This window comes from Sminthopsis crassicaudata, chromosome 3 (genome assembly GCF_048593235.1).
Source record: "Sminthopsis crassicaudata isolate SCR6 chromosome 3, ASM4859323v1, whole genome shotgun sequence".
In the NCBI taxonomy this organism is placed as follows: Eukaryota; Metazoa; Chordata; class Mammalia; order Dasyuromorphia; family Dasyuridae; genus Sminthopsis; species Sminthopsis crassicaudata.
In genome coordinates, this window is record NC_133619.1 from 370,589,544 (window position 1) to 370,733,722 (window position 144,179).

Below are 144,179 nucleotides of genomic sequence, written 5' to 3' on the forward strand. Positions count from 1 at the left end.
ATGAAATTTACTGGCAAATGGAATTAAGTTGGAAAAGACTCATAGCTAAACTTGGGAAAACTGGAAGTGGGCTTTGTTGCCTTTAGCAGAGAGTCTAGATACTCCATATTCTTTTATGGTTACCAGAGAATACAGGAGAAAGAAGTGAAATGTAAATATTAGTTCACAGATCAAATGTAAAATCTCTTTGGCATCAGAAGCTCTTTATAACATAGCTCCTTATATCTACCCACATACTCTTTAGTTCAATACCACACTCTATCTCTCCTTTCCTCATGGGTGGAATACTTTCTCTTCTCATCCATGCTTCCTGGCTTACTTAATTCCTTCAAATCCCATCTAAAATTCTACTTTTCATAAGAAGTCTTTCCCAATCCTTAATATAATACCTTCCCTCTGTTGATTAATTCCTATGTATCTCATATGTGCTTGAACATAATTTTTTTATGTATTAAATTATAAGCTCTTTGAAGTCAAGAAATGTCTTTTGCTTTTCTTTCTTAGTCCAGAATTTAGCACTATTCTTTGTTGATTGACTTTGTGATATCTTACCATAGCACAGGTAAATTCAATTCATACATGTGTAATGTTTAGTCAAAAAGCCTACTTTTGAAAAATTATGGAGCTATCCTAATAGCAACCTTCTTTAAAGTAGGCTATGTACATGACAAAGATGCTTGAGTAGAAAAATTATCAAAAGCGGGAGGGAATGGTGGAAGATTTTGTATACAAAAAAGCTATAAGCAAAAGATTTAGTAACAAATATAATGATGTGAAGTTTTAAGAGACATTATTGAAGATTTTTAATGGAGACATAAGCCACATTTGGACAGCGAGAATAAACTAAGGGTAAATAACTTATATTAAAATAGGCTGAATTAAGTGTGTAGACACCTACAAATTTACTTTTAAATTATAGGGTTAAATATGAATTTGTGGAATCATTACTCCCATTCTTTTTCATGCAAGATGATATATATATATATATATTACGCCAAAACATAAACTTTTCACAAGAACTAATAATGACATCACATCATTTTTATGGGTACTAAAATCTGTTTAAAAGGCTATAGTAAGGAAAGTGTAGTCAGACAAAGGCCACAAAATCACAATAATTACGTCTGTTTCATGCAGTTAGTTATTTTTATCTTTTAGGTATTCTTCAAGAATTTTCCACAAAGTTTAAAGAAATGTGGCCTCCAAGTCCCCCAAATTCCTTTAATTGTAAATTCTAATTCTAAACAAATTTTTGAGCATAAGAATCCATATAAAGATGGAATGAAACATTTTCCAGCCAAAGGCAGCTTAGAAGATCAGCAGAGAAGTTCTGTAGCATGAGAGTAGGAGTCTAGCACACAATCTCAATATAGTACACATGAGAGTACCCTTAGCCCCAAACTAGTACTAGCAATGCAGGGATAATCCAGGGGCCCTCTGTATCATTGGTGTTACTGATGGCTTCTAAACCTCTCAGCCCAGAGTTAGCAAAGAGAACATGAAAGGTCAGGAAGAAGTATTTGTCAATGTTCAGAGAGGCCTTGGGAAACCAGCAAATCAGGAGTGGGATAGAAAACTGATAGAAGCAGCTTCCCGAGGTCTCCTCTCTCCTCATAGCACTGAGGAAGAACTCTATTGCTTTACTACACTAGATCTTTTTTTTTTTTTTTTCCCCTGAGGCTGGGGTTAAGTGACTTGCCCAGGGTCACACAGCTAGGATGTATTAAGTGTCTGAGACCATATTTGAACTCGGGTCCTCCTGAATTCAGGACTGGTGCTCTATCCACTGTGCCACCTAGCTGCTCCTACACTAGATCTTTAAAGTCATTGTGGAGTGGGGACACCTCGTAGCTCTAGAGCAAAAAAAAGAGCACTTATGGTTGGGTCCCTGGAAGGATTGCTGAAAGCACTTTCCACCCTGGAAGCAGAGCTCTATTTAACATAGAGCTAAAAGCTGAGTAATAGGCTAGGGAAAATGAGCAGACAACAAAAACGTTTCTGACAATAGAAAGTTACTATGGGGACAGGGAAGATTAAAACACATACTCAGAAGAAGATAACAAAGTCAAAACTCCTACATCTGAAGCCTCAAAAAAAAAAAAAAAAAAAAAAAAAAGAATTTCTCTCCAGCCACAGAAGAGCTTAAAAGGGATTTTGAAAATAAAATAAGAGATATAGAGGAAAAAATTGGAAGTCAATCGCAAGTAGTACAAAAGGAAATATAAGAAAAGGAGAAAAATGGCTTAAAAAGTAAAATTGGCCAAATGGGAAAGGAGGTACAAAGGCTCAGTGTAAAGGCTCACTTGAAAAATCAGAATTGAGAAAATGGAAATTGATGATTTTACAAGAAATTAGGAAACTATAAAACAAAACCAAAAGAATGAATAATAGTAAACAATGTGAAATATCTCATCAGAAAAACAACTTACATGAAAAATAGATCCAGGAGAGATAATTTTAAAAGTATTGATCTACTTGAAAACTATGATTTTTTTTAAAAGAGCCAATATATCATTTTTTAAGAAATTAACAAGAAAAATTATTCTGCTATTCTAGAGCAAGAGGATAAAATGAAAATTAAAAGAACCTACCAATCACCCCTTGAAAAAGATCCCAAGATGAAAATTCCCAGTAATATTGTAGCCAAATTCTGAAACTCACAAATCAAGGAAAAAATATTGTAATCATCCATGAAGAAACAATTCAAGTATAGTGAAAACATGCTCAGAAAAACATAAAATTTATCAGCTTTAACATTAAAGGATTAAGGGTTTTGAAATATGATATTCTGGAGAGAAATGGAGCAAGGATTACAATCATGAATCACTTATCCAGAAAAAAAAAACAAAAAACTCAGTATAATGCTTCAGTGAAAAAGGTGGATATTCAGAGTACTTCCAAGTATTCATGATAAAAAGACCAGAGATAAATAGAAAATCTACTTTTCAAATATAGGACTGAGGAGAAGCATAAGAAGGTAATCAGGAAAGGAATATCATAAGGGACTTAATAAGATTTATCTCTTTACAATATGGCAAGATGATGCTTGTAACTCATAAGAACTTCCTCATTATTGTGGCAATTAGAAAGAACACACACGCGCGCACACACACACACATACACACACACACACACACACACATATATATATATATATATATATATATATATATACACACACACAGAGAGGACATAGATGTGAATCGAATATAAAGGAATGATATCTAAAAAAATAAAAAATTAAGGAGTGATAACGGAATGTATTGGGAGAATGGGAAAGGGAAAGTTGGAATTGTGTAAATTATCTGCCAAAAAAAAGGCAAGTTACAGCACTTTGTAGGGAAGAAACAAGAGGAGAGAGAATAAGTGAACTTTACTCTCATCAGAATTAACTCAAAAAGAAAATAATATATACACTCAATATGAATATAAAAATCTATGAAGGAAATTAGGAGGGGAAGGGGATATGGAAAGGGAAGAGACTGATAGAAGAGAGGATATATTAGGGGAGAGAGTAAGTCTCTTTTGAGTAGGGATAGGAAGAAAGGAGAGACAGCAAATAGGATAAACACAGGAAATTCAGTTAGCAATAGTAATTGGGAAACGAATTTTGAAGCAAGTTTCTCTGATAAGATCTTGTTTCTCAAATATATAAGAAACAGTCAATTTTTTTTTTAAATGAGCCATCCTCCAATTGATAAATGATCAAAAAATATGCACTATGTCCAAAGGACTATAAAATCATGTATATACTTCAACCTTACAATTCCACCACCAGGCATGAGTCCCAGAAGAGATTTTTTTTTAAAAAGAAAAGTACCTATATGTACAAAAATATGTATAGCAGTTTCCTTTTCAGCACAAAAATTTGGAATGGAGAGGATGCCTATCAACTCGATAATTGTTGAATATATTGTGGCATAAGGTTTTGATTATGAACATTAAACTAATAATCACGAAGATGCAAAAAAGTCTAAATGTGTTTTTCTAAAAACTGATTATTTAATTAAAATGATGGTTTGAATTTTTGTCATGAAAATTAGCAATTCATTGATGTGATTCAACTGTTTTTTTCATTAATGCCTTGCTATTACCAAAAGTAAATTTTGGACAATGCTATCTAAACTCAGTCACTCTAGTTGTTTCATTGATGCTTCTTGTTAATTTTTTTTTCGAATAGAAACTTGTTAAGTTTCTTGGCAGACGTCCATGTAGGCTGCAAGTGTAGTCAGAATGAAAATAAGTATGCAAATTGTCTGGTGGCAGCTGGAAGGTTAACTTTCATCTGATAGTTAACATTGGGTCTATGTCATTTGGAACAGGTGTGAAATAATTGACAGGCAATGGCAGACTACTAAAAAATACATTCTACCATCTTTTAGGTAATTTGGGGAATTCAGTATATTTGAAGAGCTACAACTTTTCAAAACAATGATCTAGATTCTTTCAAAGAAGAAACTTGTTTGGAATAAAGTCAGACTCTGGAGACTGCTTCTTCCTGTATTTGATATTTCCTTAGAGTAAGAACAGGAGAAGCTTTACAGGAAATCAAATATTTAATCAGTCAATAGAATTGGAGCTGGGTCTTTTCAAGAACTTCTCTCTCTCTCTCTCTCTCTCTCTCTCTCTCTCTCTCTCTCTCTCTCTCTCTGTCTCTCTCTCTGTCTCTCTCTCGCTCTCTCTCTTTCTCTCTCTCTTTCTCATACACATACACAGAGAAATGAAAGACAGAGACAGAGACACAGAGAGAAAGAAATAGACAGAAACAGAGGAAAGAGAGAGAATGAAAAAAACTACCCTAGGCTATTTCAGGTGTTACTTGCTGTTTCAAAAAGGAAGACAAGAATAAGTTAAATTTATCTTCCTGAGAAGAAGGAATACCTTCCACTCAAAATGGAAGAAAGAGAAGATACATGAAGAGGGCATTTGAGGAAAACTGTAAAGTTTAGGAGGAAACTAGAAGATAGATATATATATATATATATATATATATATATATATATATATATATATATATATATATATGTATGTATGTAATATATATTATATAATAACATATTAGGTATGTGTTACATGATGAGGAAATATCAAAAAAAATTAAAAATCTCCATTTTCTGGTCAATTTTTACAAATGATGCTTCATCTCCTATGTCTACAATTCTGCACTAGCTATTCCTATCTCTAGAATGAATTATGTTTTCATCTCAAACTCACACAATCTCTTTTTTTCCTTCAAGGCTCATCACAAGTACCATCTTCTATTTTGAAATCTTTTCTTATCTCCTGTATAATTAGTGCCCACCCTCCTAAGATGATTTAATATTCATTGCATGTGTGTTTATGTGTATAAAACACACATATCTATCTATAATATATATACATGTCTATTCTATATATATATATATACATAGAAAGAGACAGAAAGGCAGAGATTGTTGTACAGAGATTGTTGTTAAGTTGTTTCAATCATAACCAATTCTTTATACTCTCATTGGGTTTTCTTGGCAAGGATACCAGAGTTCACTGTTTTCTTCTGCTGGTCATTTTAGATACGAGGAAACTGAGACAAATAAAATTAAATGAGTTGCCCAAGGTCACAGCTATCAAGTGTCTCAGTCCAGGAACATACTACACAGATGACTTTATGACTTTACTACACTTTATGACTTCAGGCCTGTCAATGAGCCACTCAGTTACTTAGAAAGATAGACAGGTAAATAGGTAGTAGATAGATAGATAGACATGCAGACAGTAGACAAATTATTCACATATTTATTTATGTTACTTTCTCTATCCTGATGGAATATAAGCTCCTTTAGAGCAGCTACATTTTGAATTTTTATCTTCCTATTCTCTGTGTCTCATATGGAATCTAGTATGAAATAGTTTTTTGTTTTGTTTTTACAATATATGTATATATGTCCAAACAGTTACTTTGCTTTACAAAAAGAATTGGACTTTGAAACAGTGTACAATTAGCCTGTGAAGGAAATCAAAAATGTAGGCAGACAAAAATAGAGGGATAGGGAATTCTATGTAGTAGTTCATAGTCATCTCCCAGAGTTCTTTTGCTGGGTGTAGCTGGTTCATTTCATTACTGCTCTATTGGAACTGATTTGGTTCATCTCATTGTTGAAGAGGGCCACATCCATCAGAATTGATCATCATATAGTATTGTTGTTGAAGTATATAATAATCTTCTGGTCCTGCTCATTTCACTCAGCATCAGTTCATTTAAGTCTCTCCAGGCCTTTCTGAAATCATCCTGTTGGTCATTTCTTACAGAACAATAATATTCCATAATATTCAGATATCACAATTTATTCAGTCATTCTCCAATTGATGGGCATCCACTCAGTTTCCTGTTTCTGGACACTACAAAGAGGGCTGCCACAGACTTTCTTGTACATATAAGTCCCTTTCCCTTCTTTAAAATCTCTTTGGAGATTTTAAATAGTAACGCAGCTGGATCAAAGAGTATGCACAGTTTGATTATTCTTTGAGTATAGTTCCAAATTGCTCTCCAGAATGACTGGATGTATTCACAATTCCACCAACAATGTATCAGTGTCCCAATTTTTCCACATCCCCTCCAATATTCTGCATTATCTTTCCCTGTCATTCTAGCCAATCTGACAGGTGTGTAGTAGTCTCAGAGTTGTCTTAATTATGCAATAGGTTTTAAAAATTATTTGATAAATTCAAGGATCAGAGTGGATCATATCTCAAATCTTAGGGTAGGGAATCCCAAGAAGATATATCAAGTCATGCAGTGGAGAATTAAAGGAAATTAACTTCCAATTAAAAAAACAAAACAAAACAAAACAAAACAAAACAAAACAAAACAAAACAAAACAAAAGTAAAACTATAATGGTTAATCTCATAAGATTCAGGGCTTTGTCCAAGTTTATCTATGAGTCATTCCACACTGACATTGAAAAATAAATTGCCTTGGAACTGATTAGAACAAAAAGTAAGTTTAACAGAATATCATAATTAAATAACATTTTCTTTCTTTTTCTTTCCTCTTGATTAGTTTTATTGAGTTAGCTATTGTATAGTCAGTCTCACATGTTTTGCCTGAGTATCTCTGCCATAAATGCATACTATACCTTGTTTTGACATTTTCCTATCTTATTTTATGGGGCAACAGCTTTGCACTGCTCACATATGGCCTTCTTTATCTAAGCATATTTGGAGATTGCATTAACTCTCAAATGCAATTCAATGTCCCCTAATACCAAAGTAACCCTTTTGTTCCCCAAAATTGTCTAAGGCATTAACATCAAGCTCATGTAGTAAACAGTAATGGCATCGGGAAAGGGCACAAGACAAAACTCTGAGGTTTAGTGAGTGGGAAACCTAGAAGAACGAAGTTTAGAGAATAATCATACTGGTCAGGTAGATCATAACAAAAGGCCAAGTAAAGACAATAAAAGAAGATGGGGCTAAATGTCTAGGAAATGGAAAGACTGTAAGACATTTTTGAGCCTATTGTAACAATTTAGAGACAAAAATATCCTTAGAAAAGTGCACTGCAGATGAGTTTGGCCTAGTGGTACCTAATAAATGACATAACTAAAATCCATTATGTTAAAGAATAAGTGATTTACTCCCATTTCTCTCTTAAAACGCCTTTACAATTATATCTTTCTCAAGGTGGTCATTAAAATATTTTAGAACAATACACCTTTAGATTCTCCAATAATAAGCATGAGTAGCTATAACCACAAAATACAAGTTAAATCATTTGAATGGATGAAATTCACATTATCAAACTGAGGCAAATACGCATGAAAATAAGGATGTGCACTCTGTAGAATGTATGTATGTAATTAGTGATACTAAAGGTCTATTTAAGGAAAAAAATTCTAGCCTTTAATCATTTTAAAAGGCCAGACAAAGGAATGCTTGTTCCTGTAAATCCCACAAGGCAAAGGAGAAAACACTACTCATCATAATGTCCAGTAGTTAACATAATGATTTTACTATCATGGCAGTTCACTTTATCATTTAATCCTATATTATCAGGGGCTGACATTGTAATTTCCTTTTGCCCTAATTGATATTCTTCAAACACAAGGTATGGCAAAGTTTTATATCTTGATGTAGGATTTGCCACTCTGTTCTTGTTTGTGCAAATACAAATACAAACATGCAGAAATCTTATTAAAATGTCAATATTTCTGAACTGACTTTGGAGGAAATGCTATTATTTAGATGTAAACTGATTGTCACAACACTAACATCTCTTATTCCCAAAAATGTTCATTTCAGGCCAGCCTGTTGAAGTCTACAGCTGTCAAATCTCCCATCTCTTTCTCTCTCTGATCCCTGGAGCAGATGCACTCTGTTTGCTCTCATAATAAAAGATGTATCTGTCCTTTTGCTGATTACTGTATCAACCAAAACATAACAAGATAATTCTGACTATCAAAAGACTTGCACACCAACAGTATCTTAAGCTTCTTTTCAGAAAAAAGCAATTTCTATGAGTTTCAAAATATGAATGTTTTGGTTAAAGCATACAAAATTAAACTGTGAGAGAAAAGTCCTTATTATACAATTGACAAGGGAAAAGATAACTTCAAAATTATTTACATGTAACTCCAAAACTTTTCCCAGATTCCAGGTCATTTCTGAGTATACACTGAAAAGCTAAACAAAAAATAATAATAATAATAATAATAATAATGTAAATGTTGCAAAATTACATCAAATCTTGCTGTGTTCTTCAGAAATCTCTAAAATTAAGCAATTTTTAAAAATTTCAGTGTTGTGATATATGTGGATATGTGTGTAAGTATAGATATAGATCTGTATAGATATGTAACATGCATACTGTATGTGCATTTTGTATATATCTATACATGTGAACACATATTATGTGTCTACACATTTGTGTATTATATGTATGTATAGATATATTCTATATTGAACTATAAATGTGGAATGGTAGCCTCTTCATAGCAAAGACAATTAATTTCTACCCTTTTTGTTAACACATAGAATGTAGTTTTCATGTAATAAACACATGATTAAGATTTATTGCATGAAAAATGAATGATACTAGCGTACAAAGCAGCCTCAGTGATTCTTTATTTTGTTTGATTCTTATAAATAATAGATTAAGAAGATGACAATTGGGGTGCTCATAGCCTGGACACATTCAAATAATTCAATAAAGAGTTACTATTAATACTAAAATATTTTCTACCTTTTTTTTTGCTAAAATATACTGCCCCTGTGTCCTAGTCTCTGTAATTTGATGCAAACCCTGGCCTACTGTGGGAACAAAGTACCTGAACTAAATAAAATGATAGCTCTTTAATAAATGGTGTTTGCAAATACCCAAGACTCAAAAATCATCTGACTCTGTCAATATACCCAACATATATCAAGACTAAATAAATGAGAATGAGCCTCACTACTTCAATGAACCCTTTAAATCTATATATTGTTCTCCCACAAACAATTATAACAACATGGAAAATGGGGAAAGGATCTTCCAAGGCACTTTTGAAATCAGCATGTCTTCACTCAGAAACTGAAAAAAAGATTAATGATAAGTCCAAGAGCTAGAAGATGCCCCAGCTCATATCATTGTAGCATAAATTTGTGCAGGATGCAGGGAAAGGTGCCATCTGAATTCTCTATTACTCAGTACTCTTATTACTCAGCTGGGTAATATATCCAGGTTACACTGAAGTGGGACCTATACACAAAGGTGGCATCATATGGTAAGGAGCAGTCACATACCCTATGCTGGGTGCTGAATAAAAAATAAATACAGAAACAAATAGAGCAGGGCTTCATCTTAACTTTCATCCCTGTTTGAAGTGTGCAGTAAGATAACCAAGACAGGAATCACAGATCAAAGGTGAGCCAACAATTCTAACATTGAATCTGAAATTTTCCAATTGACAGTGATTGAGTCTAATTGAATTTGGGGTTTAGTGAAATCCCAAAGCAAGCCATAGGACTGCTATTTATCTGATCCAAACCTGTAGAGGGCTAGAACTGAGCAGATGCAAGGTAACCTGGCACATCAGGCTAATTACCAATTGGACAATTCTCTATTCCACAGGATGACCCTATTTAACTATTCTGTGCTAGCTCAATAGGTGGGTGTGGACAAAGAAGGGGAAGTGAGATGAGTGGGTGGAGTAGGAGGAGGAGAAGGGGTCATTCTCTGGGCAATGGTGAGAGAGGGAGGAGGTGTGGAGATTGCTAGATCTAATCCCCTGACCAAGAATAAAGACTTTTGCTTATCCTGACTCTAGCTGATTCTAAGAGATCAAGGGTCTCAACATTTTGGTGTCCAACATGTGGGCCAAGCAACCTATTTCCACTGAAGTACTCTGGTGACCAGGAAATTAGGTGAGCATTTTAATAGACAAACAATGAACTTACTTTGTTAAGGGCTAAACTAGCAACTTCTTATAGTTGAAATGGGGCAGTGTTATAGGTAAAGATTCTCCCTTGTCCCCAGCCCCCCACCCCCACCCACTGTGGCACTATAGAAAGCATGCTTAAGTTAATTGAGGAGCAAAGTTTACTTATAACCTGGGTACAGATTGCTAGACTTTTGGGCACATTAAAATGCATGTCCCCTTGGTTCTTAGAGGAAGAAAAAATAAGTGTAGATAATTGGAAACTTGTTGGAGAACAACTTAAAGAATTCCACACAAAAACAGGTCCTCATTCAATTTCCACAGAGGTGTTTTATATAAACAACATAATTCAATTGGCCTTAAACTATCTTGCAAGATGTAGAAAAAGGAAAAATTTTAGAAATGGCCAGATGAGGAAATGTGAGGGAAAAAAGAAAGACAATAAGCAATCTCAAGACCTTGCCCGAGGGCAACGGGATTTAAATGAGGTTCAAGGGAATGGTGATTCTGGCTCTCTGGAGACTGCTTCAACCCCACCTAGGGAGCAGATTATTGACAGGCCCCCATCAACTGCACCTTCAGGGATGGAGGGAGGAGGAGTAGTGGGAGGGGCGGTGATATCACCAGCACCTTCCCCCCAGCAATTACCCACTCTTATAATCAGATTGCAAAAGGCAATAATCAAAGCCACTGAAGAAGGGAGGGATATAGGGGACCCAAGAGTTCAAATTTTTCCTGGGATTCAACAGTTTAACTCTTCAGGTCAAGAAAGTAGAAGATTCGCACCTTTTGATATAGACATCCTCAAAGACCTGAAAAAAGCTTGTATTCTCTATGGGGCTACATCAGCTTATGTTAAGATGTTATTACAGAATTTGGCTTATGAAGTCTTAACCTCTAGTGACTGGAAATCCATAGCAAGGGTGTGCTTAGAAACTGGACAAAACTTGTTGTGGCTTTCTGAATAGAATGAGCTCTGTAGGATTCCAGCCCAACAAAATAATTAAAGTGCAGTTAATACTTCAATCACTTGTAACCAACAAACAGGTGTAGGTTCTTATGCAGAAGTTTCAGTACAGTTAATTACTCCATAGCAGCATATGAGCAAATTGCTGTTGCTGCTATCAAAGCATGGGCTTCTCTCCCCAATAAAAACAACAAGGGCAAGACCTTCACAAAAAATATACAAGGACCAAATGAACCCTTTGATGATTTTGTGGGACATTTGCAGACAGCTGTCATATGAACTAATGGTGAAAATGCAGTAACAGACTATAATAAGGCAACTTGCTAAAGAAAATGCTAATGAGTTTTGTAGAAAGATTATACTAGGACTACACAAGGATGCTCCTTTAGAGGAGATCATAAGATGCTGTGCCACAATGGGCACAAATACCTTTTATAGTCAGGCTATGATGCAGACTTCCCAAGATCCCAACATGGGAAGACAGGGTCCCTTTTGGCAAGGGACTTCCAGAGAGACTCATCAATGCTTTCAATGTGGTATCTGAAAGCTCAATGTTGGCAAGACAGAGTGAGAAAAAAGGGTGGGAGAACAAGACCCAATACCCCATGTCCAAAATGCAACAGAGGATTCCCATTGGGCATCAGAGTGTAGACTGATTCAGGGAAACAGGATGAGGGGCCCAGCTCCAGGGCCCTAGGCAAAAAAACACTTGGGGCATGATGGCATCCAATACCACACCCAGAGAATGCCTAGAAGTCCAATACCCAGACATGACCAATTAGCCAGGAAGCCATCTGATAAGAGAAAGGGATTATACAATCAATCAGCCAGGAAGCAACTTGATGGGAGGAAGGGATTACAATTAGGGAGGATAGAGTTGTATGCAGCTGGGACAACTGAGATACCCCCTGGAGAGGTGAAATCTGTTCCCCTCCAGCCTATGGATCCCTTGACTCCAGGCTTAATCATTTCACCTCCTGAGAGTACTTACAAAACAGTGTCCATCCATACACTGATGCAGGGAAACTGGGGAATGTGTAGATAATATCCCACTCACTAACACAGGTAGAAAATGTGTGACTTATCAATCAGGGAAAGTAGTAGCAGCAGGTTTATAAATACAGATTCCTAATAAGCAAGCTGGTGATAGTTGCCCAGATTCTGACTCCAAGCAACAAAATCCAGGAATATACTGGACAGCAGCCGTGACAGCTGATCAACCTATGCTCACCATCTATTTAAATGGCATACCATTAGAAGGACTGGTAGACACAGGTACAAATCACACAGTTATTAGAGGTGCCAACTGGCTCAGTCACTGGCCAAAGAGTAAAACAGACACCTACATGTCTGGCATAGGAGGACCAAAAGCAGCTGAAGTTAGTGCTACCCCTTTGAGATGGATATTTGAAGGTGAAACAGAGTTTTTACTCCCTTTATAGTTGAAAAAAATCCCCATCAATCTGTGGGGAAGAGACATTTTACAACAATTAGGGTTAAAAATGGGTACTTCGGTTTTTTAGACAGGGCTGCTGTTGAAGGCATGTCAACACTTTCACCTATTTGTATCCAATAGAAAACTGATACTGTTGTAGGACTTGAAAACCCTCAGGAATCATTGTATTCTCTGAGACATAAGTCTGTTGCAGGACTTCAAAATCTATAGGAATCATTGGATTCCCTAACATATAAAAAGACTGTTACAAGGCTTCAAAAACTTGTGGGGATCATTGGATTCCCTGACATGTGAAGCAATGGACAATAGATTGGTTTTGGACTATCTCTTGGCTGCTGAAGAAGGCATATGTGTGACTGTGGTTTACATACCCTCCTTCTAGGACTTCTGGAAATCTTTTACAAGACCATGTTGATTTATATTGTTTATTATATCACTACTCACATGTACAATTCATGCTTGTTACACCACATCGAGCCTGCACTGACTGTGATGAGAGTCATCACTAATAGCTTGTGCGTTATTGCTATGTGCTTGTGTAATAACTCCCATGCTGATGGGTTTGTGCATACTTGTCTCTAATAAGATCCTTCAGCCCAGAAACCTGCTAGCAATCCCCACTTCCCTTTGGTGCTTTTCATCTCCCTTCCTGAGAAGTCAAGGTGGGGGAGGTCACCTCCTTTTCGGTATTTTTACCTCCATTCCTGAGAAGTCAGGGAGGGTGTGATCATCTCCTTTTGGGGGTTCTCACTTCCCTGAGAGGTCAGGGATGGTGTGACCACCTGTCTTCTAAAACAAAAGAAAGCAGGAGATGTAGAGGGCTAGAACTGAGCAGATGCAAGGTAATCTGGCACTTGAGGCTAATTACCAATTGTACAATTGTCTATTACCACGTGTTTGGAGGATGACCCTGCTTAATTATTCTGTGCTGGCTTGATAGGTGGGTGTGGACAAAGAAGGGGAAATGAGATGAATGGGTGGAGTAGGAGGAGGAGAAGGAGTCATTCTCTTGGCTGTGGAGAGAGAGGAAGGAGGTGTAGAGATTGCTAGATCTAATCCCCTGACCATGACTACAAAAGACCAAGAATTGCTTATCCTGACTCCTGCTGATTCTAAGAGATCCAGGGTTTCAACACAAACCTAAGTAAGGAATTTGCAGAGCTTAGACTGATATGGTAAATGTCACATTTGTTCTAGATCTGACCATCCTTGGAATGCTGAAATTTTGCAGGTTCCTAGACTGAACTATTGTTGTAATCCAAAAGACCCCTAAAGAAGCAACAAGAAAATCTTGGAAATTTACTTTAGAAAGGGTCAGAGAATGATCCTAAATTAAATCCCAAAGTTAGGAAGTAGATTGGAAGAATGAGCAAAGTAAAAAAAGAACCCTATCATAAACAGTAATTATGGTCACAGAAGACCTGAAGACACAAACCCACCAGAAAAATCATCTGCAAGCAAGACTTCAAAGAAAAGCATAGCCTAAGCACAAATTCAACACAAATCCTAGAAAAGATAAAGCAAGAATTTAAAACAGAATTCATTTATTTTAATAAGTGAAATAGAAAAATATAGAAGAAAGAATCAGGAATTGAATTAATAGCTTGGCTCAAGAATCTAAAAACTTTTCTCAAGTAAATTTCCTAAAAAATTGGAGTGCTTAAAACAAAAACTAATAATGTCATGAGAAAACAAGAAATATTCAATTAAAATCAAGACCGAAGCCCCTCCAAAAAAAAAAAAAAATCACTTTAACAAAAACAATGAAAAGGGAGAGAATTTAAGGTCATAGAACTTCTTGAATGTCAAGAGTAAAAAGAATTTACATATTATATTTCAAGAAAACTTGGAAGAAAATTGCTTGACTCTTTTAAAAGTGGAGGACAAAGTATACATAGAACGAATCCACTGGTCACCTTATGAGAGAAAACTCAAGTGAAATGCATTAGAATATTATTGGCAAAATGCAAAGCTTCCAGCTTAAAGGAAAAAAATATATATGGCTAGTATGACAACTGATCGTGGTCCTAGAGCACTAATGATGAAATATTTTACCCACATAATGATAAAGCAGAGAAAGACTAACAATCCAAAATGAGACATTAGTTTTTGGATGTGGCCAATGTTGAAATTTTGTTTAGTTCAACTATGTATACTTCTGGAAGCAATTTTGTTTATCTTTCTTTTTCAATTGGGAGAGGGGTGAGAGGAAGAGAAATTGGATTTTCTGCTGATTGAAAAAAAAAAATTAACAGAAGAGGAAGTCAACTGCTTAAATAGTCCCATTTCAGAAAAAGAAATAGAACAAGCTATTAATCAACTCCCCAAGAAAAAATCCCCAGGACCAGATGGATTTACATGTGAATTCTACCAAACATTTAAAGAACAATTAGCCCCAATTTATATAAACTATTTGAAAAAATAGGGGATGAAGGAGTTCTACCAAATTCCTTTTATGACATAGACATGGTACTGATACCTAAACCAGGTAGGTTGACAATTGAGAAAAGAAAACTATAGACCAATCTCCTTAATGAATATTGATGCTAAAATCTTAAATAAGATATTAGCAGAAAGACTTCAGAAAATCATCCCCAGGATAATACACTATGATCAAGTAGGATTTATACCAGGAATACAGGGCTGGTTTAATATTAGGAAAACTATTAGTATAATTGATCATATTAATAATCAAATTAACAAAAAACATATGATCATCTCAATAGATACAGAAAAAGCATTTGATAAAATACAACATCCATTCCTACTAAAAACACATGAGAGTATAGGAATAAATGGACTATTCCTTAAAATTTAAGACCTCAGTAAGCATAATATATACTGGAACCTTTCCCAGTAAGATCAGGAGTGAAACAAGGTTGACCACTATCACCATTACTATTCAATATTGTATTAGAAATGTTAGCCTCGGCAATAAGAGTCGAGAAAGAGATTAAAGGAATAAGAGTAGGAAATGAGGAAATCAGACTATCACTCGTTGCAGATGATATGATGGTATACTTAGAGAATTCCAGAGATTCTAATAAAAAGTTATTAGAAATAATTCACAACTTTAGCAAAGTTGCTAGATATAAAATAAATCCACATAAATCCTCAGCATTTTTATACATCACCAACAAAATGCAACAGCAAGAGATACAAAGAGAAATTCCATTCAAAACAACTGCTGAGAATATAAAATATTTGGGAATCCATCTACTAAAGAAAAGTCAGGAATTATATGAGCGAATTACAAAACACTTGCCACAAAAATAAAGTCAGATTTAAGTAATTAGAAAGACATTAAGTGCTCTTGGATAGGCCAAGAGAATATAATCAAGATGACAGTACTCCCTAAACCAATCTATTTATTTAGTGCTATACCAATCAGACTTCCAAGAAACTATTTTAATGACCTAGAAAAAAACAACAAAATTTATATGGAAGAACAAAAGATCGAGAATTTCAAGGGAATTAATGAAAAAAAAGTCAGATGAAGGTGGTCTAGCTGTACCTGCTCTAAAGCTATATTATAAAGCAGCAATCACCAAAACCATTTCGTATTGGCTAAGAAATAGACTAGATGATCAGTGGAATAGGTTAGGTCAGCATGACAAGATAGTGAATAAAAATAGCAATCTAGTGTTTGACAAACCCAAAGATCCCAACTTTTGGGATAAGAATTCATTATTTGACAAAAACTGCTGGGAAAACTGGAAATTAGTATGGCAGAAACTAGGCATGAACCCACACTTAACACCACATACTAAGATAAGATCAAAATGGCCATGATTTACGCATAGAGAATGAGATCATAAATAAATTAGAGGGACATAGGATAGTTTACCTCTCTAACTTGTGGAGGAGGAAGGAATTTATGACCAAAGGAGAACTAGAGATCATTATTGATCAGAAAATAGAAGATTTTGATTACATCAAATTAAAAAGCTTTTGTACAAACAAAACTAATGCAAACAAGATTAGAAAAGAAGTAACAAATGGGAAAATATTTTTACAGTTAAAAGTTCTCATAAAGGCCTCATTTCCAAAATATATAGAGAACTGACTCTATAAGAAATCAAACCATTCTCCAATTGATAAATGGTCAAAGGATATGAACAATTTTCAGACGATGAAATTGAAACTATATCTACTCATATGAAAGAGTGTTCCAAATTACTATTGATCAGAGAAATGCAAATTAAGACAACTCTGAGATATCACTACACACCTGTCAGATTGGCTAAGATGACAGGAAAAGATTATGATGAATGTTGGAGGGGATATGGGAAAACTGGGACACTGATGCATTGTTGGTGGAGTTGTGAAAGAATCCAACCATTCTGGAGAGCAATTTGGAACTCTGCCCAAAAAGTTATCAAACTGTACATACCCTTTGATCCTGCATGGGCTTATATCCCAAAGAAATACTATAGAAGGGAAAGGGACCTATATGTGCCAAAATGTTTGTGGCAGCTCTTTTCGTAGTGGCTAGAAACTGGAAAATTAATGGATGTCCATCAACTGGAGAATGGTTGGACAAATTATGGTATATGAATGTTATGTAATATTATTGTTCTGTAAGAAATGACTAGCAGGATGAATACAGAGAGGCTTGGAGAGACTTACATGAACTGATGCTGATTGAAATGAGCAGAACCAGGAGATCACTATACACTTCAACAATGATATTGTATGAAGATATATTCTAATTGAAGTGAATATCTTCAACATAAAGAAGATACAATTCATTCAATTAATCAATGATGGACAGAAACAGCTACACCCAGAGAAGGAACACTGGGAAATGAGTGTAAAATGTTTGTACTATTGTCTTTTTACACTGGTTACTTGTACCTTCAGAATCCAATTCTTACCAGGCAACAAGAAATTTGGTTTTACACACATATATTGTATCTAGGATTTACTGTAACACATTTATTATTCATGGGATTGACTGTCATCTAAGGAAGGGAGTAGAGGGAGGGAGGGAAAATTTGGAAAAGTGAATACATGGGATAATGTTGTAAAAAAAATTACCTATGCATGTGTACTGTCAAAAAATTATAATTATAAAATTAATTTTTAAAAAACAAAAGAAAAAAATAATTAAAAATAAACCACATAGGCTTTGGATGTTCTACTCTAGCTTCTGCAGGTCATTGAAAATTGACAGTTTCTGGTATAAACTATGCATATTCAAAAAGACTCTGATATTGGGACACCTGGAATATACATAATTAAAGAGTTTTTCATTTCTCTGTTTTGTTTTGTAGCATTCTCTCTCTCTGTAAAAAAAACAATGCATTAAAGAATATAATTGGAAGTTAGTTATCTTCAACTATTTGAGGGGCTTTCTTATGAAAGAGTAAATAGACTTCTTGTACTCAATCACACAAAGAACAACCAGTAACATGAGATAAAAGTTTGAAAAGCAAATTTTGGTCCGATCCAAGTGCCTCACTATCTTAACTATACATGCTACACATTTTGCCAGAGATTAAGACTCCAGAAACAAAAGTCTGAAATTTTGGCACAGATTTCTCAGTATTTTAGTCTCCTCAGCACCAGAAAGTTTGAAAAGACTTAAGGCAGCAAGATAAAGACTGACCCCAGCAAATATAAACTGTGATACAGACACATTAAGAAACAAGAAGGAGGAGGAAAGCTGGATTTATGGTAACCAATTAAGAAGTCACAAGCAACTTCAGACATTTCTGGCCAAGGTAACGAAGATGCTGTAAACATTAACTATATTTGATATGAACCTTGTACTGCCCTGGCTTCAAAATGAGTTCCATATTAGGATGAGAATAGAGATCAATTTCTTTCTCTTAGTGATTTTGTTTGGTGAGTTATTTTCCAACTTTGAACTTGATGCTTTCCTTGGGACATATAAAGCCCTTTACAAAACTTGAAAAGTTTGTTTTAAAAGTGTGCACTTGTATTTGGATGGCCATTTAAGGAGGGCAAACGGCAACCATGTGAAAAAAGAAGCAGCTACAGACTACTGTGTTGTCAGTGCCTGTTGGCTAGGGTTCATATTCAGAGAAATCAATTATTGATTTATTTTAACTTCCCAGAACAAAGAGAATATTTTCCCCAGCTTCAATATGAGTCAGTAACATTGTGCTAGGCTGTTGATAAGTTAAGAATATAGCATTAAAGTTTTTTGGTGTCTAGATTTAAAAGGTCCCAGAAGAGAACAGGATGAAGAAATAGCTGAGGAGAAAGTCACTCATGCCCTAGTGAGGGGTAGTAGAGGGGTGAATCCAAGGATATCTGCCCTCACAAAGGTAGGGGGAAAGTTACTGACAGTTGATAGATAATTTTCTCTCAATAGATTATTCAATCAAAATATAAATAATCATTTTCTCAGTTATATAGAGGATTCTTACTTCAGGAACTGATTAGATTTACTTACATTTAGCTATAAAATATATCCTGCATGTTAAGTTGTTTAAATATCAGGAATAAGAGCTTGTAGACAGTTAAGTGAAATAGTAGAATGTAGAATTTATATTAATGAAAAACTGAGTTGATGATAATACTGGTTGATAATAATAATAGAAGCAAATTAAAACTTTTGAATTACCTAAAATGCTACATAATACTATTATTATTGTTGTTATTATCATTACTATTATTATGTTATTATTTCTCTACTAACCACATATGAGTAAAACCTAACCATTTGGTTTGGTCAATGTCAGATAAAACTATTTTTCAAGTAAGAATTATCCGAAGTAGAGCTGAAGGTAATCGCAAAATGACCTTATGGTCATTTTTGTTTATGAATATGTGCTACTAAATACCCAATTCATTCTTTCGGGGGGTGTGTGTGTGTGTGCGTGTGTGTGTGTGTGTGTGTGTGTGTGTGTGTGTGTGATATTTGTGAGAGTTAGTGGGGGAACTAAGAACTGCTTTGAAACAAGAAAAGTTGGGAGAGGCAAATGGAAAGAGAATTAGGAAACATTGTTCTCTAAGGTCCTTTATATATGTTGGATTCTATGACCCATTACTACCTGAATACCTTAAATAACTTCATATGTAAACTGAATGCTAGATATTAATAGCTGATCATAGGTAAATATACTATCTTCAATGTCAATGAATGTTTCAAACTTCTACCGTTGCACGACATTGCACTAAGCAATGGGATTTTAAAGAGAAGAACGATTTGGTTTATGTTTTTATTTTCACTCCCATCATAAAAGATGCATGCACATACATAAATAGAATATATGAATATGCAATATAACTTTGGGAGACAGTTCTAATATCCACATAGACAAGAGTACCACAATGGGATCATGAAATAGGACAGGGCTAAAAATTACACAAGAAGATCTTTTTTTATTTGGAAGCAATGCCTTCAAGGATAATGTACTCCTAGATTTAGATATGAAAACAACCTAAGAAATAATTAAGTATTAGAGCTCTCAAAATAGCACACAGGATAATTCATGAACTCAATGCTCAAAAATATTAAATGACTTGCACATTCAAAAGTGTATAAGTATCAGAACAATGATGTGGATTAAGTCCCTTAACTCCAGAGATGGTATTTATTTCACTATACTACATTACCTCTCATTTCGCAAGCCATCCAAGGTAATCATAAGAATAGCTTCTGCTGGAGAGTTCCTAAATTCATAGGACCATATCATGTTTCACATATTCTAGTAATTAGAGAATTCCCTTTTTATTAAGTTGAAATTATCTTTCCAGGAATTTCCAACCCAATTTTGTGAAAGCCCATTTTTAAGACCTGGAAATCTAGGAACAGTATTTTCTGAGTACTTTCCTGTGGAAGTTCATCTCCCCTAAGCAAATCTGTTCTTTTTCCTTCCCATTTACATTATGAAGCATAGTAAGGCCTGACATCACAGATCAAAGACTTACTTGTATACTCCAGGATATATTAAAACAAATTGTGCTTGAGAGCAATGGACTGTTCACCTAACCCTTTGGTAAGAAGATATCTTTCATCTTTACAAAATTGCTTTGACTTCAACAAAGGCCTTAATATTTAAGGAAGCCTAGATTCCTACTTTTGCTCTGAGACTATGGAGAAGCCAATAAACGAATGCCTCTTCTTCTTTCTCATGAAGACTCCCAAAAGACATTTAAAAAAAAAAGGGGGGGAAAGGATCTATATGAAAAATATGTTTATAGCAACTATCTTCTCAGGGCAAAAGATTGGAAACTGAAGGGGTGCCTTTTAATTGGAAAATAGCTGGATAAATTGTGGTAGGTGATTATAATGGAATATTATTACTTTATGGGAATAATGAACAGAATGCTCTCTGAAAAACCCAGAAAGTCTTCCATGAACTCAATCAAAGTGAAATGTACTGTGTACAAAATAATGGCAATATAGTAGAATGATCAGCTGTGAATGATTTTACTATTCTCACCAATAGAATAATCCACAACTCTAAAGAATCTATGATGAAAAAATCTACTCATACCCAGAAAAAGAACTGATGTGTCAATACAGATTGAAGTATATTTTTTCCTTGAGGGTTTTTTTTTCTGATGGAGGGTGAATGGAGACTCATGTTGTCTCTCACAATATTAATTTTATAGAAATATTTTGCATAGCTTCACATGTGCATTTTTATTGGGGATTGGGAGAATATGGAACTCAAAGTTTTAAAAACAAATGTAAAAAATTGTTTTACATGGAACTGGGGGAAATAAAAGTATTAAATAAATATCTATTAAATAGAACTTGAAAAGTAACTATTAAAAAGACATCTATAAACTCAGGGCTATCCACATATCTAAGGAGCACATATTTAGAAAAATCTAAGGGAGTCATAGAAACCACTCCTTTCCCCTTTCCTGAATCTTTTTAGCATGATAAAAAATATTTAATTATAACTGCTGTAAAGTGCTGTGATTCTTAGGATCCCCTTGTATTCTTAAAAATTTATGGCAAACCCAAAGACCTTTTATTTATGTAGTTTATATATATACATATATATATATATATATGTATATATATATATATATATATATACATATATATACACATATATACATATATATATAACTATGCTGTGTTCAAAATTTTTTAATCTTTTTTAGTTTTAAAATATATGCATAGACAGTTTTCAATATTTACCCTTGCAAAATATTGTCTTCCAATTTTTCCCTCCCTTCCCCCTATCCTCTCTCTTAAACAGCCAATAATCCACTATATATTAAATATGTGCAATTCCTCTATATATATTTCCACAATTATCATGCTGCACAAAAAAATCAGGGGAAAATGAGAAAGAAAATAAAAAACAAGCAAATAACAACAACAAAAAAGAAAATACTATGTTGTGGTCCACACTCAGTCCTCACAATCCTCTCTCTGTGGACAGATGGCTCTTTCTATCCCAAGTTCATTTGAATTGTTCCAAGTTACCTTGCTGTTGAAAAAAGCCATATCCATCAGAACTGATCATCATATCATCTTTTTGTTGCTGTGTACAATGTTCTCTTCAGTTCATGTAAGTCTCTCCAGGTCTTTATGGAATCATCCTGATGATCACTTCTTATAGAACTATAATATTCCATAGAATTCTTATGCCATAACTTATTCAGCCATTCTCCAACTGATAGGAATTCATTCAGTTTTCAGTTTTTTGCCACTACAAAAAGGGATACTACAAATAATTTTTGTACATCTGAATCCTTTTTTTCCTTTTTTATGATCTCTTTGTGATACAGTTCCAGTAGAGTGTGTTCAAAATTAAAACACACTATTATTATTTAAATATTTTTGAACCTGAACATAACCTAAAATGGTCTCAGGAATCTGCAGGTACTATGACATGATCCCATTCAAGATTCACAATTATCGTTATTCTCATTTTACCCAGGAGTAAACTGAGGCTAAGAGAGTTGAAGTGACTTGTCTATGATCCTACAGAAAATAATTATCAGAGGTGGGATACAAATCCAAATCTTCCTGCCTTCAAATCTATCTCTTTTGTCACTTTACTAAATTGATCTAGAATATAGAGTTAAGCGAGACCCCAGAGATCACTTTTATAGGTGAGGAAACTGAGGCCCAGAGTTGTTAAAGTAATTTCACAGGGACATGCTAATAAAAGCAAATATAGGATTGAAACCAAGTTCCTTGATGCTGAATCTATTATTTCCACAATACATTATTTCCAATAATACATGATTGATATCTGTAAATACGTTATTAAAATATTTATTCCTAACTAAAGGACATTATGAAATGCAAAATGAACAGCTTTAATGACATTAAATTAAAACTGTTTTGCACAAACAAAACCAACAGAAACAAGATTAAAAGAGAAGAACAAAGCTAAAATGTTGTTGTTGAACCCCAAGCTGTACTTCCTTTGTGTTTTTGGGAGGCAAGACAGGTGCCAGTTAGTCTAGCCCAGGCTGAGATAATGCAGATAAGCAAACCCTCCTATCTTCATAATCTAGCAGTTCCCAAAGAAAAAGAATGAGACTTTTGCTATCACCTTGCTCCTCCCCATTGGGGGGGTGTGTTATTTTGTCTTTGTTCCCACTATTACTGCACTTTTCCCTCTCCCATATCATGTTCCTTTCTGGTATCCCCTTTTCCCTTTGTCCTGCTATTATAAAAATGTAAATTTCTGCAAAGGCTAGGTGCCCTTTGGGTTCAAAATGACTCTTCATTTCTAAAGCAATAAGCCTCTTTTCCCATAACATCTATAATGTTGTGATTGCCTGTTGGCATTTTGGTAACAAAGGTAAGATGTGATAAGATAAAGGGACTTAGACTAACTAGAAGGTTCAGATGCAGGGCTCAGTATCAGCATGGTTATTTTTCCCCAGTTGTATCAGATTTCTGCTTTTGAGGATACTCATATCTCACATTTCCCTCTCTTTGGGTTGAGTTCCTCATTGCAAGGTAAAGCAGGTTATCTGAAGTCAAGGAGATAAAAGCAAGATCTTTTTTAGTTAAGTATATCCCAGTTGATCTAGATTAGAGAATCTGATTTGAATAAGTGATCTGAATGTTTAGGTAAAGGTTATCCTAGCTAGGACAGGATTGGGTTTTGTTGTCCTTAGATGAAAGACTCAGCCAAAATGGCTTTGGGAGGAGCCATAATATAGGTTAACTGATTTTCAGAGTGCCCAAAGGGGCTGGGTTTTGGCCTCATTTCCAAAGTGCTGAGTGAGGTGATCCAGTTGAAGAGGGCACATCAAAAGTAAGTGCATAATTCTCCTGGATGTTTAAATATTTGGTATAAATAAAGAAGATAAGGTGTATAGATTTATGTGTATGGATTGGAAATACAAAAGTTTAAGGTTTTTTGTTGTTGTTGTTGTTGATGTTATTTTTGTGTGTTCCCCATGGGCATTAACATGTACAAAGATAGCTTTGTTCCCTCTAAAGGGACTGCTGTAGAGCAAATTTGATAAATATATGACCCTGAAATAAGCAGGTATTTATTTATATGATTGGCAAAGAGGTTCATTTTAATTTAGTTTGTAGATCTAAATCCTAGGCTAGTTGTTGGTCTGTTTGTGCTTCTTATGTGTGTTCTTATATCTCTCTGTGTCTTGTTAGATAATTTTTGGTTTTAGAAATATTTTGTTCTGTTTTTTAATACTCCTGAAACTGTTAAAGTTCTTTCTCTCTCTCTCTCTCTCTCTCTCTCTCTCTCTCTCTCTCTCTCTCTCTCTCTCTCTCTCTCTCTCTCTCTCTCTCTCTCCTCTCTCTCCTCTCCTTTCCTCTCCTTCCCACCCCCACTCCCATTCCATCCACCTCAATGACTGGTTTATTATTTCAGAGACAGAGGTCATTTCCTTGATTATAGAGACAGGTTTGGGACCTCTGTCAGTGAAAGTTTCAAGGCTTGCACTTAAAGAATTGGAAAGGCAGTTAACCTTTTCTTGGCTCATGAAAAAGGGTAAAAGTCTTTTGTGAACTGGGACTAAGTATTCAGTAGTCTTACAAGTTAAAGTTAGAAACTGAAAAACATAAATGGAACTTTTTAAAATTGGTATGTGTACACTGAAATTGGAAGTCTTGATATAAATTATATGAGACTACTATTCATTTGATCTTAGATTTCTATATTTGATTCTTAAAACCTGCTCCTTATCGATAGAACTTATTTCTGAAAGTCTTTTGAAAATGTTTTGTTGCTATTTTTGTGAATAATATACCAAATCTCGAGTATTATTTAAATGGACCAAGTGATATGAATTGTTAAAGATTTTTGTAAGGGGCCCTTCCATTTCTTAGCAAATAGCAGAAATATTAATACCTCAACAATTTAAATGTTATAAATGTATTAACAGCCAACATTTTCACCTTAAGAATTAAAAATTTTAATAGGTCATTAGTTTTGTTTAATATCACTGTATACTAAAACATAAGGATAATTTAAGGAGGGAACAAAGTAATGGCTGGTAAAAGGAAAGAATCTGATTTTTTTTTTTTTTTATGAGTTTAAGTATGTTTATGGAAAGGCTTGAAAAAATTGTGGCTTTGCTTAGGAGAGAAGATTAAATGAAATGTATTTTTTAGGGAGAACTTTAGTAATAAAAGTTGCTCCTTGATTTGCAAGTACATGGGAAGAAATCATAGAGAGCTATGAATAAATTGGTAACTGTGGATTCCTTCTGAGATTGTGGAACCCAGATTTGAACAAAGTTAATAAATGATCTTAATTGCGATATCTGAAGTAGATTAATATCAGTTGCTACTTTTTCATTCTTTGCCAGTAGATTGACTGGCAATACTAAACCTCATAATATGAAATGTTTGGAATAAATAGGATTTGTGAAAATATAATACTATAGTATTAAAATAATAACCCAAGATTCTGTGTAATATCATTTAGAACATAGATGCAAGTTACATTTTAACCTAAATGTGTCTTTCATCATTTGATGTTTAATGTGTTAGAATTTATAATACTATTTGGCAGTCTGACAAATTGGGAAAATTTATGAATCTGAAATTTGTTAACTGAATGACCTAAGCATGTTTACCTCACATCTATTTACCTCACTATACTTCACATGTTTCAAAGTGCCTAAAACAATGCCTGACATAGGGCAAACACTATAAATATTAACTGTTCTTATTCATTAATTAGATGTAATTGCTTCACATTTGATAATTTTATATGGGGTCTTAGATGTGATCAGTATATAATGCCAATGTTATGAAATATTTGATTCTCTGTGTAAGGTAATTTGGAAATGCATTCATCTGGATTTGAGACACCAGATCCCATAACGGGTTTGTTTCAAGTTTCAACTTCATAATATTGTTTATGGTTTGTTATGTTTCTAAATTTTTTATATTGCACAAATTGGTAAAGTTTTGTATCAGTTAATGTCAAGAAACATTTTATAACTTGTATGTTATTATTAGAGTATGAACTGAAAGAAACTAAAAGTTCACAGAAAAATTGTTTAAAAATCTGTTATTTTATTTTATCAGTCCTGGTGGCTCTGTTTTATAGTGCTTTGTAACTGCCATTTAGGTAATTAATTATTTCCATCTTTGCCTGGAGTTAAAAGAAGTTACAACTACAACTATTTAACTAACACTATGAGAGTGTTACCTCTCAGTACCTAGACTTGAATATTCTAGGTAAGAATATTACCTAGGTTGTTTGAAGTTATTGTCACAATCTGAAACCTAAAATTATTAATTGATACTATGAATGGAAAGGAGTTGAGGGGAAAGCCTTATCTATATTGTTTCTGCTTATTAAGAACAGTATACTTTGGAATATGAGGGTGTGGAGCAGGATTAATCTATTCCACCTAAATAGAGGTAGGTGGTCAAAAAGCACAGCCCACGGTAGTTCTAAGGGTAGATAGGGTCTCTGGAGCCCCTGTTGATTCTTCTCACTTTGTAAACTTGCCAGGTTCCTGGAAAACATCTGTACATGTATAGTCAAAGTCCAGGAAATGAGTTAGTTTTGTGTATAGAGTTCCTAAACGATGAGTTGGATCTGCTGAATAATTTCAAGTTTATGTATGATATACAAGTTATTGTAATGATTGGTCTTTAAATTAGGACAAATTTAAATTGGAAAACTGTAAAGGGCTAGAACTGAGCAGATACACTTAACCGAGAAAACCTAGCACTTAAGGCTAATTACCACTTGGACAATTCTCTATTAACATGCTTGGAGGATGACCCTACTCAACTCTGTGTTGGCTCAATCTGTTGGTGTGGACAAAGAAAGGGAAAAGAGAGATCAGAGGGTAGAGAGGCAGGATTCATTCTTTGGCAGTGGAGAGAAAGAAAGGAAGTGTGGAGATTCCTATATCTAATCCCCTGATGGCTACCCCAAAAGACCAAGAATAAAGACTTTGGTTTATCCTGACTTCGGCTGATTCTAAGTTATCCAGGTTACTAATGCAGTCACTACAGAAAACAAAAACAAAATAAGTAAAAATAGCTAAGTGAAATGTCTCTCTCTCTCTCTCTCTCTCTCTCTCTCTCTCTCTCTCTCTCTCTCTCTCTCTCTCTCTCTCTTTCTTTTTTTTTTTTTTTTGCTGAGGCAATTGAGGTTAAGTGACTTGCCTAGGGTCCCACAGCTATGAAGTATTAAATGTCTCAGACTAGATTTAAGCTCATCCTGACTTCAAGGCTGGTGCTCTATCTACCACACCATCATGCTACCTCTTTAGATGTATGAGTCTTAGTAAAAATTTAGTGCTCATTGTAACTTCATAAGAGGAAAAACAATTATCTCCAATCTTAATCAGGTGAATTTTGCCATTTAGTGTAAAAGCTCTTGGGACTGTAATTGAATTTGTCATTAAATTCCAGTAAAATTATCTGATGTCAATAATCCATCATTCAAGAAAAATGTCACAAACTCCTAAGAGGGAATAGGATTCTGAAATCTTGCAGTTAGAGATCTATATCTGAGAGAAAACCAACAGGATAATCTTGGCCTAGTCTAAGGTGAGATTTTTCTAGCTCAATTTACACATTATGTTCCTTTTGATCAGGAATAATATCCTAGCAGGTTTTTTCTGAGTCTGGCTGTGAGGTGAAATTGTTAGTACATGGTTGATTATTAACTGTGATTCTTACCTGAAGTCAAAAAGAACTAAGGATACTTTATAATGTTGTAGAACATAATAGATAAATGTAATACTATTAGTCCCTGCTTTGTGTTTTTTTCTTTTCCCTTTATGGCAAATTTTTGTATTCTGAGCAAGTGCTAAATAGAAGATATGGGTGCAAAGCAAGTATGTGAGATATTCCATTTCACACACACACACACACACACACACACACACACACACACACAAAACTAGCTAAATCTAGCTAAATTAGTACTTAGATTTCTCATCTACTTGTTAATGTTTATATAATTATATATATACATATATCACTGAAATATCACACTTTTTCTAAATATATGGGAATAATTAAGCAAAGATGAAACAAAAATTTATGAAACAAACATGCAAACATGGCATTAAATTATTATCCCATGGAAAACTGGAAATTAGTATGGCAGAAACTAGGCATGGACCCACACTTAACACCACATACTAAGATAAGATCAAAATGGATCCGTAATTTAGGCATAAAGAACGAGATCATAAATAAATTAGAGGAAAATAGGATTCTTTATCTCTCAGACTTGTGGAGGAGGAAGGAATTTGTGACCAAAAGAGAACTAGAGATCATTATTGATCACAAAATAGAAAATTTTGATTACATCAAATTAAAAAGCTTTTGTACAAACAAAACTAAGGCAAACAAGATTAGAAGGGAAGTAACAAATTGGGAAAACATTTTTACAATTAAAGGTTCTGATAAAGGCCTCATCTCGAAAATATACAGAGAATTGATTCTAATTTATAAGGAATCAAGCCATTCTCCAATTGCTAAATGGTCAAGGGATATGAACAGACAATTTTCAGATGATGAAATTAAAACTATTTCCACTCATATGAAAGAGTGTTCCAAATCACTACTGATCAGAGAAATGCAAATTAAGACAACTCTGAGATACCACTACACATCTGTCAGATTGGCTAAGAAGACAGAACAAATAATGATGAATGTTGGAGGGGATGTGGGAAAACTGGGACACTGATGCATTGTTGGTGGAGTTGTGAAAGAATCCAACCATTCTGGAGAGAAATATGGAATTATGCCCAAAAAGTTATCAAACTGTGCATACCCTTTGATCCTGCATGGGCTTATATCCCAAAGAAATACTAAAGAAGGGAAAGGGCCAAAATGTTTGTGGCATCTTTTTGTAGTGGCTAGAAACTGGAAAATGAACAGATGCCTATCAATTGGAGTAAATTATTGTTGGGTAAATTATGGTATATGAATGTTATGGAATATTATTGTTCTGTAAGAAATGACCAGCAGGAGGAATACAGAGAGGCTTGGAGAAACTTACATCAACTGATGCTGAGTGAAATGAGCAGAACTAGGAGATCATTATACGCTTCAACAACAACACTGTATGAGGATGTATTCTGATGGAAGTGGATATCTTCAATATAGAGAAGATCTAATCCAGTTCCAGTTGATCAATGATGGACACAATCAGCTACACCCAGAGAAGGAACACTGGGAAATGAGTGTAAACTGTTTGCATTTTTTGTTTTTCTTCCCAGGTTATTTTTACCTTCCGAATCCAATTCTTCCTTTGCAAGAACAAAAACAACAACAAAAATTCGGTTCTGCCCATATATATTGTATCTAGGATATACTATAACATATTTAATATGTATGGGAATGCCTGCCATCTAGGGGAGTGGGTAGAGGGAAGGAGGGGAAAATTCAGAACAGAAGAGAGTACAAGGGATAATGTTGTAAAAAATTACCTATGCATATGTACTGTCAAACAATGTTATAATTATAAAATTAATTTAAAAAATTAAAAAACATTATTATCCCATGGAATAAAGCTGAAATATATTTGAACTACTATAATAAAATGCAGGTGTATAAGAGCATAGCTATTCTTTCTAAATCCTAAGTACTTTAGTATTTGATTCAGTCATCTGCCCATTACTAGATATATATTTGTATATGAAATAAGATTCTTAAATATTTTAAAGCAATGTAAAAATAATTGGGCATTGACACAACTGTTTGTGGGACATAGCTGTTATTAATTATTGAAAGTAAATCAGAAATCTAAAGTTTGGTTTGGAGAAAATAATTTTAGTGCAATAATTTTTTTAGAGGGGTATTTTGTGTTACATCAATGGGAAAGTCAATTTTATTCCAATTTATTATGAAAGTGGAAATAACATTTACTATACATGTCCTGTGGTAAGAACATGTTTTCTTATAAACAACTTAATTGATATTTATTGCTTTGAACTTGATTATTTGAGGGTCATCCAAAATCTTTTCCTATAATTGAATTTAACTTGGTGACTTTTAGGTGATATCATTTGTATATCACAGGTCATCTTCTTGTAAAACATGTTCTATACTATATTTTTGTATGAATGTTATAATCCTTGTTTGCCTCTGTTTCTCCTAAAGGAGGATATTTGAATTGAATCAGAATTAGTTTTAATCTAAGGTATTTAAATTTGAAGTTCTGATATAATTAATATTCAATTGGTAAATATTGTGAAGTTAAAAAAATTGAGTAAAAATTTGGAGGAACCAATAAAATCAAATATATAAGTACACATACTTATAAACATATGTGTGAATATTATGTGTGCACATATTTATGTAATTTTGAAGGTAATGAATGTTCTTGTATATACCAATATATGTGTAATCCTTTAGCTTATTGTGACCAGTATTTACATCAGACACAATTTTTTTATGTTTTTTTTTTTATTTTTTATTATATCTTTTTTATTTACAAGATATGGGGTATTTACAAGCATGGGTAGTTTTTCAGCATTGACAATTGCAAAATCTTTTGTTCCAACTTTTCCCCTCTTTCCCCCCTCCCCTTCCCCCAGACGGCAGGTTGACCAATACATGTTAAATATGTTAAAGTATAAGTTAAATACAATATATATATATATACATGTCCAACAGTTATTTTGCTGTACAAAAAGAATCAAACTTTGGCATAATGTGCAATTAGCCTATGAAGGAAATCAAAAATGCAGGTGAACAAAAATAGAGGGATTGGGAATTCTATGTAGTGGTTCATACTCATTTCTCAAGAGTTCTTTCTCTGGGTGTAACTGGTTCAATTCATGACTATTGGAACTGATTTGGTTCATCACATTGTTGAAGAGGGCCACATCCATCAGAATTGATCATCATATAGCATTGTTATTGGAGCATATAATAATCTTCTGGTCCTGCTCATTTCACTTAGCATACGTTCATGTAAGTCTCTCCAGGCCTTTCTGAAATCATCCTGCCGGTCATTTCTTACAGAACATTTTTTCCATAACATTCATTTACCACAATTTATTCAGCCATTCTCCAACTGTTGGGCATCCACTCAGTTTCCAGTTTCTGGCCACTACACAGATGGCTGCCACAAACATTCTTGAACATACAGGTCCCTTTCCCTTCTTTAAAATCTCTTTGGGATATAAGCCCAGTAGTAACACTGCTGGATCAAAGGGTATGCACTGTTTGATAACGTTTTGAGCATAGTTCCAAATAGCTTTCCAGAATGGCTGAATGTATTCACAATTCCACCAACAATGTATCAGTGTCAGAGTTGTCAGATACAAATTTTAAAGACAAAGTGGCTTAGAATATTTGTAACCTAAATTCCTTAAAATTTCAGGTAAACTCTTAATTCCTACTATGGTGTTCTTCATGCTAACTCTGTTATTGATTAGATTAGATCTGCAAAGTTTGAGTTATTTACTGAGGAAATAAATCTTGAGAGTCTATGACAATTTTTATTGAGATCTTTTTTGTTGGGGATTTTAGCAGGAAAAAAATGATGAGTCTCTGCAAGTAACCTGGAGATAAAATGGAAAAATCTAATGAAGAGGTTATCCTGAGGATGTAGTATTTTCCATACTGCCCCTAAGTACATATGTGCCAGGGACCTGACATCCAAGATTCAATAGAGATTGGTTTGAATGGATGTTAGTCAGGAGTGTTGAGTTTCATGGAGATTTACTATCTGTTGTTATTGCTATCTATTATTCTACCCCTTTTGTTTTTATTTTCTGTATCGTTATACTTCATTATCTTGATAATCTACATGTTGCTTTTTTTTCCTTTGAATTAGTTCTTGATTTTGGTCATTCTTACCATGGATAATTTTGGTTATTCTTACTATAAGTTGTACTGTGATTTGTTAATGATTCTGGTCTCACTCTCTATTTGGGGCTATCTCTGGTAGTATCTGCAGTACTATTTTACCTAGTCAGTGTACTCAGGGGTCATCTTTATCCAAGAGAGGTGATGTTAAGGGTTACTTAGAGGTTCAAGTCCCTTGAAATTGCCTTTTTGAATTCCCATTATTTTCCAGAAACATTGGAACTAGAACATATGAGAGGCCCTCACTATATGAAGGACAAATCTTTCCCTGAGCTGATATAATTTGTTGTTATATCCCAAGCTGGATTTCCTATATTTCTTTGGGAGGCAAGACAGGTGCCAGAAATCTGTAACAGGTTGGGATAATACTAGTGCAGTTGAGGTGCTTTGCAGAGAAGCAGACTCTCCAATATGTATAATCTAGAAGTTACCAAGGGAAAAGAATGAGTCTTTTACCTTCACCTTGCTTCTCCCTGAGAGGAGAAGCACCCCACAACTGCTGCCTTGCCCATGGCATGCCCCTTTCTGATATCCCTTCCTCTTTTTATCCTGTTATTACAAAAATGTAAACTTCTGTAAAGCCTAGGAATCCCTTTGGGTTCCATATGCATTTACCTTTCTCTTATAATAAGCTTGATTTTCACATAAGTGACAAAGGGTGTGTTATTTGCCTCTTTAGTATGAATTGGTTTATACAATTCATTCCTGCTTAATAAGTGAGTTCAGATTAACAATAGATATCTGGGAAGACGAGGGAAGAATATAAAACAGGGGAAAAAAAAACCAAATGAATAATTTGAGTCATCCACAAATTCTTTGGTCTGATTCTACCTATTTGGGAGTTTATTTGACTTTCTCAATTTTCACTGGAAGTTTATATTACAGGCAGTTTCTTTCACTTCTTTACCCAGGTCTCTGTGGGACAATCATTTCTGAAAATTCATTCCTTGCCCTGAAGGGTTGAGAAAAACTATCCAAAGGCACCTCCTGCCTCTCTGCCTTTTTGAAAGAAGTTCATACCCCACTAGGGCCTTCCCTTTTGGGTTATTTTGAAGCTTTTTAGTCCACTTAGGTAATCAAACTCCATACAGGAACTGCAAGATGAGCAATTTCCATGCAGCTGCAAAGAAGAAAACAGGTATGACCTTTAAATTTGAAAGCATGCAAAAGATCATCTTGAAAAACAGAGGCTGATTGAAAAGTAAAACTTTCCCTCTCCTTGAAGTAGGATGTTAACTGCTTGTTTGCTTCAAGCTTTTAAATAGACATCTATTTGTGCAATAGACATCATTGCACTCATTTGAATGGATTCTTCTCAACATTCATTATTTGAATTTTTTTTTTTAAATCACCAGTTTGGGCCATATGATCTGTTGCTTCTAAATTCTAAAAACTAATTCAATAGCAAATGTACTGAGCAAATAATACCTATCAAGTTATCTGAAGATCCAAGGCCCTGGCCTCAAACTAATGGGAATACATTAGATTAAGGCCAGGGCTTTGAAGGAGAAATACAAGTTATGAAATTATGTAGGACAAAGCAAAGCATAGTTTTATCAGTTGTTGTGAAAAAAACAAAGAAACAAAAAAATTATCCTTAGGTGAGACTCTTGCAGTTTTATCTAAATGGCTAACATAACCTTCTATCTCATACTACATGGACTTCAAGAATTATAAAAATATTTGATCGCCTCTTCTTCTTTCCTGCCCTTGAACAGGAAATGTTTTTTTTTTCCATTTTTTTTTTTTTTTTTAGCAAATCTTTCCAGCTATGTGGTAAATATTGCCCCAGAAACATTAAATTTTCCTTTCACTAATTCCCACCTCTTTCTCTAAACTTCTTATGGTGAGAGGTCTTATTTTTCTATACTAAATTGTTTCAGAGTGCTGCTCGATTTTTTTGATTACTCTATGTGGACATGAGGAGTTATAGAAAATCAAATCTGCATTTTAGGAAGATGAAGCTGCTATCACTTAACATGCTTATTTAGCATGTTAATGATTTTTTTTTTTTTTCAGCTTGTCCACTCGCTTTCACCCAAACTCCATAAGTGGATTCAGCTGGTGGGAGAGATTCTCCAAAGGCTCACCAGAAATACAAGCTGAGAAATTCCTTAATAATAGGCTCTTAACTTTTGTGGCATTATGTACCTTCTGGTATCTGAGGGAGGTTTATTGACAGAAAAATACATAGAATTGCAAAGGAAACAAAAGGCTAGTACAAATAAATATATCTTTGTTATCTAAGTACATAGTCCCCTGAAATCTATCCATGGAAAGTGCCCCTAGACTCAATCATTTTTAATAACTCACATTTATATAGCATTTTGCCTTCCTTTTTTTCATTTTATCTTCACAATCCTATAAAATAGTGTGAGAAATACTAAAAGTTAAGTTTTCACAAAATGTTTCAAGTTAATGTAAAATAGCAAGCACTATTGATCAATCAGCTTTCAAAAGGAAGTAGCCTAACCACAAAATCCTACTTTAAGGAGCCAGGCTAGAATCTGGCTTAAATTTACTAGGGCAATGACCCAGCCTAGGCTTTTCTTCTTTGCATTTGCTTGATGTGCTAATGCATATTATCTGACATACCCTGAGGGCAGAGAAAGTCCTTATTTTTGTACAGGGATGTATGACTAAGGAGGAGGAACTATATCAAATGGTCATGTAAGAAATGGGTAAGGAATATTGTAATTCTGAAGAACTCTGAAGGAAGGGACTGCAGGGGACTAACAGTACAAAGCTTGTTCTCACTTCTGTATTGGCCAACTTCTCTGCTTTTTGTAGGATGCTTCTGCTTTATGCAAGAATCATAATAAAAAGATTCATCAGGGCAGCTAATTGGTGTAATGCATAGAGCACCAGCCCTTAAGTCAGGAGGATCTGAGTTCAAATATGGTCTTAGACACTTAACATTTCCTGGCTGTGTGATCCTGGGCAAGTCACTTAACCCCAATTGCCTCAGCATAAATAAAAAAGATTCTTCTTTTACTCTAAACTTGAGAATCATTTCTGGGCTCAGAACTGAATCCCATCAGGGGAGGGGGCTTGGTGAGTCCATTTATAATAGTAAGTAGTATATGTATTAGAGTTATCTAAACGGGGAAACCAAAGCAGAAAGGCCAATGAATTTTCCCAAGGTCACACTGCTAATAAGTGATGAAGCTGAAAGTCAAACCCATATTTGCTGCCTCCCTTTTTAGTACTCTGTCCATTATGGCACATTGCAGCTCAAATGCTTTGTAAATGGATAAGTATTTTCAAAAACATGAGTGTGGGTTTGGGAAAGTGCCTCTATAAAGGTTCCATCCTTAAAGAATGAATTTATGGAAGGAAATGTGGATAACCTATAGCTTTGATAATGAAAAAGAGATAAATAATGCTGAGGTATTAAACAGATGATTTCTTCTAAGGAAAAATAATAAAATATTAATTCCAGGATAAGGAATAGGGAGAATTTTACTTGTGGTTCTTTTCATATTATTGCAGAGATGCTGCAGGCAGAACAAAGCTCTGAATCACCCCAGACAGACATTGAAGGGCAATTACCTTTTCTAAAACAAAGGATATTAAACCACACACCCTCCCCCCAGAAAATTGAAAGGAAACAAAATTCTCAGATTTTTTCACAACTTGGCCCTTCAGAACTTTCCAGACTTCTTACACCTTACTTCTCCTTATATACTCCAAAGAAAATCCAAAGAAGCTGTCCTCACACAAAATATACTCCATCTTCAAAATCTCAGCGTCTTTAGTTGCCTTATATATTTGTTACTCTTTCTTTTCTCATCTATACCTCATTGCCTCAGGTAATGCCTACATGTCTCAGGTAAAGTTCTTAAGAAATTTTTTCCCAGTCCTTCTTAATTTTATCATCTTCCTTCTGAGAGTATCCCCAAATTTATCTTTGTACATAGTTGTTTACATATTGTCTCCTCCATTAGGCATTAATACCTTTAAAAGTAGGGACAGTTTTTGTACTTCTGTGCATTCCAAAAACTCAGCACCCTTCTTAGAGCATAGTAGATACTTCTTGTTGAGCAAGAAGGTTGAATTTTTATTGGAGGAATTGAAAGACAGATTAAGTACTGTTAACATTAAGCTGTACACATGTTTACTAAAAACCTTCAGTTCTTTAGTTCAGAAATAATTTCAATATATCTAATATAGGCCATGTATACATTGCTTGTTTCTACTATCTGGTCATTGATTAGTGTCCACTGATAAGTGTTATATTAGTATCATCTCTCTGTTCTTTCTAAAATTGATTATTCTTTTAATTGCTAATTTCTGTCTTCATTAATAAACCCTCAGCTTATTGAGTGGTAGGTACAGTGTGCTTTGAAACCAAGTGAAGATAAAAGACAATACTAATGGATATGCTTCAGTTCTCAGGCTAACTTTATTTAGTAAATGAAAGGTTTTCTTCAGAAGATGTTAGCATATCAACAAATAATTTATCAAACATCAGAAATTGTGTTTTTGTTTACTCTCCTATTTGAAAAAAAAGATACTGCTTATTGATTTTAATCTGATTCCTTTGATCTTATAAATCTCAACTACTTCATAGGAATGAGAATATCAATGTCACTACAATTCAATCACCTTCTTTGATGATTATTAATGGATATTAGTTGTGATTTGTCAGTGATAGGTCCTTTAGCCAGAGACAAAGATGGTTTTCTAACTTTACAACATTTCTAGCAACTGCCCCTTTCTTCTGAATGCAACTACCCTGATACCTCGTTGCTAGAATATAGCAATAACCTGCTTCTTTGTTTCTCTGTCATAAATTTCTCCACACCTGAATTTGTTCTTGACTCAGCAACCCAAATGGTATATCTATGTGTAGGTCTAACCATATCACTCCCATATGCAAAAGAATTTAGTGGTTCCCTGTCCTGTTAGAGGAATAAGTATGACATTCTCTAACATTCATGGTCCTTTGTGACTTGGTTCCTTTATACCTTTCTAGTTTTCTGCGTTCTTACTCTCGCACACTCTGGATCCAATAACATTGGCCTTCTTTATGTTGACACTCTATCTCTTGACTATGAGTTTTTTTCAAAATCTGTCTTCCAAGCTTAGAATTCTCACTTTTTTCACATCTGTTTCCTGTCCATCCTGGCATCCTTTAAGTCACAAGTAAAATCTTACCTTCTGCTAGAAGACTTGCCTGTTCCCCTCAATCCCCCCATATCCTCTCTACGTTGGTTATTTCTAATTTATCCTGTAAGCATTTTGTGTATAAATAGCTGTTTGTATATTTTCTCATTTATTAGAATGAAAATTTCTTGAGGCCTGTTTTTTTTTTCCCCTTTCTTTTTTGTTCCTAGGTCTTATTATGGTGCCCTATTCACAGTTGGGATTAATTAATGCTTGTTAACTGACAAAAGAGGTTATGATATGAATAAGAAAATAAATAATGAAGAATAGTTGGAATTTGAACTCAGATTGTGTGATATAAATCAAAAGATCTTTCCACTAAAAGGGTATGGATTTATGTAGCTAGAAGCAAATGAATAGCTCCATTAATAGAGGAATGAGTTGGAGCTAGAAAGTTGTCGAGTCATTTTAGTTGTGCCCAAATTTTCATGACTTCTTTTGGGATTTTCTTGGCAAAGATACTGGACTGGCTTAGCATTTCCTTCTATAGTTCATTTTACAAATTAGGAACTGGGATAAATAGGATTAAGTAATTTGCTCAGGGTTCTGTAGGTAGTAACTTTTTGAGGCCAGATTTGAACTTGCTGATTCCAAGCCCACTGTACCATTCACTACACCACTTAGCTTCCCAGGAATCAGGAAGACATGAGTTCAAATACATTTTTCAACACATATTATGTGACACTGGGAAAGTACCTTAAACTTTGTGTCTCAATTTCCTCAAATGTAAAATAGAGAAAATAATAGCCCTCACCTCATAGTCCTCGTATAAGTCAAATGAGAAAATACTTGTGAAGTGCTTAATACAATACCTAGAACATATCAAGCATTTAATAAATGTCTGTTCCTTTTTCTTATGATATATGGGTGCATATACATGTGCATACATATGTCTGTATGTGGATATATATACATACAGACATGCATACTCACATTTGTATGTATTTAAATATATAAATGTATATATGCATATATATAATCTCATCAGAACATTTTTTCCTTTCAAGTATTGAGTGATATCCTTGAATATATATAATATGAATAAGTGAAATAACAAACATGTATTAACTGTTATATGCCAGCTATTGTGTAAATGTATTTATAAAACTATAATTATTTAGATATATACATATATAAAACTATGTATATATATATGTATATTTATAGAAGACAGATAAGACTGATGAGCATAATCTATATCTTTATGTATGTATGTATAAGTATAAATGAAGATATGGGTCCATACACACACACACACACACACACACACACACACACACACACATATATATAAATAATGATATGTATATGCATGCATTTACACATATCTGTGAATTTAACATATAGTTATAAGTATTGAATATATATATATATGTATACATGTATACCCATAAATTATACTAGTAATTATAGTGATATATTTTAAAAGTGTAGTTGTTTTACATGTATAATAATAGTGTGCATTAATTTAGTGTTTAAGGTTTTCAAAGTACTTTAGTCTTTAACTAATTTAAGTTTAATACAAAATAAAATAATAAGAATGCCAACTGCACAGCAGGACAGGAGAGGATTCAAAATATGAAATAAGCTTCTGTTTCAAGAAAGTCTATATAATAAATATAACAAAATCTATAAATGTCTGTCTTCCTCATAGATTTTTATTGTTCTCTGTGGTGTACTTTTAACTTTATTCTCTTTTCCCCCTTTCCTCTCCTCAACTTCCCTCAAAAAAATTAAACATAGATATGTAAATATGTGTATGTATATATGTAAACACATACACATATATATGTATATATACATATATATATATATAATCATATTCATATATACATTTATACATTCATATACATCTACATAGTCATAATATGCTTGTCCTCTGTTTCTCTGAAAGTGGATAACATCATTCTTCATAAGTCTGAGTCTTTCCATACTTTCCTAAAGTCACCAACATCATTTTCTATGCCACAGCAATATTCCAACCTTATACTGTCAAATAATCTAAAACAATATTAATATAACTGACATATAGTGTAGTTCCCCTATTTTTCTTGTTTAATAAAATCTATTTTAGCTTTTACTTTGAGGTCATTGTTTACTCCTTTTCTTCTAATAAATTCTACTCCTAATCATTATGTTTGTTTGGATCTCTTATTTTTTTTACCCTGCTGACTTATGTGCTTTACCTCTACCTACTACTTTGTCTTGATATTAACTTTGCCCTTCCCCTAAAGTATCCCTCTCCTATTCTCTCCTCCCACTCTTTCCCTCCTTTTTTACCTCATTCCCATTGATCTGCATACCTTATCCCAAAAATATCTTCTATACCACCCACCTTATCTTAATCCCCCTCCCCAACTTCTTTATTTTTTTATTTTTATTTTTCCCTGAGGCTGGGGTTAAGTGGCTTGCCCAAGGTCACACAGCTAGGAAGTGTTAAGTGTCAGACCAGATTTGAACTCCGGTCCTCCTGAATTCACGGCTGGTGCTCTATCTACTGCACCACCTAGCTGCCCCTCCCAATTTCTTTATAAATTTAGACTTTTTACACTTACACACACACACACACACACACAAACAAACACACACACACACACACACATTTTATGCATATATGTATGTATTAATGTATTGTCCCCTCTTTGATCCATTTCTGATGAGAGTAGGGTTCCAGATCTATCAGCCCTCTTCCCCTAGTTCTGTCTCAGTTCTTCCTCTCATACCTCATTCAATAGCATAAGTACTCTTTGTACCTATTCATACAGGTTTTGCTATTTAGAAACATATCACATTCAGCTCTACCCCAATCTTTTTTTTTCAAACAATCCAACTACAAATTATAATCTTAGACATGTGGTTTGCATTTCCACATATAAAACATAGACATTTTTTCTTATTCAATATTTTGTAATTAGCCTTTGATGTTTACTTATATTTCTCTTGGATCTTATATATTTTTTTTTATAAAATTCAGATCTTTTTACAACAAAAATCCTGAAAAAATCTAACAATGATTGAATATTCTTTTTTTGATACAGGTTTATGCTTAACTTTGTTGAGTATGATATTTTTGGCTTTAATCCAAGTTTTTTTACTCTGATATATGGTATTCCAAGACCTATAATCTTTTAATGTATGCTGTACTGGGTCTTGTGTAATTCTAATTATGGTTCCACCATAATTAATTTTTTTCCTTATTGCTCATAATATTTTCTCATTGGCCTTGAGATTTTGGAATTTGGTTAGATATCCCTGTCAGTTTTCCTCAGGTTGTCTTTCAGAGGTGATCAGTGGATTTCTTTTTTATTTCTGTTTGTTTCTCTTGTTCTATTTCAGGACAATTTTCTTTAATTATTTCTTATACTTTTCTATTAACATTTTCTTTTTTGATCCTAGATTTTAGTTAGTATGGTTGTTCTTTTGTTTTTCCTCTTAAGCTGATTTCCAAATTAGACATTTTTTAATGAAAGTTCTCTTTTCTATTGTTTTCATTCTTCATATTATTTTTTTATTATTTCTTGATCTTTTATGACTTTGCTGGCTTCCCTTTGTTCCATTCCATTCTTAAATAAATCATTTCATTTTCTTCCTTAAGATTTTGGATCTCCTTTTCCCATTTGTTTGACTTTTTCATAATCTTATTTTTTCTTAGATTTTTCTTTTCCTTTTTTACTTCTTTTTTTAAGTTTTTCTTCAATCTCTCTCAATTGGTTTTTAAAGTATTTTTGGAATTTTTATGAGTTCTTTTTGGACAGATAATCATGTAATGCTATTCTTTGGGGTAATAGAACATTCTTTTTTGCTCTCTCTCTTTTTTTTTCCTTTTTTTTTTTTTTTTTTTTTTTTTTAATTGACAGCAGATTGCTAGTGGAATCAACTAGCTCTTTCCTTCTCATCTAGGTATCTCAGCTGCACAGCTGAAACTGGTGTGCCTTATCATCAACCTTTGCTCAGATAGAGGACTCCCTGCATTTTCTGGAAGATAAAATTGTCTGTGGTTAGGGAAGAAGGAACCTCCAAACCTCGCTAGCCACATGACTTGCCAATTGCTATTTCAGGGGAACTAGCCAGAATACCCTCCTAGTATCTTTCTTCATATTTTCTCTCAGGAGAACCAATCTTGTTTGTATTTATCACTCTATGTTCACTCTGAATTATTATTGTGTCTTGTTTGTGGGAGGAATCTGGAGAGTTTGAAATTTTCTGACCTACTCCATCTTTCCATAATCCTCTCCAAAGAACTTTATAATAACTCTCTTCTGTACAGTGATTAAAAATTATTTTTTTAAATTTGTAAGTGAAGAATACTGAAACTCAGAAATGTTAGGTAATTTTCCTTAAGGCTACACAGCTAATAATGGGCAGAGCTGAAACCCAAGATTTGGGCTTTAAGTTCAATGAGGTTTTCATTCCATAATATTTCTCTCATCTACCTGTTTCTGACTATATTGAAAAGATAAAATTATAAAGAAGAAAATGAACTCATTTGAATATTTAATATGCATTTTCCTATGTAGCACCAACTCTTCATGCAATAAATTAGATGAGACTTGCAATGACAAAAACTGTATTAAGATTCTAGTACACACACAGAGGATTGATTTAGCGGCAACTTGGAGAATTAATGATCTAAAGTTGTTGTGCATATTAAATAAGGGTTATTGCACTCCAGTGAGGGTTGGGCAAATGGTAGGGAGAAATCAGGAACAAATTCAACTCTTCCTTTTTATTTTCCCCTTTCCTTATTTGAAAATAAGTGGGTTTTGTTTTTTTTTGAGAAAGTAGTCAGAAAGTTCCCAAATCTTTTAAAAAGGAAATGTAAAAAGGCTAAAAGGCTGAATTGCACTAACACTGTACAATTAAAAAAAAAAAAAAACAAAGAAAAATGTGAAACTAATGATAAAAATTGTACTACTGTTTACATGACATCAAATGACTAGTGTTACTGTCTAAGGAAAAAAAAAAAAAAAAAAAAAAAAAAAACCTTAAATTCCACAACTGGATAGAGAACTAGGCTTGAAGTTAGAATAGACATGATTTCAAATTTTTACTTGGACCTTTCATAGCTATGTGATGTTCAGCAAATTACTTAACCTGTTTCCCTCAGTTTCCTTAAATGTAAAATTGGGATAATAGTAGCATTTATTTGTCAGGATTGCTGTGATGATCAAATGAGAAAATAATAGTAATAACTCATGTTTCTAGAATATTTCATATAACACTTAAAATTTACTGTGTATTAGACACTTAAATCCTTTATAAATATTACCTCATCCACTTTTGCTAATATTCCTTTCAGCTCTGAAAGTTTGCTGCTATCATATGTTTATTTTTTTAATCACAGGATTATATAATTTATACTTGGAAATTACCTAATAGATAGATCACTGACTTCAACCCCCTTATTTAACAAATAGAGATGCTGAGGTCTAGAAAAGTTAAGGCACTTCCCAATAGAATTTCCCAGAGGTCAGGGAATATTTTTGCCTTACATTTTATCCTAAATATATAACATAGTGCTTAGCACAAAGTAGATACCTAAATATAAGTTAACTTACTTGACTAAAGTGAGAGAGATAATGACAAAAGAACTATTCTTTGAATTCATTCTTGGCCCATGCTAAGCACTTAATAAATGCTTCTCGATTATTTGAATTATCTAAAGTCCTACAGATAATGACAAAAAACCTATGATTTGATTCCTAGTCCTTTGAGTCTTTCAGTTATAGCAAAGTTGAGAGAGAGAGAGAGAGAGAGAGAGAGAGAGAGAGAGAGAGAGAGAGAGAGAGAGAGAGAGATTAAAAACAGATATTATCTTTTCTCACAATAACCCTGTAAAGTAGATAATATTATTATACTAATCTAATCTTACAATTAAGGAAGCTGAGGCAAACAATGATTTGACCTTGATAACTCAGCTTCTAAATCTGAATTTGAACTAGTTCTTGTTGTCTCCAGACAAAGCACTATCCATTTCATAAGTTCTTCTGAAAGTAGATTGTTTCTTTCTCTTCCTTCCCTTCTTCCTCCTTTTCTTGTTATAAAAGAATAGAATAAAGTTTATTTCAGTAGCATTTCCTGGCCTGCCTGGTTTCAACTCTAGGCACCTATTTGATCCTGCCAAATTAAACTCCTATCCTCTCCATTCTCATCACCATGTTGTTAACTGTTGACTGACACCACTTCCTTAATTTCTTCTTCCTGCTGATTGGAAAGCTGGAGAGTTTAATGCCAAATTCCTTCCAATGCCTTTTCTGGAAGGCAGAAACTGCCTTCCACCTTGCATCTGCTGCTCTGTCTGGTTTCAATTTTATGGAAGGAGTTATCCCCTAATGTTCCATTCTCACCAATGCTTTTTGCGCCTTCTCTTATGGGTTGTTTTCCCTTTTAGACTATAACCTTCTTGAAGGAATGATCTTTTTTTTTTTTTAAATTAATTATATTCCAGGGCCAAACACAGTGCCTGGCACATAGTAGGTCCTTAATAAATGTTTATTGCCTTGGATTGAATTGGATCACATTCCAATATGGGGCACAATAAATTAAAAGGCAGTTTTAAGTATTGACTATATGTTAGTCATTGTACTAGGTGCCAGGATACAAAATCAAAAATAGTCCTTTTACTCAAAGTATGTAGTGCCTAATGGGAAAGAACACATATATAGATATATCAAAATAATTATGTAACCCTGTATTATAAATAATGAAAATATGTGAAAACCAAATAGATTTTATTACACAATCTATTAGTTGGTGACTCTTTTTTTGATTTGGGGGTTTTGGTTTAATTTTCTTAAAGATTTGAAGGAAAGAGTAGCTTTAAGGAGTTTTGACTGCATGCTAAAGCCTTGATCCTATATTGCCCTTAGATTAAAGTTTGAGAATATCTGAGTCTACTTTACTTCCCAGTATGATAAGTATGGTTTTCTCACTTATTGAAATAGACTGCCAAATTTCTCAACAGTATATAGCTTTCATCATAGGTTTGTATAATTGGAGGGCTCACACTTGTACTCTAGGAATAAATGACTTTGCATAGATAAGCAATATGTAAATGTTTTAATTGAATTTTTAAAAATGTACCAGCATATTGGCACTCGGATGTGTGTGCATATTTTGCCAATTAAGGCAAATGATAGCTGGCATTTATATGTCATGTTAATGTTTGTAAAGGTTTTATACTTACTATCATATTTGAATCTTGCATACTCTAAGTTTCTATACAGATGAGGAAAAAAAAATCTCAGCTAAGGGAATTGCCTATAGTCAAAAGTTGTTATTGAAGACAGGATTTGAGCTCAGGTTGTTTCTGATGCCAGGTGCAACATCTTGTTCTCAAATAGTCAGGCATTTATCAGCATCAGGAACATTTTAGCAAGGGGGAAACCTTGCCAAAATGATGTCTCTTGTAAGAATCAAAAAGTCAAATATCAAATAATTTAAGATATCTAATGAGAGGTATTATATCTTTGGCCTGATGATCTCTTAAATGTCTTTTCTTTCCTTAGAGCAGAGGGAAATTTATATTTCCTGAAATCACCCGTTGTATGAGAGAGAGTGTTTTTATGTGAAGAAACCATCCATTTAATATCCCAGAAATTTTTCTTACTTCTTGCTCATAAGATTGATATTGATACATATTTGATACCAGTGGTTTTGTTTTTTAATCTGTCTATTCTGAAATAGTTTTTTATTGTTTTGTTGATTTTTTAATTTGTTTGTTTTTGATTAATTATTGATGAATGTTATGGAAAATGCCCCTTACCCCTCTTTTTGGATTATCTGAAACTAAACCAGCTGAGATTCAAAAATGACTTTAAAAAAAGAAAAAATCTCCAAAGATAACTAAAATTAGTTTTTGTTTCTTTAATCACTTATGGGTCTAAAAAATGGGATAGTTTGATAAGCCTTAACTTTTTTTTTTTCTTGTTGACTCCTATGCCTGTTCTCAATCATAGTTCTCCATTTAAACACAGTGTAGATATTATTCTCAGTCTAGACATCTCAGTTAACTTATGTCTGAATCTCATTTTTATTCAGAATCTTTTCAGTCATCTTTATGGAATAGAATAGGTTATGCATTATATCAGCTAGCTTTCTTCAGAATCTAATGTTCTAGTTCACAGTAATCTTAGAACATATAATGTGATAATATTTTGTAATTCTGAACCTGTGGTGGGGATCAACATTCTCTAGTTAATTAGTTACTTTTTTTAAGTCCTTAACTTGGTGAAAGTAGCTGTTGTAATTTTTTTTTTAATTTTACATGCATCTAATTTTTTTCTTAACACTGAGTTAATAGGATTCTAAGACTGACATTTGTGAAATTATTGCTAGCTTTCTTTACAACCAATGAGACAAAAGTTCCGATATCTTAACGTTTAGCCATTTTCTCACAAACAAGATGATGTAATTAACATGGCTAGACTTGTGTGTATGTGTGTATATTTACTTGGATAACTTTGCAATCAAGCAATATTATAAAATAATCTATCACCCTCTACTCTATTTTTCTTCTTCCCCAGTAATTATAATAGATAAAATATATCAATGGAGTATTCATGAGCGTGTATGATTTTCAATAAACGTTCATTATTTGGAATATACAGGAGCACTAAAAAAAATGATAGCAATTACTCCTGGGAAGTTTTGAAACTTATACAATGTGTGAAGTTTCTAATTCATTTAGCCAACTAACATTAATTAAGTACCTACTACATACTAGTCACTGTGCTAAACAGTGAAGATACATATTGTGTGAATGTCATGTTTTTTTTTCAATATCTCCCATGGTAAGGATAGCAGAGATTGTGACCATGCTTGGAAGAAATGGGAGAGGTGGATAGCTTGGGCCAAGGTTAGCCATCTTTATGTGTAATTATTGGATAAACAAAGATTTAATTTATTGGTTTAATCATGGTTTTTATATTGAACTGGAAAAAAATTCTCCAAAATAAAAGCTAAAAAATAATAGCCATAAAGCAGGGTTAGTGCTTGGTAATATTTTTAACATCTTCCTGCCAGCTAATCCTTCCTCATTATTCAACTTATGGGCCTGGGCATCATTTAGAATGTGAAATGTTATCATAGAAGAGATTTCATAAGAAAGTTGAATTGCCATGCAGACATGATACAGGGCTTTCAATCTCATTACAGCATAAAAAATGAGACATTTAATGTTTGTTTGTGTCTAGAATTCTATTTAAAGTGAAGAAAGAAAAAAATGCTCTAATAGTGGAAATTAAGTACAGACAGTCCTAAACTTATGAATGATATATTTTCAAAAATGTTGCTGGACGTCCATTGTTACCAATTCTGAACAAATTTTATTTTAGAAACAATATCACATAAATGTGAAAATATGTATAGAAGAATTGCATATGTTTAACATATATTGGATTACTTGCTGTCTAGGGGAAGGGACAGGGAATATTGAAAGCTATCTGTTCATATATTTTGAAAATAAAAATGTTATTCATATTTAACATGTATGGGAATGCCTGCCATCTAGGGGAGGGGGAGGAGGGAAGGAGGGGAAATTCGGAACAGAAAGGAGTGCAAAGGATAATGTTATAAAAAATTACCCATGTCAAAAAAAAGTTATAATTATAAAATTAATTTTAAAAATTAAAATAAAAAAGGAAGAAAAAAGAAAAGAAAAAGTTATTTAAAAAAGAAACAATATCATAGTCTCAAAGTTTATTGAATACAAAATATAGCTGAATTTTATTCCTAAGAAGCGTCCCAACTCTTTCATTTCTATCTTTGAACTCCTTGTGATATCTGATCATTAAAGCAATTTTCAAATTTTAAGTCAATGTGTGGTAATACATTCTACAGTGTCCACTAGGATGAATCAACACAAAAATAAAGTAGGACAACAATACTTGTGAAAGCATTTAAAAAAAAAAATGTTTCCATTAAGCTGAATGCTGAAGGAATGAGTGTTCAGAAATGTGGAACTGAGAAGGAAGGTATGAAAGATCACTTATTTGAATGCACAAAGGTAGAATGTCAAGTTCAAGGAAAAATTATCCAGGTTAACTGGAATAAGTATTTGTGAAGGAAGATGATATTAAGTAATGCTGTGGAAGAAGCCTAAATTACAGATTACAAAGATTCTTAAAAAGTCAAATGGACAGAGGAAAAGACTTATGCAGGTTCACTGTCTTCCTTCAGTTCCTAGATAACTTACTACGTTCTATAGAAAGCCTTCCTTAATCTCTCTCATATTTAGGATCTTCCCTGGCTTCATTATTTCCATTGGATCCTATATTGATCTTGCAAGGCTCCTTACACTTTTTTCTAATCACAACCCTATTTTGTTCAAAAAAATGTTTATGTGACCCCAGTATAAAAAATAGGTATACAAATCAAATAAGTATTGATAATAAATCATAATTTAATGGCCCTCACATTCAGTAACATGGCCCCATATAGGGTTTTGAACCACAATTTAAGAACCTTTGGTATATAGCTTATTTATACAAAGTTGTTTGGATGCTACCCCCCTTTAGACTAAAGTTTCTTAAACTCTGGGTTGTGATTCTATAGAGCAACACATAACTGAACATGGGAATCACAAAATATTTGGCAACAGCAAAAAGTTTCTGAACATGGGGACCATTCAGAATCAAATACTTTAAGAATTCAAGGTGTTTCTGGCAGTGCTGACCTATGTATCACACAAGTTCAGTACAACTTCCGTTCTGAACATACAACATGCTCATACACAAACATGGCCAGAAACACTTCAGCTTATATTGGAGATGGGAGTCACATAAAAATTTCTTAAGCAAAAAGGAGTCACAAGTAGAAAAAGTTTAAATTTTTTTGAGAGGACTTCTACACTTATAGAAAAGGGAAATTGCTTTAGAATGTGTATCATAATTTGTGTCACCAGTGTGTATCACTGTGCCTGTACCTGCACAATATTTTATAAAACTTTGTTTCCTATTCCACTGAGTCAGATTCCCCCTCTATCCTATTACTTCACACATTCTATGTAGGCAATATGATTGTTACCAAAAAAATAAAGTATTCCTTTTCCCAGTGTGGGAGAATAGTTTGTTAAAAACTTGGCTCACTCATTGCTTTTATTACTGCCTTCCATCATTATGTGCGGCCCTGAAATAGTTACCTCAATGATCATACTTCTGTTTTCAAATTAACAAAGTCCTTTGGTGCCACTTAAAATTCTTTGTAAACAGCATCAATAAACTTTTTCTCCTGAAAATTTTAGAATCCTTAATCCTTTTTATATTTCTTTGATTTTCACTAAGCTCAATTTGACAAGACAAAAGATTTGCTTCATTAAAATAATCAGGTATTTGTGCTGAGCACCAACAACCTCAAATCCATTGTCCAAGGACTTTGTCAATCTGTTCTGTTATGACACAACTCAAGCATATTACACAGCTCTTTGTCCTTTTGTCCAAATGAATATATAAGTAGATTAGCAAGCCTTTGTTGAAAGAAATAAAGATTTACATAGTAAATTTTCATTCAGTAGCAATATGATCAGTGAATTAAAAAATTAAGCAAATATGAAACTTGAGTTTGATACATCTACAAAATATCAAAAACCAGGTTTATGAAGTATCTAATTATGTTAACTAGTTATTTTCATGTTTGTCTAAACTCAGTCTTTGCAATTAATTTTAAATTTTAAAATAATTTGCTTGTTGTAGCAAAGATGAAACTATTTAAAATAATTTGCTTTCTGTAGCAAAGATGAAGCAAGAAGTAAAATGAATAGTGTGAAAGCCTTTGAATTAGGAAGACATAGGTTCAAATTTCATATTTAATTGTTACTAGAAGGTAATTATGAACCTCACTTTAACATTGTTCATGATTATACTTGTAATGTGTATCAGATGTGAGATTTGAAATTGTCTTCTTGATTCTTAGACTTTAACATTATCCTAAGATGAGGAAACTGAAATAGATAGAATTACGTGACTTTTCCAGGGTCACACAGCTAATCAGTGTATGAGGCAGCATTCTATTTCAGGACTTCCTGAGTCTAAATCAAACACTCTACTTACTATGCTAGATTATAAAAATCCATTGTATAAGATACTGCTAAGAAGATATTAGGGGAAAATTGCAAATTAAGACAAAACTTTGCTGTTTGTTGTTGTTGGTATTGTTTTAAAGAAACTAAAAGTACTCTTCAGAGTATCAGTATAGCCCTTCTGCATATTAATTGAAATCTATTTGCATCCAAGGAGTGAGTGCACTGGAGAAAACCTATTGCTAACTTTGAGTATGACATCAGCTTTCATTTGATGTTACCTTGTTCGACGAGAAAAGGTTAGCTATGGTGCTGGCTGCCTGATTTTTTTTCCAAACACCATTACCATCCTTTGGGAATGTTCAGTCATCCATCAAGCTAAAAGGCGAGGACAATACTAATGCAGCATATAAGGCCATAACAGTAAATACCTTGAAGAGGAAAAATGAGCCAGGGCCATGGTCAAATCAAGACAGATGGAAATGCTTAAATAATAGACAATAAGTTTATTCATGCCTACACCAAGCCTGCTAAAGATGAAATTCTAGCAGGAAAACTCTCCCTTCATTTTCCTCATTTATTGGCATATATGTATGAAAAAAATATAACTGGAATGATTTAAAAAGTTTTGTCAAGGGAATTCATAAATTAGGACTCTACTCATTCCAAAGGGACCAGTTTATTTAGTAATTCATAAAAATTTTATGAATTATAGGGCCTCAAAATTATAAAGCAAAACTAGATAGATGTTGTTGAACCAGTATCCGTTAACTTTTGAAAGATCTTGAAGACTAGACAAATTACTATAATACTGGAAAAGACAAATATATTTTCATATAGAACAAATAAGGGAATCTGAATTTATAGGCCAGTGAACTTATCTTGGATTTCTATAAAATAAATCTATAATAAATTGATACATTGTTAGTACATATCTAGAAATGAAGCACTGGTTACGAAGATAAATCTTGAGTTTTCTAAAGAAGCAAGTAATGCCAAACAGACCTCATTTCCTTTTTTTTTTTTTTTTTTTTTTTGGAGAGGAATTCTACACTTATAGAAAAGGAAAATTTTGATGGTAATTTTTATAGATAGGACTTTATTTAAATTGGGAATGCTTGATGAGCAAATTTCCTCCTTAGGAAACTCCTATAAATTTGGCATTTGCTCTACAATTTTACCAGAGAAATGAAGTGATTTGTCCAAGATCTATTAGAAGGAGGACTTTAATCAAGGTCTTTCAAGCTGATCATTTATCTAATATATATATATATATATATATATATATATATATATATATATATGATTTATATGATTTATATTAGATATATATTACCAGGAAAGCAAGTTTTGGTAGTCTCTGATGTTATTCTTATTTTTTAAAGAAAGAGAAGTGGGATTAGATATTAATATAATTAAATGATTTCAGGCCTGATTGAATGGTAGGGCATAAAGAATATGATTCAATCTCAAATTGAAAGGAGGTTTCTGATGGAGGATATGCTTGGATAAGTCACTCAACCTCCCTGGGCTTCAATTTACCCATTTGTGTAGCAAAGGGAATGGTCTAATTTATTTTTAAGGTTTCCCCCAAATCTAAATGTGTATTCATATTTTGTTGTGTTTTTCCCCTCAAGATATATAATTTCTTGGTTTCTTCTTATTTCTATAGAAAATTACCCTCTGTATATTAAATCATAAAATTTGAATCCAAATTCATTGAATTAAGTGATGCCACAAAGCACTATATTAAATTTTAACAAAAATTATTAGAACTACATCATATTATTATATTTATTCTAATCAGGGGATGCCTTCCCCAGTTTATCTCAGTCATAGCTCTTCTTCTGGGTAGACCTTTTATTTAAAACAATCATTCTCTTTAGATACAATTACATTGTTTTCTATTGACATTCATGGAAGATTACCAACTGTATCTTCCCTGCATTGGTCCCATGATCCTTCATTACCAATATTCCCTTCTCATTCATTAATGATTCAGAGTACTAGCTAGTGTGCTCACAGAATCTAGAGAGCATGCTTGTGTAAATCATCATCTATTTTGTTGCTAGATATTTAATTGAATTTCCCTATAGGAACATATATGGCATAGCTAATTTTCCTCATAAAATGGCCCTCTTGTACTTGATTCTTATCTTATTTCCTAACTTTATACCTACTGACCTAAGTCATCCTAAGGTATCAGCATGTTAATATGTTATCTTTCTCAGAGATATCCATGAAAGAGGCCAATGCTTAATCTATGGGATAACTCTCTAAATATGGGATTTTTATAGTATAATACATGAATAGAGAAATTCCCTAAATATCTACTTCATAGGAAATAGTTACATTTTGGCTCTGGTATTTAGGATGTGAGTTTTACATATGCACATACATATATCTGATCCATATGCATATAAATAGATTGATATATTTTGTCTTTACATCATTTAGGTTTCCTTACAATCATCCCTTTCCATATCCTATACAACTATTCCTTATAATAAATAACTTTTTTAAAGGAAAAAAGAAAAGAAAAGAAAAATCACAAACTGATCAGTTCATGGAAATTATCTAATATTATGTGCAGCATTCCAAACATTGGACTTCTTCCTTGGTCCACACTACTTCTCCATAGGAGTAATTATAAGTATCATTCAAGAAGTGATTTTTATGTTGATAAATGCAACATATGGAAAATAAAATTTCAGATAAATTGTATAGTTTTTTAAAAAGTTTTCAAAAAGTGTTTTGGACTGAATTACCCCACAATTAAGAAGAGTCAAGACAGCAACTTTTAAAATCAACAAATTGCTCTATGAGACTTTTATTTTTTGAGGGAATCATTTACTTCTAAAGAAAATTTACATCAGGCATACCATGGGTATTGCTATGATATTTGCTTCCCTTCCCCTACAGTTAAAATAAAATTCTGCCCTTCTAGATAAAGCTACGGAAGTTATTTTAAATGACAATGCTGAGGCAGCTACTCCTTGGCATGCAACAACCTGTTTTGTTAATGAATATTTTTAAGCTACTTTGAAGCCCTAACTATGAAAATAGAATGGAAATGTGATTACTGCCATTCTAGTACTGCCAAATTTGCTAATGAGCCAATAGTCTTTATTTTGTCTTGAACCAATTTTGGCAGTTGTTTGCAAGCAGCACAAAGTAATGATTAACACTTAAGCTAAGCTTCTCAACATTATGTTATGGGTTGAAGTTTATGCAGATTCATTCATTGTTTCTTTTTAGTATTTGCAAAAAACCACATTTCACATATTCTTCCATTTTATTTTCTCGTTACAGGCCACTCAGGGAAGTAAAATGAACATTGAAATGTCCTAGAGGGGTGAGATTATAACTATAACGTGCAGTTGTCTACAGAAGCTGCTGATCGCTCTCTGGGAGGATATCTGCTGTGTCAACTCAAATCTCTCAGACAGATTCTTCTTCTGTAGATAGCTGTTGTCTCCAGACAGTTGCCGTTAACTCCCGTCCAGAGTAGTGACTTCCCTCTTTTATCCTCCCAGAGAATGGGCATGGGATAATGCAAGGGCTTCTGGGAAAAAATAATTCAACCAATGAACTTGCTCCTCCTAAGCATGCAAACTCTTCCCCAGGAATTCACAAGTCAAACTCCCAGTAAAGGCCGGAACTAGAGAATTGTCAAGTACCGACTTAACACTTAGTAAGAACCTAACATAGAACAATATATGAATTTACATATTAAATATTGTTCTAAAATATATTATATAATAGTAGAGTCATAACTAGTGTTATTTTTTTAATAGCCAGAAAAAATATCACAAACTACACAAGGTAGAAGTAGACATTGGTTAAACAGTATTGTAGTTTTTACTAATGCTAAAAATCTATAAAAAGAAAAACAAAACAACTAGATTTTTTATCTCATCAAGAAATAACAGTATTAAATACACAAAAATGTGAAATATATCAATAATACTGTGTAACAATTCCACATAACTCTAATATATCTTCAAATATGTATGATCCCAATACTATGAGAATTTTATTTTATTTAATATACATGTTTCAAGGGATCCTATGACTTAAAACAATATAAATGATGTTAGTTTTTAGATTCTGGCATAAAATATCTTTTGGTCAGAGAGAGGATATTGGCTTAGATAGAAAGTGGGACTGATTCAGGGTTCAACTTATTTTATTTGAATATTTTCATACCATGTGCCTCCCAAAAGCTTGAAAAAATTTATGCTTCCTTTTATCTCCTCTAATGTTCACTGAAGTACCTTGCTTACAATTTTCCAATAAATATTTTTTTATTTAATTTTCGTTTTAGAGATGAGGAAGCTAAAGAGAAAAAATACCTCTTTGGAGCCTTTTCATTGTTCAAACATCTATCTATTTCTTCCCTAAACTACAAAAGCACTGCACATTTTCAGCAAGTTAAAAGGCGAAAGAGTGGGAAAAATTTTTAATTTATTTCTGCTATTGTTGTGGTTTGTGTAGTTTGAACTGTATAATTCCTAAATTACTAGCAACTTTCTCAAAGTTCACTCTAGATTACTCCATACTCTTAAAATAGTGTCTTAAATTACTGATGATTATATATCTATTCTCCTTTTACCTCCATTGCTCTTTCATAATGCTCCTTTTTTTATGCTTTCAATCACATGATCTTTTATATACATAAAAAACAGGAAAATCAGTTTCCCACCACTGGGAAATCAGAAATAACTGAAAATCAAGATATATCTTGGAGCAATATTCATTTAAAATTAGGGAGCTTACTCCTGGCAATTTGATTTTATGGAAAGTTGTTTTATCAAGAGGAAAAGATATGAAAAAGAACTTCATAAGACAAAGAGAAATGTGGAATAGTGGATTTAAAGTTAGCCTAGAAGCCCAGACAATTTGGAATCACAATTCTATCTCAGACAGAAACTAGATTTGTGACCTCAGGAAACTCACTTCATCTTTGAGAATTAAAGCTACAGAATATGACAACCTGAGTTGAGGAAGGGAGTTGCTTCATCTCAGAATTCTCAGTATAAATGAAGTCAAATCTTTCACTTCTATAATTTGCAAGACTTTGTTGTTACTGCTGAGTTATTTCAGTTGTCTCCAACTCTCTGTGACCCTATGTGGAGTTTTCTTGGCAAATGTATCAGAATGGTTTGCCATATTCTTTTCTACATCATTTTATAGATGAAAATACTGAGGTAAACAGTGTTAAATGACTTGCCCAGGCACACATAGCTATTAAGTGAGACCTTATTTGACTTCCTGATTCCAAGCCCAGTGCTCTATCCACTGTACCATCTAGTTGCCCATATAGTAGTAAGACTTAGACAAGAATATAAACACAGTGCCATTATTATTTAATGGTTGATATCTACTTAGTAATGACTAAGGAGATTAGTCTTAAGCTAAACTTTGAAGAAAGCATTTGAAATGAAAAGAAAAAGAGGAAGGATATTAGAACCGACAGAATGAAGACCAAAAGAAATGTGACGTGATTTGAAATTGTAAGGAGATAGATATAGAGAGACAACATGTTTTAGGGAAGAGGCTATGAAGTTGAAAAATATTTGGTCATCAGATAATAGAAATAGTTTAAATTTAGGATGAAAAATTTAGACTTTGTCCTGTAAGCAAATAGAAGTTGTTGAGAAGGAAACTCTTATCACCAAGTCCATGTTTTAGGATAAAAATCTATTAGTAAAGCATAAAATGGATTAGAATTAGAGACCAATAGGAAGAAGAAAAGTTAGGAAAGTTGAAGTTGTCAAGGCCTTAGAGAACAAAGACAAGAAAAAGGCAGAGGAAGTCCAAGATTCTTTACATATTACAAATACAAATGAGACACTGGGTAAAGATAAATTCAAAGGTAGCCTTCAGATATCAGTTTCATTTAATTAATTTCCTTTTTTATGTAATAAAGGGGTTTATTTTGGAGGTATGAGTAACTATCACACAGCTAATATCAAGATTTTTTTTAAAAATAAACTTTTAATCACTTTCTGCAAAGATTAATTTTTGTAGTCCCACAAACTTAATCAATGCAATAATAACACAGAAATATGTAAGATAATGTCTTTATACAGTATAACCAAGTATTCAGCATATGGGAACCAAGAACATCCAATATCCAATAACTGATTTGGATTTTAAATAAAAGAAATGGATTCTTTCCACTTTAATAAATTAAGAATCTGTTGCATCCCATCATGGAATAGCTGTTCCTGAAGCTGTTCATCAATCTCTGTATTTTTTTACCCAGCTACCTACTCACAGTTGGCTGAATGACTTAGAACATAAAGTAATATAGAAAATCAAAGAATAAAGGTTTGGGGAGAGAAATGTAATTAACTTAACATCAAAGAAAAATGTGATGAACTTCAAGTACAAAGGGCAACTTTAAAGAATTTTTTTTTTTTAATTCCATGGTTCACCGGATTAGGAAAGAATTCTTTAGATCATATTTTAAAAAATAAATATAATTTTCAAAATAATAATAGCTCACTTTTATAGTATATCACAATTTTTCCCATTTAGTAATAGCCTCCTTGAAATTAGGATCTCTGTAATGTCTTTGTACACAGAGTAACTTATAATGTTTTAAGATTAGGATCTCAAGCTTTAGAGTTGCAAATGCCATTAGATTGTGATTTCTATCATTGGCCTTTATATAGATGAATAGATCAAAATACTTTCATTTTACATATGAGAACACTAACTTCTGAAAGGTTAAATGACTTACTTGAACAAGATCACAAAATCCTAAATGCCAAAGCCAGGATTTAAACCTCAATCTTCTGATTTCTAATCCAGAGTCCCTTTTCCTGCAATATTTTATCTCAGGATCCTGAGTTTCCACTGTGTCCTCTAAAAACTAAGATCTATTGTAATGTGTTTATTAGACTTCATCCTTTTTATATCTTCTTACACTCATGGAAAGCTTGTTTAATTCAGAAGATGATGTACCTCTTGTCATATATCCCTAGAAGGAAAATGTGATAGGAGTGTTCTGAGTTTCTCATTGCCATAGTTTTAGTTCCTGTATCTGTTGTTCCTACTCAGGAATTTCAATTCCTTTTAGATTCACTCTCTTTGTCCCAATCTATCTAGAACTTGGTTGGTATTCTGTATTTCCACTCGCCACCATTCTTCATTAAGGTACTTGTTTTATTTTCAATACTTTGCTCTTTCCAGGTCAATTTCATGTTCTTTTCATTCCTCCTTGTCATTTCTCAAAGGAAAAAAATAGTTAAAAGAACACTGGAGTAAAATGGACACTGAAAGAAGCTGGTTAGTTCATTAGTAGGTATTTATTAAGCTCGCATCTTGCATGTTATAATAACATACTTGCAATACAAAGTAGATAGTTCCTGGGATCTTAAAAAGATTCATCAGCTAACATGGGACAAGAAACATCCACACTCAAGCAATAAACATAAAAACTGTTGGGATAATAATGAAAGAGTATTATGTAGTACATAGAGGTCATCTTTAGAGGCATAAAGACTTGGGTTCAAGTCCTTCCTCTGACAAATACAAGCTATGGACCCTGAGAGAGTCCATGACCAGACAACTCTTCACTATATATAACTATGCATATGTATGTGTATATGTGTATATACATATATATGTGTATTACACACTATACTACATTTGGCACATAAAAGGCAAAAGAATCTGGACCAGGAATATAACTTGCTTAAAGATATATATAGATATAGCTAAAGATATATAGTATGTAGGAGAGTTGGTAATCAATCCTATTTCCTGACTCTACTTCAAAAGTTTCATAACTGTTTAATAATGTACAAATCACTTTACTCACAATAACCATGTATAGTAGTCAAAGCAGGAATCTTTATCATTCACATTTCCTAGGTAAGATTGAGTTTAGGATAGTTTTATGCACTTTGCAAGGGCACAAGGCTAGTGACTGACATAGCCAGAATTCTAGAACAGGATTCTTTGTTCTAGCATAGGTTTCTTTATACTATACCATTATTACTTTGATAAAAAGTGATCTTTAATTAAAGCATATTAAGAATAAAGACATTTGAATTGTTTTGGGATGTGCTGTTATGTAACATGTTATCTTTTGTATTCATGATCTGCCACTGAAAAATAATGCTAGGGAAGAGTTCTGGAATTATAACCCTGTCTATCTGGAGATGAATTATCTTCTTAGTAACCATAGTTGGATTTGGAGATATAGGACACTTCTCTTACATATAAATGAAACATAGACAAACAAATACAAGTAAATTTTAGTTGAGATGTTAGCAGCAGGGGAAATTAGGAAAGCCTTTACTCAGGAGATTTATTTTGAAAGGAAGCTAATGATTTTTGAAGCAAATTATTTTTGCAGTAATCTAGTGATTCTAAGAGACAGAGATAAGGAGTGAATATTTACTCAATAAAAGAAACAGCCTATACAAAGATATATAGGCAGGATCTAGAAAGTTGTATGAGATAAAGAGCAAAAAAGGATACTTTAGTAAGATTGTAGAGGGTGTAAAGCAGTTTAGCACATTATGATGACAGAAAAACAGGTTGGTAAAATTGTCAAAAGGACAGAGAATGGACTTTCCATTTAACCAATCAAAGTTAGAAAGAAGCACGAAAGTTTACTTCTGAGCAAAAAAAATGGCAAAGTAGTACCTCTGCTTAACTAGTAACCTAATAAGCTGAAGATAATTGTGATTTGAAATGTCATCAGTCAATAAGAACATTTAACAACTCTGAAAGGAATGGAAAATTATGACATGATAATACCCTGTGTTTTGTTCACTGTAATTAGCATTGATAAATTCCTCATTATTAATAATGTATTTTATAAATGTTAGAAGATATTAGGTATTAGATGAAATTATTAATAATTACATAAAATATACTATAGCTTTCTGAACAACCAAATCCAAGTGGTATCTGGTCAAAAGAATCTACTTTCCTTACTTCCATTCTAAATATTATATAGTCTTTATATATGCATGTGTATGTGTGTGTGTGTGTGTGTATATATATATATATATATATATATATATATATATATATATATATATATACATACATACATATGTATATAGTCTTTTCTAACTAGTCTTTTCCAATATACTGTATTTTAAAAAAATACACTAAAGATTTGTAGATAACTAAATTATATCATGACATACATAGTATGCTTTAACTAATGTTTTAATTTGGGGTACATGCTCCCTAGAGCAGTTCCCAAAAGCCTTATTTAAAAAAAATAAAATTATGCACCATTATTCTTGTTTAATTTTATAAAGCACTCATTATTAAGGGATATTTTCTATTATTAAATTTACAGAATAATCTTTCAGATAAGTATGAAAAATCTATCATCCTTGAACCAATTTTTACAAGCTTATCAAATGTTCATGGGAGGTTAGAGTTGAAAAGACTTTAGGGATCTCCTCATGTAACCTAATTTATATTAAAAGAGAGAAAATCAGGGTCCAGATAGGTCAGTACAAGGTATCTTTGTGGTTCAGTGGATAGCTTGTTGATTTAGAATCAAGAAGACTAATCTCCATGAGTTTAAATCCAACCCCAGACACTGGTTGTATGATCCTAAGCAAGTCACTTAATCCTGTTTGCCTCAGTTTCCTCATCTATAAAATAAGCTGGAGAAAGTAATGGCAAACCACTATAGTATGTTTGCCAAGAAAACCCTAAATGGGATTATAAAGAATCATACATAGCGGAAACAACTGAATAAACAAACAAACAAACAAACAAACAAAAAAAAAAAAAAAAAAAAAAAACAGGGAATGCTTAGGGACCATGCCTAGGTGAAGGAGAAGATCAATTCTTCTAAGAGCAGAGAATTAGCCTTTATTGACACAGATGTTGCTTGTAGACTGGGAATGAGATAAATTGGAGGCAGAGGGAAGAGAAGAGAGGTCAGACAATCCTCTCAGTGGAGAGGTCAGAGAATAGCAACTGCCTCCCAATCTCCTTGTATCATCGTTATCTTCTCACGTGAAGGGATCCATTCTGCTGGTCTGATTTGTGTTCCCAGCAGCTACTAGCATGTGGCTCCCCTATCACAACAGATTTCCTGGTCTTCGTGATCTACAGAAACTCATCATTCTGAAAGATAAATTCAGTTTAATAACTATTATATCTTCTCTGATCATTTTTCTCTCTAAGTATAGGGCTTCATCATGCCCCAATGTTATATATTTCTATTATATATTTCTACTTCCTCCACCTTTACTTTTTAACTTCTTTTTTTTTTTTATTGTTTTTTTCCCCTAATAGATTGTGAGCTCCTTGGGGAACAAATTTTTCTTTTGGTCTTTTTCTCTATCACTAAATAATAGATAATGTTTATTGACTTTGAATCTGATTCAGGAATACTAGCAACAAAAGTTCAGTGATGAGTAAGAATAAGATATAAGAGAAAATTTTATGTGGAATAATTTGCAATTTGTAGGAAAAGTATCTACAAGGGAGAAAAGGATAAATATTATATAGCATCTATTTTATATGGCAGTGTACTGAGTTATGTTTTTTAAATCTCGTTTCCTTCTCACAAGACTATTGTGAGATAGGTACTGATATTACCCTCATTTTGCAGTTAAGAAAACTGAGGCAAGCAGAGATTAAGTGACTTGCCTGGGATCATACCACAATTAAGTATCTGAGGCCAGATTTGATTTCAAGTCTCCCTGACTCCAACCCAACTTCTCTATCCACTGTGCCAACTAGCTAACAAACTGAGCTTTGTTGAGCTTCTAATTTGGGGAGCTTAATTCACTCTGATCATAGTATGCTATTGTAAAAGAATTCAAAACAAATCAAAATTCTGAAAAATTATTCTAATCTACCACATTACACTCGTAGTAATAATGCTGAAGCTGGAAGTTTTTAATGTTGTCTATTTTTCCTATTAGTTATATGTATGTGTATATATATAATTTTTTAATTGATCTTTTGGTAATTAAAGTCTCTTTTAATTTTATATGATTGCCATTCTCTAGCAGTAATAAAACAGGATATGACACAGAAATGTATTTATGCCAAGAATTTTAGTAATTCAATTGTAAAATAATGAATTTTCATTATTTAACTTATATTAAATTTCTTAACTATCTCCACCTGCTTATTTAGATAACTGCTCCTTGGTTTTTTGGGTTTTTTTTTCCCCTTGGAAAAGGTGAATCACAGCATTAGAGAAATGAGGAACCTTTTCTTTATCTTTGCAAAACTGGTGATTTTTTTTTTATCAAATGCAGTGCTTCCCAGTAGAGCTTTTTCATAATTTCTAGAGAAAGAATGAACCTCTTTTCAGATCCAAAATAAAAACATTGGAAGTGCTTTTTTTGCTGATACAGGATGAGGGAAAAACATTTGTGACATGATGAGGCTTACTTTACTTTTTGCTGATCTTGATTTACTAGACTTGTTTTGGTCTATACCTTGGGTATTATCTCCTCATCAGGAATCTATTACTTGTCAGAGTTAGTTCATGAAGACAAATATTTATGAAATCTTTAATCTACATCAGTAGTGTAACATTCAAATAGAAACGAGAGTCATAAGTGTTACATAAAGATCCCTGAGATTACATGGGCTTAGAAAATCACCTATTAGTATTATCTTTGTTTTATTTTATTGTTTGTATTGTATTATGTTATTTAAATTTATTTATTATTTTATTTCTAATAATATAACAAATATTTTATGTTTAGCTACTTAAATATTTTGTTAAATATTTAACAGTTACATTTTAAATTGATTTAGGTCACACTCAGAAGTCATGGAGTTGCATTTAGCTGCTTCTTACTTTTGAGCAACATCAAAGCAAAATAAAACAAAGAAAAATGCTTTTGTATTGACTTTTCCATAATGACTTTTTATTGAAGCATTTTTGTAATATATAAAATATGTAAGGTTTATTCATTTCATGAGATGTCCTGTAACAACTTAAAAGAAAAATAAAACTTATAAGTTATCTCATCTAAAAAGACATGTATTATTTCAGATGAGTATCACACCCACTTCTCTATTAAAAACACAAAAACGGGAGTTCTGAAGGTGAAACCAAGATGATGGAATGAAGTTAGGAAGTTGCTTAAATTTTCCCAGTTTCCCTCAAAAATGACATAAAACCAAGGATCTGAAGAGAATCTGATGAAATGAACCATTCTCTAACTCAAGATAGATTAGGACTTCAAGAAAAGTCAATCAGACTGGGGTGAAAGAGGTATTCATCTAAACTCAGACAGTGTCTGATAAAGTCAGTGAGAGGACCTTAATCACAGCAGATCAGCAATTGATAATCCCAGTCCTGACTCAGGAGTAGAAGAGACCAGTGGGCCAACCTCCAGAAGGCAAATTGCAAGATAGGGAAACCAGGCTGTTTCCTGGAAAGAGTAGGTAAGGCTAAGCCTATAAGTGAGCAAGACGCCAAGCATAAGGGTCCCCTTTGCTCAAAGCTAAGGTTCAGAACACAGAAAAATTTTGGAAAAGCACCCCTTTAACCCAAGAACAGAGCTCTTCCTTTAAAAAAAAAATAGAACAAAGGGAGGGAGGAAGGAAGAGAAAGAGGGGAGGAAGGAGAAGAGAGGAGGGGAATAAGGAAAGAAGGAAAAAAAGAGAGAAAGAAGGAAATGAAAGAAAGAAAGGAAGAAAATGAGCAAAAAGCAGTAAATAATCTTAACTATAGAAAGCTACAATGGTGATAGGAAAGACCAAAACAACAATTCGGGAGAAGAATCAATATTCACATGGGACAGTCTTTTTTTGTCATGACTTTTAGGGAGAAAATGAAAAGGGCAGACAAAAATGCAGTTGTAGTAAATCTGTAAGTTCAAACAAAAATTTAAAAAAAATAAATAAATTAAATTGTGATTGTAGGTTTTAGAAAATAGGGAAATGCCTATAATGCTTAATTTGGAATCAGGAGGCTTAGGCTCTAATCCCCACTCTATCCTTTAGTCCTCTGTCACAGCTTCTTAATTTGTTTTTCACTCATGTCCCCTTTTCTGTCAAGAAATTTTTACATGACAATTATATGGGCATATAAAATAGGCATATAAATCTAACTTTTACTTACAATAAATCATAATTTCATGGCTCTCATTCATTTATGAAATTCCATATGGACTCACAAACCAAAGTTTAAGAAGCTGAATTCTATATAACTTTGGCCTAGTCACTTAACATACAGATTTCATATTTCCAAAATGAAGGTATTAGACTATATGGCTTCTAAGATTTCTTCCAATTATAAAGCTATGATGCTATTGTTCTTTGCAAAAGGACTAAGTACATGGTCTCTCCTACAATACATTTAAAATAGGATTAAATTTTCAAATGATGGCATAGTCTTTCCAATGTACATGTGTTGAATAAAATGAGGCCCATCTACAAGTAAACCATATGATACTTCTCAAGTAATAAAACAGGATGAATTTCTAGTTAAATCCCACACATTCTTATGCAGTTCCTTGCTTAGTTGTAGTAATGGCTCAATAAATGTTTGGACATTTGTTTGTTTGAAAGAACAATCTTTTTTGAATGAGTCATTAAAGGATATGTGGGATTTGAAATAAATGGAGAAAAAAAGGAGATGATCACAAGAGAAGTGGAATAACTACAAGAATGATCCAAAGAAAAAAAAAAATGAACCTATAATATTAAATCCCAACTCTCCAAAAGCAACAAGCTTATAGCTTCTTCTCTGAAGCTGCAAGATGTTTAGTCCTCATATGTTGTTGTTCTTCATAAGCCACCACTGTGTGACAAACAGAAAACTGGCCTACAAGTCAACATGCATAGATTGTAATTCTCACCTTTCTTGCCCACTGATTCTGTAATGTTAAGAATTCCATTTTTTTTCTCATGCAGGAAAATGAAAAAGGCAGATTAAAATGCAGTTTTAGTAAATTCATAAGTCCCAGCATTAAAACAATGGATAAAACAGGGCATGATTGTAGATGTTAGAAAGTAAGACAATGGCTATAATATCCACTTTAATTTTAATTGTATCCAAGATCATAACCACTGGCATTTAGTTTATTCATCAAGAATTGCAAAGTCAGTTGAGGACAGGGTCTATTTCACTTTTGTCTTTGTTTCCTCAAAGCTTAGAATAGTGCTTCACACATTTTTTCACTAAAAAAAATGTTTTTGACTTATTTATGAAACTATAGGGTTGGTACTGAATACAACTTTAGCCTAACGTAGAAGACCTGAACTCCAAGTATCTACTTACCTAGATACTTGGACATTATTGCTGACTCCACTAATTATTTATTTCTGCATCTCTCCAATAAGTGAAATTATAATCTATAGAAGCTGCTATTGCTCCTATATCTCTGTAATCATGGAATCTCCAAGGATAAGGACTGTAATTATCTGATTCTTACTTTGAGCTATCATTGGCAAATTCTAAATCACATCTTTCTCCTTTTCTCTTTGATTCATATGTATTTCTCATTTCCTTATTATTTCTCCCCATACTCTTAATGAAAACCAGCTGTACTCTTCTATAATCCATATTATTTTGTTCCCTTTTGGTCAATAATAATTCCTGCAATCTATGTTCATTGTTAATCAACTACCATTCATTTTAACCTTTTCATTTTTACAAATTTCCAGGTGCTTATGGAAGTCTGCATCCCTCTGGAAGATATTGGTTTTATGTCAGGCTATTCAGTAGTGGAGTCTCCTTTTCTGGTAGCCCCTTCAATCACCCCAGAAAAATAAACAAAATTCCACACTGAAGTAACAGAAATCAGCATATCCCTTTCTCTTCTCACTTCTAAACCATCTCTTTGCCACCGTACCCAATGATCTTTCTTTATTATTAAAAGTTAACTATATTAAATCTCTTTATGATCATATGAAATTTTTTGTTTCAGCAATTTTCAAGTTTTTAGATAATTTTTTTTTCTTTCTCACTTCAGCAACTGGTTCACAAGATTTTTTCTCCGTAATCAGTTCTCTGACTTCATATTTTGACATCACTATTCCTGGTTATGTTTCCTCAAGCTCTCTGGTTTCCCAGTATATTAATTTCCTCAATTCCCACTACTTATATTTTTACTCTATAACATCTATTTATAAAGATGGTCACATCTTTGTTTTCATTGTCAGTCATAATATCAATATCTTGAATCATAATGGTGAACTTTCTTTATCTAACTTCTCTACCTCCATCTCTTCATATATTTCATTTTTACAAAAAACGTATTAAAACCAATTGTTCTTTACCTCAGCTTCCAGGACATCTACATGTCTTTATTCTGTCAATCACAACTTCTGCCTTTTCTCCCTACATTGCACAATTGAACTATATACTATCCTTTTCCCTTAAATCCTTGTCCCTCACCTATGGTTATGCTTTGACAAATAGTGATTTTAGTCTACCCCAATCATCTGTCCCCTATAATTATACACTTTGTTGCTGATTATCACTAGTGGAAACTATAGTCTTGGTCCAATCTACTACAAATGTATACTACCTAATTTGAACTGTGCCTTCACTACTGGGAAGTTTTTAGTTGTCTCTGATAATTTTATACCACATTCTTCAAAGAGAGTTTTCTAAATTTTCTCTTTTGCACCCCAAGATTTTCTTCCTCATCAGAATATCACATATTTCCATTTAATCAGAAAACTAGGGTCACTGACTGTGACTCCTCTTTTCCTCCCTAGTTCTCATTTCAGCTGCCCTCTAAATCATTCCTTATCCTTCTCTTTGTCCCATTCTATGAAGAGTAGATGATCTTTCTCTTTGTCAAGTCCAATACTTCTCTTTATATGTTTTAGTAAGTATAATGATGAGTTTACTGCCTAAATGAATATTTTTCAGCATAGTTACCAGTGCTAATAAAAGTAAAAGTTGAAATATTCTTGAGCTCTGACATTTTTTTTTTGGCAGGATAGAATTTCAATAGCATATGATGAAGGACAATTTATAAAGAAAGGCTGCTGACTCCCAGACTACTTCAGAATCTGTTCACAGAAGGTAGATATTCTTTTCATAAATTTATAAAATATTTTCCTATATTTATATTCACAGATTTCTCATATTTTCCATCACTGTCAATAGCAAAACTTTAAGCTATCAGAAATTCCACTTCAACTCCCTCCCTTTATTCACATTCCTGCAAAAGTTATTTGTTCAGGATATCTATCAACTAAATATAATCTTTCTTATCTTTGATCCTGGTATAGAAGGGTTGAAGCATAGGAATTAATAAACTGGGCAGTTTGACTCTTTTCATCATTGGTATTTAATAATCAAACGGACAAGAACCACTTTTAATTTCATTTGGATTCAATTCTTGCAGTTAGGACATAGACTATATATCATTAGATACATTAACATGATCTTCTATTTTGAGTCATGCAGATGAATGGTAATCATGTTACAAAATAGCTCCAACTATCATCTTCCTAATCCTCTGTCCCCTCACACTAATCTTTAAATGCAGAGAAATTATCTTGCTTCTGCATGGCTGGCCAATGTGAGTGAGGAGACAGGCAAAAATATGTAGCAGGCAGTGGAAAAGGGAAGTTCATAGGGATTAATAGATAAGTCCATGTTGGGTCACCTGAGTCAATTCCAGAACCTCGCTATAACATTGATTCTAACCACTCCCATGTACTATTGGTGTTTGTTCCTTTGGTTATTCTCTCTCTCCACATTTTATTTTGCCTTCTTACTGGATACTGCCTCCTACATAAAAGCATGATCCAATCTCCTCCATTTTTTGTGAGGCAATTGGGATTAAGTGATTTGCACAAGGTCACACAGCTAGGGAACTGTTTGATGTCTATGGCCAGATTTGAATTTAGATCCCCTTGACTTCAGGGCCAGAACTCTATCCAGTGCACCAATTGCCTCTAATCTCCTTAATGTTAAAAACATAAAAAAGCACCAGGCACTATTATAACTGCTAAAGATATATTTTTAAAGAATCAAAAAATACTCTCTTCCCTCAAGCAGCTTATACTTTATTAGGAGAAACATCAAACAAACAAATGAGTACAGACAAACTATATTAAGGATAAATAAGAAATAATTAAAAGGAAGGCATTATAATTAAGGAGTATTGAAAAAGAATTCCTAATTGAATGTAAACTGTTAGCACTACTGTCTTTCTACCCAGGTTACTTATACCTTTGGAATCCAATTCTTAACGTGCAACAAGAAAATTGGATTTACACACACATATTGTATCTATGTTATACTGTAACATTTAATAAGTATAGGATTGCCTATCATCTAGAGGAGGCAGTAGAGGGAGGGAGGCTTTGGGAAAATGAATACAAGGGATAATGTTATAAAAAAAAATTACTCATGCATATGTATGTCAAAAAATTTATAAATATAAAATTAAGAAAAATAAAATAAAATAAAATAAAAAAAGGATTCCTATAGAATGTGAGATTTTAGTTAGTACTTAAAAGAATACAGGGAAGCCAGGAGGAAAGTATTCTATATATGAAGGACATGCAGTGAAGTTTAGATATGGAATGTCTTGTTCATGGGACAGCAAAGTCAATGTGACTATATTAAAGTCACTTTATATTAAAAGTTATGTAGCAGAAAACTATGAGAATACTGGAAAGGTAGAAGTCATGGCTCCCAAAACATGTCTTTTGTATCTATCTTACCTTTCTTTTCAAATTATTTTAAAGGTTCTTCATCCGTTTTCATTCTCTGAAGCCTAGCTGTTCCTTACCACAAACCTCTGTCTTTCTTTGTGCTCATTTCATCTTTGCTGATAGCATTATTTTACATGAGTTCAATTATCATCTCTATGTAGATGATTCCCAAATTTGTATCCAGTCTGTCTTTCTCCTGAGTTTAAGTTACCTGAATGAGTCATTGACTTTCTGCTGAATGTACACATCTAAATATACCATTGAAATTTCAGACTAATCACATACAATAAAAATTAATCTCAATATCTTCTTCCCTAAGTAAGCCTCCTTTATACATATTTTTTTTCCTATAGGGAATCACTGACATCCTTTCATTCACCTATTCTGACAATTCCATAGTCATCCTTAAATCTTCTCTCTTTTCCTTCCTATATCCAATCATTTCCCATATGTTCTGCATTTGTATCCATCTCTCTCCATTTGTACAACAAGAACTCACCTCTTCTCACATGAACTATTGTAATAGTTTGTGAATGATCCCTTTATTTGCCAATTCTCTTCTGTTCAGCTGAACTTTCATGGAACTAAAAATTTTGTAATGCTATCTAGATTATTTCACTGTTCAAAAACATTCAATGGCTCCCTATTGCTTGTGGTATGAAATATAAATTACTTTGCCTGGCATCAAATGTCCTCCACAATCTGGCTTTCACTTATCCTTCCAGATTTATTTCATATTCTTCTTCTTTATAACACTATATTCCAGTCACAATGTACTACCAGCTGTTCTTCATATTCATTATTCCATCTCCTTTCTTCATATTTTTAAAAACTATTTATCATCTTGTATATTCCTTTCTCATCTCAGCTTCATACAATGCATAGATTGCTTTATAAACCAACTGAAGTGTCATCTACTATGTGAAACCTGTTTTGATATTTACATATTTAGTGTTATCATCTGCTAATATTTAATTATATGCATGCATATTGTATACTCACCTCAGTGACTTTAACATATTAGGAATAAATGTGTTGAATTGAATTGAGTTCTTTGGGCCCCAGAAACTTTATTGTAAAGGGAAGAGAGAAGGTCAGTCTAGACTATATTTAAGGTCCTTAGAAGGCTTAATGATCTTTTAATCTATTATTCTTTGTAGTAAATATATAATTGGATCCTCTCACTTTTTCTGGAAAATGATCTAAAAGAGGCTTTCTTAGATAAATAAAAAAGATGCTTAAAGAAAAATAAATAGTTTACAATTTCCTTTGAGATGTTATGACCATGAAACTGTGGCCATGTATATTACAAAAAAGGAAGCAAATCTTGAGCATTCAGGATTTTGAAATGAGTGGGAGAGTTCCTATGCTGTGATGTCAATAAAATTTCAAAAGGAAGTACCTCTATAGAGCAGATATAGGCCACTGGGACCTGGAAGACTTTGATGAACAGTAGCCTCTGCTATTACAGAAAATTAGAGCATGAAGATTGTGTATTTCATTCACACCTTAGAGTGTTGCCCTGGTAACATGATTATCTGGTAGCCTTCCTTGTTTTATTAAAATCTTCAACTATCTAGTTTCCCCAGGCCTGAGTGTTTTCCTCCCCTGCATACTTCCATGGAGACAAGGAAGAGATGTCTTGGCATCCCACTGAACCAGAACCAAAACCATCTACAGGTATCTTTGTTCTGTACCCAATATATGTAGCATTATAAGCTAAGTAAACTTATCATTTTATAATCCTCTTATTCAAGCTAAGTAAATCATTTGCACCATCAGATGCCTAAGATTAATGTAAATGTCTAGTTCAGGATGTAAATGAATTTTATTCTATTGCTCTCTTTTAGATAAGTCACAATCAATTACTTACCAAGTCTTCACAATTCTGCCTCCACAACAATTTTCACATCCTACCTCTTCTTTTCACTCCTAATTTCCACTCTATTTAAGGGTTTCATTACAATAGGCTTCCAATTGCTATCCTGCTTCCAATTTCTTCTCTCCAATATATCCACATATTTTTCCAAGAGATTTTCCTAAAGCGCAGATCTAAGGTTAATTCTTCTGTTCAAAAACCTTTACTGAATCCCTATTACCTCTAGGATAAAATGGGAAGACCAGAGTTTAGAATTTCAAACCTTTTACAATTTAGCTCTGGGATAGATTTTTAGACATTACATATTTCTGGCCTTCTTCATTTTGTATTATGGACAAACTGACTAGCTTGCTGCCCTTCGCATATAAAATTCATTTTTTTACCTCTGTTGGCTTTGCATGAGGTTGTCTTTCATGTCTAAAATGAACTATCTATAATTGTATAAATATGTATGCACATATTGGATTTAACATGCATTTTAACATGTTTAATATATATTGGATATATATTGGATTACTTGCCATCTAGGGGAAAGAATGAGGAAAAGAGGAAAGAAATTGGGAACACAAAGTTTTGCAAGGGTCATTGTTGAAAAGTTATTCATGCATATGTTTTGAAAAGAAAAAGCTTTAATTTAAAAATAAATAAAATTAATAATCTTTTACTTCCACCTCTGAGAATTCTTCAGCTTCTTTCAATGTTCAGTTCAAGCACGTGGACTCCATTCATAAAATTACTTGGCTTTTATTTTGTATATATGTTGTTTTTTTTTTCCTTTTTTCTGTATATATGTTCTTTCCCCTATATGTTCTTCCTTCTTTGAAGACAGTAATTGTTTTATATTATTATTTTTGTTCTTTGTATCTACCATAGTGACAGGTTTAAAGCAGGTACACAGAAAATACTTGATTATAGATTGATCTGAAAAGCAGAAATCAACTGTTTTATATCTCTGTGGTTCTGTCAACTTCTGTGGCTCCTAAGTGTGTTTTAATCATTGTGTATATAAGTGTATATAAGCAGCAAGCTTTCAGAATCCCTGTTCAGCCCAGATCAGTTCTAAATAACCCCTTTCTCCTGCCAAATACACATGCTATATATTCTAAGGGCAAAGACTACAGCAAGAATGTTTCTACTATTTTCCACTGGTAAATCCACAAGAAAATATATTTAAAAGACTTAAAATGTCTTCTTTTTTTCATGTCCTCCTTTCCCTCTTACCCAGTACTACTTTCATGAAGACTGCATCAGGAGAATTCCTTGAAGAAATCATGATGATGGGAAAAAGAGCAAATCAAGATGTTTCCCTAGGAGACTCTGAGGCAAAGCTTGTCTGCTTTTCTTCACATGTGCATGTGGTTTGGCTTTAAAAGCAAATTGGGAAAAATCTCTGATAGCATTCATTATAGTTCTATGATAGGCAAAATTTGATAAACAATGACTCTTTTGGGGTATTAATTAGAGGGGAGACTATTGTAGGAAGGTAAAAAGAAGGAATCTTTCAATGTGAGTGGGGTAATAGAGATATTTTATTTATAATACATATGTAAAGGGTAAAGACTAATTATCTTTACTTCTAATCAATTTCCCCCTTCCTCATGATAATGACTACCTATTATTGGGAAATAATATATTGATATTTCAAAATTGAGCTCCCATCTTACATTTTTAGCAGACCTCAAACTCACTCAATATTTGCACAAACTAAAACTGTCTTCAAAGTTTATATTTTCATTGAATTCCACAAAATGCTATCTTTCATTTAAAAATTACAAATAGTACCAAATTTTAACTGTTAGAAATGGAAGTTAATTCGATTTCTCCCATTATTTGGGAAATTCTGCCAGACCCTTGATTCAGTTTTGTTTTTAATACTTTGGGCAAGAGATAGGTAGATTTCTGGCACTGGTCTCATGAATTGTCTTATGAATTAGCCATGAGTCTTTGTTTTATTCCATGGGTTCTTCTGTTTTGATCGTCTTCATGTGGGTAAGAGAATGGCAATGAGTAACTTATGAAAAGTCAGAGAGAATATCCAGAAGGGACACTATCTGCCTGTTTGATCCTGATGCTCTTGGTGACCTACACCCTTGATCTATGGTTCTAATATTTGGATGATTGCAATTTAGCAAAACCTACTCAACCATAGACTGAAGTGATAAGAAATCCTATTCTTCCCATAGAGCGCCCCAGAAGTAGATTTTATAAATTGTTAGAGGGGCACAATAAAACTCTAGACAATGATTATAATATAGATAGAGAAAGGATTTTTTTTTTGTTTGATGTGGATCTGTGATTCCATTTCCTTTTAGTGAGGAAACTCTACCAATGCATGGTTGCAAGTGTTCTGCAAATACTAGACTTGGAGAATTTGAAGGGGAGTACAGAGAATTTAATCTACAGTCACACAGCCAGCACGTGTCAGAGAGGGAACATGACAGTTCTTTATAATTTAAAGAATAACTTTCAATCCACTAAGCAATACTATTTTCATACAGTTACATAGATGGTTTCAATTTATAAAAAAAAAAAAGTACAGTACTTACTAAGAGCTTAATAAGACATTTCAGATACAAACCAACATTACACAAATAGAGAAAAACATTATACAACATCAGAATAAACAGCCACTTCAGATAATTGTGGAACATGCCTCAAATAATTTAACTTTTTCTAAGTTGAAATGAGAAACCAACTTGTATAGAAAATGGCCTAAGAATACCAAATAGCTATTCTGATAGGGTTACTTATGTGCCCAAAATGTCAAGAAAGGTAACTCTTACAAATGTACTGAAATTTAGGGATTCAAGATGATGCTTGAAGTATAGAACATGCTCACAAAGCAAAGCAAATCTAATTTTGGTTTCTGAACAATAAAAATATGAATTTTGAGAAAAATGAGTTTTAAAAAGGTAATAATGTCACCTCCTCACAATTTCCTATTATAGAGAACATATTAACTAATTTATAGCTGATCTTTGAAATTTAACTGGTAGGTTCCTGTCATTGGGTAGTCAGTGTGCTAGAGTTCTCTTAGTTTTATCAAAGAAGCAGGGGACGAGGAATTATTACTGCTTAATATTACACTTCACAGGTCCATTAAACATTGTTTTAGCTTTTTAAAAAAGCAATTACATTGTTGCTATTCACCTAATATTCATGTGATGAAATACTGTAGACAGAGAAAAAATTTTCAAAAAAAAATAGACAGAGAATATGAAATAATATTATTTTATAGAAAGAGAGAGCAAGTGAATAAGAGGAGTGGATGGGAGGGAAAGAGTGAGGGGAGAGAGAGAAAAAATAGGAAAGTGAAAGGGAGAGATTGCTTTATCTGAGTTCAGAATTGCTACCTTTGCTTTTTTTTCACTTCGATTGAAGCATAATAAATTCTGTTCTAGCCTTTTACCTTTACTCTACACGTGTCTCTCTGTGTCAAATGTGTTTATTGTAAACAATATATTGTAAGATTCTGTTTTTTTAATCAACTGCTATTTGCTTCCATTTTATGGGAGACTTCATTCCATTCACATTCATAGTTATAATTACCAGCTCTTATTTCACTACATCCTATTTTTTCTCCTGTATATAATTTTGTTCTTTCTACCCTGTCCTTAATTGTTTTTTTAAGCCGCTCCACCAACTACCTTATCTCCTATTACTCCTCCCCCTTCTCTTAGTAGTGTTTTTTAATCCACTTCTCTTTTCCTGTAATATTTTTGCTGTCCCTTCTATCCTGTCCCTCCTTTTCCTTTTTGTTTTTCTTTTCCTACTTATTTATAAGTTGATATAATTTTTATATCCAACTAAATGATTAAATTATTGCCTCTTAAAGCCAAAACTGATTAGATCAAGCTTAAGACAATACTCATCCCCTCCCCTCTTTCCCTTACTTTTAATAGGTCTGTTGAACTTCTTCATGTGAACTAGTTGTTCCATAATATATCCCCTTTCCTCTTTTTCCAGTACAGAACTTTTTCTACCCCTTAATATCTTTTTTTTTTTTTTTTGATGTCACATCCGGGACCATTCACAATCACACTCTCAATCTATGTGTGATTTTCTTCAGTTAGCTTTTGTATCCTTTTTCCTATTTGGTTTATTTTACTGTTATTAAGTAGTCATTTTCTTCAGGCATTTTTTTTTCCTTCCTTTTCCAAACTTTTGACTCTCTCATGAATACCTCTTATTTCTTTTCTCAGTTTTTCTTCTACCTCTTGTATTTGTCTTTTGAAGTATTTTATGAGCATTATCAAGAAGCCTCTTTGGGCTTGAGATCTATTTATCTCACTCTTTGAGATTTCTTATGTGAACATTCTGTTCTCTTCTGAGTTGATGTTTTGATCTGCCCTATTACCATAGTAGCTTTCTATGGTCAAGTTTCTTCTCTGTTTCTTGCTAATTTTCTTTTGTTATTTCCTTTTTTTTTTTTTAATTTTTAAGATAGAACTCTTTCTGGGGTAAAGGTGGTGCTGTTCTAAGCTTCCTATGTAACTCTGATCTTTAGCTTTAAGCACAGGGGCCACTTATATTTGCAGGAAGTAGCTTTGTGTACTCTTTTCAGTCCTAATTTTCCAGAGTTTGCCTTCTGAGCAAGTACTGGGGGCTCTCACTGATTTGCCCCACTGAGCCAATATTGAGGCCTTTAATTACTGATTTGCTAATGATTAAGACCTTCTCACTAGCTTTCCCAGAGTCTATCTTAACAAACACCTTTTTTTGCCCCAGTGAAAGTGACTTTTCTTGAAGTTTTTTTCAATCTATCTTGAGCTGGAGAGTGGTTTCCTTCTGTCAAAATCTCTTTAGAAACTTGGTTTCATATAGTTTTGAGGGAAATTGGGACAGCTTGAACAGTTTCCTAACTTTACACCACCATCTTGGCTCTACCCTTGGAACTCAGCACTGTGTTAGTGTAAAACCATTTCACAACGGAATGCTGGTGTGAAGTGCCTGTTATATGGCCCTTTACAGTCTTTATTTCAAGAAACGAACTATCAATACTTAGTAACACCCAATTATTATCAATCATAAATGTCTTCTCCTTACTTAAGAATCTTAGTTCCTGAATCCTACCCATATTTTGTTTCCACAAATCAGACACAATGTAACATGCCATGCTGGGCTATAGTAAGTATATATATATATAAAACCAACTGACAGAAATTATATTTGTGGAAAACAATTATTTCATAATCGTGACAATCTTAGATCTTAACACAACCATTTACCTAATTATCCATAAAGGAAATAAAACAACAGGTACTCATATATTAAACGTTGAAAGAGTAATATAATATATCAATCTACATTTAGACCTGAGGTCACTCTCTCCCACCAATGCATTCCGTATCTCTGGAGAAAAATGGGCACACAATTACAGGAAAGAAGCTTCTAGTGGGGGAAAAAGAAACACATAAACTGGGTAATCTAACACTAAATAACAGACTTTGATATAATTTGGCTAATTAGGGACACGTACTTGGCAAACTGTCTTCCTTATAACTGCTTATGAGCACATTCTCTTTTCTTCTATATTCAAAGGTAGCACTTACCAGATCTTTCAAGTTACAATAATATTTAAAAGCACATCAAGAAAATTATATCTTTTAGTTTAAATAACAATAAGCTTTTGAATCGCAAAGTCCATCAGCTTGGTATCTAGACCAGCCTAGTCATTTTTCATATATGAATATTGCATTGACCACTCAGGACAGAATTCATGACAAATAGTTTAGGCTAATTTCTAGACAAGGCAAGCAGCTGGACCAGCTCATCTTATAAAGTGCTTCAATGTCCGTCTTTCTCCTTTCTCCTTTTTCTTTCCAAAATAGAGAATAGAGAAGAGTAGGAAGCCCTTGGGATAGGGCTTGATGAATGAATTAATAAAGGTCTAGGAGTGCTCAAGAACAAGTTTTGGATGAATCTTCAAGCTTACTGTCAGCAAACCTCTGAAATTGGCTTCCTACATTCTTAGAAGCTCTGACTCATGAGGAAGTAAGGAATATAGAACCTGCAGAGGAACTTGAGTGGCCAGATCAGATCTTGACAAAGATAGTTTCATTAGAAGATGAGTGTAGCTGAATGTTTTTAGGAGGAGGGGGAATAAACAGTGGTAGAGGGTGCCTTACCATTTCCTGGGCTTTCCTCTCCATCAATAACACTTGATTGACAATTGGTATTAGTAGTTATCAGAGTTAAAGGAGAAAGTGGACCCCCTTTTTAACAAGAGTTGTTTCCTTTACTATTACTACAGGGAGTCAGGTTGGAATCAGGACCAGTAACTTCCTAGAGTTCTTGGGCATAAGGTCTTAAGCTGTCTTCCCCAGAAGAAATAGTAGTCAAAATGGTTAAAGAATCATTACATGTAAATGAATATTATATATTGCTCTGTACTTTAGATTATATAAAATTAAGGATGAACAGTTGAATATATTTTTTAAAATAACAAAACAAAGTCATAAAGGATTTTAGAATACTAAAAGCCATGATTAGAATAACTAGGCTTGGTCTTCATGCTTAGTAGAGTGGCAAGTAAAGCTCTCAGGAGCAAGTGAACAGGTAAAATAAGGAAAATCTGAAACTGTGGAAAGTCAATGACCATCTAACATGTTTCTTTTCAGATAGAGATGCCTAATAGGTTTTTAGAGACTTCAGAAAAATGAAACAGAAAGAGTATGTCAAAAGTTAATATTCCCTTCTCTCTATCAGGCCTAAGAAAATCCAAAACCCAAATGGAATTGCTCTTGGTAACTGCAAAACATCCAACAGTTTCTTCTCTGCTTGAATTTTAATATAAAAAGATTAATGGACCTGTTGCTCAACATGTTAAATTAAATAAAATGAAGAGATTAAAAATCCCTTTCCCGTTATGGAGTGCCACATTTAAAGTCCTAGCGTGTAAAGTAGACCATTAGTTTTCAGTCAAGTTTTGTAATAGGCTTATTTATGAATTTATCTCACCTTCTCTGCAGCAAGTCATGCAGGGAATACTCAGTATTACCATTCTACTTAATTCATTGAAAACTCATTCCACTGATAAATAATGCAAGGCCTTAATTATCATCATCATTGTTTTTATTTTTTTATTGTTATTATATATCTGTCAGTTTGTTTTAAGGAGATCACAGTTTGTGAACCATTTGTAGGCATTAGGAGGAATATTTAGGATGCAATGACACTGTTAACCTCCTTTCTTAGAGCACATCCTATTTCCAGAATTGCTATAGCAAACATTATAATTTTATAAAATGCAAGAAGTTTGATGCTTCTGTTTCTGAAACAATTTTAATATTATCTGTCAGGATTCCATGAATCAGAAAGTTAATAACTTTTATTTTTATTGGAATAAATAAAAGAACTTGGCTCACTCAGACTAGGAAGGTCTATTGAACATTTTTCTCAAATTTCCACAAGATATGTATCTCAATGACCAATTATTTCCCCAGAAGGGAAACATTAGGCTTTTATGTCAAGTCTCAGATGGAGGTCAGAACTTGGAATGGGAACTCTAAATTCATTCGTTTATCAACTAATGTTTATTGAGTAGCTTTTTTGGATGAAACACTATTAGTGTTCCTAAAAGAGTGAGGAATATGATTTGAGATTCTTTGTGGAAGGTAATATAAAATTCTTCATGGATTCATAAAATTTCAAAATTAGACAGGATCTCAGTACAGCCATCTAGGTAGGACATCAACCCTCCCAAAATAATGCATGTGACAATGTGCCTGATAAATGTTCATGCAGATTTTGCTTGAAGATCTTTAATAAAGAGGTATTCACGACCTCCTAAGGCAGCCCATGAAGAAAAAAAAAATTTGAATCTTACTCCCTATGTGATCCTGAACAAGTCACTTGACCTATCTGCTCCAAGTCCACATCAATAAGCTGAAAAACTTTAGACAACATGTTGTCTAATGTCCCTTAGAATTTTAGGTTTCTTTTCTATGATTCCATGATCCCAAGTGAAAAAAGGCAAATTTAAACTTGATATTAGGAAAAATGTCCTAACCGGACATTACAATTTGAAGGAGGGGTGATCAGTGACAAATACTGGGAAGGAGGGAAAGGGGGAAAGAGAAGAGAAAAATATAAGTGGAGATAAATAAAATGGCAGGAAATACACAATAATATTTCTCTGAATGTGAATGGGATGAACTGTCTCTCCCATAAAACAGAAACAGACTGTATTGAAAACCAGAATCCTACAATTTATGGTTTCAACTTATTAAAAGCAGAGTGATACATTTAGAGTAAAAGTAAAAGGCTGAAGCAGAATCAATTATGCTTCAGCTGAGGTTAAAAAAAAAAAAAAAGTCCTAATCTCAGACCAAGCAAAAGCAAAAAAAAAAAAAAAATCTAATTAAAAGAAATAAGGAAGGAAGTTACATCCTACTTAAAAATGCCATATATAATAAAGTAATATCAATATTAAATATATATACAGCAAGTAGTATCACATCCAAATTCCTAAAGAAGTTGAGAGCTACAAGAAGAATTAGACAGCAAAACTGTACTATAGGGAATCTCAGTCTTGCTTTATCAGAACCAGATAAATTGAACCACAAAATAAATAATAAAGAAGCTAAGAAGGTAAATAGAAGTTTAGAAAAGTTAGCGATGATAGACCTTTTTGGAAAATTGAACAGAGATAAAAAGAGGTATACTTTTTTTTCTCCATGGTTTATGGAACCTATATAAAAACTGACCATGTATTAGGGTATAAAAACTTTAAATCAAATGTAGAAATGCAGAAATGGTTAGTGCATTTTTCAGATCATGCTACAATAAAAAAATGCAATAAAAGGCCAAGGGAAAATAGACCAAAAATTAATTGGAAACTAAGTAATCTCCTAAAGAATGAATGGATGAAACAATAAAGCATAGACACAATAAATAACTTTATCCAAGAGAATGTCAATAATAAGACAACATGCCAAAATTTGTGAGATGCAGCCACAATAATTATTAGGGGAAATTTTATATCTCTAGGTGCTTACTTACATAAAATAGAGAAAGAAAACATTAATGAATTGTGCCTACAACTAAAAAAGCTAGAAAAAAAATTAAAGCTCTCCAACTAAATACCAAAGTTGAAATTCTGAAAATAAAAGGAGATATTGATAAAATTGAAAGTAAGAAAACTATTGAATTAATATATAAAACTAAGAGTTGGTTTTATGAAAAAACCAACAAAATAGATAAACCTTTAGCTAATTTGATTAGAAAAAGGAAAGAAGAAAATCAAATTGTTAGTCTCAAAAGTAAAAGGGGAAAACTTTCCACCAATGAAGAGGAAATAAGAGCAATAATTAGGAGTTATTTTGCCCAACTACATGTCAACAAATTTGATAATCTAAGTGAAATGGGAGAATATAGATTGCAAAGATTAAGAGAAGAGGAAATAAATTATTTAAATAGTCTCATTTTAGAAAAAAAAATAGAATAAGCTTATTATTCAGCTTCCAAAGAAAAACTTTCTAGGGCCAATTGGCTTTATATGTAAATTCTACTAAACATCTAAAGAACACTTAATTACAATACTATGCAAACTATGTGGGGAAAAAAAAAAGAGTCCTACCAAATTCTTTTTATGACACAGATAAGGGTGCTGATACCTAAACTATATGAGGTTAAACACAGAGAAAGAAAATTATAGACCAATTTCCCCAATGAATATTGATGCAAAAATCTTAAATAAAATATTAGCAAAGAGATTACAGAAAGTCATCTCCAGGATAATACACTATGACCAAGTAGGATTTATACCAGGAATGGGGGCTGGTTCAATATTAGGAAAACTATTAGCATAATTGACTATATGAATAACCAAACTAACAAAAATCATATGATTATCTCAATAGAGGCAGAAAAAGCATTTGACAAAACCCAACACACATTCCCCTTAAAAACACTAAAGGGTAGAGGAATAAATGGAGTTTTCCTTAAAATTATCAGTAGCATCTATTTAAAATCATCAGCAAGCATCATATGTAATGGGAACAAATTAGAACCATTCCCAATAAGAACAAGAGTGAAACAAGGTTGCCCACTATCACCATTACTATTCAATAGTGTATTTAAAATGTTATCTTTGGCAATAAGAGAAGAAAAAGAGATTAAAGAAATTAGAGTAGGTAATGAGGAAACCAAATTATTGCTCTGCAGATGACATGATGGTATTCTCAAAGAATCCTAAAGAATCAACTAAAATACTACTAGAAACAATTCAGAACTTTAGCAAAGTTGCAGGATACAAAATAAATCTACAGAAATCATCCGTATTTCTATATATTACCAACAAAGTCCAGCAGCAAGAGATACAAAAAGAAATTCCATTCAAAATAACTGTTGGTACTATAAAATATTTGAGAGTCTACCTGCCAAGGCAAAGTCAGGAACTATATGAACACAATTACAGAACGTTTTCTACACACAAAAAAGTCATATCTAATCAATTGGAAAAAATATCAAGTGCCCATGGGTAAGCTAATTGAATATAATAAAAATGACAATACTAACTAATCTACTTATTCAGTGTCATACTAATCTACTTTCCAAGTAATTATTTTACAGATCTAGAAAAAAATAACAAATTTCATTTGGAAGAAGAAAAGTTAAGAATTTCAAGGGAATCAATGAAAAAAAATTACCAATAATCGTGATCTAGTTATGCCAGACCTAAAACTTTATTACAAAGCAGCAGTCATCAAAATCATTTAGTACTGGCTAAGAAATTCAGTAGAACAGGTTAGCTTCATAGGACAAAATAATGAAGGACTATAGTAATCTAGTGTTGAATAAACCCAAAGACCCCAGCTTTGGTTATAAAAACTCACTATTTGACCAAAACTACTGGGAAAATTGAAAACTAATATGGCAGAAACTAGGCATTGACCTACACCTAACACCATATACCAAGAAAAGGTTGAAATGGGTTCATGATTTGCACATAAAGAATATTATAAGCAAATTAGAAGAACATACAATAGTTTACCTCTCAAATCTGTGGATAAGGAAGGAATTTGTGGCCAAAGAAGACACCTCTCAGATTGGCTAAAATGACACAAAAAGATAATGATGAATGTTGGAGGGAATGTGGGAAAACTGGGACACCAATATGTTGTTAGTGGAACTGTGATCTGATCCAACTATTCCAGAGAGCAATTTGGAATTATGTCCAAAAGGCTATCAAAATGTGGATGCTCGGGGCAGCTAGGTGGTGCGGTGGATAGAGCACCAGCCCTAAATTCAGGAGGATCTGAGTTCAAATCTGGTCTCAGACACTTAACACGTCCTAGCTGTATGACCCTGGACAAGTCATTTAACCCTAGCCTCAAAAAAAAAAAAAAAAAAGAAAAGTGTGGATGTTCTTTGATCCAGCAGTGTTTCTACTGGGCTTATATTCCAAAGAGATTTTAAATGAGGGAAAGGGACCCACGTGTGCAAAAATGTTTGTGGCTGCCCTTTTTGTAGTGGCAAGAAACTGGAAACTGAATGGATGCCCATTAGTTGGAGAATGGCTGAATAAGTTATTATATATGCATGTTATGAAATATTATTATAAGAAATTATCAGCAGGATGATTTCATAATGGCATGGAAAAACATGTGAACTGATTCTAAGAGAAATTAGCAAAACCAGGAGATCATTGTACATGGCAACAACAAGATTATATGATGATCAATGGAAATGGCTCTTTTTAACAATGAGAAGATCCAGACCATTTCCAATGATTTTGTGATGAAGAGAACTATCTATGCCCAGAAAGAGGATTGTGGGAACTGAATATGGATCACAACATAGCATTTTCATTCTTTTTGTTGTTTTTTGCTTGCATTTTGTTTTCTTTATCATTTTTTTCCTTTTTGATTTGATTTTTCTTGTGCCGCAAGATAATTGTACAAATATGCATGTACATATTGAATTTAACATATATTTTTTACCATGTTTATAAAATAAAACAAAAATATAGGTTGGGAGCAAATATACCCTCAATCTCTAAAACAAATTACATTAGAGTATATGGATAGAGAACACCATATATAAGCATATAATAATCTAATAACATTTTTTTCCTTTGTCTTCATCATCTTTGCCTCCTCTAAGAGTTCAATCAGAACTATGACAGTTAATATGGAGGTCTTACTTTCATTAATGAACAGTAAAGGAATGACTTTTTTCATTTAAAATAAATAGCTTTTCAAATCTTTTATTTTTTTCCCTTATTATTGTCCTTCCATTTTTGTCCCTGAATGCCATTAGAATTTTTACGCAATTGAATCTCATCATGCTTTCTTTAAGTTGATGTTATATTTCACTGCTTCTCCATCTTTTTTAGGTAATATTTCTCATGATCTTCTAACCTTCTTTATTGAAAAATTAATTAATTTGAAAAATGATTTTGTTTTCTAAACTGAGGGTCCCCTTTGCTGCCATCTCTTTCCATTTGATAAATAGTAAATTTTGATTAAGGTGATTTCTATATTTTGTTGTGGTAATTTATACACATCAATTAAAAATATTTGTATCATATTGTAGCTAGTTTCTGTCTTTTTTTCTATTCTTATTCAATCTTTTATCATGAAGATTTTTAAATTGATAAAAATTTATGGCTTTTTAATTGAAAGCCACATCTTTTTTCTTATTTTTATTTTCTCTCTGCTTTGTACTAATGTTGGTTATTGGTCTAACAAGTAATTTCCTCTGACCACCTACTAATAGATTCTTTGGGAATAATTTGTACCAGAATAATTATTGGCTTCCTACCTGTTAATACATAATCAATTGTTTTTCTGATATTATTTCTGTGCTCAGTGTATCCAATACTTTTTGAAATTTTTTTTAAATTATTCTTTTTAGAAGTCTTTTCCGCTAGAGGGGCAGAGCCAAGATGGCAGAAAAGATACACCGAATTTGTAAGCTTTCTTCTTCCCTCATCACCAATTAATTAAATCAGCCTCAAAAATAACTCTAGACTTATAGAAACCACAAGGATTAGAAGCACAACATACCAGCTGAAGAGAATCTGGAGTCTCTACAGAAAAGGTCAGTTCCAAGGGGAGGAAGAAAAAAGGACTGCACAGATGGTTGGGTGCTAAGCCCACATTGTGCCGATCAGACTGTGGAGAACTCTGGAATAAGAGAAGCCCCTGAGATAGAGGAATCTGACACAGGCTGTTAAGTCTTCTCTGCATATAAAACAGCAGTTCAGAAGAGAAATCAAGCCACTTTAAAATATAAAGCTAGATCCTAGAACCACTCCAATCCGGAAGTGACCTAACAGATTTGTTTCTAAGAAAAAAAACAGACTTAAATGAAAAATTTGAGATACATCCACAAGACTGAAGAGAAACAGAAAAAAAGGTAAAAAGAACTCTTGAGAACTGTATCTCTGTTGTGGATATATAGAAAGTACGCATGGATAATTTGATTTTATTGATATAAAAAAGGGGGGAGTAGTAAAGGGAAGGGGGTAGTATCAGAAAAAGGGGAAGGAGTGATAAAAAGAGGGAAATTACATCCCAGGAAGAGGCATAGAAAATATACCACATCTGAGGGAATTTAGAGAGGGGGAGAAACACTGTGTGAATCTTACTCTCATCAGAATAGGTTCAAAGAGTAAATAATTGACATATTTGTTTTTCAGAGAAGTCTCTCTCATCTCATTAAAAGGGGGGAGGGGAAAAGGAAAAGCAAAAGGGGAATAAGGGAAGGGACTTGGAAGGAGGGGGAAGAGATACTAAAAAGGGAGGGCTTCACGTCACAATAGGGTCTGTAAATTAAATATTGGGGAAGGGGTTCAGGGGGGTCAAGGGAAAAAAGCATAATCTGGGGATAATATGATGGCAGGAAATACAAAATTAGTCAATTTAACTGTAAATGTGAATGGGATGAACTCTCCCATCAAATGGAGACAGATAGCAGACTGGATCAAAAGTCAGAACCCTACAATATGTTGTTTACAGGAAACACACTTAAAGCAGGAAGATACATACAGAGTAAGGGAAAAAGGTTGGAGCAGAATCTATTATGCTTCAGGTAAAGCCAAAAAAGCAACTAGCCCCAATGTTATACAAACTATTTGAAAAAATAGGGGATGAAGGAGTCCAGCCAAACTCCTTTTATGACACAGACACGATACTGATACCTACATCCTTATCTCAGATCAAGCAAAAGCATAAATTCATCTAATTAAAAGAGATAAGGAAGGAAGCTATATCCTGCTAAAAGATAGCATAAACAATGAAGTTATATCAATACTAACCATATATGCACCAAGTGATATAGCATCTAACTTTCTAAAGGAAAAGTTAAGAGAGTTGCAAGAAGAAATAGACAGTAAAACTATAATAGTGGGAGATCTCAACCTTGCACTCTCAGAGTTAGACAAATCAAACCACAAAACAAATAAGAAAGAAATTTAAAAAGTAAATAGAACATTAGAAAAACTAGGTATGATAGACCTTTGGAAAAAACTGAATGGTGATAGAAAGGAATATACTTTCTTCTCAACAGTTCATGGAACCTATACAAAAATAGACCATATATTAGGACATAAAGATCTCAAAATTAAATGCAGGAAGGCAGAAATAATAAATGCCTTCTTCTCAGATCACAATGCAATAAAAACTACATTCAATAAGAAGTTAGGGGTAAATAGACCAAAAAGTAATTGGAAACTGAATAATATCATCTTAAAGAATGACTAGGTGAAACAGCAAATTATAGAAACCATTAATAATTTCACCCAAGATAATGACAATGATGAGACATCATACCAAAATCTGTGGGATGCAGCTAAAGTGGTAATAAGGGGAAATATGTTTAGAGGCTTACTTGAACAAAATAGAGAAAGAGAAGATTAATGAATTGGGCCTGCAACATAAAAAGCTAGAAAAAGACCAAATTAAAAACCCCCAACCAAAAATCAAACTTGAAATACTAAAATTAAAAGGAGAAATCAATAATATTGAAAGTTTAAAAAAAACTATTAAATTCATAAATAAAACCAAGAGTTGGTTTTATGAAAAAGCCAATAAAAGAGATAAACCTTTGGTAAATCTGATCAGAAAAAGGAAAGAGGAAAATCAAATTGTTAGTCTTACAAATGAAAAGGGGGATCTTTCCACCAATGAAAAGGAAATTAGAGAAATAATGAGTTACTTTGCCCAACTTTATGCTAATTAATTTGATAACTTAAGTGAAATGGATAACTTCTTCCAAAAATATAGGCTTCCTAGATTAACAGAGGAGATAAATTGCTTAAATAGTCCCATTTCAGAAAAAGAAATAGAACAAGCTATTAATCAACTCCCCAGGAAAAAATCCTCAGGACCAGATGGATTTACATGTGAATTCTACCAAACATTTAAAGAACAACTAGCCCCAATGTTATACAAACTATTTGAAAAAATAGGGGATGAAGGAGTCCAGCCAAACTCCTTTTATGACACAGACATGGTACTGATACCTAAAACAGGTCGATCGAAAACTGAGAAAGAAAACTATAGACCAATTTCCTTAATGAATATTGATGCTAAAATCTTAAATAAGATATTAGCAAAAAGACTTCAGAAAATCATCCCCAGGATAATACACTATGATCAAGTAGGATTTATACCAGGAATGCAAGGCTGGTTTAATATTAGAAAAATTATTAGTATAATCGACCATATTAATAATCAAATTAATAAAAACCATATGATCATCTCAATAGATGCAGAAAAAGCATTTGATAAAATCCAACATCCATTCCTACTAAAAACTCTTGAGAGTATAGGAATAAATGGACTATTCCTTAGAATAGTCAGGAGCATATGTTTACGACCATCAGTAAGCATAATATGCAATGGATATAAACTGGAACTTTTCCCAGTAAGATCAGGAGTGAAACAAGGTTGCCCACTACCACCATTACTATTCAATATTGTATTAGAAATGTTAGCCTCAGCAATAAGAGTGGAGAAAGAGATTAAAGGAATAAGGGTATGTAATAAGGAAATCAAACTGTCACTTTTTACAGATGATATGATGATATACTTAGAAAACCCCAGAGATTCTAATAAAAAGTTATTAGAAATAATTCACAACTTTAGCAAAGTTGCTGAATACAAAATAAATCCACATAAATCCTCAGCATTTTTATACATCACCAACAAAATGCAACAGCAAGAGATACAAAGAGAAATTCCATTCCAAACAAATGTTGAGACAATAAAATATTTGGGAATCCATCTACCAAAGAAAAGTCAGGAATTATATGAGCAAAATTATGAAACATTTGCCACAAAAAAAAAGTCAGATTTAAATAATTGGAAAGACATCCAGTGCTCGTGGATAGGACGAGTGAATATAATAAAGATGACAATGCTCCCCAAACTAATCTATTTATTTAATGCTATACCAATCAGACTCTCAAGAAACTATTTTAGTGACCTAGAAAAAATAACAACAAAGTTCATATGGAAGAATAAAAGGTCAAGAATTTCAAGGGAATTAATGAAAAAAAAAGTCACATGAAGGTGGTCTAGATATACCTGATCTAAAACTATATTATATAGCAGCAGTCACCAAAACCATTTGGTATTGGCTAAGAAATAGACCGGTCGATCAGTGGAACAGATTAGAAAGGACAAAAAAGTGTACAACTTTAGCAATCTAGTGTTTGATAAACCCAAAGATACCAACATTAGGGATAAAAATGCATCATTTGAAAAAACTGTTGGGAAAAATGGAAATTAGTATGCCAGAAATTAGATATGGACCCACACTTAACATTATATACCAAGATAAGATCAAAATGGTTCCATGATTTAGGCATAAAGAATGAGATCATAAATAGATTAGAGGCACAGAGGATAGTCTACCTCTCAGACCTGTGGAGGAGGAAGGAATTTATGTCCAAAGAACTAGAGATCATTATTGATCACAAAATAGAAGATTTTGATTACATCAAACTAAAAAGTTTCTGTACAAACAATACTAATTCAAAAAAGATTAGAATGGAAGTAACAAATTGGGAAAATATTTTTATAGTTAAAGGTTCTGATAAAGGTCTCATTTCCAAAACATATAGAGAACTGATCCTAAATTATAAGAAACCAAACCATTCTCCAATTGATAAATGGTCAAAGGATATGAACAGACAATTCTCAGATAATGAAATTGAAACTATATCCACTCATATGAAAGAGTGTTCCAAATCACTACTGATCAGAGAAATGCAAATTAAGACAACTCTGAGATATCACTACTCATCTATCAGATAGGCTAAGATGACAGGAACAAATAATGATGAATGTTGGAGGGGATGTGGGAAAACTGGGACATTAATACATTGTTGGTGGAGTTGTGAAAGAATCCAGCCATTTTGGAGAGCATTCTGGAACTATCCCCCGAAAGTTATCAGATTGTGCATACCCTTTGATCCAGCAGTGCTACTACTGGGCTTATATCCCAAAGAAATACTAAAGAGGGGAAAGGGACCTGTATGTGCCAAAATGTTTGTAGCAGCTCTTTTCGTAGTGGCTAGAAACTGGAAGATGAATGGCTGTCCTTCAATTGGAGAATGGTTGGGTAAATTATGGTATATGAAGGCTATGGAATATTATTGCTCTGTAAGAAATGACCAGCAGGATGAATTCAGAAAGGCTTGGAGAGACTTGCATGAACTGATGCTGAGTGAAATGAGCAGAACCAGAAGATCACTATACACTTCAACAACAATACTGTATGAAGATGTATTCTGATGGAAGTGGATATCTTCAACATAAAGAAGATCTAACTCACTTCCAGCTAATCAATGATGGACAGAAACAACTATACCCAGACAAGGAATGCTTGGAATTGAATGTAAAATATTAGCACTACTGTCTATCTACCCAGGTTACTTATATCTTTGGAATCCAATACTTAACGTGCAAGAAAATTGGATTTACACACATATATTATATCTAGGTTATACTGTAACATATGTAAAATGTATGAGATTGCCTATCATCTAGGGGAGGGAGTAGAGGGAGGGAGGGGAAAATCTTGAAAAATGAATACAAGGGATAATGTTATAAAAAAAATTACTCATGCATATATACTGTCAAAAATGTATAATTATAAAATTAATAAAGAAAAAAAAGAAGTCTTTTCCAAGTTTATAATGGGCCTTTTTCCCAAAAAATTTACATTGAAATCCTGAGTAGTCACAAAAATATTTTCTTAGAATTCCTCATATGATTTTTCTATTTCTTATTTTTTTGCAGTAGATGTCTGTAAATCGATTGTAATTATTTGTGTAATGATATTTTTTCAACTATCATATTCCTATTAAACTAACCAAATATCTCATAAAATAAAGTTACCTTTGATGGCTAATTAAAACTAACTTTGCCAACTCAATTATTTTCTTGGTCAAGGAGAATGATTATTTTATTAGATGTAAATACTTTAGTTTTCAGTGAGACTATATCAAGATTAATATGATTCAGTTCTTCTAAGAATATGCCTACTCTTTAATCACTTGTCAAAGATCTCACTTTTAGAATATTAAGCTAAAGTAATGTGCATAACCAAGCTAAAATATTTTATTTCTAGCTTATTTTGCCCCCCTTAAGTTCTCTGCCATTTACTATTTTGGTGTATGAGGGAAATAGTGTTAGACATCTTGGGACACTATCAATTTCAGAACAGATAAGAAATGACCTAAAAGATTATCTAGAATACAATCTATACCTGAACTGTATTCCTTTCTATACTACCTTTGACTAAAGCTTTCCTTGAATACTTATAGTAAAAGGGAACTTCTATTGCCTAAAAACAGGGGTTCTCAAACTACTGCCAGTGGGCCAGATGCCGCCCGCTAAGGACGTTTATGCGGCCTGCCAGGTTATGGCAAATGGGCTGAGGGGCGGAGAGAGAGTGTGAATTTTTGTTTTTACTATATCTGGCCCTCCAACAGTCTGAGAGACAATTGCCCTTAGCAATCCTTTTAGCTTAGTTTTAATGGTTAGAAAATTTTTCATTAACTTAAAGTTAAATCCATCACTGTAACTTCTTTGTTTATAGTGAAGCAAAACAAGTTATTTGTAGCATCTCTTAACACTACCCTAACCTTGCAGCTCCCCTTTGAACTATTCTTAATGCCTGTCTGTTAACGGCATGGCTAGGCCACACTTACCTGTCTTCAGGCACCATCTGGATAACATAGAGACAGACCACCAGAAGGTAGGGGTGAAGCGAAAGAGAACTTTATTCTTAGATAGCACATATTTATACCCTCCTGAGGATCTGGGGGAAGAGGGAGGTCCTCTAGGAACCTAGCATCATGGGACTGGCCCCCAAAAAAGGGAGGGAGGCGTGCTAGGCTTTGAGAGCACTAAACAGGGAGACATGGTGCCTGGGGTTAGACACCACCTCTTAGAGTTGTGCCCCACTGCCACGGAGTCTGCGCCTTGGTATCTCTCATCCCTCAGGTCCTCCCACGTGGAGTTATTACCCTCTTCCACATGAAATTCTAAAATACTTAAAGGCAGCAAACAACTTACCACTGGTTATTTCCTTCTTTGAGGTAAACTGTATTAGATTAAGATCACATGACCTACATTAGCTGTTCTACACTACTGGGTTTATAATCCACTACAAATCCTATATCTTGCCCAATGGCTCAATAAGTTATGGTACATGAATGTTGTAGAATATTATTGTTCTATAAGAAATAATCAGGAAAAAAAGAAATGATTAGTAGAATGATTTCAAAAAGCCTTACATGAAAGTAAAGTGAGTAGACCTAAGAGAATATTATACATGACAACAACAAGATTATACAATGACCAATTCTGAAGCAAGTGGCTCTTTTCAATAGTGAGGTGATTCAGGCCAATTTCAATGGTCTTGTGATAGAGTGAGCCATCTACACCCAGAGAGAGGACTGTGGTACTAAATGTGAATCATAACATAGTATTTTCACTTTTTTGTTTAAAGTCAGAAACAAAGCACTCTATAGAACTCATTGTTATGAAAAAAGTTATATTAAGTTTCTCATAAAAATTTCATTTCTCAAATAAATAGAAAATGGAGTCAAATTTAGAGAATACAAGCCATTCCTCAATTAATAAATGATCAAAAGATATGAATGCAAAGTTTTCAGATGAAGCAAAGTTATTTGCTTCACATGCTTCACATGAAAAAAAATGTTCTTGGTCACTATTGATAAGAGAAGTGCAAACTTAAAAAAATGAAATACCATCCAAACAGCCATTGACTAATATTGACTGAAAATGACTGATTGATTGATTGATTGACTGAAAAGGAAAATGACACATGATAGAAGGGACAAGAAAAAATTAAGATACGCTGTTGGTGATGTTGAATACTGATTCAATTATTTTGGAAAGTAATTTTAAACTATGCCAAAGGGATATAAAACCATGCATACCCCTTAATCGAGCTATATTACTATTAGGTTTGTATGCTAAAGAAATAAAAAACAAAAAGTAAAAGGACTTATTTGTACAAATATATTTATAGTGACTCTTTCACTGATTAAAAAAAGGAACTAGAAATTGAAGGAAGACTATCAACTGGGGAATGGCTGGACAAGTTGTTATACATAGTTGTGCTGAAATGGTATAATACTACAAGAAATGACAAACAGGATGCTCTCAAAAACAAAACAAACCAACCAACAAACAAAAAACCTGGACACTATTAAAAGAAACAAAAACTGATGCAGAATGAAGTAAGCAGGACTTGGAAAACATTGTGTACAATAACAGCAATACATGATGACCTGTGCATGACTTAATTTAGCCATTCTCAACAATACAATGATCCAAGACAATTCTGAAGGACCTATTGGGGAAAAAAAGTAATCTAACTCCAAAGTTATAGAGTCTTTGCAGATTAAATGTTTTCTTTATTTCTCTTAGATTATTTTCTTTCACAGAATGACTAATATTTTAGATGTACTAACTATCTGAAATTGCTTGCCTTCTCAATGAAACAGGCTACAGGAGGGTGAGAGAAAAGGAGAAATTTTAAACTCAAAATTTGAATTAAAAAAGTTGAAATTTTATTGACATATAATCAGAGTAAAATAAAATATTATTTTTAAAAGAGTAAATACAGTGGTTTAAACATAGAAAGCTAGACAAGATCATTGTTAAGATCACTTCAGGGCATAAATCTAAAAACATATGACCCTGTGATCCTCCAGAGTAAAAACCTGTCCATATTTGAAGTACAACAAGGCTTACTGAGACAATACAATTTTCTCAGTAATTTTTTGCTGTGATTGCCTAGATCTAGTCTCCTGATTATGTGAGAGGAAAGGATGAATCTTAGCTACTGTCTTAGAATTTCTGTTGTGATAGCCTTATGCAGCTATAGCTGCAACTACTAAAATAAGCAAACTTACAAATTCATGTTAAGTTCTTACTAGGTGCTAAGTTGGTACTTAACAAATCTCTAGTTCAGAATTCACACCTTTAATTTACACCTTTAAAAGGAGCAAGTTCATTGGTTGTAGGAGTTCCCACATGCCCCTGTGAGTACCCACAAGCCCATTCTCTGGGAAGATAAAAAGAGGCAACATTGAGTCTGGAGAGTCAATCTGGATTGGGAAAGGACAAGAATGTCCAGGAGCCTCCCAAGAAACCTGCTCACAGAGAAGGATTGCAATTGAGAGACAACAGGGCATTTACAAACAAAGAACCCTTGTCCTCTCTATTCACACGTTTTATCTGTATGATGAAAATGGTTATGAGAAAGGTTTGGAATGTCCTTGATAATTCATGACAATAGTGAAAATTAGAGCTCTAATGCAATTTGTTCTTTAAAAAACAAACAACAACAACAAAAAAAACCCAAAACAGTATTTTCATGCCAATTCTCTAGCACTTAGATATGTGTGTGTGTGTGTGTGTGTGTGTGTGTGTGTGTGTTACAGGTAGAAATGCAAAGCCTCTAAGAGGTTTGAGAACTTACCTAATGTCTCACAGTATTTTATGTCTGGAAGCAGCAGGCCTGCTGAAAAATTTTAAATGAAATATAAATATGAGATGAAGTCATAAGCTCACAATGTAGCCAGGGCACTTACATTTCTACCAAACCCCTTATCTGAACCAAGATTTTTTTACAACATACCCACAATGGCAGATCTTCAACAACTCCAGAGATGGAGATGTCATTCCCATAAAGATAAGCCATTGGAAGTTAAGGCACTTTTAAAATAATAGATTTGATTGATATTTTTTACATTACCTAGATTTCCTCTCAACTCTGGACACTCATCCAATATAACAATATGGTGAGAGAGAGAGAGAGAGAGAGGAAAAAACCAACAAAAGTGATTATTTCAAGTAATATCTGATTTTCAATGTCTCCCATTTCTTTGCAAAGGAATACATGTAGAAGAGAATGTCTTCTCATACTTCCCTTTGGGGCCAAGCTTTTTCATTATAATTTGAAAATATTCATTGTAATTGTCTTGTTATTGCTATAATTTTTATTTACATTATAGTAGTCTTTGTGAATATTGTTGTTGTCATTTTGACTCTGCTTGTTTTACTTGCATTAGTTCCAATAAATCTTTCCATGTTCATTCATAATGGTTATGATTGCTTTTAGCATAGTAATATTCCATTATATTCATATGCAAAAAAAAATTTAGCAATCTTCCAGTTGCTGGCATCCACTTGGTTTCTAAATCCTTGTTACTACAACAGGAATACCATTATAAATTATTCATTTAGTGTGCATGGATCCATTCTTTTATTCATTAACCTCCTGGGAGTATAGCCCTTGTAGTTGATTCTCTCAGTCAAGGAGCATGAATACTCTAGTCATTTTATTTGCATAAGTCCAAATTACTTTCCAGGATGGTTGCTCCAGTTCCCCTCATCTTCATGAGGCATTATTAATTACTGAAAAATTTTTATTTGTATGAACCCCAAATCAGCCTTTGTGCAACTTCTAGGTATTTCTCCAGGTTCATTCAAAAACTATTTATTAAGCATCTATAATTTGATAGATTCTGAGAATTCAAAGAAAATAAAAAAATAGATCAGTCTTTATTCTCAAAGAGCTAACTTTCTGTTAAAGAAGCAAAATAAACAGAGAGAAGTAAATATAAAATATATACAAAGTAAATTCCAAGTTTTTAGAGAAGAGTCTTAACAAATGCAAGGATCAGGATGGACCTTGGGTAGGAAAAAAAAATGAAAACATTTGAGTTGATTCTTGAAGGAACCTAGGGTCCTAAAAGGTATATGTGAAAAGAAAGTAGATTTGAGACATGGAGATGGAGAGAGAAAATTAAGCATGTTTAGCTGGAACAGAGAGTAACTGAAGAAAAATAATATGCTTAAAGCCTAAAATAGTGTTCTACAATAAGAATGGAAAGAGTTTTAAATTACAGAGGAAGATTTCTGTTCTCTACACAAAAGCAAAACAAATCTAATTCTTTTACATGGCAGCCCTTTACATATATGCAAGTTTTCAAGTAACTTTTAAGTCTTTTCTAGGATAACCAGCCTTTGTTACTTCAAATGATAGACATGTACTATGATTTCAAGATTCCATTCAAATATTCATACCATTTATATTTTATTGACTGAGTTCTCCAAATTCCTGAACCAATCAGCTATATTTATATTTTCATTTTCTCTGGTTTTTCTTCAAGATTAACCATGTCTTCTTTATGTTTTTCATAGCCCAGGCATAGTACTTCTTAAGCAAGAATATCTTGAATCTAATTGCCTTATATTCGGGAAGATGTCTGGGCAAATAGAACAGAAGCATTTTTCTCTCCATTCACTTCTTCATCTCACAAATCAGTCTCAGGAATGGAAGGGAAGCCAGGTTTGCCCAAATCAGGTATTCAATTTCAGTATTGAAAAACAGATAGACAACAATGAGAGAAGAGGAGGAGAAGACAAATAATTATTGACCTGAGAAAAAACAGTAATTATTTCAAGGCCTAGCTCAATGCCTTACCATCGTGAGTCTTAGAGACTCTCCTTTTGGATGATAAGCTCTAATAAATTCTACAAATCTATAAAGGTGTTGAATCCATTGCCAGAGACAGACTGTCTTTGCTATCCAAGGACAAGCATTAGCCAAGGGCAATACATAGGCTGTATTATTAAAAGACTGATCATTAGACAACTACTAGACACACACACACACACACACACACACACACACACAGTCCTTAAACTCTGAGTAGTGGCCAAACATGGACCACCACTGGACAGAGAAAGTGTTGTGTTTTTTTTTCCCCCACAAAAATCATGTGGTTCTGATATAGTACATGCCGTATGTACCTTCCCATTGAGCAAGTAAGGATGTGTATTTTGAAGGGTTCATTACACTGTGCCTGCAATGCAGTTAGATCATCTCATAGAGGTGGATGAGACAGAAAAGGAAAATTACAGAAGAAAACAATGAAGTTAGAGAAATTAGACCAAGTGCCAGTCTGCCCTAAGCTGAATGGTTACAACAATGCTGACCCTCACCTGCCTTTGCCCTATTTCCGTTTCTTCTTTGATAGACTTATATGGCCCCTTTTTAAGAGGTTTGATGTGCAATATTTCCTATTTTTAAAGAAAAATCAATTTTATGTGAAAATATAATAAAAAGGAATAATAGAAAATAAAAGAGTATATTAAAGAAATCATGTCTTCATTGTTGATTCAATATCAAAAACACAAACTTATCAAAGTTTCTATGATTTCAAATGGAATTCATTTTCATGATTCATCTCTCATAATCCCGAGTTCATTTCTCCCAAGAGTCTATGGTCATCACTCCTCCTCAAGAAAAAGATGGGGAAAAAAATGGATAATGTACCTGTACTTAAAATTTCCTGCCACATCAGAAGATAAACCACTTTTTTCTAGAAATATTTCCACATTATATTTCACAGTATCTTCTTAGCTCAATTTTTCTGATTTTTGAATAATACAAAATGCCTGTTTTGCCATAAAATGCCAATCTAGTGCTCAAATTCCTTTTGGAATTACCCAAAATCCAGATTCAGATCATATTGATCCATATATTCAAAAACAAAACCTTAATATTCATTTGTATTTTATGCAGCAGAAATAGAAATACTCTGTCTTGGAAATAAGAATATAGTAGAGATACTTTGATAACTTCTAATCATATCTGACAAATGGAAGGTTGCTATTTGACTTAAATGTTTCTTAAAAGCTGCATTCTAGAAAACGTCTGTCAGTAGCATTTTCTGTCAGCTAAAGGGCAATATGAACACCTAGGATTACTATTAGGGTTATTATTTCTAGGTCAACATACTTAAGAAAAATGAATCCTATAAACAAAAATGATAACTAATGACCTTAAATTATTATTTCTATAATAGTGTAGACATATTTCATACATCCATATCACATATGAGCAATAATAAGTACTTCCGAGATGGTGGTGTAGGACCCAAAATTGAATCTAACTACAGATCATAATTTTTTTTCTCTTTGCCAAGTATAGTGACTTCTGTGGGCTCTGAAACTCTGAGCTTTGACTCATTAGAGAAATCTTACAAACCACCAGGATCCCCAACTCAAAGCTAAATTCTTCCCACAGCTATTTGAATATTTACTGAACTAAAGGAAAAAAAAATACAAAATAGTTTAAGCTGAACCACATACCATTAGGGAGACTATCCTCAAGATAAATAACCTTTTTACAAGAATGCTCATATGTGGGCAATAGTATGATCTTGGAGAATTGTAGTTGCACAGTGAGACAATTAGACACCATGTTCTGGCTCCATGAAGCTGGTTTTCTAAATGTTTGGAATACATATATGTAGCCTTTGTTCAAGTCCCCTTTATGAGAAGGAAATTTTAAAGTCATAAGACTACAAGAATAGCAACAATGAACAAGCATTATGTATAGAAAACTAATCTCTATCTCATACTTTTATCTAATTTCAAAGTCAATTCTCCAGGCTCTAATGTTGTCCCTATATTGCCCTCGAGATACTACTAGAAACCCCCATCCTACCTACCAGTATATTTCTTTCTACCTCATCTTCAAGTAATTTTTGGTAAGCCTTCTGCTGCCAAGCTATTCCCTTAGCTTCAAAAAGGAAAACTAAATAAAATCCATTGAATTTCAATGCAAACTATCAAACAAGACGCTTAGCACTCTTTTAATTTTTTTTTAACTTATGGAATAAAACAAGCATTTCCATAACAGTATGTTAAAAAAAAAAAGATTGCATATTAAACAGGATTTTTTGTTTCTATTCATTTAACTATTATTTTGTGCAAGTCCATTTATGCTTTTCTAATATCATCCAGCTCATCATTTCTTATAGTACAGCTATCACAAGCATATACCACATTTTTAGTCATTCCCTAACTGATGGGCATCCTGGCAATTTCCAGCTCTTTGCTACTACTACAAAAAAAAAAAAAAAAAAAAAAAAAAAAAAAAAAAAAAAAAACCTGCTACAAACATATTGAATATATATGTTATTTACATTTTCCCCTAAAAATCCATGGGAAAAGACCTATTAATAATATTGCTAGGTCAAAGGGAATACACAGTTTAATAATTTTTGGCTGTAATCCCAGATTGCTCTTCAAAATGATTGGATGAGTTCACAATTCCACAAACAATGAATTGGTGCCCCAATTTTTCCACATCCCCTCCAACACTTCTTGCTTTTTTGTTCTGTGATTATAGCCAATTTGATAGGTGTAAAATAATACTCTATCTTTGAAAGAGTGAAACCGTCATAACTTCTTTTGATTAGCTATAATGCAGTATGGTGGAAAGAACAATGAACTAAGTAAGAGTTAGGATACTTGCTTTTTAGTCCCATCTTAGCCAACAACTAACTGTAATGTGGTATAGCATTTCTGGGCTTCAGTTAACTCATTTCTGAATTGAGACTAAATTAGATGATCTTCTAGGCTTTTGTCAATAGTTTTGGCTCCACTCTGGATATGGAAATAAGAACAATGAACCATAATCTGTCCAAGCTCTTAGTGAGGAGCACTGATGAAAAGAAAGATCATGTAAGATTTTAATAACATTGATCTGGCCTTGAAAGAATGCGTATTCATGCAATGCACAAATGGGGGCAACCCCATGAACATCCAAGAAAAGGTCAATTGTTGGTAGACAAGAAAGTCACCAACTCTAGATATTTGAATTAAGGGAAAAAGTATAGACATGTTCAAAAGAAGACGTTTCTATTATCCAGCACAAATGTACCTGTGTAGTTATATAGGGTCTTGGAAATATTATCAAAATGCTGAGGGAGGATTGAGTACAGAGTAAGGAGGGATTGCAAGTAGGAGGGAAAAGATAGTTTCTTTTTTTATTATAGTTTTTATTGACAAAACACGTGTATGGGTAATTTTTCAACATTGACCTTTGCAAAAACTTCTGTTCCAACTTATCCCCTCCTTCCTTCTACGCCCTCCCCTAGATGGCAGGTAGTCCCATATATGTTAAACATATTAAAGTATATGTTAAACACAATATGTGTATACTTATTTTTACAGTTATCTTGCTGCACAAGAAAACTTGTATTTAGGAAGAAAGTAAAAATAGCCTGAGAAGAAAAACAAAAATGCAAGCAAATAATAACAGAAGTAGTAGAAATGCTATGTTGTACTCCACACTCATTTTCCAATGTTCTTTTGCTAGCTATAGCTGATTCTATTCATTACTGATCAATTGGAACTTATTTGGATTCTCTCAGTGTGAAGATAGCCCTTCCATCAGAATTGATCCTCATATAATATTGTCGTTGAAATGTATTATGATCTCCTGCTTCTGCTCATTTCACTTAGCATCAGTATATGTAAGTCTCTCCAAGCCTCTCTTTATTCATCCTGTTGGTCATTTCTTATAGAACAATAATATTCCATAACATTCATATACCACAATTTATTCACCCATTCTCCAGTTGATGAGCATCCATTCAATTTTCAGTTTCTAGCCACTATGAAAAAGGCTGCCACAAACATGTTTGCACATATGGGTCTCTTTCCCTTATTTAATATCTTTTTGGGATATAAGCCCAGTAGTAATACTGCTGGATCAAAGGGTATACACAGTTTGATAACTTTTTGAGTATAGTTCTAAATTGCTCTCCAGAATAGTTGGATCCATTTACAAATACACCAGCAATGCATGTGTCCCAGTTTTCCCATATCCTCTCCAACATTCATCATTATCTTTTCCTGTCATCTTAACCAATCTGACAGGTGTGTAGTGGTATCTCAAAGTTGTCTTAATTTGCATTTCTCTGACTTTGGAACACCTTTTCATATGAGTAGAAACAATTTCAATTTTTTCATCTGAAAATATTTCTGTTCGTATCCTTTGATCATTTATCAATTGGAGAATGGCTTGATTTCTTATAAATTAGAGTCAATTCTCTACATATTTTGGAAATTAGGCCAAAAAGATAGTTTCTTAAAGATGCTAAGAAGAGATTATGTCCTGAGATGAAAGAAAAAAATATATAAAAAATCAGCCTGCCTACAATTTATTTTTTTATTAAAGCTTTGTATTTTCAAACCATGCACAGATAATTTTCAACATTCATTATTGCAAAACCTTGTGTTCCACCCACTCCCCTAGATGGCAATAATGCAATATGTTAAAAATGTGCAATACATATTTCCACAATTATTCTGCACAAGAAAAATCAAACCAAAAAGGAAAAAAAAAAGAGAAAGTAAAGAAAATTCAAGCAAACAACGACAAAAAAGTGAAAATACTATGTTGTGATCCATACTCAGTCCCTAAAGTCCTTTTTCTGGGTGCAGATAGCTTTCTTCATCACAAAACCATTGGAAGTAACTTGAATCACCTTGCTGTTGAAAAGAACCACATCCATCAGAATCGATCATTGTATAGCCTTGCTGTTTCTGTGTATCATATTCTCCTGGTTCTACTCACTTTACTTAATATCAGTTCATGTAAATCTCTTCACTACCTAAAATTCTTAATAGGAAATATTTTAACTCAATTATCAATCAAGAAGCATTTATTAAGATCTACTAATCCAGATACTGCTAGATTATATGGATTTTATATATATATATGTGTGTGTGTGAATGTGCATATATGCATATAAATATTTATGTACATATATATTACATATCATATGCTTTAATAAACATGAATGTTTACATGAATATTGCATATTATATATATATATGTATATGTGTGTATACTACTTCCTAGCATTAAGAAGCTTACATTTTATAAGTTGAGAAAATATATTTACATGTAAGTAAATATATAATATATTTTCAAGATAATACAAGCTAGGGCATAAGGGAAATATCACCAGGAAAGATACAAAGCTGAGATAACACACTATGGATTATTGAATTTGTAAAGCTCAGTCTACTAAAGGAGTGCGATACATACACAGGCAGATATAATGTACAAGTATCCATGATTAGTACATTAAAGGTTACATAAGAATATAACAAAGAGGGAATTAAGTGGGTAAAGTGGACCTATAGTCTGGAAAAACAAAATTCAAGTCTGGCTTCAGATGTTTACCTATTATATGATCCTGAGTAAATCACTTACCCACTAACTGCCTCAGTTTCCTCATCTATAAAATAAGAATAATAGTAGGAGTTATACCCCATGGTTGTTATGAGGATAAAATGAGTTCATATTTGTAAATGACTATGAAAACTTTTCAATTCTATAAAAATGAGCATTTTCATTATTAATATTAATTATTATTATTATTTTATCCTGAGGGAAGCTAGCTAAAAGGCTGCAATGCATCCTCAGAAGCCATTGGCAATGCTCAATAACCTCAATATGGAATTAAAAAGATAATAAAATATTAGGTATTTTCCACCTAGGAATATTCACTTTCTGTGTAAGAGAACATTAGGGAATGCCTAGAGTCCACAGCATTTAATAAAATGAAAAATTATTTTGATGCAAAGAGAAAATAAAATACTTATGTTCTACCCTGCATTTTTCAAAAAGCCTTTGATTTTACATTACACTTGTTCAAAATCAACATCAAAATCAACATATATCTTGGCATTCTTCTATCTGAGCAGTTGCTTTATAGTGTTCATATTTATATTTGATACTGTTTTTCTCACCTGATCAAATTTTCTCTCCTCTTTGTTTCTTTTCTGTTTTCACAGGCTTTTTTAAGCTACTCTTCTTCAAATGGCTTTCTCTTATCTCATCATGACCCAGAAATTACTATTATATTTGATTGTGGGGAGGAGAAGCATTGTCTTTTTTTCCAAAAAGACATTCAATATTAGATTTCTAGGTATGATTTGTTAATTTTTGTTTTTGTTTTTCCCTCTTTAGGGCAGCATCCCCTTTAAAAATGAAAAAGTACACTGTTTGAAAATAGAAAAAAAAATTAAAAAAATGATTCTAGTAGAAAAGAAATGCTTTAATTATTTTTGTGTCCCTCTTCATGATTTATATCATCATATTTGATTTTTTTCTTAACAGAGCTGTTCCCTATGGAACATGAGATAGTAAAATTTCATTTTATTATGTTCTTTATTCTCTTGAACCTGGAAGATTGTCAGCCCTCCTCCTTCCTACTATTCTCAGCATCTCTAGGTTTCTCCCTTTGTATAAAACTAGAATTATGAAACCTATGATAATTTTATTGACTTTGGAGACCTGCAGTAGCATTATCTAAAGTACCAGATTTAAAGGCAGATTAGGTTAATTTCTATAAGACTCTAAGCTTCTAAAGGGAAAGCTACCCTTTTCTCTGTCCTTATCTCATATCATTGTCCAGGCCAGGAATCAACCCTCCCTTTCCCTTATCCCATATATTTGTAGTTGTTCATTTTTTAATCCTTCAAGGCATATCTGTTTTACACTGATCCTCATCCTCTGACCTCAAGAGATGATATTTCCATCTTAAACTTTTGGTAGGATTTTTACCAGGATCTCTTCTTTAAACACTTATCTGCTATTTTATTGAATTACATATTGTTTTTAAAAGTGTTCTCTATCTGCTATTCCCACCAATTAAATTGCAATCTCCTTGAAAGTAAAACCTTAATTATAGTCATTTTTATATGCCTAGCATTTAATACATTTCATTGTATGTTACTGGTATTTAATAAATTTTTGAGTTGAATTGAGAAAAAATGATACTACAAGTTTTAAAAAAATCTACTATGTGTATTTACTCTATACAGAGGTTCCTCTAAATTGTCTAGTCCATGGATTCTTTACCTTGGAGACAATAAATTGAAGTAGAAAATTTTAAAATACTGTGATATAAATCTATTTTGATATACAGATATTTGACATAATAAATTATTAAACCTGAGGTCAGGAAGACCTAAGTTTAAATGCAGTTTCCAACATGTATCAATCATGTAATTCTGGAGAAGTTACTTAGCATCTGCCTCAGTTTCCTCATCTTTCAAAAGGAGACCTACATTACTACACCTACATGGCAGAATTGTTGTAAGGATCAGGTGAGATAATATTGTAAAAGACATTTAACACAGTACCTGGACTGTGTGTGCTACATAAATGTTTATTCCTTTTCTCTCCTTAAAACAATCATTCTCAAATATTAAATGCTCTTGGATAGGGGAGCAAATATACTAAACTAATCTATTTATTTAGCACTATACCAATTAGACTCCCCAAAAACTATTTTAATGACCTAGAAAAAATAACAACAAAGTTCATCTGGAAAAACAAAAGGTCAAGAATTTCAAGGGAATTAATGAAAAAAAAAAATTCAAATGAAGGTGGCCTAGCTGTACCAGATCTAAAATTATATTATAAAGCAGTGGTTACCAAAACCATTTGATATTGGCTAAGAAATAGACTAGTTGATCAGACGAATAGGTTAGGTTCAAAGGACAAAATAATTAATAACTTTAATAATTTAGTGTTTGACAAACCCAAGGACCCCAGCTTTTTGGATAAGAACTCAATGTTTGACAAAAATTGCTAGGAAAATTGGAAATCAATATGGCAGAAACTAGGCATTGACCCACACTTAACACCGTGCACCAAAATCAGGTCAAAATGGGTTCATGACCTAGGCATAAAGAATGAGATTATAAATAAATTAGAGGAACATAGCATAGTTTACCTCTCAAACCTGTGGAAGAGGAAGGAATTTATGTCCAAAGAACTAGAGATCATTATTGATCACAAAATAGAAGATTTTGATTACATCAAACTAAAAAGTTTCTGTACAAACAATATTAATGCAAACAAGATTAGAAGGGAAGTAACAAATTGGGAAAATATTTTTAAAGTTAAAGGTTCTGATAAAGGTCTTATTTCCAAAACATATAGAGAACTGACCCTAATTTATAAGAAATCAAACCATTCTCCAATTGATAAATGGTCAAAGGATATGAACAGACAATTTTCAGATGATGAAATCGAAATTATAACCACTCATATGAAAGAGTGTTCCAAATCACTACTTATCAGAGAAATGCAAATTAAGACAACTCTGAGATACCACTACACACCTGTCAGATTGGCTAAGATGACAGGAACAAATAATGATGAATGTTGGAGGGGATGTGGGAAAACTGGGACACTAATACATTATTAGTGGAGTTGCGAAAGAATCCAGCCATTCTGGAGAGCAATTTGGAACTATGCCCAAAAAGTTATCAAATTGTGCATACCCTTTGACCCAGCATTGCTGCTATTGGGCTTATATCCCAAAGAAATACTAAAGAGTGGAAAGGGACCTGTATGTGCCAAAATGTTTGTGGAAGCTCTTTTTGTAGTGGCTAGAAACTGGAAGATGAATGAACAGTAAGAGAATTGAAGAGAAAGACAATAACCTAATTCAATGGCACCTGTAAATACATCAATAAAAACTAATGAAGGATTATACTAAAAGACATATAACTAAATAAGTGATTCCCAAGTGTTTTGTTCATTTTGATAAAGATTGTTGCATGTGATATTTACTGATAGTTCTGAATATATATTTTAGAAGGAAAAGTTTGGGTTACTTTTAATTAGCTTTTGATCTTTCATTCAATTTTCTCTTATCCTCTTGGTAATAAAAATAATTAGGGAAAAATGAATCAAAGCACTAAATCAAAATGATGCATTTATATGAAGTTTTATCTTGAGAATTCATTCATATCACATAAACATCTCAGCTGTAACTGTTACAAATGATACAAATTTCAGTCTCGCTGAACATTCTAAAAAGAATAGTTTCTGGAGGTTTTCCAACAAAAGTAAAAAAAAAAAATTATGGAAAAAATTAACATATTGTTTATGCACACAGTGTAGCAAAACAAAACAAAAGGCATAACCCAAAGCAATAAGATTTAATACAACAAAAAATCACAACAGGAAAAGATGATATGGCTTACATTTGGGAAATTGAAGGGGGCTTTCAATGTTCACAAACTGTTCTCTCACATAAAACCCATCTTTTTTAACCACCAATAATCTTCCATGAAGTGTTTCTATATGGGTAGAAGTCATGAAGCCCCACAATATTTAAGGAATCAAAATACCTGGTGATAACAAGGGTTAGGAAGAGATACATAATGGAGGCTTTCTTCATTAAAAAGGTTAAAACAGAAGCAAAAAAGAAATTTCTGAAGAAATTAGCCTATGTCTTTATTGATCTCAAGTTGAAGACTGTCAAGAATAGAGTAGGCAAGAAACGTGTTCACTGGATCACAGACTTCTAGGTGGAAAGAATTCAGAGGTACTTCATTTTACTAAAGCCCTGTGGGAAATTACACAAGAATTCTGACTAAATTCTGTCAAGTTTGAAGATGTCTGTAGCTGCAGGAAACCATAGAACCAACTTTGATCAGAGCTTAAGCAGAAGCTGAGACTCATTTGAGACTTCCTAAATATACTGTTTCCTACCTTACAGAGCCTACAGATTATCTTATTCCTTAACCCTCAATCTCTGCCTGAAAACTTCTAGAAACTATTAATATCTCACCCTTTCCACATCCACAGGTCTTTTTTATAGGTTTTTTATAGTGCTAGTTCTGGAGGTTTAAAGGTTTTCAGTGTTCTAAAAGTAATGTGAACTGGGGAAAAGTATAGTCACTGCTCTTCTAGTGTGTTCTCTGGTCTTTACCTAGGAAGGATCCATGAATTTTTAGGATCACAATTAATAATGCTTTTCATGGGCTTTGCTTCGTTGGTTTTGGACATGATACTATTTTTCAGGTCTCTTGGGACCTTAAGTGATCTTTCTCTGTAACAAAAACAATATTGCTCCTCTTTACTTCCATCCCTCTTAATCAAAAATGCTACTCTCAGCTTTTGAACTGTGATCCAGAAATGGATATAATCAATGGAGTTCCCAATGTCTCTTCTTTCATACATACTTTGTTAACACAGGAGTCCCGTAAAATCTCTTTCTTATCAATTTCCAGATCCCTTTTCTATATCCATATTAAGATCTAAGGCAGCTGCTATTTCTGTTGCCGAATGCCACCTAGTCCCTCTACTACATCTTTTATTCCCATCTACTCAGGGTCAGCCTCTACCCCAGTTTCACTAACCTCTCTTTCTGGCCTCCTAAATTATCATGGGTTGAAAGAGTGCTCTCTCTCTCTCTCTCTCTCTCTCTCTCTCTCTCTCTCTCTCTCTCTCTCTCTCTCTCTGACCTTCCATTCACTCTACCACTCCAGAATTTAATTTAAAGTATGATTTTAACTTCTTTGGAAAGGAATTATTGGATTGCTCAGCTAAGTACTTTCTCTACTCTGCCATCTAGCTAGAAAAAGAAGGTAAAGTTGGTGTTTTGATGTAATATACTTACATGTATCATATATATATTTTTTTAGTTCACTGAAATTTCAATAATTTGATTCAAAAGCTTGACCTTTTAATAGAGCAAAGCACACTGCTCTTGTGAAGGAAGGGAGATTTATTTAACTTTTTAAACACAAGAATTAAGATTGTTCTGAATATAAGTGTAAGCAAATAAGTATTCATATTCTTCTGCTGTCCTAATTATTTGACATCTGGTTAGCATCCTTAAATTCAGAGATAATGTTGCACAAAATTCAAATCCTTCTGATATTTATTAGTGGTTTGACTTTAGGTAGGTTATTTAGCATATATAGGTGACACAGTGGATAGAATTCTGAGAGTGGAATCAGAAAGACCCCTCTTTCTGAGTTCAAATCTGACTAGCTATGTGACCTTTAGCAAATCATTTAACTCTATTTAGACTGCTTTCTAATCTGCAAAATTAGTCAGAGAAGGAAATGGCAAACTACTCCATTATTTTTGCCAGGAAAATCCCAAAATGGATCATAAAGAATCAGACATGACTAAAAAATGTCTAAATGACAACTCAATTAATGTCTGTTTGTCTCAGGAAATTCTCCAGGACTTATCTATTAAGTCATTGAAAGGATGCATTCTATAGTGGGTAGGAATTTCCTACCCACTAAGACAACTATGTTGTCCACTGGAGGGTACCATGGAAGTGGAGTTTGGAAAGTCTAATTCAAATCTGACCTTAGACACTTAGTAGTAATGTGGCCTTAGTCAATTTACTCTTGTTTGACTTAATTTCTTCATAGATGAAATGAATATAATTTTAGTATTTATCTATATTCCAAGGTTGACAAGATGATCAAATAAGAAAATATTTCTAAAGCTCTTAGCATAGTTCTTAACATATGAGGTGCCTAATAAATCCTTGATATTGCTATTTTTAAATTTAAAAGAGTAATGGAATCATGTATTTCTCTGTATATATAAAACCATAACAACATTTTGGAAAGTGTGGCTAGAGAGAATAAATATAAATAAATATATCTATATATAATATGGATGCATGCATATATATGCAAATTAATATGAATGCACAACTATATTTATTTTTTCTACCAATTTTCACTACCAAGCTTCAGTATTGTTCTCAGTCTAGAAGTTCACTCTCTTTCGTCTTTTTTTTTTGATTGGTTGGGTCCTCCTAGAATTTGAATATAATAGATATAATCCAAGGTATTTTATAGATAAACATGTTTTAAATATACTATATCAGTAATTATGTTATATTTTTTCACATAATACCAGATATAAATATGGGTATATATAAAAGTATCCTTGCTACAAGCCAGAGTCAATGCAGAGATGTTCTTAGGTCAAGGTAGCTATATATATCATCAGGTATGGTGGTACTTCATTTGGTCCATTCTCAAAAGTATATTATACTTGATGTATTATGCTTAATCTGTTGAAAGGATGGTTAGCTGTAATGATACCCAACAAGAAAATGCTGGCAGTAGATTGTTTCTTGGTTCATCATCAGTAAGAAAATACACACAAGTATGGATACATAGATAGATAGATAGATAGATAGATAGATAGATAGATAGATAGATAGAGATAGATATATCTATCTCTATCTATCTATCTATCTATCTATCTATCTATCTATCTATCTATATATATATATATATATATATATATATATATATATATATATATATATATATCTTTAAGAGGTGGGGAAAGAGGAAAACAACTCACAGAAAGTTCAAATTCAAATTTTAAGGAGAAAACATATTTTCTTCATATTTCTCTATGTTGTTTGCATTCTTTAAAACTTTCAACAAAGAAAGTTGTTTTTCCCAAGTGTTCCTGAGCAAGAATCCTACTTCTTATTACCTTCAATAACCACATAATAACTTTGTGGTATAACTGAGAAATTAGAAATGAAACAAGTTTTTAGAACACTGTACATTTAGGGGGAATTGAAAACATTTTAGTAGCTAGATTTTTCACACCTCTCAACTATCTAGGCTGTTTTTTTTTTTTTTCCACACTTTTATTTTAGGATGTCAATCTACAAACTTGCCCCACTTCATTTTGTAGTTCATATATTACCTGGTGAGACTGAATAGCTAGCTTGTAAGGGCTAAAACTGAAAAACAGCTAAAAAGTTTCTTTTTTTAATTAGAATTGTTAAATATTGTCCAAGTCTTGATGGTATCCTGTTGTGAAGTGCCATACTTAGAATTATACTTAATTCCATTGTTATCTGATTCATCCTTTTCACCTAATTTAGTTGGCATCTCCCCCTCTTGCTCTTTCTTCTTTTTGCTTATTCTATAATTTATATAATTTCCTAAAGCCAATTGTTATTAGGTTCTTACTAAGTGCTAATGAGATAATGAGATATTAGGTTCTTACTAAGTGCTAAGTCAGTACTTAACAATTCTTTAGTTCCAGCCTTTACTGGGAGTTTTACTTGTGAACTCCTGGGGAGGAGCTTGCATGCTTAGGAGGAGCAAGTTCATTGGTTGAAGTAATTTTTCCTAGAAGCCCTAACGTTATCCCACACCCATTCTCTGGGAGGATAAAAGAAGGCGGCACTGGAGAGATAGAGAAGAGTCTCTGTTCTAGGTCAGAGTTAGAGTGGCTCTCTGGAGGAGAGAGAGTCTCTTGTCTGGGCCAGACTTGAGGCAGCTCTCTGGAGGAAGAAGTCTCTCCTCTAGACCAGAGAGCAATCGGCAGTTTCTGGAGACAAAGTTGTCACTCTCTAGTCTAGAGGAGAGACTTCTTTTTGCTGTTGTCTCCAGAAACTGCCTATCACTCTCTGATCTAGAGGAGAGACTTCTTCCTCCAGAGAGCCACCTCAACTCTGGCCTAGAGCAGAGACTCTTCTTTCCTCCAGAGAGCCGCCTCAAGTCTGGTCCACACCAGACTCTCTTTCTCTCAAGTGCTGCCCTCTTTTATCCTCCCAGAGAACGGGCGTGGGATAATGCAAGGGCTTCTGGGAAAAATTACTTCAACCAATGAACTTGCTCCTCCTAAGCATGAAAGCTCCTCCCAGGAATTCACAAATAAAACTCCCAGTAAAGGCTGGAATTAGAGAATTGTTAAGTATCGACTTAGCACTTAATAAGAATCTAATATCTCATTATCTCATTAGCACTTAGTAAGAACCTAACAAGTTGTATTAAATGTGTATTTGGAAATTGAGTCAGGTCCAGTTTTGTTGTAGTATTGACAAAGTTGCTCTCCTACTAATTTCTATTCTTCTAGATCTAACTCTTTTCCCATAGAGAACCAAGGAAATATGTACTGCACAGTTTCTAAAAGTTCAGCAATCTGCTCCAAAATTATAATCAAACCTTGGTTTTTCATAACCTTGACAATGTTCTCTAGACATTTTCCTTGAACAGAAACAAAAGACTGTTTTCTAAATATCTGTCCCATTTTAACTGAAGCACTAGTTTAGCTCTTTAACAAAGTTTTCTTCTTGTACTCACCCCAGTTTCTAGGTTGGAGAGACTTTTCCACTGGATAAGGATCAGAGGCTTTTCTACTGAAATCAGCTCCATATTTGGCAGCCAAAATGTAATGTTCTTTTCTCTAAATTGTAATCGTTCTCTAGGTGCAGGTTTCTTGGGGAGCTTCTGGAGATAGCCTTGACTTCAGTGCAATTTCAATAATCACCTCAAATGCAGCCAGGAGTTAAAGTCCAACTCCTTTATTGTCTCTTCCAAAATCTTATCTCCTTCACTTGGGGCTCGGATAGTTTTCTGGAGGTCTTCCTCTCTCCTTGGTTGCCAAGAGCTCTTGCTGCTAGTCCTTTGTCTCTGCCAGCTTCAGCCTCTCATCTTCCAAATGTCTCCAGCCAGCTCGAAGATGGAAGTGGGAATGAATCTGACTGCCTCTGAGAGTGGGCTTGTGGGTTACAGTGGGCTTCTGAGAGCTCCTTGCTTATATGCTGTACACTGAGCATACACCAATCATTTCATCACTAGAAAACCATTATTTGTTGTAGGATTAAATCAATGCTAAATTAGATTTAACCATTGTCTCCTCAATTCCACTCAGTATCTTGTTTCAAGTTCTAGCCCATAACATCTCCTTGTAGGGTCAGACCAATCATACTGAACCATGCTAAATTAGATAATTATTGTCTCTTATCCATTCCAGTGACTTAGCACCTTGTAAGAATCCTAACAGAAAAGAGAAATCCCAAGTCTGAGTTATTTTAGCAAAGTAATTCCTATGTCTTTATTTTGTGGACTATGTTAGGGCTTAGTGCATCTTTTACATAGATTTTTATTCTTAATATCTCTATGCTAATGCATTTCAAACATGTTCCATACCCTAGGTCGAAAAGAGCTGCCTGTATGATAAGCATCCCAAAAGTCCATAAATGCAGTCAGGAGTTAAAGTCCAAATCCTTTATTGTCTCTTCCAAAATCCTATCTCCTTCATTTGGGGCTCGACTAATTTTCTGGAGGCCTTCCTCTCTCCTTGGATCCCAAGACCTCTTGCTGCTAGTCCTTTTAAACTGATGAACTTCAGTGAATATGGGGTCTTGGTTTTTATGTTGAGGGGAGATTGGGACCTTTGTTTTGATATTGTTTCTCTTTATGGAGAGTATCTACGCACTCTTGCTTCCTTCCCAAGGATACCTTTGACTGATAGAGGCAGCCCCCAATGAAATGGTTGGCTCCCACTGTTGTGGAATAGGCTGTTTTGGGAGGAGTCATCACTTAAATATAACCTATAAATAAGAACTGGTAGAATTTCTAAGTTCCTTTTTATAAATCAGACCACAGGGAACATTCCTCTCAAAAAAGTCCATCCTAAAATAGTTTTAAACAACAATTTTACCTTAGGTATAACTTCTATGTGTAGGTCCATATGGCCTTAAAGGAGAATTCTTGGATGAGAGTTTTTAAATTTAAGGTACAAACAATCTTCCTCAACTTCCAAACCATCCTTTATTTCATCTATGAGGATAGCTCTAGCCAACATTAGTCTACCATGTCTACAATCCAGATCCTTTAATGAAAAAAGAATGAACTAAGTCAGGGACCAGGGACCAGGAATTATCTTCCCTCGTGTGGAATAGGAACCCAGAGTAATATGAAGGAAGATCCTAGGAATAAGAATTTTTTCTATCAAGTTTCAGTATTCTTCTCAGTCCAAAAGTTCACTCTCCCTCTTTTGTATCTTCTTTTTGTTGGTTGGGCCCTCCCAGAATTTGAATTTTAAGAAAGTGCCTAGGTCAACCATATTCACATTTTCATTCCTCTCCAGACTCTATAGACTTTCTCCACCATACAACCACAAGATTTACATGCTCCATTCTTTCTATCTTTTTCCACTCTCTTTCAACCTTATTTCATGTATCAACTTCCCTTGTTAAAATTATAAAGTACTTTAGTATAAAGGGCTGAAACTCTTGAGTCAAAGCACTGGGGTCGGACAATCGAGCACTTGAGGCTAATTACTGATTGGACAATCTATAGGAATATGCTTGGAAAATGGCCCTTTACACTCCTGTGCTGGCCCAATCATTTGGTGTATACAGAGAATTGTGGGAGGGACTAGGAGGTGCAGTGAGACTAGGCAGGGTCACTTCAAGAGGTGAGGTCACAGAGATCCTATGCGTCCACTTTCTTTACTTCCACTGCTAAAGATCAAGAATAAAGACTATTGCTTATCCTGACTCAAGCTATTTCTAAGGTACCCAGGGTGCTAATGTGGTCACCACATTTGGTGCCCAAGGCAGGTCCAAGGACCCTTATTTCACTGAAGAAACCCTCACGGACCAGGAAATAGGGTGAGTATTTTAATAGACAAACAGGGAACTTACTTTGTTAAGGGCTAAATCAGTAACTTTTTCTAGAAATGGGGCAGATATTAGAAAAAGATTCTCCCTCAGCCCCACTAGCCCCACCCAAGGGGGTGTTATAAAAAGCATGCTTAATATGATCAAGAACAAGGTTTAATTATAATTTGGTTGCAGATCACTAAATTCTTGGGTACATTAGAACACATATTCCCTTGGTTCTTAAAGGAAGAAGAAATAGGGCTAGATAATTGGAAGCTGGTAGGACAGTAACTTTGTGAATACTACAATGATAAAGATCTCCATTCAATTTCCAAGGAAACATTCTATATATACAACATAATACAATTAGCCTTAAAGAATCCTGCAAGTTATAGAAAAAATAATTTTTTTTTTTTTTTCAGAACAGCCAGATGTGGAAGTGTGAGGAAAAAGAGAAAGACAATGAATGGATAAATAGCAACATCACTAGGGGGCATATGAAGTTAAGTGAGGATGAAGGACATGGCAAATGTCATGGTGAAGGGTGTGGTGAAGGGCATGGTGATTCTTGCTCTGACTACGCAGCTTCAATCCCACCTAAAAAGGAACTGGTTTTTGGCATGCCCCCATCAACTCCTGGATGGAGGGAGGAGGAGTAATGGGAGGGGCAGTGATATCACCAACAGCTCCCCCCAACAATCACCCCCTCCTATGACTAGATTGCAAAAGGCATTACTTAAAGCCACAGAAGAAGGCCAGGATTTAGCTGATTTGAAAATCGATATGTATCCCGTGATTCAACAATTTAACTCTTCAGGTCAAGAAAATAGAAGATACACTCCTTTTGATATAGAAATGCTCAAAGATCTGAAAAAAGCTTGCTCTCTTTATGGCGTTACATCAGCTTATGTTAAAATATTATTACAGAATTTGGCTTATGAAGTCTTAACCCCTAGGGACTGGAAATCTATAGCAAGGACATGCTTAGAACCTGGTCAAAACTTGTTGTGACTTTCTGAATATATTGAGCTCTGTAGGATACAAGTCCAACAAAATAGTCATAGTGGAGTTAATTTTCCAATCACCTATGACCAACTGACTGGTATAGGTTCTTATGCAAACATTTCAGTACAGATTAATTACCCATTAGCAGCACATGAACAAATTGCTGTTGCTGCTATCAAAGCAAGGGCTTTTCTCCCCGGTAAAAATGACAAAGGTGAGCACTTCACAAAAATAGCACAAAGGCCAAATGAATCCTTTGCTGATTTTTGTGGGACATTTGCAGACAGCTGTCCTATGAACTAATGGTGAAAATGCAGTAACAGACATTATAATAAGGCAACTTGCTAAAGAAAATGCTAATGAGTTTTGTAGAAGGATTATACTAGGTCACACGAGGATGGTCCTTTAGAGGAAATCATAAGACCCTGTGCCACAGTAGGCACAAATACCTTTTATAGCCAGGCTATGATGCAGACTTCCCAAGATCCCAACATGGGACTTCCAGAGAGACTCGTCAATGCTTTCAATGTGGTAAAGTAGGGCATTTGAAAGCTCAATGTTGGCATAGAGACAGAGTGAGAAAAAATGGTGGGAGAACAACACCCAATACCACATGTCTAAAACACAACAGAGGCTTTCATTGGGCATCAGAGTATAGACTGATTAAGGGAAACAGGATGAGGGGCCAAGACCCAGGGCCCAAGGTAAAAAATAGTTGGGGCATGATGGCAGCTACACCCAGAGAATGCCTAGATGTTCGGTACCCAGACATGACCAATCAGCCAGGAAGCCATCTCATGGGAGAAAAGGATTACCAACCAATCATCAAAGAAGCAATCTGATGGAAGAAAGGGATTACAATTGGGGAGAATAGAGTTATATGCAGCTGGGACAACTGAGATACCCCCTGGAAAGGTGAAATCTGTTCCCTCCAGCCTATGGATCTCTTGCCTCCAGGCACAGTCGGCTTAACCATTTCACCTTCTGAATGTACTTACAAAACAGTGTCCATCCATACACTGATGTGGGAAACTGGGGAATGTGTAGATAACATCCCAGTCACTAATACATGTAGACAACGTGTGACTTATCAACCAGGAAAAGTAGTAGCATCAGGTTTATTAATACAGATTCCTAATAAGCAATCTGGTGATAGTTGCCCAGATTCTGACTCCAATAAACAAAATCCAAGAATATACTGGACAGCAGCCGTGACAGCTGACCAACCTATGCTCACTATCTATATAAATGACATACCATTGGAAGGGTTGGTAGACACTGGTGCAGATCATACAGTCATTAGAGGTGCCAACTGGCCCAGTCACTGGCCAAAGATTAAGGCAGACACCTACATGTCTGGCCTAGGAGGATCAATATCAGCTGAAGTTAGTGCTACCCCTTTGAGATGGATATTTGAAGGTGAAACAGGAGCTTTACTCCTTTTATAGTTGAAAAGATCCCCATCAATTTATGGGGAAGAGACATTTTACAACAATTAGGATTAAAAATGAATACTTCAGTTTTTTAGGCAGGGCTGCTGTTGAATGCCAACACTTTCACCTGTTTGTATCCAATGGAAAACTGATACACCAGTGTGGATAGAACAGTGGGACTTAGGTAGTGATAAAATTCAGGCCTTATTAGATATAGTGCAAGAACAACTTGACCAAGGACACTTACAACCTTCTCTAAGTCCTTGGCATTCCCCTGCATTTGTTGTAAGAAAGAAAACTGGAAAATGGAGAATGTTGATTGATTTAAGAAAGGTAAATGAACAGATGGAAACTATGGGAACTCTTCAGCCTGGACTTCCATCTCCTACTCAATTGCCTAAAGAATCATTTCTGTGGGTTATAAACATTAAGGATTGTTTCTATTCTGTCCTTCTAGATGATAAGGATATGAAAAGATTTTCCTTTTCAGTGCCCAGCGTTAACTTAGCTGAACCTTATAAAAGATATGAATGGACAGTTTTGCCACAGGGAATGGAAAATAGCCCTACTATGTGTTAAATATGTTGCTGTTGCTCTTACTCCAGTAAGAAAAACATTTCCAAAAGTAATATTACTACATTACATGGATCATATATTGGGATGTGCACCTGAGGAACAAATGTTAGAAGCATGTCTACAAAAGACTATGGAAATACTAAGGAACTACAAATTGCACATAGCTCTAGAAAAAATTCTAAACACCTTAAATGACTTTCAGAAATTGATAGGAGCTATCCAATGGATGCATCCAGTGTTAGGCTTGACTACCTATCAATTGCAACCATTATTTTAGGGGACATTCTAAGGGGAAACAGTGCTCTAAACTCACCATGCTAGCTTACAAAAGAAGCTCAAGAGGCTTTGAGAAAAGTTTAACTGGCTTTATCCAATGCGGTTGAAAGAGTCACTCAAAAACCTTGGAAATATCAGTTTTTGCTACACAAGAGGCACCCACAGCAGTCCTTTATCAAGGAGACAGTGTGATAGAGTGGGTGAACCTCCCAGCACTTACCCAATGCTTGTGGCTAGAAATTTTTTAAAGGCCACTAAGCGAGCAGTACAATTATATGGGATAAGAACTGACAAATGCACAAATTAATGTATGCTGTGAAACCATCCCAGAGTGGCAAATTTTATTAGCCATGGCTCCAAATTTTACACATGGGTCTCCATTAAAGTTAACCAGACTATTATATAATTGGTGATGGATTCTTGAAGAAAAAGTTTCTAAAGTTCATCTTAAAGGACCAACTATCTTTACAGATGCATCCAAACATAATATTTGTGCTGTGTACTCTCATGACTTAACTATAAAGAGAGTAGTTAGAAGTCCTTTTCAGTCCACTCAGCAGAATGAATTGTATGCAATCATTCTAGCTCTTACTTATTATCCAGGAGATATAAATATAATATCTGATTAAGCCTATTCAATAGGTGTGGTACAAAGGATTGCCACAGCCCAAATAAAATTTGTAGCTTTTAATATGTATCAGCTCTTTAAGGAACTTCAAGAGCAAGTGAGAAAGCATCCAAGTAGGATTTATATCTTGCATGTCCACTCTCAGAGTGGACTACCAGGTCCTATTTTTGATGGTAATTCAAAGGCAGATAGCTTTCTAGCCATGTTGGCCAATACTCCTTTGTTTCAAGAAGCCCAAGAATCTCATTTTAAATGTCATCAGGCTGCTCAAGCTTTATGTTTACAATTTGGAATAACAAAAGAGGAAGCTAGGAGCATAGTAAAAGCCTGTACAGCTTGCATTCCTTCCCAAGCTCCTACACTCCCTCCAGGGAAGAATCCTTGTGGTTTGAGACCTAATTTAATTTGACAAATGGATGCAACCCATTATAAATCTTTTGGTCGTCTATCTTTTATCCATGTTATAGTAGACACTTTTTCAGGATTCAATTTTGCAATACCAGCAGCCAAAGAGACAGCCCGAGTGATCACTGAATTCCTTATACAAGCATTTGCAATTATGGGTGTGCCACAAGCAATAAAAACAGACAATGGACCTGCATATACTTCTAAACATTTTGCACACTGTTGTGCACAGTATAAGATTTTACACACTACTGGCATACCTTTTAATCCTTAAGGGCAGGCAATAGTAGAGAGGAGAGATAGAGACATTAAGACACTCCTCCAAAAACAAAAGAAAAGGGGAGCCACCAGTAAGCCTAGAGAACTTCTAAATCTAGCTCTTTATACTATTAACTTCTTGATTTTTGATAAAGATGCACTTGCTCTGGCGGACAGGTTTTTTAAGCAATGGAAGGGCAGTGTCCAGTGTGAGCAGCTCCACTATTTTTAGATAATTACCAGGTGATGTGGAGAGACTCAGAAAGTGGTGAATATAAGGGACCAGATAGGTTAACTGCTTGGCGGACAGGGTTTGCTTCTATTGCCACAGATGGAGAAGGAATCAGATGGGTGCCAATAAGCCATATTCACCTTGTCCATTGGAAAGAGACAGAGCAGATCCTTGAAACAAAGGAGAAGACCCAAGAAACATCAGGTGGTTCTGTTGCTGACTATGCCCACCACAGAAAGAGCATGGCAGTTATGGCGTTTGACTCATGGACATCATAAATTGTTGAACTTCAAAATCCTCAGGAATCATTGGAATCCCTGAGACATGAAAAGATTTTGTAGGACTTCTAAACCCTCAGGAATCATTGGATTCTCTGAGACATGATAAGACTATTGTAGGACTTGAAAACCCTCAGGAATCATTGGATTTTCTTAGAAATGATAAAACTGTTGCAGGACTTCAAAGTCTGCAGGGATAATTGGATTCCCTAACACATAAAAAGACTGTTACAGGACTTCAAAAAACTTGAGGGGATCATTGGATTCCCTGATTCATGAAGCAATGGACAGTAGATTGATTTTGGACTATTTCTTGGCTGCTGAAGAAGGTGTATGTGTGACTGTTGTTTACATACCCTCCTTATAGGACTTCTGGAAATCTTTTACAGCACCATGTTGATTTATATTGTTTGTTATATCACTGCTTGCAGCAACAATTCATTTTTGTTACACTATATTGAGCCTGCCCTGGCTGTGGGGAGAGTCATCACTAATAGCCTATGCGTTATTGCTATGTGCTTGTGCAATACCTCCCATGCTGATGGGTTTGTGCATACCTGTTTCTAATAAGACCTTTCAGCCCAGAAATCCACTAGCAATACCCACTTCCCTTTGGTACTTTTCATCTCCCTTCCTGAGATGACAGGGAGGGCATGGTAATCTCCTTTTTAGTGCTTCCACCTCCCTTCCTGAGAAATCAGGGGTACATGATCACCTCCTTTTCAGTGTTTTCACCTCCTTTCCTGAGAAGTCAGGGAGAGTGTGATCACCTCCTTTTTGGGTTTCTCACCTCCCTGAGAAGTCAGGGATGGTGTGACCACCTGTGTTCTAATACAAAAGAAAATGGGAGATGTAAAGGACTGAAATTCTTTAGTCAATGCATGGGTCAGACAATCAAGCACTTGAAGCTAATTACTGATTGGACAGTACTCTATAGGAATATGCTTGGAAAATGGCCCTTCCCAATATCCTGTGCTGGCCCAATTGTTTGGTGTATATAGAAAATTGTGGGAGGGACTAAGAGGTACAGTGAGACTAGCCAGGGTCACTTCTGCAAGAGAGACAACAAGGTAAGTTAACAGAGATCCTAATGTCCACTCTCTTCACTTCTACCACTAAAGATTAAAAATAAAGACTTTTGCTTATCCTGACTCCAGGTGATTCTAAGGTAACGCTGTCACCACACTTTAGAAAAGGGATTCTCTTTCTTTTTGTATTTTTATATTCCCATCCTTTAGTATAGTGTCTGGCATAGTATAAATGCTTAATAAATGCCTACTGACTTGAACCATAATAAAACTGGTAATACAGTGAATAAACATGATTTTTCTAGCCTACATCAGGTAACTGCTTAGAAAAAACTCATCCTGGAAAAGCATTACATCCTCCTCCCACTTTTCTGATCCAGAAAACATATGTCATCATCTGTCTTAGGATCTTTCATCTAATTTAAGAAAAATATAAAATATCAGGACAAAAATTAATAACAATGTATAGATCACCCTGGTAAATCCCTTAATCACTTGGATAAGTTTTAGGAAGGGCTACCAAAGAATATATCAAAATATGTGTATCGCAGATATTCCAAGACATGAATGATATCAGGATTATATGACTAACCAAATAATTGCATAGATACCTTTTGTAACCTTATTTTCCCCCAAATTTCAAAAGAAAGGAAGACATCAGAACAGGGAACACATATCCTGGTTATCATTTTTAAAGTTCCTAGGTTGATGAACTATAGTATTTAAGAAGAAAATTAAGACTGATACACTGCTTATAATTTAACTACAAACACCTAATAAGTGTTCACCAGGTTGAGTATTCACCAAGGTTGACATAGGATCAGACCTAGATCCTACTTCTCTAAACCCCAGATTTTAATTCATGTCCCTGGCCTGTGAAAGAAAAAAAAAAAAAGAAAAAACAAAACAAAACAAAACAAACAAAAAAAAAACATAATAAATAAATGCCAGTATGCTTATTCTTTTAAGATCTTGTCTTCCTGAATTATTTTGTGGTTCTGTTGATACTGACTTTAGAAGGGACAAAAGAAAAGCTTTCAAATATGTGACGGGAAAATAAAGTAGAATATTTTCAGAAGGATTTAAACTTGTTCTATGTTTTCCTGCAGCCTAGAACCCAAGACCAATACATAGAACTTATAAAATGGCAATTTTAAGTTCAATGTTAGGGAAAAGAATACTAAGAATTAGAACTGTCCCAAAGTGGAAAATGCTGTTTGAGCAAGAAGTGACTCTCACTGGAGAGCTTTAAGCAAAAGATGTATGACTGTTTATCACCAAAAAAAGAAAAGAGATTTTCTTTCCAGTTAGCATAGGCCTGGATAACCACTTAGGTACTTTCCAAATTTAAAATTTTATATTTTTGTGAACTAAAAATGTACCAAAAACTTGAGCAATTAGCATTCTCCCCCCTTAGTTTATCTGTCCCTCTCAATTTCTGTTGTTTTGAATGCTTCTGGAGAAGGTGTTTAATCTCTTTCTGCCTCAGTTTCCTAATTTGGATAATAATCCCTCCTTTCTTAATTCTTTCTCAAGGAAGCTGTGATAGTCTAATGTACTAATAGATAAGATAATACTTAGAAGAGAATAAAAGTAACCATATAAATGAGGATTTATTATTTATACAATACACTAAAAATAGTGGGAGATACAGGGAAGGAGGAGGAAACTCAGCTGTTCTTGGGATGGGGGAAAGGAAGATGACCAAGTTAAGTAGAAGTAAATCTGAATGTGCAGCGTCAAGGAAAGAAGAAAGATACCTGTATAGGAGACAAAAGTGGCTTCTACCATAATAAAAAGTCTAAGAAGAATAGTTTTAGAGAACTTACAATATAAACTAATTTCAATTAGATCACAGCCCCAGAACATCATGATATTCAGCAAAGATATATTTTACCTGAGTTTTTGATGAAAAGGGGATTGGGTAGTTTCATTGCAAAATTAGGTTTGCTTCTAAGAACAATAAATTTATGAAATAGGCCACAAACATGTCTTGTGAAGCCAAACACTGTAATGGTAGCTGATTAAATATACTCAGTCACTTACCTTTTGAGACAGTCTCCCACAATAAAGTGAAAGAATAATGTCATAGGAAAGACATTGAGGAGACAGAAAGGATCCATGGGACAAGAATGATAAATGGAGAAAGAGGCTATATTACATTTGAAAGCCAAAGAAAGGGGGAGGGGGGGAAGCTGAGATTACAATAGTTGAAGAAAAGATGGTGGAAAGTAGAGATATGATTGAAGTTTTGAAGATGTTAAAGAGGATAGTAAAGGTCAATACAGATAAGTTTTGTGAAAGATAATGACAAACACTGAAATTTAAGGACACATTCTAAAAATAAGTGGCAGACTGAAAGAGATTACTTTTTGTTGTTGTTCAACTGAAAGAATAGAGAATCTCCATATGTGTTATCTATTTTTGAGTTAGTTTTATTTTTCAAATAATCAAGAAGTTGTGGGAATAGAAAGAATATCAATCATTCAAAAGTAGACATGGATTGTAGCAGAATTAAAATATCAGTTCATTAAATTTTCCTAAGGCCACAAATGTTTTTCTTGGAAAACTAATGATAGGAGATCCTCATAACTATAGGTAATGTGCAGACATGGTAGAAATTTTTATGAATTTTGTAGGGAATACAGATAAAAGTAAAAATAAAAATAGATAAAAATAGAAGATTGTGGTAAAAGTTCTAATAATGGGTACTTGACAAGGTCTGGATCACAAAAAATATGACATTCTAGTCTTTATATGTGAAAGTTAATTTTCCCTCTTTTGAGGGGGGTTGGTGATGAAGGAGATAAAAGGAATCAGCAGCTGAATCCAATCACATAACTATTTTGAAAATAATTAAGTGAATTTAATCCATAGTTAAACTAGAGACTGATGCTGTTTGAGTGGTCTAGATCAAGAGGTGTTTCTAGATTGTGAACAGGTAAAAGCTTTTAGTTTTCCCAAATTTACCTTTTACCTTGTCCAGAGTTCCGGGATTTCCTGGTCCCACTATCTCTAAAAATAGAGTGTGATAAAAAGAGGCCTTTTTGCCAGAAAATTCAAATATTCTCCCCAGGAGAATACTGCTCACAACCCAGACCTGGTCTGGGTGCCCACTACCTTTAGAGATAGAGTGAGACAAAAGAAGGCCTTTTGTCAGAGAATGCAGGTATTCTTCCTGGAAGAATACTGCACCAACAGCTCAAAACCCAAATTGGTTCTAAGTGTTCAGATATTCAGGATTTCCCGGTCCATCAAGGAATCATAAATATGATGCTATTTGAGGGGTCTAGATACCTGGTTAGTGATTATAAGAGAGTTATTAAGAATCCCCTTTAAATTGGCTGCAGGTTTTAGGCGTGAAAGAATTCACTCATTCCCAAATATTAGTTGCAAAATGAAAGTTTATTGTTAGATAGAAATCAGTTTACCTAGAGACTGACTTCTATAGTGGCAGATCTATGAAAAATGGAGTGTTGCACTAAGAATGCAATTCTCAGTGGACAGAAAGTCCTGGCAGCAAAGGGAGCTGCCAAGGTCCATCTGCAAAGACTTTAGTTGATGGTAATAATAATAATAGTCTTATTATAATAATATAATAATAGTCTTATTATATTGGATATCTTAGTGGGGGCTGGGCAGCCCAAACAAGTCAGAATGGGGGCTGGGACAAGCCCAGATCTCTTATTGGAATTCAAAGGGATGCTTTTTTTTTATTATATATTTTTTAATAATATTACCCCTTGTATTCATTTTTCCAAATTATCCTCCCTCCCTCTACTCCCTCTCCCCGATTACAGGCAATCCCATACATTTTACATGTGTTACAATATAACCTAGATACAATACATGTGTGTAAATACCATTTTCTTGTTGCACAATAAGCATTAGATTCCGAAGGTACATGCAACCTGGGCAGACAGACATTAGTGCTAACAGTTTACATTCACTTCCCAGTGTTCCTTCTCTGGGTGTAGTTATTTCTGTCCATCATTGATCAACTGGAAGTGAGTTGGATCTTCTTTATGTTGAATATTTCCACTTCCATCAGAATACATCCTCATACAGTATTGCTGTTGAAGTGTATAGTGATCTTCTGGTTCTGCTCATTTCACTCAGCATCAGTTGATGTAAGTCTCTCCAAGCCTCTCTGTATTCCTCCTGCTGGTCATTTCAAAGGGATTCTTTTTGACCAAAATTTGTAATTGAACCAAAGGCTCTGGCATCCTGGAAAGACAACTTATCTGAGGAAGATATTCCTCAGGCAGGAGGGGCTGGAAATCTGAAAGGAATCACAGATCAATAGGAAACACAGTTTCTTAAAGGAACCCCAACCTGCTTCAAGACTAGTTCCTGACTTATTATTGTTGCTTTAGTGTTTTTTTTTTTTAATGTTACACCACTTATAGATATGGTCTAATGAGAATATATAATAACAAAAGATATGTTTTTTTGGAAGAAAAAACCCTGTTTCCCAAAAATTTCTGTCATAATTTATTAGGCTTAGTTTTTAGGTTACATAAGAATATATTATGAAACAGAAAAAAATATATATATATCAGTCATCTATTAGTATAGCAACAGACACAATAGAAATACCTTCCCTTATATTGACTTGGATGTAAGGAGATGAGAAAGAGGATATAAAACATAAACACTCTATAACAGTTGCCATCAAACACAGGATGAAATATAGTCAACCTCTGACTAAAGACAATTGTAGCTCTTCTTGAATAAATCCGTTAAATGAAATTCCCTATGGCAGTTAATTTTTTTTTTAATTCAAAAGAGCTTTCTTATCTTTCTTTTCTCCTCACTCCATTCCCCAAACCTTATTTCTGTTTTGTTTGCAGAGTAGATCTACAGAAATGTCCTCTCCTTTTGCTTCTACTTTACATATATAATTCCAAAATCCAGTGGAACACTTTCAAATACAAGAAACATTAAGTGCCTCTTATTTTCTAAGGACCATGCTAATTGATGGAATACAAAGATAATGAAAACATGAACTGCCCTCAGTACCCCAGGAACTTAGATTCTATTGGGGAAGTGAAATGGACATAAATAAGTATATGCAAAATACATTATCTTTGTATTTTGGGGGAGTTGAGGAGGGAAAGAGATACACTAAAAATTAGAAAGATCAGTCTTTTATACTGAATGATTGAGTGTTACATTATATGTTTATTTAATAGAGGTGATAAGTAAACTCCTTGAGGAATTTTTTTTTATTTATGCTTTTGTAGCCCCAGCCCCTACCACCAGTTATAACAAATGTTAGACACTTGATAAGTGTTTTAAACTGCATTAATGATAAATCTCATAACAATGCAATGAATTCATTAAAAAAATTAAGAACATTTTAAATAGATGTTATTATTCTTCACACTCAATGTCAGAACTATAAGGAATGAAAATCTTGCAAAATATATTTAATACAAGAAATTAAAACCATGGAGTGACAAGAGAATCCACATATATCATCCCTGTCATACAGTATGCCATTAAATTTGTTCAAAAGATGATTTCAGTGGGCCTATGGAACATGATCCTTATTACTTTTATTGAACTAGAAAACAAATAAGGATTGTCATTTGCTTTGCTGTGTAGAGAACACAGAGGAATAATAGCAGGATAGTTACCTTACTCAGTATTGTTTCTCTCTGAATTCCATTGAAATTTAAGATGAAGTGAAAGAGAATAGCCACAACAATGCTAAAACGTGTGTGTGTGTATACATACATATAGATTTGTGTATGTATGTATGTATATGCACAGAGAAAAGGAAACAGAGACCTAGTAGAAGAAATTAAATCCATTTGTTACCAAGAAAAAGATAGCATCATTGTCATCCTTTTCTGCTTTTATTCAATTATAATACCAAAAAATGTACTATGCTTTTATCTATCTGCACAATGATCTATGGAATAGTAAATAAAAGAAAATAGGAAAAGGGTGACTTGTTCCGGGATAATTTCTATCAGAACTCCATTGGAAAGATGAGAATGAGATAATGATAAAAAATAATAATAAAGCAAGAGGTTGAGTGCTTCTTGTCTCAGGATGGATGGGGCAATTCAAATTCCATCAGAATTCTATCAGAGACTGTGAGAATTCAAACAATGCTAACAGCAATAATAGCGCTGATAAAAATTTCTATGGTTTACAAAACCCTTCCTTAGAATAACCATGTGAGGTAATTTAAATAGTATTATACTTATTTTATAGATGAGAAAACTGAGGATATTGGAAATTTAAAGGCCTAGCAATGAAGATATAATTTATGTCTAAAGTAGAAATCAAAGTCAGTTATCCCAATTCTGAATTTAGCATTTTAATTATTAAGATATAGTACAGTCTTTATAATAATATTTGCTCGCATGTACAGTGGCAATAGAACACTGAAGTTAAGAACAATGCAAAAGTATATGACTAAGCCTATTAATCACGTTTTAAGGCTTATTTTATTTCTTACTTGACCACTTTTATATATATTTTAAGCTTGTGTTCTTCTATCTCACCCAAACTGTGAGTACAATGCAGGGGTCACTCATAGCCTCAGCAAAAATCACCAGAGCTTTGACCTACTCCATTTTCTGATCTAGAATGGTTCAACTCTCATTAGACAGGCTCATCTATAAAATTATCAGGAGAACGGAATGATACACCACTCTAATATCTTTGCCCAAAAAACTCAAATGGGCTCAGGAAGAGTCAGGCAGTGCTGAAATTACTAAACAATAACAACAAATTTAATGAGACCTCAAGTTTTCTTACCTCATTGTAGATCAGAACTCCTCAACTCATGAGTTCTGACAGTCTCAACATCCTTAAAAGCTGGGATTACAAATGTGTAAACCACACCCAAATAGATTCCTCTTAAGATTGATCCAACTATCTTATTCTTAGACTCTCAATGTCAATGTGTTGGAGTAGAAAAAAACCTCCCTTTCTTTATTTATTAAATTTAGGGATTGGAATAACAACTCTGAATCTGTGATTCTATGAATAGAAATTCCCTAAAACTAAACTTACCATTTTCCCTTGACATCAGTCCTCCATTTATGTTGCCACTTCTATCATTGGTAAGACAATCTGGATTTAGAAATTCCCCCTCCATCCAAATAACATAGTCAACAAGTTTTGTCAATTATTTCTTTTCAGAATCTTTCATATCTCACATGATTTCTGGAATTATTCATACATAAAATTCCCTGGATCTTCCCTTTACATAGCATCCTGCTAGTTACAACTGATACTTAGGCAAACAATAAATTAGAAAGAAACTATTATATGCCTATTATGAGCCAGAAAGGTATAAACACTATGTATTCTCATTTGAACATGTATTCATATGAAGTGAAACAAGAGTTTTTACTCCTTTTGTACTTGAAAAATCCCCATCAATCTATGGGAAAAAGACATTTAATAGAAGTTAGGATTACAATTGAGTACTTTGGCTTTTTAGGGCTGCTGTTGAAGGCCTGCCTGCATTCTCACCTGTTCTTATTCAATGGAAAACTGATACACCAGTATGGGTAGAACAGTGGTCCTTAAAAAGTGATAAAATTCAGGCTTTAGTAGATATAGTTCAAGAGCAACTTGACCAAGGACACTTACCACCTTCTCTAAGTCCTTGGAATTCCCCTGTATTTGTTGTAAAAAAAGAAATCTGGAAAATGGAGGGTGTTGATTGATTTAAGAAAAGTAAATGAACAGATGGAAACTATGGAAACTCTTCAGCCTGGACTTCCATTTCCTACTCAATTGCCTAGAGAATGGCCTCTTTGGGTTATAGACATTAAAGATTATTTCTATTCTATCCCTCTAGATAAGGATATGAAAAGATTTGCCTTTTCAGTGCCCAGCAATAACTTAGCTGAGCCTTATAAAAGATAGGAATGGACAGTTTTGCCACAAGGAATGAAAAATAGTCCTACTATGTGCCAAATGTATGTTGCTGCTGATTTTACTCCAGTAAGAAAAGCATTTCCAAAAGTAATATTGTTACATTATATGGATCATATCTTGGGATGTGCACCTGAGGAGCAAATGTTAGAAGCATGTTTACAAAAGATCATAGAAACACTAAGGAACTACAAATTGCATATAGCTGCAGAAAAAAATCAAAGACATGCTCTTTTTCCTATTTAGAATATGAAGTATATCCTAAGGCGCTTACACTACAAAAGCTTTCTTTAAGAACAGAGAAGTTGAACACTTTAAATGACTTTCAGAAATTGAAAGGAGATATCCAATGGATGTGTCCAGTATTGGTCTTAACTACCAATCAATTGCACCCTTTATATGACATTTTAAGGAGAGATACTGCTTTAAACTCATCATAGAAGCTTATAAAAGAAATTTGAGAGCATTTGAACTGGCCTTATCCAATGTAGTTGAAAGAGTTACTCAAAAACCCTTGGAAATATCAGTTTTTGCTACAAAAGAGGCACCCACAGCCGTGTAATAGAGTGGGTGAACCTCTCAGCACAACCAAAACAAAGCCATGCTAGCTCTTACTTATTATTCAGGAGATATAAATATACTATCTGATTATATACTATCTGATTCAGCTTATTCAGTAGGTGTGGTACAAAGAATTGCCACAGCCCAAATAAAATTTTCAGCTTATAATATATATCAGCTCTTTAAGGAATTTCAAGAGCAAGTGAGAAAGCATCCAGGTAAGTCTTATATCTTGCATGTCCACTCTCATAGTGGACTACTAGCTCCTGTTTTTGACAGTAATTCAAAGGCAGATAGCTTTCTAACCATGTTAGCCAATACTCCTTTATTTCAGGAAGCCCAAAAATCTCATTCTAAATATCATCAGGTTGCTTGAGCTTTACATTTGCAATTTGGAATAACAAGAGAGGAGGCTAGGAGCATAGTAAAAGCCTGTATAGTTTGCCTTCCTTCCCACGCTCCTATTCTCCCTCCAGGGAAGAACCCTCATGGTTTGAGACCCAATGAAATTTGGCAAATGGATGTGACCCATTATAAATCTTTTGGTCATCTGTCTTTTATCCATGTTGTAGTAGATATCTTTTCAGGATTTACTTTTGCAATACCATCAGTCAAAGAGACAGCCCAAGTGGTCACTGAATTCCTTATACAAGCTTTTGCAATTATGGGAGTGCCACAAGCAATAAAAACAGACAATGGACCTGCATATACTTCTAAACATTTTCCACACTGTTGTGCACAGTATAAGATTTTACACACTACTGGCATACCTTTTAATCCTCAAGGGCAAGCAATAGTAGAGAGGAGAAACAGAGACATTAAGACACTCCTCCAAAAACAAAAGAAAAGGGGAGCCAGAGGTAGCCCTAGAGAACTTCTAAATTTAGCTTTCTATACCATTAATTTTTTAATTTTCGATAAAGATGCATTAGCTCCAGCAGACAGGTTTTATAATCCACTGGAAGGGCAGTGTCCAGTGAAAGCAGCTCCACTCTCTTTAGATAATTGCCAGGTGATGTGGGGAGATCCAGAAAGTGGTGAATGGAAGGGACCATATAGGTTAACTGCTTGGGGGAGAGGGTTTGCTTCTCTTCAGATGGAGAAGGAATCAGATGGGTGTCAAAGAGCATCTTGAAAGAGACAGAAAAAGAAAAAGTGGTGAATGGAAGGGACCATATAGGTTAACTGCTTGGGGGAGAGGGTTTGCATCTCTTCAGATGGAGAAGGAATCAGATGGGTGTCAAAGAGCATCTTGAAAGAGACAGAAAAAGAGAAAAACCTAAAAACAAAGGAGAAGACCTAAAAAACATCTGAAGATGTTACAGAACTTCAAAACAAACAAGAATCACTGGATTTCCTGATATAAAAAATCATTGATAAGACTGTTACAGAACTTCAAAACCAGCAGGAATCACTGGATTCCCTGAGACATGATAAGACTGATATAGGACTTCAAAATTTGCAGGAATTGCCAAATCAGTTCCAATAGAGCAGTAACGAATTGAACCAGCTAGACCCAGCGAAAGAACTCTGGGAAATGAGTATGAACCACTACATAGAATTCCCAATCTCTCTATTTTTGTCTGCCTGAATTTTTGATTTCCTTCACAGGTTAATTATACACTATTTCAAAGTCTGATTCTTTTTGTACAGCAAAATAACTGTATGGACATGTATACATATATTGTATTTAACATATACTTTAACATATTTATCATGTATTGGTCAACCTGCCATCTGGGGGAGGAGGTGGGGGGAAGGAAAAATTGGAACAAAAGGTTTTACAATTGTCAGTGCTGAAAATTAACCATGCATATATCTTGTAAATAAAAAGCTATAATTAAAAAAAATCTGCAAGAATCATGGGATTCCCTGATATATGATGAGACTATTTCAGGACTTCAAATATTTCAGGAATCATTGGATTCTCTAACACATGAAGTATTGGACAATAGATTTTGGACTATTTCTAGGACTTATGGACATGTATAATTCCTTATGTTGATTCATGTTTGTTACATCACTACTAGCCTGTGTTACTATGTGCTTTTGTAATGACTCCCATATTGATGAATTTATGTATATCTGTTTCAAGTGAGATCCTTCAGAAACCCACTAATCTGGTTTTATTCCCCATTTTCCTTTGGTTTTCATGTCCCTTCCTGAGACATCAGGGAAGGCGTGATCACCTCCTTTTTTGGTGTTTTTGCCCCCTTTTTGAGGAGTCAGAAAAGGTAGGGTCACCTCCTTTTGGGGGTTCTCACCTCTCTGAGAAGTCAGGGAGCAAGCAAGAGATGTTATGGGACAGAAATCTGAACTTGAAACAAGGATTCTTACAAGGTGCCAACTCAGTGGAATTGATGAGACAATGGTTATCTAGTTTAGCATGGTGATTAATAGTAGGATTGATTTAATCTTAAAACAAATAATGGCTTCCTAGTGATATAGAAACCTAGATGATTGGTTTATACTCAGTGTAGAATATATAAGCTGTGACTCAGAGCCAGAGAAGATAGAGGACTAGAGGCAGGAGCTCAAGCTATCAGAGTAAGAGAGATTCATTTCCATCTTTATCAGCCTCATGGTGGTTGGCTTGTCCTCCTGCTCCCCTACAAAGACCAAGGCCTGTCTGAAAGGCTCTCCAGAAAGCTGGCCCAGGGTCCAGGCAAGGAAACTAGATTGTGAAGGAGATAATAAAGAATTTGGACTTTAACACCTGGCTATTCTTGTGGTGATTGCTGAACTGAAACTAAAGGTGGCTCCAAAACCTCCAGAAAACTAAACAAGAACATTACACTATGTCCTCAAAGAGCTTGAACATTATCAAGGAGAAATGTGAGTATATAAGAATATATATTTACACAAGAATTCACTAACTTTTGAGTTTGTTTAAGAAAAGATGTATTCATATAGATTGAAAAATAAATTTGATAATCAAATAGTTTATAGACAGCCTTTTTCAATAAAGTATCATTCCCCATACATGAGCAGTATAGTCTCTTGAATAGAATGATTAAGCCTCAGAATCAGGAAGAGCTTAGTTCAAGCCTTGCCTTTAATAGAGGGATTCTTAAATTAGTATCTATACACAGATCTTTTTTAAGAAGTCTGTTTACTTAATTGGGGAAAAGTATGACTTTATTTTCAAATGGTTTTGGTTATTTCTGTAAACTCATACATTTTATTTTGATAATTTAAAAACATTGTTCTAAGAAAAAGTCTACAAGTTTCATTAGGCTGTCATAAGGATCCATGACACAAAAATGGTTAACAAGTCCTGCTCTAACATATACAGGTTTGACTTTGACTTTGAAAAAGCTACTTAACTCCTGAGTCGTCCCCCCCCACCTGGTCATTGGGTAAGACTCTAACTTGTAGAAAAGCAACTAGAAATTCAGCAGGTCTGTACTGGGACAAAGAATGTCTTAGAGTTCCTCTCACCAAAGCAGTCATAGGTCTTTGGTAGCAGAGATCACAGCTGTGCACCACCACATTTAGCAGGAGTTTGCATCTTAATGGGAAATACATCAACTGTAGGGAAATGGTGTTCAGAAAAGGAAGTTGTGCTCTAAAATCTAAGCAGTAATAGGCATTTGGCCTAGAGAATTAGGTAGTAGTATCAAAGATTCTCTACCAACAGTGGTGGTATTAATTTGATTATTGTTTCCAGAGCAAGAAATGAAGAAGCCAGGCAAGTTGTATGACATATAGGGAAATAATAAAGCTATCACCATTAGGTAGACCTTGCTGTTTTGGTGGGTGGAGGAATGGGATGTTAAGCATAGTGTAAGTCCAGATGCATAAAGTACACTGAGATTGATTTTCATTTAGTTAGGGCAACTCAGTCTAACCTGAGCAGTGTCCCAAATTTAAGCAATTTATATACCTCAGAGGGAATAGAGGAGTATATCAGGGATATTATGGGTTCAGGTCATCTGGCGAAGGTTAAGGGAGAATTATCAAGACAAATATCAAGATACTTTCAATGTGTATGGCTTAGGAATCCTAGTGGATGGTGAGATACTATATAAGAATGTATATTCTAGTGGCATAGTTGTATACAACAATAAGGAAAAAATATCATATGAGATCCATTTATTGATATATGGAAGTATAAGTACATGAATGAAGAAATATAGCTTGAAAATATCATTATCAAATGAAAATAATGTGAAATATATTGGAAAAGAAAATTTGGATCCTCAAGGATTGGAACAGAGTGAATTGAAAGGGGAAAAAAAGGAAAAGAATGTTCCAATTTGTCCTCTGTCATGGAGAAAGGAAGCAATATAGGTCAACCAAGTTTAATGTTTTATAAATAGCAGACTGCAGACAGAATATGCAACCACTGATCACGACAATTCATTCAATAAAAAAAAAAAAAAAAACAATTGTCAATAACCATTATAAAGTACCAGCTATATATTTGGCAATATGCAAAGCACCGTCCTCCAAAAAAGTTAAAATGCAGTTCTTCTCTCAAAGAATTCAGTCTATTGGGATAAACAATATGCAAATAGTTACGTACAAACAAGCTATATACAGGATAATTGGCATGACAGGATAATTATAAATGATCAGCAGAAGATAGCACTAGGATTAATAGGAATTTAGAAAGACTTCCTATGAAAGGTGTCATTTTAGCTAGGACTTGAAGAAAACCAAGGTAGCCAAGAAGCAGAGATGAAGAGAAAGAGAATTCCAAGTATAGGAGACAGGCATTTAAAATATTCAAAGTAAGGAGATTGAGAATTTTGCTCTAAGAAGATCAAAGCAGTCAGTGTCACTGGATTTCAGAGTATGTATATAGGGTAAGAGGTATAAAATGTTAAGAAAACTAAAAAAGAAGTGGCAGGTTACAAAGGGCTTTGAAAAACAGAGGAGGTTATTGAATGTGGGGTTTGGGGGATGGCATGACATGACTAATTTTGCACTTTTCAAATACCATTTTGATATAAGAGAACTGGACAAGAGGGGGGAGAGAATTGTGGTTATGAGATTAATCAACAGGTTCTTGCAGCAGTCCAGGTATGGGGTGATTAGGCCTTCCACCAAAATGGCTGCAATGTCATAGGAGAATAAGTGTTACATATAAAAGATGTTACAAAGGCACAATGAGGAATTAAGGATGACATCTAGATGGTAATCTTTGTGACTAGAAGAATGATGGAAAAAATAGAATAGACAATAGAAAAGTCTGGAATGTAGCAGAGTTGAGGGAAAATAGAATCAGTTCAATTTTTTATATGTTAATCTTAAGATATCTACAGGATATCAAATTTAAAATGTCTAATAGATACTTGAAGATGAAAGACTGGAGGCTGAACAGTGAAGCTAGTAGTAGATAAGTAGTTCTGGAAATTATCAAAATAGAGATGATAATTAAATGCATGACAACTCAAAACATTGCTAAGTGAAATAATATAGAATAAGAGAAAAAGAGAGCCTGGGACCAGTCCTGTTGAACAGAGTTAGATGAAGAATTAGAAAAGGAAGTGAGGAATATACAGAACCAAGAGAAAATCATATTCCCTAAATTTAGAAAAAATTGATGTAGAAGAAAGGATTAACACTGTCAAAGTCTACAGAAAAGGCAAGGAGGCTGGGAAGTGAGAAAAAGCCCTGAGATTTATAAATTAAGAGCTCATTAATAACTTTGGAGAGAACAGTTTCAGTTGAATGATGAGGTCAGAAGCTAGATTAGAAAAAAAGTTAAAATAAGAATAGAAATAGAATGCAGGCACTGATTATAGATAACTTTCTCAATGAGTTTAGCCAAATAAGAGAACAGAAATATGTAATAATATCTAGTAGAATGGATGAGTGTGTGTGTGTGTGTGTGTGTGTGTGTGTGTGTGCACAACCACATGGGTGCTTAGGGAAGCAGCCCGGGAGATAGGGAGGGAGATAGGATTAAAGATAAGTAAAAGGGTAGGGATGATAGTAAATTCAGGTTGCTAGAAAAGACAAGATGGAATGCAATGACTTGTGCAAATAGAAGGGTTTGCTTTGACAAAGAGAAAGAACAGCTTTTCATATGAAAGAAAAAGGAAAGTGGAATAACCGTTTATAAGAGGCCAAATATGTGATAGGATCTGTTTTTCTTTTTATAATATTATCTCATTTGATCCTTACACTATCATCATTTTATAGTTGAAAAAACAGTGACTCACCCAGGATCACATAGCTGTAAATGTCTAAAGCTAGATTTCAACTCAAGTCTTCTTGACTCCATACTCAGTGCTTTGTCAACTGTGCCACAGGATACTTCAGGGAAGAAGGAGGAGATAGTGGTAAAAGACATCTGGGTCATGTGAGATGTAAAGGAAATGAAGAGTTCTTGTCACATGGCCTCATGTTTTTCAGAAAAAAAAAAAAAAAAAAAACTAGGCCATATTTTTGGCAGAGATAGTTGGGGAGGGAGTTGGTAGGAAGAGTCATAGAACATTTTGAGGATGAAAACGATTTAGAAAGCCATTGTGTTAAGTAGGATAGTGAGCTAATTATGGAGGTTTGAAAAAATTGCCTTGGAGCAGTAAGGACCATTTTTAGGTTATTAGAAAATTTATAATGGGGCTTGGTACAGCTTGGTGATTTTCTACAACTTTTTTATCAGTATCTATAAAGGTAAAAGCAATGAATAGTGGAAGTGATTCCACACTGAAGCTTCACAGGGCAAAATTGAGGATACAATAAAAATACAAGAAAGTCAAAGCATAGGACAGCACATAGTTAATTGATTCATTCATGGTTTAAGATTGGGAAAGTAGCTAGTGTGAGATTAACTTTCAGATGTTTAAGTTTTGGAAGTCACACTATAGACAAAGAACAGAGTTTAGAGTAGCAAAGGAGAGAAAGAGGTGGAATAACAACATTATGAATAGATAAGAGAATTTCAGAAGTTTTGAACATGAAAGTAGATCATTTGCAAATATAAAATAAGATAAAAAGTATAACCATCTTTGTGAATGACTGAGATAATGTGAAATGAGAAAATTAAGGAGAGACTTGAGGAGAGGGTCCTTGAGGAATCAGACCCTGAATTTGCTGAAAAGTGCTTACAGGGAGTCTGTCTCAGTACAAGGAAGCCTAATATCAGTGAGTGGCCATAAATAGAAGGAGTAGAAAAGAAAAACATTTAAGATAAAAGCAAGGATTTTACACATTGAACAGGCATAGTAAACACAGTGAATGGGTAGGTAGATTTAAAGTGGCCCATTGCTAAAGAAGGAGATTTGAGGGGACTGAGAAAAAAGATCAGAGAATGAGGAGCCTGGAATAGATCTTGAAAAATAACACAAGGATTCAAAATCATTGAGTTAGGGAGTGACCTGGGGTGTGTGTGTGTGTGTGTGTGTGTGTGTGTGTGTGTGTGTGTGTGAGAGAGAGAGAAAGAGAGAGAGAGAGAGAGAGAGAGAGAGAGAGAGAGAGAGAGAGAGAGAGAGAGAGAGAGAGATTGTCTGTGTGTATATATTTATCTATGTGTGTGGTATGTACAGAATTTATTAAGCATTGATAGAAGAGTTTAGATCATTTTCATTGTCCAAAAAATTATGTCCTTAGTTTGGAATCTTCTTCTCAGAGGGTTGGTCAGTCTAGGCAAGGTGGGGGAAAAACTATTTAGGACTGAGGAAATGGTATTCCATTTTCTCCAAGTCAAGAGACTAGGATGGATACATGATGAAATAAACTTACTACTTTTTTTCCTATAGGAGGCTAGAAATATGGTAGAAGACAAGGTGTGTTAGAGTGGCATCTTTATCTTTACCTTAAGAAGCAAATCATCCCAGGAAAAACTTTCTAGAAGTGGCACGATAGAACACATAATCATTGCTTCTAGTAAATCATAAAAAATAATTCTCTAGCTACAACAAGCAGGTGTATTAGCTGTCAGAGTAGCTAGTGGCCATTTGGTGGGAGGGGTAAACTTTGGGCTTTCCTTCCACCTACCCACCATTCCTAACAATTAACTATTTCATTTTCAAGTGCCTTCTTTTTTCCCTTCCCAATATTTACTTCTAAGGGGGGGGGAGGAAATTCCTACCTGTTTTCTGGTGCTTAAAATTCCTTTCAATGGAATTCTAAGCCTTTCATTCCATATTTAGAGATGATATTCAAATATTTGGCTGAGATAACACTTTCACGGTAACTCATTACAGGATAATTAGTCAATCAATCAAAAGTGTAAAAGAAGAGATCAGAGGATTCATCATTTTGATAGGCATCAGGAAATTAGAGGGCAGGATATTTGGGATGGGAAAAAGTTAAGTCTTTCTTAAAGATATAAAATGGTAAAGAAAAAACAAATTGGGGACATATTTAAAAGGCCTCTGATTTATTTAACTATGAACATTCAGATAATAGCAGTAAGTGAAGATACTTTTGTCCTGCACCCCTGTACACAGAGATTTGAGCAGCAAGAATATTTCTAGTGAGATATATGGAATACAACAAGAACAATTTAGATTCATTTGCAATGGTCTAGTTTTGGTTAGTTATCATTAAAATGCCCAGTCATTAACTTGAGAGTATCATTTACTTTGTTGATTTACCTGTTTCAAAACAAGTTTGGTCCACTTACTTATACAGGTCTAAATGTATTTCTCTTCCATAAAGTAAAAGAATCTAATCCTTGCTAAAAAAAAAAAAAAAAAAAAAAGTTAATGAAGTGAATAGATTTTTAAAATAGTAAGATATAATAGACATTTGGAGAAAAAATAAATGGGAATTGAACCATTTTCTCAGCAGTACATGGCATCTACACAAAAACTGACCATGCTACCAACAAAGCCCAGTTGCAAGAAATAGAAAGAGAAATACCATTTAAAATAACTTTTAGTGATACAAAATATTTAAGACTCTACCTTCCAAGCCAAAATTACAAGATACTTTTCACACAAATATAGATAGGTCTAAAAAATTGGAAGAATAGTAAGAAGATTGGCTGAGCTGCTATAATAAAAAATTACAATTCTACTGAAATTAATCTACTTATTCAGTGCCATACCATACTGTCAAGTAATTGCTTTGTAGACCTAAAAAAGTAATAATAAAATTCATCTGGAAGGACATAAGATCAAGAATTTCAAGGAAATTGATGGAAAAAATGCAAACAGAAGTGGTCTGACTTTACCTGTCATAAAACTATATTATAAAGTAGTCATCAAAATCATTTGTTACTGGCTAAGATATAGAGTATTGGATCAGTGGAATAGGTTAGGTTCACAAAACACAATAGTCAATGATTATTGTAACCCAATGTTTTATAAACCCAAAGACTCAAACTTCTGGGATAAGAACTCATTATTTGAAAAAAAAAAAAAATGTTGGGAAAACTGGAAAATAGTATGGCAGAAACTGGACACTGACCAGCATCTAACATCCTAGACCAAGATAAGGTCAAAATGGGTTCATGATTTAGAAATAAAAAATGATACTATAAGCAAATTAGGACAATAGAGAATAATCTGCCTGTCAGAACCATAGAAAAAAAGAAATTTATGGACAAAGAAGAACTAGAGAACATTTTGAAATGCAAAATGGATCATTTTGATTAACCAAACAAATACAGCCATGATTAAAAGGTAAGCAGAAAACTGAAAAAAAATATATAGCTAGTGTTTCTTATAAAGACTTCATGTCTAAAATATTTAGAGAATTGACTCAAATTTCTAAAAATTCTCCAATTGAAAAATGGTCAAAGGATTTGATGTTTAAATGATATGAACAGATAACTTTGAGATGAAAAAATTAAAGCCATTTCTAGTCATATACAAAAGTGTTCTAAATCATTATTGATCAGAGAAATGGAAATTAAGACAACTCTGAGATAGGATTTCATATCTCTCAGATTGGCTAAAATGAGAGGAAAAGATGTTGACAATGTTGGAAAGGAATGTGGGAAATTTGAGAAACTAATGCATCATTGATAAAATTGTGAAAAAATCTAACTGTTCTTGAGAGCAATTTGGAACTCTGCCCAGAGTTCCAAGGGCTTAAAACTGTGCTTAAAACTTTGATCCAGCAATATCTCCACTGGTTGTGTATCCCAAAGAAACCATAACAGAGTAAAATGAGTCCACATATGCAAAAATGTTAATAGTAGCCTTTTTTATATTTGCAAGGAACTGAAAATTGAGTGGATTCTCATCAGTTGGGGAATGGCTGAATAAGTTATGGTATACAAATGTAATAGAGTATTATTGTTCTAGTAAAAATAATCAGCAGGCAGATTTCAGAAAATCCTACATGAAAAATTTACATGAACTGATGCTAAATTCACTGAGAAGAACAACAGCATGCATAGTAACAACAACATTATGTGATGATCAAGTGCTATAGACTTGACTAATTACAGCAATGAAGTGATTCAAGGCAATTCCAATATATTTGTGATGGAAAGTGCCATTGGCATTTAGAGACAGATCTACAGAGTCTGACTGTAGATTAAAGTATAGTATTTTCATTTTTTTGTTGTTGCTGTTTGCTTACTTTTTTTCTCATGATTTTTCTCCCTTTTAAGCTGATTTTTCTTGAATGCCATGATAAATAAGGAAATATATTTAGAAGAATTATATGTTTAAACTATATTAGATTGCTTTCTGATTTGGGAAGGAGTGGAAGAGGAGATTGAGGGACAGAACATTGGAACACAATATTGGAACACAAGTGAATGTTGAAAACTATCTTTGCATATATTTGGAAAAATAAAATACTATTAAAAATAAGAATTAAAAAAAAGAATTCTATCTAGATTTTATGGAGGGTAACAACACTAAAGCAGGAAGAAGCTATCATAACCCAATACTAATTAAGAATTCTTTGAATAAACATCAAAACCTCATAGTTGAAAGGAACATTAGAAGCCTTATGATTCAACAATGTTCTAGAAGTAGCTCTAATTATTAAATATATATATTTCTTTACATCAAACCCAAATCTATCTTTTTGACTCTTCTCCCCATTGCTCCTATTTTGTACCCTTTGGGATCAAGCAGATCATGTCTAGTTAGTTCCTCAGCTATATGATAATCCTTCAAATACTTAAAGACAATTATAATCCCTCCTAATTTTTCTCTTGTCCAAATTAAGCAGTCCTAGTTCTTTCACCTAGTACACCTATGGGAAGACTTTGAGACTTTTCTCCAATTTGGTTCCACCTCTCTGGAAGTAATTTTTTGCTGTTTTTTTTTTTTAACAGACAACATACATACATACATACATATATATATATTATCCTGTGTATTCTAAATTGTGACACCCAGATATGAACTAAGGACTTTTAAGCAAGCAAGCAAGCAGGCAAGGGCAGTTATCAAGCTTCTTCTATTTGTCAGAAACGGTGTTGGCCACTGGGAATACAAAGAAATCAAACAATCGTTATATTTACGAAGTTTACATTCAAGTGGGTGAGGCAGTATCAACAGTCAAAAGATATATTCGAAAGAAATAAAGTGTGACCTTGGTGGGGGGAGAGGAGGGAAGGAAAGGCACTATTATCTGGCAAGGACTAGGAAAAGAAGAAGATAAAGGGCATGTCAGATGAATCTTTAACAACAGGGTTAGTTCTAAATTGCTCTCAAGAATGCTTAGATTTTTTCACAATTCCATCAACAATGCCTTAGTTTCTCAGGTTTCCTACATCCCCTCCAACATTTATCAATACCTTTTCCTGTCATCTTAGCCAATCTGAGAGATGTGAAGTCATATCTCAGAGCTGTCTTAATTTCCATTTCTCTGATTAATAATGATTTAGAGCATTTTTGTATATGACTAGAAATGGCTTTAATTTCTTCATCTCAAAGTTGTCTATTCACATCATTTAAACATCATATCCTTTGACCATTTTTCATTGGAGAATTTTTATAAATTTGAGTCAATTCTCTACTTTTTTTAGAAATGAAGTATTTATCATAAACTCTGACTAGATTTTTTTCCAGGGAAGAAGTGAGGATTGAGGAAATTCCCAAAATGTGGGATACATAGTGCTAAGGTACAAAGATAGAAAATTTATGTGTGAAAAACAATAAAAAGGCCAAATTGATCAGACAAGGTTAGCAAGAGAGAAGTAGTGAACACAATTAAAAATAAACAGAAATTATTGGGGAGTGGAGAGTCTGGACATGATTTCATCTTTGCTTTAAGGAAATCACTTTGGCTGTTGTATGAAGCATATCGTTGAAAGAAATGAGACAAGGTGACTAATTAGAGAGTTAATGTATTGTAGTCTGAACCGAACCAAGTATGACAGGACTATTATCTCCTTCAATCTGGACACTAAACTTCTCAAAATTAGGCCTATAACCACATTAGCATTTTTGACCACAATATTATATTCATATAAAAGTTTAAATTTACTAAAATACCCATATCTTTCCCAAATGAATTACAGTATAGGCATGACAACCAAGATTATATTTCTGAAATTGATTAGTCAACTCAAATGTAAGACTATGTGTTTATCTCTACTATATATCATATGGATTAGGTTTATGTTAGGATTCTTAGAAGGTACCGTGTTTCCCCGATAATAAGACCTATCCTGAAAATAAGACACCCACATACTCTTTAATATTCCGCTAAAATAAGCCCTCCCCCGAAAATAAGCCCTATCGAACTTACTATGAAAACGGTCATCATGGTGATCCCCTGCGCTATATGCTGCGTAGCGGTACCTTCAGTAAGCAGCGCCGCCCTCCCCTCCCGGGTGAAACGCACGTCGCGCTCCGAGCTGCATCCAATCAGAGCTGCAGCAGTGAGCGCGTCATCCTCTTCTTCCCTGGTGATTTGCTTGCTGGCGCTACTGAGAGCAGCGCCGCGGAGTAGAGCTGAGACAGGACCATCTAAAAACTCGGTAAGTTCAGTAAGCGATGGAGAATAAAATAAGCACTCAGGGGGCATGATGGAGGCTAAAAGGGGCATGATGGAGGCTAAAATGGGCATGATGGAGGATAAAAGGGGCATGATGGAGGATAAAATAAGCCCTCCCCTGAAAATAAGCCCTCTGGTGTTTTTTAGTCCCAAAAAAATAATAAGACAGTGTCTTATTATCAGGGAAACACGGTACTTATGCACTTACTCCACACCTTTAAAGGAATTCAAACCTTTAAAGGCGTTTGCTCTTTGGTCCACACATTAGATTCACACCTTTAAGACAGAATACTTTTAAGGAACTCCCACAAGCCCATTCTCTGGGAGGATATAAAAAGCCAGGATTCAGAGTCTGTATTGAGTTAAGGAGAGGACTTCCCAGGAGAACTTCAGGGAAACTCGAGGAGATTCAGAGAGCAAGGATTTCAGTGGGGAGATTTGCAAGTCCAGGAGATTCATAAGTCTAAAGGAAAAGCCTGCTCATGGACTTCTGGGATTGACTTCCAGGAGATTCACAACACAGAAGCCCACAATCCCACTCTTGGAGGTGGAGTCTGATTCATTCCCACATTATTCTCTAAAGATCTTTCATTAGATACATACTTTAAAATTTAGGGAAATCAATCAGCATTGGCACTTTCATTATTCCAAAGTATCCATATTCTTTTACAACCCATTAATTCCTCAAAACTCTAAACAATGGTAAGTCACTAAATCTGAGCAGCAATCCTTCACCTTTTCCAAGCTCCTTCTCCCATCAAAAATTATTCTAAGCTTTGTCTCATTCCAAGAAACAAAGAAAGAAAGAAAGAAAGAAAGAAAGAAAGAAAGAAAGAAAGAAAGAAAGAAAGAAAGAAAGAAAAAGACTTAAATATAGAGTTCTGAAGAACTGTTGACAGAAGCTCATATATTTTATTGAAAAAACATTCCAAATACAAAGAAGACCAAGAAAACAAAATAGCTTTCTGATGAAGCTGTACAAACTTAGGAAGCATTGCCAACACTAAGCCTGGTGGAATTTTAGCTAACTTAATTTAATTAAATAGCTGCTTAGCTATTTAAAATCCTAAACGATGAACTGTTGAAATGTTACACTTAATATGCCACCAAATTTGAAAAAAACTCAGCAGTGGTCAATGGATTGGAAAAAAAATCAATTTACATTCCAGTTCTAAAGAAGGGCAATGCCAAAGAATCTTCAAATAACCAAACAACTATATCCATTTCATGACAGAAAGGTTAAGATTCTTAAAGCTAGACTTCAGCAATATGTGACAGAGAATTACCAGAAAAATAGGTTGATTTTAAAAGAGGGAAACAAACTAGAGACCAAATTGTTCATACACTAGATTATGGAGGAAGCAAGGGAGTTCCAGAAAAAAAATCTACTTCTGCTTCGTTGACTACATTGCAGTCTTTGACTATGTGTATTATAACAAAATGTGGCAAATCCTCAAAGAGATGGGAGTACCAGATCATCCTGTTTCCTGAGGAAACTATATGCAAACCAAGAAGTAATAGAATTAAACATGGAACACCTGATTAGTTTAGTATTTGAAAAGAAGCATGACAAGGATGTATATTATTATTTTATTTAATTCATGCAGAATACATCATGCAAAATGCCAAATTAGATGAATCAAAAGTCAGAATTAAGAATGCTGGGAGAAATAGTAACAGAAATCAAAGAAGAATTAAGAAGCCTCTTGATGAGAATAAAAGAGGAGAGTGTAAAAGTTGGATTGAAATATAACATGTAAAAAACTAAGACCTTGACAAGTTGTCTTATCGTTTCCTGTCAAAGAGAGAGAGAAGAAATGAAAGTAACCTCAGATTTTACATTCTTGGGTTCAAAGATCACAAAAAATGACTCTCACTCTGAAATTAAGACATTTGTATCTTAGAAGGAAAGCTATGGTAAGTCTGGATAGCAGACTGAAAAGCAGAGATATCTTCTTGTTGACAAATGTCCATAAAGTTGTTATGGTTTTTCCAGTAGCAATATATGGCTATGAGAGTTGGAGTATAAGGGAAGCTGAGTGATACAGAATCAATGCTTTTAAATTGTGTTTCTGGAGAAGACTTTTGAGAGATCAAGGAGATCAAATGAGTCAATACTTAGAGAAATGAATTCAGCTATTGGCTGAGGGAAGATATTGAAACTGAGGCTTAGATACTTTGGTCACTTAATGAAAAGATGGCAATTATTGGGAAAGACCCTCATGCTAGGAAAGATTGAAGGCAAAAGAAAAAGGGAATGACAGAAAATGAGATGGATAGATAGTGTCATGGAATCAATAGAACTTAAGACTTCTAGAGATAGTCTGGGATAGTAGGGCCTGGAATGCCATGGTTCATTGAGGTTATGAAGAGTTAGATATAATCAATAAAAACAATAAAAAAAAAAAAACTTGCTCTCTTGGTATAAATGCTAATGGGTTGATCATAGAAACTAATCCAATCATACTTCTTATATAGTTAATAACCCCTTTAAAAATGACCTCCTTGGGGCAGCTAGGTGGCTCAATAGATAGAGCACCAGCCCTGAAGTCAGGAGGACCTGAATTCAAATCTGGCCTCAAACACTTAACACTTTTTAACTGTGTGACTTTGGGCTAGTCATTTAACCCCAATTGCCTCAGAACCAAAAAAAAAAAAAAAAAAAAAAAAAAGACTTCCTTGAAGGTAAGAACTATGCTTTATATTTTTAAATTTGTATCCATAAATAGCATAATAGGAAAAATGTTCATAAATAACAAAAAAAAACCAATAATGTGATTTTAATTTTATTTATTAGTCTTAGTTGACATAATTTCTTACTCCAGAAAAAGGTTTTTAATGTCACCTCATTTAGGAGAAATATCTCTGAAATCAAAAAGTCTATAGAAACTGGTCCAGAAAATGCTGTGGCCTTTTTATTTCATTGGACTCTCTGACCCAAAGTAGGCAATAACTGGTGATGAGTAGAGGCTCAATTAATGCTTATTGTTTGATTAATTGATTTGTCTTTAAAACACTTCCTCTAACCTATAGATTCATTACTATAATGTTCAGGCTATCTTTCTGGAGGTCTTCCAGAAGGGCGTTGATCTCAGTAGGCTAGATACCACAAGAATGGACAAGAATAAAGTCCAAAGTCTTTATTGTCTCTTACACAGTCTGTGTCTGTCATAGTCTGACATAGTCTCAGTCTGACCCAGTTTCCTCCAGCAGTCTGACAGTCTGACAGTTTCCTAGTCTCAACCAGTCCCCTCTCTGAGTCTGACTTTGTCCCCAGTTTAAATACCTTATTACAATGACATCATTACAATATACTGAGTATGTGTGAATTAGATAACCATTAGATCATCATTCTAAGTACTAAGTATATATGTGAACTACAGAACTATTATCTCATCAATTCCACAGGGTTAATATCTTGTTGTAAATATCCTTGTTTCAAATATACTTTTTCAGAATTCTGGACCTCTACAATTACTATATAATACATATTTCCCTTTACACACTCAAACAGGCACATGGCAGTTAGAAATATCTCCAAATTAACAAATCTCATATTACTTTTTAGTTACTGCAATTCTGTTTTATAAAGTATCTTCTTTGGTGAAGGCATGCCATACTGGACACTCCTGTGCCAGTGTCTCACATATTTCAAAATTAATCCCAAAGTTCTTCAGAGGGATCAAGGTGCAATGGATAGAGCACCAGCCCTAAAGTCAGGAGGACCTGAGTTCAAATCTGCCCTCAGACACTTGACACTTCCTAGCTGCATGACTGGGCAAATCACTTAGCCCCAATTGTTTTAGCAAAAACAAAAAATAAAAATAAATGAATAAATAAATAAATAAATAAATAAACAAATAAATAAATAAATAAATAAATAAGCAAGCTAGCTAGCCAGGACAAAGTATACATCAGCCTCACCATTTATATTTTCATCCCTGGAAATAAAACTGCTAAGGAAAATTAATTTATCCACAATCATTTCTGTAAAACCCTAATGGAATTTTTTCTTTCCATTGAAATCTTCTACATAACTGTTTCTTTCAGCTTCCTTGCTTTTCTGAACCATAATGGCAGTCCAGTATTGTATTAACAAAAATGTCATGTGGATTATTCTCTAGTTGCCGCATGCATCCCAATAATACTGTAAGGTCTTCAAAAACAGGGTTAGATGTTTGATTAAGCATTGGTTTGGTAATATAAGAAGTGATCAATGTGAATATTTTAATTGATCTATACAAGGAGCTTTAGAGTTCACATTCTTTCCCCTTACTTCCTTACTCCTAGATATATTTTACAAATGAGAATGAAGAGGCTCTTCAGTTAGTTCTAAGATTCAGAAAACCATATCTGGGCTGCTAAGTTTTGCTTTAGATTCTTTTATTATCTCTTCATGGCTTATTAAGTTGGAAGAAAATATGAGGGAATTCAACACATCAATGCATGGAAAAGCCAAAAAAAAAAGTGTAGAAAAGTTATAAGTATCACTGTAAAATAAATTTGTAACAATTCCTCTATAAGCATTATTAGATTGAAAAGTAATAAAGAATAGTGAAGGGAAAGTATGAGTATACTGGGTCAGTTCCCAACATCAATTTTAAAAATCCCATAATTACACATATGATAGATTTAGTTAATCACTAATAAGAGGAAGGCGATTTCCAGGTAGTCCTTAATAATACAAATATAATGTGATGTGTGATGCACACACACACACACACACACACACACACGGACACACACACACATTTAGATAGATAGATAGATAGATAGATAGATAGACAGATAGATATAGATATAGATAGATAGCTAGATAGATATTTATACATACCCACACAAATATATATATATATATGTATATATATATATGTATATATATATACATATATATATTAAGATATACATGCATATATATGTACTTTATAATAGAAAATAGAAAATCATGCATAAAAGTAGTTCAATAGAATGATCAATGTTATTACAGGAAAGAGAACGTTCTCCTAGCTGTTTTGATTAGGAACATTATTGAGCAAGTGGTAGGAGAGCTAGATCTGAAGAAGAAAGATGACCTTGAGTAAAAATAGTATGGTAGTAGTTCACCACATGCATAATTAGGTGGCATGTTTAAAAGAATGAAAGCTGGAGATTACAGAACATAAAGATATCAAGCAGTCTGACTTTGCTAAAACATGGAATGCACAAAAATTAACAAGAAAAGATTAGAAAAAAAGACTAGCATAATATCAAATTATGAAAAATTTTGGTGATGTGACTACTTTGATATTTTAATAGATATAAAATCTCTCCAATGTGGGGGTAGTATCCCCTTCAATAATGCAGATCACAATTTATTTGTTCTTTTTCATATTTTGAAATTTTAGTTCAAAATTTCCCTTATATTTTCCAAATGAGGATAATCCAACATGCTAGGCAGTGGGTCATGGAGTATGTCTATCAGTTTATCCCTCACTCCAGCAACATAATGAACTCATGTTTTTTTACTCATCCATCTTTCTGATGGCATCCTTTCTGAAAAAGAAGTAGCATGATTATTGTTTAGCATAGTGCTACACATAAAGCATATCTACCATGTATTTCTCTAGAAAATGGAATATTAAATATGAAATTATATCCATAGCATGAGATACCAGGACTAGGAGTTTATCAGCTACTTAAAAAGCATTTAAAGAGTCATTGTAGTCCTTTGAGCATTGTATCATGTATTCTGCAGTTCATTAATTAAATTGAGAGTTGTATGAACAATAAATGGACATGGAATACATTGAAGTCAGAGAGACTCATTAAAGCATATATAATGTATTAAAGGACTGATTGGCAGTGTAATATTGCAAAAATATCAATAAGAATGATCCCTGAGAAGTGACTATTTGAAAAAATAGGTCATTTGGAATCTTAAAGAAAGAAATTTCAATAGTGTGGGGGAGACAGGTATTAGATTGCAATAGTGTGAGAAATGAAGAGGTGGTGATGAATTCGAGGCATTAAGTTTAGACCTTTTTTTTAAGATTAGTAGTGACAGAAAAGAGATAAATATGTTTGTGTGAGAGAAGAAGGAATAGAGAAGGAGAGATTGAAGTTGAGACAAAATTGAATAGAAGGGTAATTCATAAAGCAAGTTACTAGAGAAGCTAAAAGAAGGGGAAAAGACAAAAGAGTTAGTATGGATACTGAGAACTACTTCATTCTTTGAGACAAAAGATAAGATGTCAGAGAACAAGGTATAGAGATCTTGACATTATATGCAAAGAGATACAAAGGAACTTGTATCAGATAACAATAAGTCTCAGCAAAATAAGGTGAAGATTATCCCCTGAGAGAAAAATTGATATTGGTTTCTTAGGCAGGGCTGCTTCCTATGCTTCGTATCACTGCTAGTGAAAAAAGGGAATCAATGGTTCAGAAATTTTGACATTTTAAACCTTCATCAAGGTGCAAAGGACTGTAGTATCATAAATGAAACATTTGAACTTGGAAGGAATCTTACAGGCTATATAATCCAGCCTTTTCCCTTATTTTGCAAGAAACATGAGAGGCCTTCCTACAGCTTGTAGTAAATAACTGTGAGGACTAGCACCTAATTCATCTAACCTCAAATCCATTATTCTTTCCATTATGCCATATTGATCCCATGCTAACAGAATGTTTCTTAGCAGAAAATGTTAGGAGTCTCTGTTTCTGGTCGTATTTCTCTTTTAATAGAAGAACAAATTTTGTTGTTAGGATGTGGCAGAACCAAGTGGATAATATATTTACAAGATAAATTTAGGGTTCAATCAATTAATGTAGATTTTCTGGCAAAAGACTGCCTAAAAATGGAAGACATTTAAAATCAAATATCATATCTCTTGCTAGGCAAGACAGTAGTCCATAGAAGGAAACTATGTTTTCCTGTCTTCACATAAAAGGTCAATATAATGTCAGCATATATAGATGGAAAAAATTCATTTTGAGTATCATCAGGCATGCATATAAATATTTGGGATTGGCAGGTGATAAATAATGCCTATCAGTGGAGCTGAATGATTGATTAGTAAAATTGACTATATTGACCATTTCTCTGGGAAATACATAGATATACTGTTCTCAGTTTCCCTGAATTGTTCTGCCTCAGTTTCCCTGAATTGTTTTGCCTCAGTTTCTTCAGTGGCATACCCCATTCCTGGTCATTAGGACTGATATTACTAGGACTGGGAGCCCTGGCTACTCTGGAATTCCAAAAGAGTCATAAAACTCCAGATGGCTTATCTCAAATACTTATATAGGATCCTCTATCTTCTGGTTCAGACTTAGTGTCTCCTAGCTTCTTCCCTCCCAACTTACCAGAATTTATGATCC

The 144,179-nt window shown here is 33.8% G+C and overlaps 1 long non-coding RNA gene across 1 annotated transcript; it reads left to right on the forward strand.

The window, feature by feature from the left end:
• The first annotated feature begins 24,003 nt into the window (after positions 1–24,003).
• LOC141561806 (uncharacterized) lies at positions 24,004–82,298 on the forward strand. Its single transcript, XR_012488164.1, has 4 exons — positions 24,004–24,037; positions 65,169–65,255; positions 68,482–68,581; positions 81,642–82,298. It is a non-coding gene; the product is annotated as an uncharacterized LOC141561806 (long non-coding RNA).
• The last annotated feature ends 61,881 nt before the right edge of the window (positions 82,299–144,179 follow it).